The sequence below is a fragment of the Cottoperca gobio genome, chromosome 4, assembly GCF_900634415.1.
Source record: "Cottoperca gobio chromosome 4, fCotGob3.1, whole genome shotgun sequence".
Taxonomy (NCBI): Eukaryota; Metazoa; Chordata; class Actinopteri; order Perciformes; family Bovichtidae; genus Cottoperca; species Cottoperca gobio.
Genome location: NC_041358.1, coordinates 5690205 through 5834383, shown reverse-complemented (window position 1 = coordinate 5834383; position 144179 = coordinate 5690205). Strand labels below are relative to the sequence as shown.

Below are 144179 nucleotides of genomic sequence, written 5' to 3'. Positions count from 1 at the left end.
AAACGTTTTGTTGCGAATAGTCAACAGGGAAACGTGTTGAGAAAAAGACACAAATGAACTGCCAAAGATTTGAGAAGAATCAAACGTGAAGCTACCAGGAAGCCATCATCCTCCAGTGCTGTCATATTCCAGAACTGCAGCCTACCTGGAGCGTCCAGAAGTACAAGCTGTTCAGTGCTCAGAGACATGGCCAAGGTGAGGGGGCTGAAACCCGACCACCACTGAACAAGACGCATGAAACGTCAAGACTGGGCCAAGAAATATCTGAAGACAGATCAAAGATTCTCCGATGAGATGAGTGACTCTTGACGGACCAGATGGATGGGCCCGTGGCTGGATCAGTAACGGGCACGGAGCTCCACTTCGACTCAGACGCCAGCAATGTGGAGATGGGTACTGGTATGGGCTGGTCTCTGCACCTTTCAAGAAGACCATGATTTTTATGCAGGACGATGCTCCATCGCATGCATCGAAGTCCTCCACTGCGGGGCTAGCCAGTAAAGGCCTTAAATATGAAAGAATAAGGACATGGGCCCTTCCTCACCTGACCTAAACCCTGTTGAGAACTTGTGGGCCCTTAAACGGAAGAATTACGGTGAAGGAAACCAGTGCATAATAATTGTGCACACACAGATGTTCTCCTAAGAAAGCCAAAACCTCCCTTTTACTTTCTTATATATTCAGGTTTAAGGTTTATTAGCATTATGGATTGACCGAGAGCACTGGAGTTGTTCAATAATCAAATTAATCCTCAAAATTACAACTTGCCTAATAATTGTGCACACAGTGTAGAATGAGGGCCGGGACATTACAGCACAATCAGTGGAAAAATAAATAAAAGTACAAGTACATTTTCTCTCTTTTGATATAGCTAGGCTAGCAGTTTCCCCTTTGCTTCTGGTCTTTGTGCTAAGCTAGGCTAATCACATCCTGGACCTAAATGTTTCTTTAAACCAACATGTGACCGATCCGCTGTCTGTTTGTGCAGTTTGATGTCAGGTCTGTCGTCGATGGAGTCGAAGGCGTGCTGTCGGATGGGCGTCCTGACCGTCACCTACTATCTGTGGACCACCTTCATCGCTGTGGTGGTCGGCATCGTGCTCGTCATCATCATCAAACCCGGCGTAGGGACAGATATGGAGAGCCACAGGCTGGGAGGGGGGCCCGTCATGACCTCGGCCGACGCCCTGCTCGACCTCATCAGGTGAGAGGGGTCAGAGTTCAAAGGTGGATGTACACACCAATAACAAAAACGATGTTTTGTATGTATTTTGTTTATGAAAACGGGAATTATGTACGTGTTTATTTACATAAAGAGCTGGAAAGTGATTCTACCTTTTAGTCTTCCTAAATCTCTCCTCTTTACTCCTCATTAACTCATTGAATTAAATGAAACTGCATACAAGTGCTGTGATGAGGGGTTTCCCAATCATATTATATTGTGGGAGTCTGCCCTTTAAGACATTTGTTAACCTTCCCAGATGTAATGTATGGGTTAGGTCACGAAGTCATGAGGAAACAAGTCGACACAAAAAACATTACTGTAGCGCAAAAACTGTCCCAGATAAACAAACACAAAAAACGCGACAACCATCAAACGCTGAAAATATATCTGTAAAAATACAGCTATCACTGTACAGCTGTCAGACTTTCATCATTTTCTCATGGAAAGCTAGTTGACCTGAACTTGTACTCACTGCATCCAATCAGAATATATAAACATATATTACAGTGAACAGTATTCTGCCTTACTGCTGCTTTCAGTATACTGCTCAAATATAATAATAATAATAATAATAATAATAATAATAATAATAATAATAATAATAATAATAATAATAATAATAAATTGTATTTGTAAAGCGCCTTTCAAAGCTAAAAGCAATCTCATGGCGCTAATATGAGACCTTCTTGTTGCATTAAAACAATTAAAGGAACTTATTTCCAACATTCTTTTATTGAACATTAAAGTAAACACAAAAGGCACCAAATAAAAAAAAGAATGATTGTTGTTTTAAAGTGCCGTTTTTCTACTGATACTGAAAAAAGTGCAATATCGCAGTCTTCCACGATGTGTTTATTTTGCTTTTCACTGCAAGGCTCAAGAGGAAGTTAAGTTTACTTAGTCACTTACTTGTTGATCATTTAAGTCAATTATAAACCACAAACTATTATAAATTATAAACCGTTACAAATGTCTCATATTTTCTCTTCATTATCTTAATAAATCGAATCTGTGTTTTTGACTGTTGGTCGAACAAAACAAGACATTCGAAGATGTCACTCTTACAAATCGTAGAAAAAAAACACACACACACACACACACCCCAATCCAATTACAGCCGGAGCTGATTAGTATATTTTTAGTAATCCTGCGGGGATGAGTGACAGATTAGTCGAGTCAGCAGTGCTGAGTTGCAATGATCTTTGCTGCGGCATGTTGGCAGACTCTTCATCATCCTGTTGAAGGTCAGGTCATCTTAACATTTCCTTCCTGATTGATCCTTGTTGGACATCAGTGTGAGGGTGCACATGAGCAGTTTCACCTAATAACACTTTGTTTTTAGTTTTCTGTGGTGTAGGTGTAGAATACAGCAGCTGCTATTTTACATATCATATATTACACATATACAAAGAAAGAATAACAACCACGTGTCTCTTTGTTCCTCCACAGAAACATGGTTCCCTCTAATCTGATCGAGGCCACGTTTCAGCAGGTAACACAACCTCCAGAACTCATTCAGGTAACAAATAAAGTTTATTACTTTGATTACTTCCTGTAACAAACCCGACTGTGTTCCTTCAGTACAAAACGGACCTGGTTCCCATCCTCAAAGTCTCGACCAGAACCGTGCAGCCCAACTTTGTCTACGTCTTCCCCGACGAGAGTGACCCTAAAGGTCGGACGGTGTACCTGGAACTGACCCCCCCTCCGGACATCACGTACAAGACGAGTCCCGGCACCAGCCAACAGATGAACGTTCTAGGCATCGTCATCTTCTCCGCCACCATGGGTAAGCAGGACGACGTCCACGCGGCACTGACTGATACAGAAAACCCTAAAGTCCTCAAGTTTACCGCTCTGAAGTTTTTATTATGTTCAAATGTCTCCTTTTGAAATTCAGTTTTCTGTCTTTTATCATGGTTGTTAAACAGATCAGACATGGGCGTTTCTGTACATTTAAAATGGTTTTGGCCCCGAAAGAAGAATAAACAAAATGATTCAAACTTCCATTCAGTCGATGTCCCCACACTGTTGCATGACAGGGAGAATATTGTTGAACTGGGATTTTGAATTTGTTTTCCAGAAAGCGTAAGTGTCCCTCCATCATTACTGAACCACAACGCTGCAACCGGGCTCTAAATATTTAGTTTGTGTGTTTTTCTCTGGGCCTCTCTGTTCCTGTATTAATCTGCACACATTTTCATGCATAGCTTCCAGTTTATTTGACCAATGACTGCTGATTTCTCCTATTCTTATTGAGCTGCTGCTCATAGGAATCTGTGTCTCTCTCTTTACATTGGTTGAACTGTTGTACAGTGTTTTGTTCTCCCCATGCAGAACATACCCCTCATACAAAATAACATCTGTTTGTAAAGAGGACTTTGTACAACCCTTAAACATGAAATACCATTCCAGGTCAGTCATAGATTACACAATTTTCAACAGTATTGTTAAAGTTATGGCATCAGTTTAGACTATTTCCCATTTTTCTACCCATAATTCCTTGCATTTCTACTTGACATACCTCACCCTGAACAATCGACAGAGCATTGCTCTTATTATTCTTCTAATAATGAAAAACTGTGTTGTTGCAGGCCTGTTGCTGGGCAGGATGGGAGAGCGAGGAGCTCCACTGGTCAATGTCTGTCAGTGTATCAACGAGTGCGTCATGAAGATCATCAACGCTGCTGTCTGGTGAGTAGAATACTCTGAATGTACACACAGTACTTCCAGTGCATACTACTGAGGAAACTCTGGTTCACTTGACAGCAGACATTTCAACATGCGGCTGCAGGAGAATCTCAAGTAACTAATATATGTAATCATGTCTGGATTCAGTTTTCAAAATTCACGAGGTGGGTATTTACTGACGTATTTTATGTTAACATTTCTTAAACTTGTCTTATGCTTGTGTTCTTAAACCTGGATTAGCTTCTTGATATTTGGGCAGATTGATGGGACCTTCTTCCTGTATTTACCTGACACATCTAACCAGTGAGAGGAGAGACACTCTCACTTGGCTTTTACTGATGCATTGTAGTTTCCTTAAAAATAAATAACCAAAGCAATTGGAAAAGGAGTCAAGTTAAACAACTCATCCACTGATCGCGCTGAGTGACCCCTGCTCTGACACAGAAGAGGATTTGTGGATCTGACCTGGTGACCTGTCAGGTTGCCAGGTGGTGAAAATGGGCCAGCGGTGACATCATCCTGCTGCAGCCCCTGAGCAGATTTTACAGCCGCAGAGTCCATACGTCCAGACGTAAAAACATCTTATAAATAGGAAACATTAAAATAAATTACAAAGCACACATTACAGCATGGTATTTTTGTTATTAGTTGGTATTTGTGTCATAACATTCTCACTGCTGAGATACCCACACGAGCCACAGCCTGTTCAGCTTGCTGCCATCTGGCACGAGATACAGAAGTATCCTTGCATCCTTGATTGTCAGGTGGGCGACACGTGTGCTGGAGGTGACATCATCATGCTGCAACACCTGAGCAGATTAAAAACAGCCACAGAGTCCATGTAAAGCCTAATGACCTGAGTATTGAACAGATACGGTTCTTATATTTGTGTTACATCTAAAACTACAGTAACTGCATATATTCAGTGTTTTATACAGAATAGCTTTCAGGTTTTAGACCATCAGACTCTAACGATCAAACATTACAATAATATCAACATGTCAACATTATAAAGTATTGCCCAACATTTAGTTTAGGCAATCTTTTGCACTTGAACCTCCACATGTTGAACGCCGCTTTGCTCTTTGAGTTGCAAATGGAGGTTTGGAGATTGAGATTATCAGGACTGATTAGGCCACTTGTAAAATGTTGTCATACACGGGCTGTTAGCTGATTTGAAGAACCGGCTGCAGCTGTAAAGTGATTAAAAGATATTACTGTAACGACGGCAGGTTAGAGAAGCTTTGATGAGACTTGGAGAAGACCTTTGTGTTGCAGTACATCTGATATCTGTCAGTACGTGAGAAGACTGAAACACAAGCATACACATTTCATAAATCCCAGATTTTGCGTAGAGATTTAAAGAAGAATTTCTGGGAAGTATTTGGTTCTCAAATTCAACCCTCCCCCAGTTCAGTTAAGTAGATGTTTTTTTAACAAGGTTATAAGGTTGATTTATTTACACAGGGTTGTATTCTCACTACATACATACTTAACATACAGTATATACACACATATTTAAATTGGACTAGAATAAGATGAAAAAGAAAATATATATATATAGACATACACATCCTTATATAGACATACCAAGAGATACTTTGGTTTAGTGGGGATAAGGGCAAAGCAAAAGTTAGTTATATGACCAGAAATGTTCTGTCATTTATTTATGTTCTTTTTAATTTATTTTCTCTGCAGAATCATGACGTAAACACTCAAACTCTATTGTTCTGGATATTCATGGTCCCCAGGCAATGTCCTCTAGCGCCACCATCAGGATAAGATTATCCTCATGTGACCAACACTTTGGTCAACACTCTAGTGATGTGGATACTGCGGTGGATACTCATGATACCCAGAGGATGATGACTTAATGACTCCAACATCAATCTAGAATTTCCACTCAAATTAAGAACTAGAAAATCTATCAGATTGCCATGAAATGAACACAACATATTCCTGCTCCCCAAGGGATTAACTCTTTAGAATTGAATGACTGTGACCTTTCCTTTAGTGCCACCCTCAGGACAAACTTTACATGATTATCTTCACTACTGACTCTTAAGAACAGGTAAATCGTCAGGATGTGGTTTGCCCTGTCCTCTCAGGTACTTTCCGTTTGGGATCATCTTCCTGGTGGCGGGAAAGATCCTGGATATGCAGGATCCGAGCACGCTGGGGAAGAAGCTGGGCTGGTACGGCATCACTGTGCTCGCCGGCCTCTTCGTCCACGGACTGATCCTCCTCCCTTTCTTCTACTTTGTCCTCACTAAGAAGAACCCCTTTACCTACATCCGCGGGCTGCTGCAGGCCTTGGTGATCGCCCTGGCTACCTCCTCCAGGTCAGAGTCAAGGACAGTCCTGCTTTAACCTGCCGGCCTGTGGCTGTGTTCAAAGTTTTCTTTAAAGTTTTATTCAAATGCCGTCTCTTCTCAGTTCTGCCACGCTGCCCATCACTATGAAGTGTTTGTTGGAAAACTGCCATGTTGATCGGCAAATCGCCCGCTTTGTACTCCCCGTGGGCGCCACCATCAACATGGACGGGACGGCGCTGTACGAGGCAGTGGCGGCTATCTTCATCGCTCAGGTTAATGACTATGAGCTGGATTTCGGGCAGTTGGTCACAATCAGGTAAACCAACACAAATGTGCCTGAGACCATTCAGGAGGTTTTGGAAACCTTTAGAGGTTACGAAGGGCAAGAAGAACAGAATTACAATTGTCTAAACTTTATTTTCTCGTATGGAAAGAATTTATTCCAAATACAATATGTGAATGATTATAAATTGTATATCTACTGCTGCGGGCATCCCACAAGAGCTTATACTATCAGTTAGTCTGCATAGAAACAATCTTGATTCTTTTCTGAAAAAGTATGTGTAAAAATCGCTCCGGTAAAATGTAGCCATATGCTGATAATGCAGTGATGTACGCGATTGTACTAAACCGAATTTAGGTTCAGACTTTTAGATGTAAAAAGGGCATTAAGTTTTGATTGAATTTATCTCTGACTGTGAATCTATTCTTTCTTCTCTTTTCCTCATGCAGCATCACGGCTACAGCTGCCAGCATTGGTGCAGCTGGTATCCCTCAGGCCGGTCTGGTTACCATGGTGATTGTACTGACATCAGTGGGTCTGCCGCCAGATGACATCACACTCATCGTGGCCATCGACTGGATCCTGTAAGTTTACAGAACTCATTATGTAGATGCATCCATTTCTCAGCATTTTAGTATTTTTTACAATACAGTATTGGATTATAGTTATCGACCTGGAATCAGCCTTTTCATTTTGTAACCTACTTTATACACAGCTAGGTGGTCAAACTTATAACGGATCATAATTTATTTGGTAATCATGCATTTAAAATCTGAATCTGCAAATTAACAAGTAAATAACAAATAAACAAATAAAATGAAAATAATTAAAAGTCCACGTAAGATTCTCTATTATATTTCTTGACTTTAACGTCCCAAAAAGAAGATGTGAATAGTTTCAAAAGAATTTCCAGTACTGCTCAGAGACTCTTGTCCAGAATAGTTTTGGTTTCACGTTGTCTCCTCGTCCCATCCGTTTCTGCAGCGACAGGTTTCGGACCATGATCAATGTTCTGGGAGATGCTCTGGCGGCGGGAATAATTGCCCACCTCTGTCGGAAAGATTTCCCCCTCAATAGAGCAGGAAAGGTAAAGAAAGCCCATCTGTAATTTTGAATTACTTTGTCAATGTTGGCATTTAAAACATTTAGTCAACACTACAAAAATGTATTTATTGTAATTGTTGTATAAAAAGTTAATTTTTAGACTTATTAACTTGTAATATTGACTGAATTTAGATTTATCAGTATTATTATTTTTGTCATTGCTAACAGTTTATCTATTTTCCCCATCAGAAAGTGTCTTCCATAGAGGAAAGCTACAATAAATATAAAAAATATATAAAGAACTTATCATAAAACATTATATTTGAGATAAATTCATATCCCAAACCAAATATTGCTCTATATAACTTCTTATTGTAAAACAGCAACCTGTCCATTACACCTCTGAGCTGTTACTTCATTAATGCCTGTTGGGTTACATAAGATTACAGCAGTGTTTACTTAGATTTGGACAACAACCACCACAGATTACATCTCTGACACTCGTCTTAAATCCTTTTGAATCTTTGTTAAACCCTCCCCCTCTGCCACACTCTGCTGCCGGCCAGAAAAGTCCATTAATGAGAACTGAGAATTAACTAAATTACAGAACTGTTATGTACTACTGTATAAACTCTTGAAACAGTAGTACTTTAGCCAGCTAGCAAGCTAACGCTAACAAAGTTAGTTTGCTAATCCATACTAAAGGAGGATATTAAGGTTTTTGAAACCTGACCTTCATTTTAAACAATTTCAAATGCTCAAACAAGCATGCCAGGCCAGTAGGTGGCGATAAAGTCTATGCTAATACCAGAGAAGAAAATTCCAAACATGCATAGTCAGCCTATTTTCCTTTGGGGGTAGTAATTTAAACAAAATGTAGCAAATGTATTTATTAATTTGACACCTATTATTTCACCTTTATTCATTTACCACCTTTCTGGTACGCTGCCCAAGGTGCTATGGCAAATTTGAAAGTGTCAATTGTTGTTACAGATGCAACAAAAGGACATGTGCAAATTAAGGAGATGGATTCTCAAACATTCCATTTTACATGGAGTTTTGAAAATACCGGCACCTTTTTAGAAGGCGTTTTCAAAAATCTCACGGAAAAGAGGCCAAAATGTAGAGGAACATATTAGTTTAAAATAATGTGTGTGTAAGTGTAGACAAGACCTTAGAATCACATATCTCGATCATTTTACGGGGGTCATCTAAAGTTTGTTTTCGTTTCTTCTCCAGGCCGGACGATCTTACGGGACGCAGAATCCTCACGCTCACAACAACTCTAACAGTGTAGACGTGCCAATGACGGAGATCAACACAAACAAAGACCCTATGTTCGAAACAACGGGCGACTTGGCGGGCGAGAAGTACGCACACACTGTCTATTACAACATCTGTCAGGTGTGATCGGAGCAGCTCGCTTCAAAACACCACCAAGTCCGTTTAAATTTCACCGTGCCATCTGAACAGGAGACTGACTTTGTGGTAACAGAGCATGAATCTTCTGAGCAGCAACTGCTTTGAGTTTAATTTAGGTGACAAGAAATGTGGTTTATTTGGCCAAAAGTGGATTGGAGATTCATTTTGAGCTTTGTCAGTGATGACAGAACAATAGCTCCAACAAAAAGGACCATTTTTAATGGAAACTCGCCATCAACGCTTACTTGCAAGCTAGAAATCCAGAAGCATCTCTGGTTACCGTTGAAGAACAGGATGAACCAGAGGATTATGGGTATCAAACCTTAATGCCTCTTGGGTACTGATCGAAATGTGTATGTAGTACAGTGGATCACTGTCAGGTACCGAAGAGTTTCTTTGGTGCAAAAAACAAAACAAAAAAAGAAAAGAAAATGGACAAGATGGAAGATGGAATGCTACGTTTCATCCCTGAACTCTTGTTATGAGCTTTGGTTAGTCACATAAAAAAATGTCAGACACAAGCAGCCAAAATGAGTTTCCATCACAGGGTTACTCGGTTCAGTTTTTACTGGTTTTGCACCAAATTCTGAGAAGCTGATCATTGAGTGGATTACTTTGCATGAATGGAGCTCAGAACTTAAAATAAAATAAAATATAAATTGTACAATGTCACTAACTAGGATGCCACAAACTACTGGAGCTTATTTGGAAATGGTGGATTTTGAATCCTCTTTTAATGGACGGACACACACACACACACTTAGACTCTGCATTTAACCCATCCTAGTATTAGGAGCAGATGTTATAGTATCAGCGCCCATTGAGCAGTGTGGGGGTCCCGTGCCTTGCTCAAAGACACCTCTCAGAGTACCCTTTGACTATTTGCGGTCAAAATTACATTTTGTTCAACTTTGGCCGCAAGACCTGTTCTGCCGCAGGCTCTATCGCAGAGACCACCTCCGCTCTACCCGTTGAACATAATGGCTATGCTCTGCATGTCCGGTGCGAAAACCCAGGGACTAGGTGAGGAGCTCAGAGGAAAACCGATGCCCCCTTGTTTCGAAAGGAGCCAGTCGAGGTGTTTCAGGTATCGGATCTGGATGCCTCCCTTTAGAGGTTTTTCAGGTACGTCCAAATGGGAAGAGACTACGAGGAGACCAAGAACACACTAGAGGGACTGTACAGCTCATCAGACCTGAGGACCTGTAGGACATCTGGACTACTCTGACCCAGACCCTTGTAAACTATTTTTTTCAAGTGATACCCTCACAGTTGGCTGTAGGCTACATTTGTACAGCTACTCTGAATAAATGGACCGAATCCTGATTTTCCAGAACAATTCCACTTCTTTGTTAAGATAGAGATAGCTTAAGAAACCACGTTGGATCACATTGGATGAAATTTAAAATACACAGCAGTTGACCTAAAAACAAAGCTAAAAAGCTTGGACCCCTCTTTTTGGATGCTTTTGTCTTTTATCAGGGATCTTCCGAAGGGACAAACTTCTTTGTGCGGCCATTTGTTCTATGCCACAGCATTGTTTTGCTCGCTCCCATTTCAACAAACCCTTGACTGAACTGTGTATTGGATTGGCTGGTGCTCAATGCTGCCTGTTTAGACTGGTTGAAGGGTTAAAGGGTAATCCGTCCAATCCGGCTGGATCCAAGTGCTCTTTGTCTTGCAGATCAACCGTCTACTTATTTTTCTTCTTCCTCTGTCTTGTTTGTATTTGGCAGCATGCTGGCATGCGTTCTAACTGGCTTCACTTGAAGTTGACGTGCATTATTTTCTTCTGTTTTTGAATGTTGCAAAGTAAGCAAAGTGCTGTAGGGATTATGCCATCACTAGTTGCAGCTAAGAGATGCTAGTTTGGGTTTAGTTACTACTTAAGTGTATATTACCTTAAATTGCTTACTTACATCTAAGATTGGGAATCATTACCGATAATGTGAGTTTGACAAAGACAGTAGATGTCACGGTTTGCTTGGCTCCAGCTGCATCTCTACTCCAATCAAGCCAGTATTTAAGCCAGTATTCAGAGCCCAATTGTTTTGTCTGGAGAAGTGTTTGGACCAAAATGCAGCACACAGGAAACCAGGAACAGTTGATAAGGATGTTTAATGTTAGAGCTCGGCAGGTAGAGGGCAGGACAGATAATGAGCACAGGGTAATGCAAAAAAACAAGCAGACAAACAGTAGGGGACAGACAAGCTAGATTGTGGCCGGGCAGAGGATCGGGAATCAGAAGAGACGTGCAGGTGAGGGTCAGGCAGGGTCGGCAACAGGAAATCAGTCCGCAGTACAATCTGGCACTGAGTGTACAGGAGAGGCTTAAGTACGGGCTTGATTGGAGATGAGCTGGAGCCCCGGTGAGCTGATGAGGTGGGAGTGGCTGGCTGGTGAGGGGAGGTGGAGGTGGGGTCAGTAGAATAATACAGAGGAGCTGCAGGTAAGGAGAGAAGCAAACCGTGACAGTGGATTTGAAAACAATGAGTTCCTAGAAGGTAAGAAAAAGGTCTAAATATGGATGTTTTGGAAGATGGTCAGGATAATTAAAGTATTACGTTAGCATTACATGATTTATAGTTAAGTGGCTAAAATATGGACAATACAGTCCGATAAACTTACTGATGGTGCATGAAATATTTAAAGTTTTATGGTGAAGTGCTCCTTGAACTTCTCTGTTTAAGTAGCCGAGTTGTTTCATTAGAGCTAAACGCGAAAACCTAGACCTGCCTTAATTTGACTGTTGACCTTCTGTCATTTTAATCTACAAACCTCAATGTTCATCTGCCAACGCACACTGACAAACTGCAACATTTTCAACTTTTACCAAAGCACAATTTTCCTCAAACTGCATCATGTACATACTTCATTTGTTGTTTTTTTATATGAAATTTATTTTTGGACTTTGTAATTTATGTTTGTTTATATTTAAAAAAATAAATGTACTTGTATACTTAATTATCTCTTCGATACAGTGATATGTGACATGTTAAGGCTCTGACATCAAAGAATGAATGAAGGCAAACTGAGAACAAAGTTGCATTTAAGAGACAGTATGTAGGATTTGGCGACACCTAGCCTTGTTGCAGATTGCAACCAACTGACTAACCCTCCGCTCCCCCCTCCCTTTCCAAGACTGCATAAATGATGCCACCAAAAAGTAGTGACATTTTGAAGTACTGTTAAATAAACCAAAGCATAGTAAACGTTTCCGGAGCGTTAGTACTGGTGTTGCAGGAAGATCAGAGTGATTTAGAGGCAAATTGTAAAGCACTTTGTCCGCTAAGGTAGAAGAACTATAGAAGTGCAGTCCATTTACCAGTCATCAAATGGAAAAGCTAACTAAATTAATATGTCGGCATTTTAAATGTTCACTTGTTTGAGGTAAGTAAATGTTTGTGTTGTGGTCTAGTTGCATGTTTTCTGTCAAGTTCAATTTAGCTGAATTTGACAGAATTTTGTTGAATATTGACTGACAAATGAGGGCCACTGACAGTGCTGACCTTGAAAGAAACTGAGAGCAGCGGACTCCAAAACGGAGGAAGCTAATTTATTTGTGCACAATCCAGTTTATCATAACCCTGCTCTGCTGAATTATTATAATTACTTTTTCCAAGGAGGTAATTTTTTCGGTTTAGTTTGTTCTTCAGCAGTATTATGGGGAAACGATCTGCCCGCATGTCATGAAACTTGGCTGAAGTTTAAACCAATTAAATTGAGGAGTGGATCTGGATCAAAGTGCGGATACATGTTGTTTTTCACATGGAAACGACCTTGCCGGAGGTCTGCGCTCTCTGAGTGCATATCTAGTTTGCTATGAGATGGAGATGAAGTTATAATACACCTCCCTTGATTTTTATCATAGCTAGCTCTTTGGCTAACCAGACAATAAGGATAGACTGACTACCGTATTTTCCGCACTATAAGGCGCACTTAAAAGCCTTTAATTTTCTCAAAAAGCGACAGTGCGCCTTATAATCCGGAGCGCTTTATATATGGATTAATTCTGGTTGTGTTTACTGATCTCGAAGCGATTTTGTGTGGTACACGGCGCTCTGTCAAAATGTTTTAGTACGACTTTTGTAAACTACAAAGCCGCACTGTGCTGCCTATTTCTATGTTTATAGAGTTGGGACATGTTTTTTGACTCAGAGTGAGCGCTCCTTGGTTTGTTGGTTTGCTGGGGGCGTGTCAGAGTGAGCGCTTCTGCTTTGCGAGGATCTTTGTTTACGGAGCTGCGAGATCAACACGTGGAGCAGAGACGCTAAAAAACTGTGTTTGTGTCTGTGATGCTTGAGCCTTGGAAACTATTTGTCTTTTTACGAAGTAAAATAAGAACAGTAAAGTCAAGAAAGCAAACCTTGCATCTTCATTGGAGGACTTTTGCATGTTAGCTAACTGTCTAGCTACGCATAGGGATACGCGCTGTACTTGCATAACACGCACCGCTTGCAGCATTACGGCTACCGTAGTCAGGAGCGTCGCGGAGTAATACATACTGTGCTTCACCATAATATTACAGTGTGTGTGTATAAGGACCCCAAAATGGCACCTGTCAAGAGACACGCTTACGACGCGGACTTCAAACTCAAGGCTATCAGTCACGTATTAGAACATGGGAATAGAGAGAATTCAACATTAATGAATCAATGGTACGGAAGTGGAGGAAGCAAGAAGATGACGTTTGATTTGGCGGTATCAGACTGTTTTTTTTACGTGTTACAACTGAACAAGGTTGGGAGTTATTGTGAATACGCTCATTAACGTTTGAACAATGTTGAGTTATTGTGAACACGTTTAATAAAGTTTGACTGACTGACTTATCTGACTGTTTTGTTTCGCTTAATGCGCCTTATAGTCCGGTGCGCTTTATATATGAAAACAGATCGAAAATAGACCATTCATTGACAGTGCGCCTTATAATCCAGTGCGCTCTATAGTGCGGAAAATACGGTAGTCCTAGCATTCCCATCAAGATAACGTGTTCATGGTTTGCTTGCCAACTAACCCTGTCGATGATTACTACGTTAGCCAGCTTCCATCAGCAACTATATTGTGTATACATAACAAAATAGATTCTACCATGTTAAAGGTGTTAAAGTGCTTTAGATTTGTTGAAAGTGTCTTTTCTCTCTCATTTGATGGAACAAAGGTAGAAGTTTTTTTTGTTTTGTTTTCTGCTGAGCTAATTCCTGGATCTATCGTTACTGGATGAACTCTTTCTAGCTCATTTGTTTAATCCGTGCAACAGAAATGTAAAGTTATGTGCTAGATTTCTACCTCTAATTTCTTGATCCGTCCAACGTTTTAACAGTGTCACCATGGGCGATCGGGCCTTCCGCTCCTCACCTGTGGAATTCCCTCCAGAACACCTGAGTGCTCCACAGGCCACCGACTCCTTCAAGAAGAGCCTAAAAACCTTTCTTTTCACATAAGCCTTTCCGTAAAATCTTATGTCTGTTGTTTTGTTGTTGTCCTGCATTTTAGCGCCTTGAGATTGCTTTTAGCTTTGAAAGGTGCTTTATAAATACAATTTTTATTATTATTATTATTATTATTATTATTATTATTATTATTATTACCGTGTCCCCAGACTTTAGCAGTTAACTTGTTAGTGCAAGGTTATTATTGCTGATAGAAATAAAATGCTAATTATAATAAACTATAATCTCCTTTAATCCATCCCGGATTGAGTGAAAAGACACACAAAAGGACATCCTCACAACTCTGCTGCTCTGCTGTTCTACTGCTGCTGTTTATAACGCACTCGCACAGCTCTGTAGCCATTAATCTAATGGAGCAAGGGTGAGGGCGCACGGGATTGAAACCATGCGACGACACGCAGCCACTGGTGCAACTGCTGCTAATCCTCCACCACAGATTAAAATCACAATGAAGATTTAATGAGGGAGGGAGGAACAACAGGGATTAACCTGGTTTACTGAGGGTTCCCTGCATACCTGTCAACATTGGAATTTCAAAATAAGGGAAGTTTTCTGGCGGACTCCGCCCATACCTTAACAGCTCTGAGCCAGCCAACCCCAACCCATAATGTAAACGCATAAGGGACGGGTTCAGGAATTACATGTTTATTTAAAGTATGTATTACTTGTACAGACATGTTTATAAGATTTATGTATTTTAATTGCATATATATATTTATTTATATTTATTTCAGTGTGGGAGTCCCTAGCATCTGCAAGGGACTTGTTGTAAACATAGGTTGCAGACTGCCTGCCTCAAGGCTAGCTGAAGGCTACATTATTTTTAGCGCAAAGCATCGACATCTTTCCCTCAGCTTTGGTCACTTGGTCTGCCTCCGAAACAGTTCTTGTCACACATGAAGTCATTGACAGTGTATGTTTTGTGCCTCGTGCTTGTGCTTGGACGATTTTTCATGCTGGCGAACATCGCTTATTCCGCCGTGTGCGATGCTAACATCTGAATGGCACACTTTACAAAAAGCACGAGTTTGCCCGACTCTGCTTTTTATTAAATAAGGGAAGGTCTCCTCCCATTTGTCTAGTTTACCACTTTAAATTAGGCCTATTTGTATTTTTGAAAGGTTAAAAATACGGGATAATTACGGGAAAAATATTTAAACGGGGGGACAGCGGGATAGAAGGAAAAATACGAGATAATCCCGGGAAAAACGGGAGGGTTGACAGGTGTGCCAGTGGTCATCCTGTATGGATCCAAGCATTAAACTTCACAGCAAAAACTGGAGAGTTGACATTTCAGGGTTAAACATTTCCAAGTTGATGTCAACTCATGAAGTGTTAATTTAACATTTTCTGATTCAAATGTTTTTTATTGTTGGAGTTATTTCACAATGTTAATCATGTCAGAGTTAGACCAACTCTGCAGAGACGTGATTATGCTCCGTCCCTGTATGTCACTGCTTCGGTTGGAGACGAGATTACGACGAGTCTGCCTCAATTTTCTCTCCTCATGCAGTTCACAGGGTAAGTACAATTAGGTTAAACTCACTGAAACAATTATAAATTGTTGATATGAACTGCATTATTTTCTGTGAAACATCTACAGGGAATGTATGCCTTGCGAAGCCTTGTTTAGCAGTCTGTGCTAGCTAGCTAACCAACCTTTAGCGGTAGCTAACTAACATTTCCTTACTAAAACCATCTCTTGAACAACAGTTAACATGAAAATTCATAGCTGCAATAAAATACTAAATGGTGTTTGTTTTTTTTACATTTAGGGTGCTTTAACATCAGTGAGACTCCAAAAAACTTGTCTCAACATGCATACAGTGGCTCACTTGTCGAACTTGTCTCGTTGTCCGTAAGACTTTCACTGTATTACGTTATTTTGTGTTTTACTGTTCTATTTACATTTTAAAAAATTGTCAAACTTTCTTGCATGTTTCAGTAAAAATGTTGGTCCAGGTGAAGTACAGACAACAGCAGAAATGTGACATTGGATGCAGTTGAAGGACAGTTTGACTTTCTACAATTCAAGGAAAAAGGTGTGTAATTCTACTTCAGCTTGGCTTACTGCCAGTGTCTGGCAGTCTGTGTGTCTGTGTTAGAGTGTGTGTCTCACTGTGTGTCTGTGTCTGTCAGTGTCTGTATCAGTGTGTCAGTCAGTCAGTCTGTTTCTGTGTCAGAGTGTGTAAGCCTTTTTTTATGGTGTAAAGCATAATGTATACCTCAACAGTAAATTCAGAAAAGCAAATCCAGACGTAAGAGGAAATGGGTTTTGTGAAGGGGAAATGCTTGATTTGTCTAATTATTATACAATGGTGAACATGTTTTTATGTGAACAATGTATTTAACAGGAAAAGTAATTTGCTTTGTGGCAAGAAACTGCTTACTTCAAAGCACATTCCGTTTGATCTGAGATTTTTTTTTTTATCTGAGATTTTGCCTGCCACCTGATGCAAAAGTTGTATACAAGGATGCAACAGACAGAGAGAAGTTAATACAGAAATATTCAGAGACATCATTGGACGAGGCAACGTGGTGTTGACAGTTTTCTCAGGTGATTGTAAGATTAAAAAGGCCAGTATAATCAAACACCTCACTGAACAGAATAAAATGATCAATATCTTTTCTTTTTCTTTAGAGTTCTCCGAAGGGTCTTTTTTCCTCTGCTTCTGATAAGTCCGATTCAAGCTTCAGCTCAAGTGCATCATCTGCGAATGTCGAAGCAATTCCGAGCAAGAGACAAAGAATCGAGGATACACTTGATGCAGTGTCTGCTAAACGGGTCATCACAAAGCTTGTTTCTCAGTAGTCTCTTAACACTTTCTCTAGAAAAGCTGTTTATCATTATGTTTTGTGTTATGTTTTCTTTATTAGTTGATTGAAGCTGTGCTGAGGCAAGTCTGGTGGTGAAGAAGTACTACAGGAATACCAAACAATAGAAACATTAAAAGATGCCACAAGAAGACAAATGGTTAACATACTAGTAGCTCGCATGATTGAAAATCATGAGTGTGTTTTTTTTATATTGTTTTATTTGTGCCAAATAACTGCATGCCCATTGTGCAAATTTTGATTAGGAATTTAATATCTTAATATCTCCTCTCAGGCACATCCCTACTAAAGCTATAAGAGAAGAGTATGCTCTTGGGATAGTGACGTCGTTCCCTTCCCTCAAGGATCATTATATAAAGAAAGGCTATGTAATATTCCTTTATTATTATTATTATTTGCATGAAAGTTGCATATCAAACGTGCATATTATGTCACAACAGCGTTTGTATGACATTGACATTTGAGTTATTTAAAGTTTTATTTCAGGAACACTTCCATGATGCTACAAGAAACACAGGATACATTTCTTGGCGTCTGAAAGCAATCCAACAAAAGATTTGTTGAGGATCTGCACAATCACTAAATAGCCCTATGGACACTTCTCCCAAATGTCCAACGAGCTATTCATGTGCAAAGACAGCTGGATGGGGACGTTTGCCAAGAGGACATGTCTTTGCTCAACCATACCACAGACAATTCCCTGATTTTTCAGAAAATGAGAGAAACCGTTCAGCACCGTCAGAAGCTTGTTACTGACCCAAGCAGAGGTGTTGATATCCTCTCCACATTCCCAAGATTCCTGGATAGCAAAGGATTGGTAAGTTTAGAATTAAATGTTTACAATGGCTTGACTCATTTCCTGTAGTAGTAACAGTAAGTGGGGAAAATGAAGGAGTCACCCAGAGTCAGAGACTTGAGAGCCAGACTGCTTGACCAGCTAGTACCGGTCTCAAGCTCTGAGTAAGAGGCTGAAACAATACTGACCGGTTTCATGTGTCAGAATTTGTATCCTAGCAGCCAGAAGTTGATGGTGTTATACTGGAACTGTTGATAAATTATATAAAATTATTGGAAACCCAAAGCCTTAGTCTTAGAAGTCTTAGTAGTGTTTGATTGAAAGGAATGATTCTCAAACAGTATACAGTGCGGAAGATCCCAAAGTGATCCTTCGTGGAAAAAATACCTCTTTTACTAGATATAATAGATATAAAACCTGAACTTTGTAACTTTCATGAAGGTTGGATTCATTGCATGACCTTCAGCTTGGTACCTAATTCTCTATGGAGCAAGGCCAGTGACTTTTAATTTTGGCATTGAAAACAAACCAAAAACAACTTGAACTGAAAAGATCCACAACAGTGAAGTTATGCACGTTACACGGCCATAATGCTCTCCTCGTCTCCCCCCCCCCCCCCCCCCCCCCTTCCTGCCAAAACACACTGAACACCACTGTCAAAAGAGTAACTTGTGAATATAAAATCACTTTGAATGCCTGCGTTAAGTCCCTGTCCTGGCTCCATAATAAACAGGCAGCTGTACATGTCAGTGAATCTGCTTTTCAGGCACCGTCAGCACATTGTTACCATCATGTGGTCAAAATTTGGCTGGAACAAAAGCGGAAAGATTGTACTTCATTCAGTAACTTGACAAACAGTTTAGCTATATCCTGTAAAGTAATTTAAGTTTCTTCTTTTTGCTTTGTTTCAGATCCAGAGTGTCGACGTAGCAGCTTTCAAGAAGATCTGATTCCAGTGTCTCTTTGTTTCGTCTCGTTTCTCTGCTGACGGTTAATAGGAAAAACAAACGCTTGCACTTCAGCTATTGTCTCGTGGTTTAGTGTTCTTGTCCTAAGATTTAAAGGATCAGTTCCCCCAAATGACAAATATTTACCTTTAGTGGGGCACGCTGATAGTTTTGGTTTAATTTTTCCAGATCCTTCCTTCTCAATACACTTGAGGTGAGAGGAATTTTGCTTAAGTTACTCACAAAAAATGAAAATTTTACGAAAACAATGACACTGTTGCTCTGGATAATTCACAGACCTCACACTAAAGTTTTCTCTTGGACGACTTTCTACCACTTTCTATTAAAGAAAAGGTCCCTCACAATAAAGTGTTGGCAGTGAGGTCTGTGGATTGTTCAGAGCAGCAGGGATTGTTTCTGCAAAGTTGGTTTAATCTTTTTAGAAGTTAAAACTATCTACATGGTTTAATATCTACAGTATAATGAATATTGAAGGGATCAGACTACAAGATGATGTCTTTTCACATTTTTCATGAAATACTATAACTTTTTTATGACTTTCTAAAGATGTACTATACTATGACTTTTGACATTGTTCTATATCATGCTAATATTAAAAAATATTTTTCATAATGGAATATTTAATGACAAATTATATTCACATTCTTTTATGACAAATGATACTATGTCTACTGTAATATATTTTTTTGTGGTGTCATAACCTGGCTCTTAGGCCAAGACAAACATGAAATTAAAGGTCTTTATTGTAAAAAAGGAAACAAGCAAACAAAAAGCTACAAATGTGAAGTGTGTCCGTCAGTAAAAGACAAAGGTTAAGTCCAGGTGAAAAGACACCAGAGCAACTCGAGTGGCTTTTAGTCCCTGGGAGGCTCGGACCAGGTCTGTCGCAAATACGTTCCTGTGGTACCTTCAAGGAAAAAGGGAAAACACTAACAGGCAAAAGCAAACTTGATATCAGAAGTTAGAGAGGTGCCTTCACAATGTAAAACTTATCAACATACTAAAAAGAGAAATACTTCAATCCTATCTATAAACTAATATGGAATTAAAAATAAAATGTTCAAATGAAAGGTGTGTGTGTGTGTGTGTGTGGTCCTGTCACAGCTACTGGCTGGTCCAGCAGTGAAGCTCTGCACCAGGCCTGTTTCCTGCAGGAGTCTCACATCTCCCGGCTGAATGGACAGTCAGACATCCAGGCCATGATGCTCTCGGACACTGTAAGAAAAGAAGAGGGTGAGAGACCACGGGGCTCCGGCAGGAGGGAGAAGGTCGCGTCGTCGTCAGGCTGACTGTCCTCCATAGGCTCCTGGAGGGGTCCTGGCTGGATCACCTGTCTTACCTGAACCTTAGACAGACAGAGAGGGGTGGGGGTCAGACTGGTCTAGCTACACCCTTTGGACTGACGCAGTAGTGTGGGATAAATGTGCACGGTGACCACCGGCCAATGCTCATGTACACATTTAGAGGACTCACCTCCAGCTGGACATCCTCCTGCCTGGCCTGTGGCGGGGTAGAGGAAGAGGTGGAGGGCTGGGAGCTGGAGCTACGCTGTGACAGGACGGCAGCATCCCCACGGAGTCTTCTCTCAGGAGGCTCCTCAGGGCCTCTGGAGCAGCTGTCCTCCCTCTGCCTCTTCCTGCTGTCAGCAACCTGTTAGAGAGATGAACAACGGGAGTAAATAAAGGAGCAGGTCAAACTAGTTCACTTATAATCCTTTCAGACTGAACATCACCTGTGTAACTAAATGGATCCTTGTATTTCAACCAAAATTACTTCTTAAGTTTTCCTTTAATGTTAACAGTCATTTATTATAGTAATACTATAACTCTATAATATATACTGACAGAAAGTGCAAGTTAACAGACTGACTAACTTGATACATGACTTGTAATTGTTTTACGCAAAGTTTAAAAAATATATATAATCAGCTCTGATATTTTATTAGTGCCACCTGCTGGACAATCAAGGGCGAAGTTTCCCACAGTAATAACAGAAATCAGACTTGTAACACTCCAGCACACACTCCACACTTCTCATCATACAACCAATCCCACGGATCTCAGCGAGCGGCGACGCATCGAACTTACTCATCACTTAGTGTAAAGCGCGTACCGAGGCGCAACCAAAACGCACAGCAGCACGATACTTCTTCATCCAGGCAGCGTGTGAAGGCCTGCAGGGGAACAAACAATCAGTGGGTCAGCGTCCTGCAGTACAAACAGCCAGAGGAACTGAAGACAGACGTTACTGCAGCTTCCAGGAGAGGGACACCTTTGGTTGTCATGGCAACACTGGAGAGGAGGAAGTTAAACTGGCAGGATATTTGGGAATGCAGCTGAATGTCCTGTGCAGACAGGCGTCGTGTCCTGAGAAATGTTTGGACCGCAGGGTGGCATACAGGAAGGTCCTTTAATGTCCTCACTTGATTATTGATGATGACAGTGCCGACTTTCTATTACAATAACTATGCCGCACTACTAAACAGTTTAACTTTGACATTACATCAGTTTAAAGCTGTGCCAACATATTACAAAAAGCATTTCTGTATCTGCTGCTCTTAAATTTATTTTAAACTAATTCAATACTTTTTCATTTTGACACAATGCATGGCCTAAGTGTCCGCTGAAAATACAATGATGCTATAAATCTGTAAAATATAGATTTGTGTTCATGGCCTAAGCACTCACTTAAAAGATTACGATACAAATGTAAATGTGTAAGTCTAAATTAAGATGTAACAAACACAACAGGCAGAAATGATCAAACATTGTAACTTGCCATGTCAAGGTTGAGCTAGTGTCACAATCATGACATGACAGTTGTAGTGTTTTACAAATATCAGTTATCAAAGCACTACACACTAAAGATGCAGTTCACAATAAGCACAAACTCCTAACAGGTCTAACAGGATATACACTTTTTACTTTGAGCATCACAGACAACACAAAGCAAGTGCCAGCTTACCTGGAGGGTGTCGGTGCTCTGTGGGCTCCTGCTGGGCTCTCTCCTCTGGTAGTTGTGGTCCAGGAGGTGAGACGGCATGTCAGACATCTGTAATGATGAACATACAGTTTGGGAATGCACTCTACTCAATTCAACATAACTATATTTAACTTAACATTGAATAACTGTGTTACACTAAGCTGCCAGTAGAAAATATCACTTAAAAATGGTCTTGTGCAGTATACAATATTGTATTTTCTGAAAGAGATTTGACAAGTAAACACTGTGACAAACTGTTTGAGGAAAGAAGTAACGAAGACGAATCTCACGTTAGTTATTTACAGCAACGACTTTACTGTGATATTATATATTTAATACTTTATTATATTTGACTTAAACAACTTATATTTGACTTAAACAACTTATATTTTACTTAAACAACACTGAATGAAAGTCAGGTAGATGACTGTGGGGATTTGATGCCCCAATGCGTCACATATAATGGCCTGAAAAGTATTTAAAATATATTAAACTTGTTATATTCTTACATTTTCCACGATAAATCGGTAGAATAGTTGTTCTGGGTTCAGATGAGATCCTTTCTTCAGGTGTAACTGGCTCAGTTTTATAGAAATCGTCGAGTGAAAGTCTCTCGTCCAAAGTCTCAGAGTGAAATTATGATTTTGGAATGTTTTGAATATATATGGATTCCATAGCAACCAGCGTCAAACGTCAGATCCAACTGGCCTGATCAATATCAGTATTGATGTTGTATATTTACATTATTATGTAATTATTCCCTCCTGGTTCAGCAACACTATTATATTGTACAGACACAATGTATAGCCTACACTTGTTTTTGTATTGACATCCCCTCTATAGACAGCTCGGCTTTATTACTTCACTTTATTTAAACTTCGGTCAACAGATAGTCTCAGTCTCAATTTATAGAAGGTAAGTATACATGTAAATAAGTTTAGTGTTAAAACGTAGTTAAGTTACTAGACAATGTTGGTGAGTGGTTAACAGCCATATTGTCAATTTATTTCTAAATATATGCGTCACAGAGAAAGTAGTCCCCCTGGTCTGACTGACAGTTCAACTGTTTAGTGAACACATTAAGTTAACACGGTGTGCTACATGACTGTTAGCTAGCATACTTTATGTCACTAACGTTACCTGGACATCCATCCATCGTCTACCGCTTATCCGGGATCGGGTCGCGGGGGCAGCAGCTCCAGTAAGGAACCCCAAACTTCCCTTCTCCGGGCCACATCCGCCAGCTCCGACTGGGGGATCCCGAGGCGTTCCCAGTGAGGAGATATAATCTCTCCACCGAGTCCTGGGTCTTCCCCGGGGTCTCCTCCCAGCTGGACGCGCCTGGAACACCTCCCTAAGGAGGCGCTCAGGTGGCATCCTTACTAGATACCCGAACCACCTCAACTGGCTCCTTACAACGTAAGGGAGCAGCGGCTCTACTCCGAGTCTCTCACGGATGGCTGAGCTTCTCACCCTATCTCTAAGGGAGACGCCAGCCACCCGCCTGTTACCGCCAGCTGTTACCTGGACAAACTGGGTAAAATGATATCAAACTTCACGTGCACGCAGGTGGTACTAAAGAGGATGAAGAGACTGAAAAGAGGATGATAAAGGAAAATAGATACATTTGAGTTCAACTGCTGCCTGTTGGTTAACTACAGAATAACACGATCAATATTGTACAGTGAGTGACGAGGGGAAAAAAGTGTACACAAAGTCAAACTGGGATTTATGAGGAGGGACTATTTCTTCAGTAGAAAGTAGTTCCAAAAAAAACGGCAGAGTGAGAAGTAAACATCGTCTTTGTTAGTTTAAAAGTTGAGGTTCAAAGTTCATTCTTGATTTTAGAAACAGTAGTCCACAGAATATCCTCTCTTCAAAATCAGATTACTAATCTGGGCAAAATAATAATTCATATCCAGGGTGAGACTTTAATGGTGCCACTTCTAAAACAATAATTCAATGATTAGTTACTCCAATAGATTAAATCACCGTTAATGTTCAACATATATTTCATTCTGGATCAATGGGTCACTTTTTTGGGGATGTAATGATATAATTTTCCTACTAGATTGAACAGTTTAGCCAAGTATGATTGACTAGTCGGGGCACCAAATGTTTTCTTACCTATTACAGATGAAGGTGTCCCAGACATCAAACAAGCACTGACGCCATGGTTTAAGTCACCTTAATACTTCACGTGCGCTGCCCACTGCTCCTGATACTATGGTGGGTTAAATGCAGAGTGTGTACATGTGTTACAATAAAAAGAGGATTCAAAAATCCTTTAGAATTTCTTTTTTGGAGGAAAAACCATACAGCTCTGCATGCTGGGCTTCCTAAACAATCTTGAATTGCATAACTTGGGTCTGACTGGAAAGCTGAGACTCTTGTGGATTCAATGAGCTAAATTGTATTCATGTGTGATGATGTTAGTCCCCATCGGAGCCATTTCAATGTAGTGGGAACATTCTTTTTTAAACTTGACCTCACAGTCAGCTGTTTTGACCTCGAAGATAATCGCAGCCTCAGGAAACTTTACAACCACAGAGACCGACATTCAAAAGATGTACGACTCTCCTATGCATATTGACAACAGGGGGGTTTCTGAACAAAAGTGCTCGCCGAAAAATGCAATTCTTGCCAAATGTGAAATGTTTTTCATACTAAATCACAGTATGAATTTCTATTTGGGGTTACTCAAGGTGTCTTGATGTGTTTTTTTGGAGGGAATTTTTGACAATTTTGACCAATTCTCAAGTGGTAACCCAAAAAGCCCTTATACACTCAAATGTTCAACTTTTGGATTGGCACCTAACCAAAACACAATGTTTATTACAGATTTATGACTAGAACTAGGTTGTTGTCAGCCAACAGCAGCAGCTTTAACGATTCGTGTGGCAGTGGGGTGTGGTTACGCCCTGGCTGCTGGGGAGAGATGGGAGTGTCTCAGCTGGAGATCAGACAGCTGGACAGCATCAGGTTGTCAGTGACACAATATAAACCTGGTGGTAACCTGCTTCTGTTCTCTTGCAGTAAACTGAGTCCTGGTGGGGAAGACGTGTCTGCCACAGGGAGCCTCGGACACCGAAAGGACATTTGTGAAGTTGTCTGTTTTTTGTTTGCCTGAAAAGGCTGAGACTGGCAGCTTTAAACTGTTTTTATTTACCGAACATCTTCTCCTTCCGTTACTTTTAGAGCAGGGTTGTCTCAAAATCACAAATTACACATTCGTCTCAGGGGGCTTTACAGACTGTACAGCATACGACAGCCTCGGTCCTTACACCCTTGCACCGCACAATATATAATTTAATTGACTTAAATTATTTTATGTTATGTTTCACAAGCTCCTTGTAATTTTTCAATTTATTCAAACCTATTTCCCATTTTCCCTTGGGCAGTGGTGAAAGTGGTCCTTTTACTTAAAGAAAACGTTTGACATTTTAGGAAATACACTCAATCTCTTCTCTTCATCTATATCCGTAAAATATAAAGCTGCAGCCGGTTAGCTTAACTTAGCATAAAGACTAGAAACAGCTAGTCTGGCTCTGTCCAACGGTAACAAAATCCACCTACCAGCACCTCTAAGCACCTCGCTGATTAACATGTCATAGCTTAGGTTTGATTCAAACAAAAACCAAAGGATAATTGACAATTCAACATTTTAGACTGTAGGCCACGAAGTTACTGGGACTTAAATAGTTGGGAATACTTTAACCAAATGTAACCAAATACTTACATTTCAGCATACAGAAAAAAAGCCACACTTTAAATAACATACAAATGCTGGGATTAGGTAGATTTACAACTGATGTGGACCTCCAACATTGTTAAGAAGTTCAGTAGAAATCGTCACAGTAAGTCTGAGGAGTAACTACATGAAGCTTGATTCTCATCAGGATTAATATGCATACAATATACACAATGCATAACATCTGTTCAATTTTAATTCATCTAAAAGTAACAGCTTTTTATAAAACAAAAATATATCTTTTCACATAATGGTGATATCAAAACTCACTGTATTTTAGTATCACTTACTTTTATAAAAAAAAAGTGAAAAGAAAGACCTAAAGATGGTTTTACATGAGGTAGTAGTTTAATCGCCAACACCTCTGAGTCTTGCTGTCGGTCCCGGAGCAAGGCATGGAAACTGTCCACCCACTGTGAGAGCCTCAGACACTTTCCTAAAATATCAAACTATAAATTCACAGTGAACAGAGCGTGTCCGGCTCCATTTGATCACCCTTCAGCTGTTTTTCTTATCTGACCAAGAATAAATGAAAGTCCCTTATTAGAGAAATCTGTCAGCAATTTTTCAGATCCTATCTCTCGTAGCTGATTTTATTCGTCATCGAAGTCTGCAAAAGCAGGAAACCAGTAGCTGTCCTTTCTTTCCGACTGGCCTCTAGGTGCATTTTCACTCTTCAGTTGATGGACTTTCTTTATCCTGGAGATTTGAACGGCAGCCAGGCAGATCATGCAGACCTGCCGGAGGAAGCAAAGGCAGTTTAGAAATGTATCAGGGCTACTTCTGTCCAAATCTGGTCTGTTTTTCTTTCTGTCATTAACCTGACGATTCACTGAAGCTCATACTTTGACAGTTATAAAAGCTCTCCGGTGTCTGCACTGAAGGACACTTTAAGGATGTAAGGATGCTTTTCTATGGGGACCTTCTGGAAGACTGTCCAGAACGGGCCAAGCAATATGTTAAGCTTATGATCTCAAAGGCCGGGTGTGGCAGTTGGGGTGTGGTTAGGGCGCCAGCTGCTGGGGAGAGACAGGAGTGTCCCAGCTGGAGGCCAGACAGCTGAACGGAATCAGGTAATTAGTCACATAATACAGGACTGTCTCAGAAAATTAGAATATTGTGATAAAGTTCTTTATTTTCTGTAATGCAATTAAAAAAACAAAAATGTCATACATTCTGGATTCATTACAAATCAACTGAAATATTGCAAGCCTTTTATTATTTTAATATTGCTGATTATGGCTTACAGCTTAAGAAAACTCAAATATCCTATCTCTAAATATTAGAATATCATGAAAAAGTATACTAGTAGGGTGTTCAACGAATCACTTGAATCGTCTAATTAACTCGAAACACCTGCAAGGGTTTCCTGAGCCTTGAAAAACACTCAGCTTGGTTCAGTAAACTAAATCACAAGTATGGGGAAGACTGCTGATCTGACTGCTGTCCAGAGGACCATCATTGACACCCTCCATCAGGAGGGTAAGACACAAAAAGAAATTTCTCAAAGAGCAAGCTGTGCACAGAGTGCAGTTTCAAAGCACATCCACAAAAAGTCTGTTGGAAGGGGGAAATGTGGCAGGAAACGCTGCACAACCAAGAGAGATGACCGCAGCCTTAACAGCATTGTGAAGAAGAGTCGCTTCCAGAATTTGGGGGAGCTTCAAAGACAGTGGACTGAAGCTGGAATCCAGGTATCAAAAGCCACTGTTCACAGACGTGTCCGGGAAATGGGCTACAATAGCCGTATTCCCATGGTCAAGCCACTTCTGAACTCAAGACAACGGAAGAAGCGTCTGACTTGGGCTATGGAAAAGAAGCACTGGACAGTTGCAGAGTGGTCCAAAGTCCTCTTTTCAGACGAAAGCAAGTTTTGTATTTCATTTGGAAGTCAAGGCGCCAGAGTCTGGAGAAAGGCTGGAGAGGAGCAAAATCCAAGTTGCTTGAAATCCAGTGTGAAGTTCCCACAGTCAGCGATGGTTTGGGGAGCCATGTCAGCTGCTGGTGTTGGTCCACTGTGTTTCATCAAGCCCAGAGTAAATGCAGCTGTGTACCAAGAGATTTTAGAGCACTACATGCTTCCGTCTGCTGAAAAGCTCTATGGAGATGAGGAATTCATTTTCCAGCATGATCTGGCACCTGCCCACAGTGCCAAAACCACCAGTAACTGGGGTACTGACCATGGCATTACTGTCCTCGATTGGCCTGCCAATTCCCCTGACCTGAACCCCATAGAGAATATGTGGGGTATTGTGAAGAAGAAGCTGAAAGACACCAGACCCAACAATGCTAATGAGCTAAAGGCCGCTATTGAAGCATCCTGGGCATCCATAACACCTCAGCAATGCCACAGGCTGATTGCCTCCATGCCACGCCGCATTGATGCAGTAATCCGTGCAAAAGGATTCCCAACCAAGTACTGAGTGCATTAATGGACATTTTCAAATGTTTGATTTTGTTTTGCTGTTATAAATCTTTTTTTTTACTTGGTCTGAGGAACTATTCTAATTTTTTGAGATAGGATTTTTGAGTTTTCTTAAGCTGTAAGCCATAATCAGCAATATTAAAATAATAAAAGGCTTGCAATATTTCAGTTGATTTGTAATTAATCCAGAATGCATGACATTTTTGTTTTTTTAATTGCATTACAGAAAATAAAGAACTTTATCACAATATTCTAATTTTCTGAGACAGTCCTGTAAATGCATGGTGATGGCCTGGTTCTGTTCTCTTGCAGTAGGCTGGGTCCCAGCAGCGAGGTCGTTTGAAGCCACAGCCCAGCGGTGACACAGCACCACAGTGCAGGAGAGCCGCAGAGCAGCCGAAGCACCTGAAGCACCTGTCTGTGACCACCGCTTAAACTTATCAATTAAAAGTCTGTTTGGTACACTATTTTGTCTCCGATCCTCATTCCCTCTACTGTGGACAGGTGTAGTCCACACCGGGTTATAACAGTAGGGAGTTATGTTGCACGACACGTTGCCCAACAACATTGGAGGGCAAAAGTGTTCTCAATGGCAACACCTTGAATGCCAGCTGAAAAGCCGGTCATCACAGAGAGGGGGGAGAAGTGATATTATTTTGACATGAACTTTCAGACAGTCTCTGTTGGAAGATATTCAGAGTTGCACTCGGTTGGCTACCAAAAAATAGTCGTGGAAAAAATGACCGATCGCTGCGGGGAGTGGGTGTGAATGTTGGATTGTCGGTTTTGGAAAGTAACAGAAATAGTTGCACACAGCTCCCCAATTCCGACATTGGAAATATTGAATCGGACGATTGAATCTACAGCTGGTGGTGTTACCTCGAGCAGCAGCAGGCCAGCAGTCAGACCAGCCACCAGCAGCAGGTGGTTTTTAGCCCACCAGACGATCCTCTCAAGGCAGCCGATGGTGAAGACGTCCTGACCGGCCAAACGCTCCTCCAGCTGCTGCATCCCATAACCACACATGGTGTTCAGCACTGTCTGCAGGAAATAACACACACCTTGGATATGAGCGGTGTTTAAGATCTTTTGTCTTTTTGTTCTGTCCATCTCCCCTGATCTGATTTCAAGAATACTATTAAAAAAATCAAGAAAACAACATTTCATTAACCTAAATTAATAAAAAAATGTGAATATCTGAACAACTAGAGGCAATGTTTTTATTTTTTGGTTCCAGGAACCAAAAAATGGAAGTGACCCAAACTCGAGGTTCTGACCTGGTTCTGTAGGTGAACGCAGCAGGAGAAGGGAACTCCACAGGCCTCCAGACTGGGATTTGTGTCCAAACACTCAAAGTAGATGTTATGGGACCAGTCCTTATAGTTCTCAACTCCACAGCACTGAAACTGCAGACACGACAAACTCTCATTACCAGCAAATCGGATTCTAAAAGGCCTGACGTTGCCTCACAGTCTGAAATCATTATGGACACAAATAAATCTTCACCTTCTTCTGGATGAAGTCGATGGCGTTCTCCAGGTCCCGGTCCTCCCTGTAGCGGACGATGGCCTTCATCATCAGCCTCTCCGTCCTCTCCATCACCTGAACAATGACATCATTTAGTTTGAGTTATTCCGCACAGATATCTGCATATGAATGCATGATCTGTAGACAAGGGGACAAGATTGTGGAATCTGTTCGAAGACACTTCCAATGAAGCAAAAATGTCACCTTCGTGTCCCTTGTCGAAGTTTGTTTTCAAGTGTGGAATGAGCTCATTGTTGCCCCTTGTGGCCGGGGGGAACAGCAGCTGTAGTGACTTGGACGAGCGACAAAACTATGAGATTTTTGCTTTATTGGAAATGTTTCCAAACACTATTTTTCGGTTTTGTGAGAGAAGGAAAAAGTATTCGGGTTATAGGAAGTGATGTCTTTATATATCCTGTACTATGAGAGCAGTGTGATGTTACCATGTCAGTGAAGAGGTATCCCACGACTCCAGCAGCAATCTGCAGGAGGAGGATGACTACCAGGATCCCCAGAAACTACAGGGACAAACAACGGACGACTTGGAACAGAAAGCACTCAGCTGCACTGACATGCAGAACAAACAACACATTAACCAAACTGTGACATATTACACTGAATCCGATACAGTTATATACAGTCATTCCCCCATTTACTGTGGGGTTTCTTTTGGAGAGTGTTTCCTAGTCCACTGCAAGGGTCTAAGGAGAGAGGATGAAGTATGCTGGACAGTCTGAAAAGCCGCCTGAGATTCGGCTATATAAATAACATTTGATTAATTGATTAATCATACCGTCTTCAGCAGGCAGGTGGCGTTACGCAGCGCCCCGAAACATCCGAGAAACGTGATAAGAAACATCACCGAGCCAACGACAATCAACAGCAGAGCTGGATCTAATGTCACGGTGTCAACCACATCTACACGCACACACACACACACACACACACACACACACACACACACACACACACACACACACACACACACACACACACACACACACACAGAGTTGAATTGCAATCATCGTACGTAACAGTAAGTAAAAGTTGAAACATGTCTGATTAACCCTTTCTGGCTCATCCTCAGGAATGTTATCAGCAGCATTGTTTTTGTAACCACACACACACACACACACGCACACACGCACACACACACACACACACACACACACACACACACACACACACACACACACACACACACACACACAGTTGAATTGCAATCATCGTACGTAACAGTAAGTAAAAGTTGAAACATGTCTGATTAACCTTTTCTGACTCATCCTCAGGCATGTTATCAGCAGCATTGTTTTTGTAACCACACACACACACACACACACACACACACACACACACACACACACACACACACACACACACACACAGTTACGGCCAAGGCCACGGCCTTATTTATCTGCGGGGATTACTTTGTGGATGCATGCACCTTGTTTTCCCTATTTAGGTATGCAGATTTGGATGTGTGACCCCCACCACTTGATTGGCTGCGGCGGCACCTCCTCCTCCCACCTTGATGAAGACTCGTTGTGATTGGTGGGCACCTGTTCCGGCTCTCCAATCCGAGGTGCACTGGAGAGACCGGTGGCTTCAAGTGCCTGGCCAGCTCGACAGTCGGGGCTGCTGCTGTTGTCAGCCATATGCCTCGTACTTGTGTGTGTGTGTGGATCCTAGATTCGGTTGTATCTTAATGTCATCAGTTAAGTTACGTGCTCTGTATCCAATGTGTTGGAATCGCTAGGTGCTTCAGTGCTATTTATGACTTTTGTTTGTATTTGGTATTGATCCAGTTTTCACCCCAAGTTTTGTTTAGAATTGTTTAGGTTGGGGTTAATTGTTCTGTTAGTTTGGCTTTGACGCCTCATTGCTCTGGTGTAAGAGCCCTCCTTTTGTTCCATTTGTCTGTCTAAAAGCAATTGTTTGCCAATTGTCCAGTTATATTAATAGATATATCTTATTTAAACCATGACCATCTGGTTTTATGTTACTCCTTTTCCCTTGCCGAGCCGGGTCGTAACACACACACACACACCATTATATTATTGCTTCCTGTCCTTTTTGCACATGCAGGCTGTAGGTGTGTGACACTTGAAAGATAAAACATGATGGAGATAAAACGTTCCCTTTTCCTCTTCAGGATCGAGACTTTGAAGTTCATCATGTTTTTGAAGTGTAAGACATGCACCTTTTAAAAGCAAGGATATGTATTCAGAGTAAACCTGATAGAAAATCATTCACATATCTTCCATTGTTGTCCCTCCTACAACCAATGACTTAACTCTCCCATTGAAGGAGTCAGTTAAAGTTTAGGTTATGAGTTCTTGCAAAGTGCACATAGCACAGTCTGTTTTTATTGTCTGACCAACTATTATTCTGACCAACCTTTCTCCTTGGCAATCTTGGCGTAGATCCCAACCGCTGTGAGGATGGCGCTCACCACCTGCAGAGTCACAGAGAAAGAGAAAATGTTTTACCAGGTGGCCCACGTGAAGCACAGATAACATCAGACAGACTTGAGTTGTTTGAAGGGGGATTTTTTTCCGCTTTTGATTGAGCTAGACTATCAATTTCTCCACGCTTCCAGTCTTTGTGCTAAGTTAGGCTAAACATGTCCTGGAACTATTTCTGTATTGGGCTGGCAGATATGAAATTGATTTCCATGTGAATCATCTGACTCTGGGTAGTGACGATAACTCTGTTAAAACAAAACTAAACACACTGCGTTGGTGTGGACGTGTTTCTACAGGTGAGATGTTTAAAATACCGAGCTTGACTTTCATTTTGGACCTCGGAAACAGCAGTTTGACAAAACAATGTTCTATCAATTTACAGAGCAGAAATAAAAACAGGAAAGTGTCTCCTTCAAACTGCTGTCAAGAGTTATGGAAGCCTATTTTTACTCTTTTTAAAATCCTATTTATGTGTGTATTTTTACGTTGTTCTATGTTTCTTTTATATATTTTCTTAATGCCTTTGTAAAGCACTTTAAATTACTTTGTTGTTTGAAGGTACTGTACAAATCAACTTGCCTTGATAAAAGTCAAACTACTGATAGTACGTCAAAGATTTGATACCAACCTCAAAATGAGAAGATCCTAATTCAAAAGTCATAATTTTGCCGTACTACCTCAATCTACTTGTAATGCTTGGTTGGTGTATCAATTATATTATATACTGTATATATATATATATATGTATATATATATATATATATATATATATATACATATATATATCTGCAGTGTCTGCAGAATTTTGGACAAGCAGTGTACAGGTAATAACATCTTTGGCTTTAAATCAATATGTATTAAGTGTCTATGTAAATCTTTAAAAAAAAATCACTATAAATGAAGCAGGTTCTTTTTAAAATCAGAGGAAATTTAACTTTGTCACAGTGATTTCTTTCCTTTACCGATGAAAAGGTGTAACTGTTGTGTTGAAATCACTTGTGGTGAAACCATATTGTTCAACAGGTTTAAGAGAAAGCAGTCACACTAATGAATCTGTAACATTTTGAACCATTAAACTGTTCCAACCAGAGAGACTCACCCAGAAGACGTAACAGCAGACGAATAAAGTGTACTTGATGCCTCGATATCCTCTCATCTCCTCTTTGCAGGTCTCTGCTCTGTCAGACTGCACTGAAAGTCTGGCGGAGGTTTCTTATCTGACAGCAGAAGACGTGTGTTGGCCTGTTGGACACATACCTGCTGTCAAGCTTATCCCCTCTGCTCTGCTGCTGCTGGATGTCATCCTGACATCACACTGAGGGAGGAGGAAGTGTGAGCCTGTCAAAACCATGTTTAAAGATTTTTTGATTTGATTTATTTGACAAATGACTTTTTAAATAAACATACAGCACAGCCAGGGCAGTGTATGCTTACATTAAAAGAAAGGTTGGGATGACACAATAAAGCCTAAAGGCTTATTTACATCGTGGACTCTTAGCACTCTTCAGTCCTGTTAGCGTCCTCTAGATGCTTCAGTGTATTATCTGCATGCATATGAATATGAATCTCCAGTTCCTAAACATGTAAAATGACTAGTGCAGTGCCCTATTCCAAAGGTGCCTGTTCAGAACAGGCCGACTGCTTGGCCTCCAGTATTGCTGCTTGCAGCTTTCTCGAGAAGTACTCATCAAAACAACATCACACTTGACACTGCATACCCAGCATGCCATTCGCCGGTTTAACAGTTAAAGGTGCAATTGATAACAATGACAACATTCAGCCACAAGATGGCGCACTCCCCCTTACATTGCGTTCACGTCAAAACACTGTGGTTGCCAGTTCAATGCACAACTGGCATATTTTCATGGACAGTGTTTCTGTAGATTGCCAGTGAGATAACAAAGTTACCAGTCAAGGAGAAGAGTGACCTCGGTGTAGCTTTTCAACCATTGTTGAATTCTGTTGAATCTCCAACGAGCAAAAGCAGAACCAATGCTCATCCTGGTCTTGTTCCTTTGTCGAGGATATTTATCGCTCACAACATTGTAGTATTAAACAGAGAGGAATCAATAAAACACAAACACAGATATAGTTGATTCATTATTATTTCGTTGCGCAACAAACAAATAATGAGAACACTGCTTGCCTTCCCAGCATACAGTCACGTAGTGCTCCTCAGACAAAGACAATCTTGCCCCTTATATAGGAGAGCTGAACCAATGCTAACACCTTGTAACGCACGAACAACTCAACATATATTGATTCACATTCCATTGCCTCAGACTTCATGGCACCAAGGTAATCCATTCCAGATGCAAATGCTACCTTCTTATGACCTTTGAGATCATGTTATCAAAACATATATTTGTTATTTACATATGGTATGGATTTTTATATAGGGCTCCTTATGTAAACTTAATGAATAAGACATTGTTCATTTTGCTTATCTTAACACCTTCTTTTCTCACTGAGCTCTCACATTGGGCGCATACCATCAATATAGCCAATTTTTCCGTCTTGCCAGCAGTGGAGCTAAAGATGTACAATTTGTCCTGAGGGAGGCGCTAGAGGAGAGGTCGGGGGTCATTCTCAAACTGTCATTTGCTGGTGATGTTAGCTACTTCTAACTTCTATAATTTAAAATGATAAATGCATTGAACCAGTTTGTTGGTAAGATCGTATTGTAAGGTTTTAATGAGTGAAAATCCTCCCTCCCTCCTCCTCCTCATCCCCCCTCCACTCCCCCTCCCTCCCTCCTCCTCCTCTCCTCCTTCCTCCCCCTCCCTCCTCCTCTCCCCCTTCCTCCCCCTCCCTCCTCCTCTCCGCATTAAAGCAGATTGTTGCTGTTGGAGGATTACATACACTGCTGTGTTTTACTCTCCACTGCAGGTCGTCTTTCTCCAAATCCTCTGTTATTTGAGGACCTGTTTGAGGACCATGGGCATCATGGAAATCTTCTCGTCCATCAAAAACCGAGTGGACAACTTTATGAACGAGAAGAACGTTGTGACAGATTTTCTGGCGAAGTTGGAGGAGAAAACAGGGATAAGGAAGAAGATCATTGTAGTGGGTACGTGAGGTTTGTTTGTCTGTTGTTCACTTTGAAAGGTTCATCATAAATACTTTATCTAGGACTCTACTGTTGCTCTGTTTATATTGAGAACATGTCTTCCTTCCTGTTGCATGTCAGTGGGAAACTGAAGAGGATTCAGTTAATCCTCCTGTGAACATTTAGCTACAGTGAAAAGCTGTTGCCCGTAAACATGCACCTGCAAAGTCTTCTGGGTCAACATTTGTGCTGCAGCAGATTTTAAAGTTGTAATCGTAAAAATGGTGTAATCAATGTTTTATAATAACGATGGATCAAATGTGATGTGAAAAGAATTGTTTGTGACTGTCAACATCTCTGCAGCTCCGTGCAACTTTTCAGCTTCTTTGAGCTCCTATAGTTTTGGTTTTGCAGCACATTTAGGCCCACTGAAGGGTAGAGGGGGAAGAGACATCCACATGTAACTCTGTGCCAAAGAAATACCAGAAAATATTATTTCTTTGCGTTGCCTATATCCACTTTGTGCTGCATGGACAACATTATTCCACTATATTTTACAAAGCAAATAATAGTTTTCTGGTATATTAATGCCCTTAATTAAAGTGTATTTGTATAGTAACAAGGCAATTCCAACTGCTTTACAAAAGACAGACATTCAATAAGATTTTTAAAAAGTAAAACAATAAAAATAGAAGACAAAATTTGCTCAAATTGAATAAGATAAATCAAACAGTAGAATATAAATTACAGTGCAGCTACATTGCAGTGTGAGAGGTGAGTAAATAGTCTCAAATTTACAAAAATGTGGTGCCAAATACAGCTGTAAGCCATGATTTAAAAGAACTGAGCGTTTGTTTCAGATGTGTGTTGCATAAAAATGTGAATTGACTACAGTAAAAATATGACACCTGCGTAAAGTTATTATATATTTTATGGGGCAGTCAGGTGCAGAGATGTTGTAGTTTTAAGGGGTCATTGTTGTCGTAATGCTCTGGGTCAAACATGTGCATGTATGATAAATAAATAAGATGAAGAAATATTGAGGACTTTTGTTAGGTGCAGTATTCAGCCGAGGACATTTACTGAGCGGTGAACAGCAGTCTATTCATAACACTGATGCTCATACAGTGGATCAGTAACACACTGACATGATGTCACTGTAGTGCCTGGCGCACAGTGTCCCGCACAGTGTCCCCCACTCTCTCCGCGTCCTCCTGCTGTAAAGTTAAAGCAGATTATCCACACAGAGAGAGACAGCAGAGCAGACCGGCCTCCATGTGTGAACAGCCACATAAGCTGATCAGAGGTAGGACACTTTTTACTCCACTTCCTGTCGGCCTGCTGCGCTCACTGAGACGCTCAGGTCTGTCTGAATATCTGTTTGAAGGAGAATCCTCATGGTTTTTATGTCGGTCAGTCATTTTCTTCCTTATTAAAGGAAACATTTGATGTGTGTTTGTTGCTCTATATACCTTCCAGTTCAGTTTCATCAGGGAATTAAATGGACTTCTGTCTTTAATTCTGCACATATTTGAAAGCTTTATGATTCTCGGAGATTTTAACATCAATGTTTGACCCTGTAAAACGCACGTGTACTGCTTCAGCCCATAATACATTTTAGAGGCTGAATTCTTTTTTTGTTTTTATATATTCTTTTTTAAATGTTTGCATTTATTGCACAGTTTGACAGTAAAGAGACAGGGAATGGGAGGAGAGAGGGGACATTCACATTCATGCACATTCATCACCATTCTTGTAAATGTTTTAAACTATCAGAGCCATATTTTGAAAGCATGAGATCAATAATGGGCCCCTGTGGCCTTTCAACTGGTTTACTCCCTTTGCTACCCATTCTTGGTAGTCTTCCCGTTTCATAAACAAACCCCAGTTTGTTAGGATTTATGAAATCTATCGGTTAAAGCCAGTTTTCCTCCAATAATATTATTTAATCTTTCAATTTTCCACTAATTGTATAAAGAACATGAAACACATTTATCAGAGAAACTTTTCTCGTGGTAAAACGATCTATTTGATCTCAGGTTTTTCAAAAATACACACTGAAATTTATCGAAGTTACCTTTACACATTCAATGATAAAACCAGTTATAGCTAAAATGAACAGTACAGAATGAAATCACTTAAATGAGTTTAAAGTGGCATAAAGTAGCAGCATTAAAGATTGTATAACATATCACCATTAAAAGGCTAAAGTGAAGTGTATATGGATATGCATACATGTGCACAGTGTATGCGATGTCTATGTGTTAACTGTGTGTATACAGTATGGATGTTGTTGTGCTGTATGTTTACATGCCTTCTGTCTTATATTGCACTCTTTATTTTTACAATAACGCTTACAGTTGCAATAGGAAGCGTGTTTTTTGTGTTTTATTTCAGCTGGCGGTATTGCTCATATGTTCCTGTATGTGTATGTAGCCCTTTAACCTCGGGTGACATTAAAGAAAAAGAAAAGGTCCCCAGCTAGTTCAGAAATGTTGTCTGTTTGAACAGTTCCACTTTTTGTTTTCTCAACATGGGTGCCCTCAAACAATCTGTTATAAACTGTAGTCAGCTTGTTTTAATATTACTGCAGTTGTATTTTACATGTTTTGGCTAAAACTGTAGTTTGGCTCAAACTGAGCTGTCATATAAAACTTAACTACCCTGCAGGACAGACGGATCAGACTGTCTGTATCCTACATATTCCTTTCTGTTCAAAGTAGAGGTGCACAAAGTGACGTTGCATTGGCCTCTTTTTGACGATATCGTTGAGGACGCGATTATCTTGGTTGAATAAACTTTTTTGGAATTGCCTCTGTACAAAACCTCCAGTATGAGCTCCACGTTGTGGTCGCTCAGTTGATCCATACAGTGTGAACAGTGAAGTTGCAGGTTCTGGATGTATAGAAAGTAAGTGAATATATATATAATACATTTTGGTACATTTTGGTACAAATCAAAATGTGGTACACCATTGCTTCAAGGTCTTTCTACGCATATTTGTGTGGCATATTTAAACATTGTGAGCAAACATTCATCTTTCTATAAGTCAAGGGTGTTTTAAATATATATATATATATATATATATATATATATATATATATATATATATATATATATATATATATATATAATATATAATATATAAAGATATCTGCATCAGTGTGGACATGAGGTCTGTCTCCTGTGTGTCTTGTTCAGGTGCCGTCTCACTGACAGGACTCTACCTGGTGTATGGATATGGTGCTGCCCTCCTCTGCAACATGATTGGTTTTGTCTATCCAGCATATTATTCGTGAGTATTTTTAAATCAAGATACAGATCTGCTTGTTGTGTTTGACATGAAAGAATCCTGAAACTCTCCTTGTTTGTCCGAGACGAAAGGCTGAAAAAGACTCCATTTTAATAGAGAAATCAACTATGAGTCCCAGAATGCATTGCTGTAAGAAACATCCCGAGCTAGATGCTAACATTAAAAAATTGTTGGCTGTTCTGGTTTCAGGTGTTCTGCATAAAGCCATGAAGTCTTACAACAATCATGCGCACATGTTATGGCCAGTGGTACCTTTTACTGCACTACATTCATTTAACAGCTTTAGTCACTAGTTACTTTTGAGATTAAGGTTTTACGTAAAAGAAACATACGATAAGCTTATAACATACTACAAATTGTTAAAGATTAAACCAATAGTTTTCAACCTTATTGGTTCGTGACCATGAGTTGTTAGAAGTTCCTCCCAAATATTTGAGAAAAGTAAAACACAATTATTCGTATCATGTGGATCACAAGTATTTGTATCATCTTTTTTTCCCTTTCTTTTCTGTCTCCTTCAGATGTATCATGTGACCCTTAGGAAGGATCTTAATACTTCTTCAAACTCTGGTTGTAGCAATGAACTGGAAGCCTTCACCAAAGCTCTACTGAGATTTAGCTTTATGTCGAAGTTGCAATTTTACGATAGTTCTGATGGTATTTAAAAGATAAATGTATTTCACCGCTCACCTGAAACATTCTGACAGACTGTTACCACTTGTATCTGCAGAGTCAAAGCCCTCGAAAGTCCGACCAAAGAAGACGACACAAAATGGCTGACATACTGGGTGGTGTATGGTGTCTTCAGCCTGGGCGAGTTCTTCTCCGATATTTTCCTCTTCTGGTTCCCATTCTACTATGCTTTTAAGGTGATAAAACACTGATGAACCAATGATAATCAGCAAATGATTGTAACCTTACCTTAGTATCATTCTAACAGAATTCGGCGTACGTTTAATTGACCTCTAACACTACAAAGTCAAGTTTATTGTCAACCAATCCTAATACAAGCTGTGACCTGCTTTAAGTGCTTGTTGTAACCTCAATATTTAAATTCTAGCCACTTACACAAGTTAGAATCGCTCTACAAAATCAAAGATGTATTCGAAGGTCTCAAACCAGGCTGTGACTAATGATATCAAGATGTACATAAATAAGTATTTGTCTAGTAAACCGAGTAATTCCATGTCTGTCCTTTGTGGCTCCAGTGTCTTTTCCTGTTGTGGTGCATGGCTCCGATAGCGTGGAACGGCTCCCAGATAATCTACAACAAAGTGATTCGCCCCGTCTTTCTCCGCCACGAGGCGATGGTGGACAACATGGTGAGCGACATCGGCGGGAGGGCCATGAGTGCCGCCGAGAACCTCACCAGAGAAGGTACAACCCAGTTCAACGCCAGTACCTTGTGGTTACGCACCAGAATTAAGCTTTTTCTAAGAATATCATATTGAATATTCTTTTTTTTCCTTCTCTTCAGTCCTGTGCACTCTGATGAAGAACAAAGCTATGGTGACTCCAGTGCTGTCGACCACTCAACCTGAAGTCAAAAGTTTACCGAGTTCATCAACAGCTGTAGTAGCTCCATCAGAGTCGAGTGAAGAACGACCAGTACGTAAACCCCAGCTGCTTCCCCGCCTCCTGACAGTTAGTCCCTCTTAAAGGTCTCAGTATGCTTCAAATGAACTGAACTTTGGACAGAGCCAGGCTTTCTGTTCCTCCCCTTCTTCAGCCTTTATGCTAAGCTAGCCATGTTCTGACTCCAGTTCAGAATCTCCCATGTACCACTTCATCCCTCTAACCCTGACAATCTCTCTGTCCCTGGTAGAGGTATAGCATGTAGATGTGTAGCACCTTGCTGTATTAGGGTCTGTTCAAAGTTGCAGTTTCTGTGTTTAAAACAAATTGGGCTGGTATTTGTAGATTCGGCTGGAGACCTCTTAGACTCAATGTGTGCTTGTTTTATCAAATATTCCGAGTTCACCTTTCATTCATTTTCATGCTTGTTTATCAGAGATGTTGACTGGTTGCTAATTTGCGTTTCAGAGTTCATCTAATTTTAACTGAGGGTAAACGATTTACTTCAGATTTACCCGCAAATCTACTGATCACAGCGAATCCAGTGACATTAATTTATTTAATTGCGACATAAGTAGCCTATGTTGTTTGTTCTGTCCAATACTTTCTTATTGTCGCTGTAATGATTGCAATTGGGGAACGCTAGCAGAAGTTTAGTCTTCAGAACTTAATATCTGCTAGTCCCAATGCAGTTCTACTACTATAGCAGTTTGCGTTCATAGTTAAATATGTATTCATCTTCATTGATAAAATGCTGGTTTATATAACATAAAGATTTTTATGTTTGTAGCCTACATTCAGATTAGAGATGAGGACTAAATTTGCTAACTCAGTTGTCCTTTTACCTAATACAGCCTTTCCTGGGTTAACCAGGATGGTAAGTCAACTGGTTTGGTGTTAGTAGTGAATGTGGTGTGGTGGTGGAAGAGAATTCGTATGAACCTCAGTGACCCTCGTAGACCATCAGTGCTGTGGTTGGTTTAAAAATAAAGCAGCTTTCTTTTGGTTCTGGGCTGCAGATTTGACTGTAGCAGCAGATGGAGCTGACAGGATCATCTATGAAGACATGAACAGACCTGAAGGATTCTAACACCCCCTCTCATAACCTGCTGCTCTTAAGTAGACTAGTACTATCAGTGCTGAGAGACATCAACAGCTACTGGCTCCAACATGGAGACAGTAAAAATAAAATAAGTTTGAGAGAGAGATTGTTTCCTGGAAAAGAAACATGATTGACCTATAGAGTGAAGGGGACTGTCCATTGATGCATAGACACAATTATTCCATATTGTCCCATTGGATCGAAAGCCCATTTGTCCGATGGTCTGTTAACCCAAAAACAAACACCCTATGTTCCGAAGGCCCATGACTCCCAAAATACACACTCTGCTACTGCTACTGTGACAAACGCATGACTCACCCTACTCTGCCTCATTGGCTAGTACTCGTTGCCTTTGTTGATCAGGTTGGTTAGGATTAGGCATGAGGAGTGAGATGGTTAAGTTTAGGGTAAGAATATCATGTTAAGCCAATGAGAGGCATAGTAGGGTGGGTCAAGCCTTCACCGTCCCTCTGCATAATAATTAGCCATGTGCTTCTGTTTTTTTGCAGGGAGAGTGTGTATTTTCAGAGCAATGGGCCTTCTGAACAATGGGGGCTTGTTTTCGGGGTAACTGGCTGTAGAACAAATGGGCTTTCGGCCCAATAGGACATTTTTTGGACCATTGGGGTTTCAGAACAATTGGCCTTCGGAACAATGGCATGGCACAGACTAAAGACCCAATATTGATCCTTGTGGGTGGCATTTACCAACATTTTGGGGGCTTCAGCTGAAAACATCAGCAAGACCAGTTTGAGTTCTACCAGACAGATGAGTTAAACCTAGAAACAAGATCATCAAAACACATGTAGGGTTTTATCCAGAGTGTGCCATTGCAACAATGATCCCCTTAAAACATAAAGTGCCACACCATTTGATGACCCTTTGCACCCAGTTAGCCTCATAAAATCAAGGAAACTATCCATGCTGTCAACAGGCTTGTTAAGTCGTTCATTTCATGAGTTAGCAAAACTACTAAACTGCTGAAACTTTTGGCTGGTGTCTGGAAACCAATCGATTTAGTTTTGATGCTTTAAAAGTTAGTGAATGGATTGATGGTTTTTACTGCTAAAAACAATCACAGAGTTGAGACTAGTGTTAGCTGATTGTGCACATCGTTTTCCAGCCCAGTGGAAAAAGGTCTATTTGTAGTCTCGCAGACTAGACGACACGCCCATTTTACTACACGACACGCCCGCTGAGATAACTTCCAGGAATAAAGTAGTTTTGGTGTCTAAACAAAACCGAAGTGCAACCGTTTCGGGGGCCTGTCGTGTAGTAGGCCTACTGTTGACCCGCAGATAGACATACTCGGCCTTTTGCGCTTAAACTAAGTAGTGTAATACTAACCGACAGCTATCAGATTGTGAACAATTAAAATTAGAGCTGAGCAGCCTGTACATTTAGCCTGTGAAACTGTAACTTTAGCTAACATTAGCCAACGCAATAATAATATCTTCGTCTTTATTACCATAAGTGTAAAACTACATAGAAGTAATCACTAAATATATTGACACTTTTGAATGTAATGATTATTACTTATAAGCCAATTGTTTCTTTTTTTAGATATAGATGAACTTTGAAGTTCTTTGAAGTTGACTATCAAGTAAAATGTTTTGTAAAATACTAATCTTTTATTTGTCAGTGGCAACCTGATGGAAAAATTTGGTGTACAGGTGATTTTTCTGCTTTTTAGCCATTTGATGTTAAATGTTAAAACATTTTCAAAAATTTCTAATTTCTTTATTGTAATGAATAGAAAATAAAATCAGTTATAGAAATGCCTTCATGTAAAGGGAGGACTACAGTAGTAGCAGAAGTCGTAGTAGTAGAGATGTTTTCTTTAAAAGTGAAGGAAGTCTTACTTGTTTTTAATTGCTGCTTGTGTGTCTGTTGTACTATGTCTGCACGTCAGGATGAGCTCAGTGTAGACTGACGGTAAGTCGTAGATTGTGAAAAAAACAAAACATTAAGGATACAGTATATATACTTATGCTTGCTTTTTGATTGTTACGTTTAAAAAATATATTGTTATGATGAAAAATGTGTCATTCTGTAGAGGAAGGACCGGGGTAAACAATGTTGTTTTGCTTGTTCATGATCTTAACATCAAACAACAAACTTCACTTCAATGTTGACTTAAAAAAATAAATAATTGATCACAGAGTAAAATTGTTGTAATGGGGGAACAAAGCTGATATTGTGTGGATAAAAAAAGAATACATTTTAGTGTCAACTATTCCTACTTTTAGTATATCAACACTATCAGAACTACTTGTAGCCCACTATTACTACCTCCACTGTGCCGCTACTACTACGAATCAATGATTTGATTGAATGTAGCCAACAGGTACAATGTGTTAATACTGTGCATACGATCAGTTCATAAAACCTCATTTGAGTGAGAGATTTGTTCAAAATCACAAGATTACACTCATCAATGTCTTATTGCAAATTCAGGATTTAAAGTCTTAATCTGTGATTAAAGTATCAACAAAAATGTAGCTCCACCAAAATTGTAAATGATGAATGATTTGCGTTTGATTAAGTTTTATTTCACAGGTCTTTATTTTCCAAATAATTTTCAAAGCAGTTTCCTGATTCTCAAATTAAACCAAAGTAAATGTCGATGAATTTTTGGATACATTTTGCTTTAAAAAAAATCTGATCTACTGTGCACTGACTAAAATACACTAATAATGAATTATTTCCTGAACACTGTCTCTATTGAACCAATAATTAGTGTTTTATTCCGGGAGACTTCCTTGGAAATTATAAGAAATATTATCAGGAAATTATTAGGAACTCACAAACTCATTAAATAATGCATTATCTCGTGTTTCCAGACCTTCAGATAGCAGCAGAAGAAGAGGAGCAGAGAGCGAAGATTTGTCTCTTCATCATCAGAGATCTCAACGAGAAGAATATCTGCTGTGAAAAAGACTGATTTCCTTTTTATATCAGATATGTTATATTTATATACAAGTCTGTTAAGTCTTAAAAGTAAAAACTTAGACCTACTCTGCAAACAGAATGATTTTACAACCACAATTTATTATTTTTATTTGTATTTATTTATATTTATTAATGATTTTTTGGGGGTCAGTTGGATGTTAATGTTTTAAATTTTTTAGATGCGAAGCACCTGAAACTGTCTCACAACTAACTCACAAACTCACCTGCTCACTTTTAGCAGGCTGCAAATTCTCCAGGTATGCCACACGTATAAAGTCACAGGAGCAGCAGTTTAGACCTGCAGATGTATTTTATACAGTCTGTGGTGTAGACCACAGGTCTTCAACAGGGGGTATGCGACCCCTAGGGGTTCCACAGAGGTGCTGCAGGGGGGTCGCAACGTTTTTGGTTGATTAGACAATTTTAAATTCATTTTTTTTTCAACAAATTTTCTTTCCACAAATTTAAATGTCTTTAAATACACATTAACATGAATCTAACATAGTGTAGCGAACGGATAAATGGAGGCAGAAGACGTTATCTTTCAGTCAGTAAATTCGGTATTAATTAAATAGCTTAGTAGAGAATGCACAATAACAGGGTATCTATGTTTATATTGGCATTAGGCACAGTTTAATATAAAACACAATTTTATACAATAAATATAGTAGGGGGTCCCTGCTCCATCTCTCCATCAGTTTGGGAGTCCTTGGCCTGAAAAACGTTGAAGACCCCTGGTGTAGACACGTCAACGTTGCCTCCTACAGACAGAACAAATAACAGCTGCAGAGATTTTAACACCTGCAGGCAGTGAGGGGATTACAGCTGCACTTTCTTTCTTTTTTATAGTTGCTGTTTATTTGTGTGTCTTTTTCGGTTTCATATTTAACACCTCTGCCTCCAGGTGGGGAAAGTAAGTTTCCTTTTTATAGAGAGACGGTGCACTTCAATACCTGCAGGTGCTGCAGCTCTGCAATCGCACATTTTCTGCTGGACCTGGCTTTGGGTGCTTTGCATCAGTGACACTGTGTGTCGTAATTAATGTTTTGATTACATTATTATTTGATTATTATTATTTATATTATTTTGTTTTGTAATAATAATAATAAAATAATAATAATAATAATAATAATAATAATAATAATAAATTGTATTTGTAAAGCGCCTGTCAAAGCTAAAAGCAATCTCAAGGCGTTTTGTTTATAAATATAAATGAGATTACGTCCTTGATATGACAATAAATACAAAAGTGCTAATCAGAATGAAACAAAATGCTTGACTTCTCTGTCTCATGAAGTACTTACGCATAAGATCAGAGCAAACCAACACTACTAAACTACTAAACTGTATATTTGGAAATTAGCAGTGAAAAGTACTGCTGAGGCTGATGGTCATACATTCTCCGGGCAGGAATGTCATTAGTTTTGCAGTTTTTACTATACTTTATTCATACTATGAACAGCAAAGTTGTCAATGAGTTTTCCGTCTGCTGTGTAATGTCATTACAGCCTCACAGGGCTGTGAAATTGATTTTTAACCCTTTTCATCTCTTTCTTTAAAGTAATAATCTTTAAGCTTTTGATTTAAATTAATATCTGTTCAGTCACTATCTATCGCTGGATGAGGTAACACAATCATGATTGAGTCTATGGCCCACTGATGAAATTGTATTTGCAATATTACGAGCTGGGTAATCTATTACTAGAGATTCTCATATGAATGCATAATATTTACAGTATTGGAAGCGTTCTGGTTTGTGTTTGTAGTCTGAGTAGTATTGAATAATCATATTTGAACGGGCCTTGGTTGACAGCAGGTAAATAGTCTTTGTAGAGAGCAAAAGAGCATTTGCATTTGCCAAAATACAATCCCGGAACCTATCGGCTGTCGTCTGACAATGATTTAGCTTAAAATGACCTTGATTTATCGTAGACGCCGTCTCTCAACTACTCAAACTGTAAATAATGAGCAGAGCATGGAAAAGGAAGTCTTGGTCCGGATATCCGCTGGCTGCACCTGAAAGCCAGAAATACTGTCCCTGGCCCCCAGAGGTTTATCTCGTCAGGCCGACAGATGATGGGCTATCCGATATTGAGTGTCTGTGGTGACATTCCCAGGAAAGGCGAGTATTTAGAAGTGAGATCTAAAAAAACTCAGCTGCAATTTATATATATATATATGTACATTTACACATATATACATATATATATCGTAAATATATGTAAATACACATATACAGTATATGTATGTATGTGTATATATATATATATATATATATATATATACATTTACATATATGGACATACATTTTGATCTTATACCACCCCAATCTTTGTTAATCATAATTATACTTATAAATATGACTTTTATAAATATAATTTAAGTAGCCATCCATAATACATAACATATATGGGTATTTAATCAATACATATCTATATATTTAAAATACAAATGTGCATTTGTGTTCACTTTTCATTTTAAGTAACTGAGAAGACTATATAATAGTATACAGTATGTCATTTATCAGTAAGAGCCTTTAACAAGAATCCACTGGGACTAGAATGTATGACGTTTCATGGGAGGGTGGCCTCAGTGCGTCTATTGTCGACGCACTGACGTGGCAGGTAACACGATGACGTATGTGCAGTACGTCTATCCATCCAGCAGCTTTGGCTCGTGTTTGTCAAACATTTTTGGATTTTACAGCAGCATTTTGGTCATTTATCGTCCTCCAGTCCTGTGTAAGTTCCAGGAGACCGGTATTACGGATAAGTACTGAGACTCACCCGCTATCTTTCAGCAAGACGACTGGTAAGCACCGACAAATGCATCCTTTTGGCTTGTACAAACAACTTGCCGGATTCCGTTGAACAGTTATGAAAATTAAACTATAACTGCTGATGGGCAAACATTATACTTTCTAATGTTTTTACCGAATATGTCTCATGAATCTTAAGGACTTTTTGTTAAGTTCGGCTTAGAAATATTTCACCGTGCTTCAACAAATGTCCATGTTCAGGCCGATTTGGCTAGCTAGTTAGCATTGTTGTCCTCGGCGTGTTGTGCTGCACGATAGGTTAATGTTTACTGAGAAACAGACAACGCTAAACCACTAAGCTAAAGTTATACAATTGTAATCTCCATCAAGATGGATACTCTGGAATCTGATTAAGAGTAACTAGTAGTAATTCGGAAACGTATTTTAGTCCGTGTTTTACTGACTGTAAAACACAACACATCATTTAAAAGATAAACAAACAGAGGTCTGGGGATGGCGTCATGTGTAGGACTATAGGCTGAATTTGTACTATACAGGGATGACATCAGTTCAAATTCGACGTTAATCAGCATAATATTTGTATCACAGTTGAACACAAGTGGCAGACATTCAGGGTCAGTTTCGTGTTTATTTTGACAGCATAATTATCAAATTAGTCAATTCCTCATTATAAAGTCTTAAACTGAAATTGGTGATGTTTGTGTATGGATGCAGAAGGTGGAGCTGGGTCTGCAGCAGAATGAATATTGGTTCTAAAAATAAGAAGCGGGGGGTTCTGCCCAGCCGTCCTGATCCCCCCACTGTGGACCAGATCCTGGAGGATATCAACAGAGCCGCTCCCAACGACCCAGTCTTTAGCATCCTGGAGAAGACTGGACAAGGTGAATCCAGACTACACAGTTTCTCCTGTATTTTACTGACTATTTCTCATGTAGGTTACTGGCTGGTTCTCCTGTAGTTTAATGAATGTCTCTCCTGTAGTTTACTGACTGGTTTCCTGTAGTTTACTGACTACTTCTCCTGTTCCCTACTCAGACTCGTCCCGACCCTCAGACAGCGATGTGGACTTGAGGTTCCAGCAGTGTCGTCAGTATCTGGAGCTGAACGAGCAGCTGCAGGAGGCTCGAAGTCGGCTGCTGCGCCAGAGGGAGGAGCTGAGAGCTGCGGGGGAGCAGCTCCAGAGTGATGTGGAAGAGGTCAAAGGTCAAACCCTCTGACTCTACACTACCTTCTGTTAGAGACTCTCCTCTTCTTTTCTGTCCGGGACTTTTTAAGTGACTGTTTTGCGTGCAGAGGGCCTGGTGGTTCAGTGCCCTTGAGCCAATAAGCCCCAGTGTTGGCAGCTCCTGACCTCTGGAATATATGTGTGTTTGTGAGGGTTGTTGCTGAAGTTTACGGCAGGAAATGTTGGTTTTGTAATTGGCAGTAACTTAATCAAGCTGAAAGTCAACGGTAAAAAAAAGGCTGATATCATTGCTTTTATTATCAACTGTCAATTGATGTTTCAATTTACTTCAATGAATTACTTAATATACGAAATAGCACACGTTGTGCTTGTTTACTAGAAAGTTCATGTGGTTTTAGGGGAGAACATGGTCTCAAAGAAAGCTAAACTAAAGTACTGCTTGGTGTGTGTGCACTGTCTGCTTGGATCATCACATCCATACAGACGGAAACATGTTAAAAACAGTGGTAACATTTGGTATACCGGTCTGGTGTTTGTTAATAGTTAATATCAAACCGGTTTGAATTTTTTTTTCACTGCCTCAACACTAAATGAAGTGATGTTAAATTTGCATATTTTATTAAATATACAAAACTATTACATTTGTCATGAAATGAGGGAAAGCTGTCAACTTCTCTTGTTTGAGAATCTTCAGTAGTTTTACTTGTGAAAGGATCTGATCAGTCAATCATCAGATCTGTAGTCATCTCAGCGCTTGTTGTTCATCAGATCTATGTAAGGTGTTTTGATGTGTTCAGACTAAACGTGAAGTAAATATTTTCTTCTTTTTATTTCTGGAATGTTTGTTCAGTCGTGTTAATTTACATTTCTCTTGGTTTTCATTCTTTGTTCTGTACGTTTCTGAAATTAAATCCTAAATATTCCAGAGTTTTAATTAGTTTTAAAGTCTCAACTTGTGTGGTCATGTTTAGAGATGAGAGAAACTAAACTTAATGCAGCATTGAACCGCAATGAAGCATCTGTGCTTAAAAACAACCTTCATTGTTTTGAATTGTCTGATGCAGTTAAGAAGGCGACATCTGCTGCAAAACATTTGGTATTTCAAATTTAATTGAAGGATTTAAGGAAAGGTTCACATTCTTTCAAGTCTGGTGCCCTTACGAACATTGAAACAGGTTTTACTTGCACTATTCAAGTGCATACCTGACTTTAAAAGATGTCTTCCTGATGTTCTTTCAATGTACGTGATCAAACGTGACAAAATCCACAGTCCTTGTTTGAAGCACACCTGAGGCTTCAGCAGCCTGAGTTGGTCAAATCAGTAGAGATCATTCAAGGTTGCAATGTTTGTAGTGCAAAATTCCCTCTTTTGTTACTATCTCTCCTCTGCAGCTCAGTGAGGACTTTAGTATTTAGTACTAAATACTAACTTTTAAAGATGGTCTAAAGATAGTCTGTCTAACTAAGATGGCTGAAGCCCCATATTAACTTCAAATAACTTATATTTTTGCACTGAAAGAGGACTGAGGATTTTGTCCTCCCTCACTTCCATGTAAAGCATGTTAGGAAGGGAAGTCCAAAAGTAGAGAAACGGATAAAGCATCATCAACAGACGACATTGAGTGCGACAAAATGCAATCTTCACTCGATACCTCTCTTGTGTTGATTGTTTTGTATATATTCCACCTCCTAAAACTGGCTTCATGTTCAGTCTGAACAGCTCCTACCTAACAAGGTGTCAGTCATTGTGTCACGACAAAAACAAAATAAAAAGCACTAGGTTGATGACATGTTTTCTGTCACATCTCTTCTCTATAGTTTTCTTAGCTGCACCTGTATAAAGGAAAGGCGACAGCGGTTTAATGAAACACGTCACTTTTTATTGGATGAAAACATTTATAATGACATCTCTGCTGCTTTGCCTATTTCACATGGCACCATAACTCCTCTGTGGCCTTGTTCACGACAGGCTGGGACCTCGCCAACATTAATATCAGGTGACACGAGACCTCTCCAACTCATGTCCATAAAACTAAAGGCTCCGGAGTCCTCTGATATTGTATCTAATTATCAGTTTTGATAGTGGATTTAGTCATATTCATGTCCAGATTAATTTTATCCATCAGAATATTTAAATATTACATTTGTGAATCTGAAAACTCTAAATGCAAAGCACAAGGTACTTTTATTTAAACTCGTCTGCATTATTTTGGACATAAACTCTCATCTTCAGCGAGGCGTGAACAAGGTCGCCGATGGTGATGGCGGACTAACTTCCAGGATTGTCTGATGGCTTTTAAACATGAAGACAAACCTTCCGTCTGTCTCATTCACACAATTTTCATCCTAACTTTTACTTTTAGGGTCTGTTAAAATGATTCCCCACCCAAAATCTGTCTTTAAGTATCAAACGAACTGTTTAAGCCTTTCAAGCCATCAGTCATGGGCTCAAATAAGGGACAAAAAGATTTAGAATTTGTGAAATGATGTTTAGAGATAATTTTAAACTCTGTGCTTTTAGAATTTGTAAACTAATTAATTTGATACCTCTCCTCTGGATAGAGGTGAAACAAAAGCACTTTTTTTCTTACGGTCTACTCCTCTCATAGATACATTTGATTCACTAGGATATGGAAAGAGCCATCTTGAGTCACGACAGTGCTGTAATCAACAGCAGGTGTGCATTTAATGTAACTATTCACATAAATACTCACAAACGATCATGACTCAGGACAGCTGACGTAACTATCATTTACTTTATGGCTTTTTGAGAAGTAACCTTTGTGTACGTGATGTGATAACATGTTCACATTCACATTGGATCAAAAATTGTAATATAATATATTATTCAGCTTTGTTTGTAGCTGTACGAAAAGTTGTATATTATAATAAATTGTGTAATACTTATATCAACACAGGTTTTTTGGCCCAAATGTTTACTTTTAACTTAAATGTGTGTTTGCATTTGTAACGTCAGTGTCACCTGCAAGTTTCTGCTTTAAATCTGTACTTAGATCTTCACAAAAGCATTTTTTCTCTGTTATCATTTGAGCACACATTTTCTGTAGACATTTTTCTACAACTACACTTTTACAAACTTGAATTTCTCATGCATTCAAATCCACCTAAAACAGTTTCTTATACTCAAAAGATAAAGTAGATTTTGGTGGTGTATCACTTGTATATCTTAAATGGCCAGTTGGATGTTTGCATTCAAATGCTACTTAGGCTTTATTCATAATCAAAACATGTGTAGGAACTACAGTAGGGTCAGGGTGGTAAATACACAACCTTGTTTTTATGAATAAACAGCCACTTCATGTAGATGAATGTTAGTTCTGTCCAGCACTCTTCTGTCCTTAATCTCCCAGAAGCACACATGGAGGAGTGATGGTACAACTACAGAGAATAATTATCGCCTTGTTATATTCAACTTCTTCTCGACCTATCACTACTTTTACAGCAACACAGTTAAGCAGATATTAACACATTATAAAGACTTCTTTAAGGACATGTCCATCAACTTGAAAGCCCAACCATCACTGAATAAAATCTTTACTTAACAGGAAATACTCAACAGCAAACAGTGCCTGAATCTAGTAGCAAACACAAATATAATGTCTTCGTATTAGATGAAAAGAGGTATGTAGCCGCTATGATCATCTACGGCGATGACAGTTCATACCATTATAGGTCTTTGTGGCACTTGAATACAAATGGCTAGTGATGCTCTCGTCTGGCCTTAGAAAGTGTTTTTCCTCTCAATAACAACATCAATGTCGTCCATTGTCCACAATGTTAACAGGTGTGTGTATACAGTTAATGAATATATATGCATGCTGTCAGCGAGCAATACAGAGATTCTTTTGCCCACTAGGAAGCTTTGAAGATTTTGTATATCTGCATGTTATTTACAATACTGATTAAGACAAAGAGTACAGGAGAGTGTGAAGTTACCAAGAATCAGCTGATAGTTTGGAAAATGACAGGATTCGCTATATGTTCTGCAGCAGTGATGGAACTAGAGTACAGTAGGTGTTGGGGATAAAAATGTCCTCAAATAAATCATTTGAGCACTCTCAAACATATAAGTAGAGCTGGGAGATATAACATCTACCGTGAGAGCTTATATATAACCTCTATATATTATAGAGGTAATACTATTTTTTTCCTAAAACAGCTTCTCAATTATGTTTTACAGAAATTTTACTCTTACAAAGTTACAAGTTAGCAGTTCATAGTTAATCCGTTGCCTCTAATGGATGTTTTTGTACAAAAAAATACTAAATAAAGTTTCAAAATGACTTAATTTTGATCTCTTGCTAAAACTTTAGTTTTGACGTTTTTGTTCTTGTAACCTTTAATGCACATTAACCTCAGTCCAAGATGACAATATAATCTAGACGTTTAAAGCTAGAGTGTTGAAAGAACAAGACAAATAGATTGAAGGTGATTGCACTATTAATTTGAAGAAATATTTTATCACAAATGTCACCCCAACCCTACTGAACTCTGTATGAAAATGAAAGGCTAACAGTGTATCATAATTCAGTTGATTGGTGAGGAAAAGGCCCAAAGAGTTGATGTACTGTATGTAAAAAATACTTAATGTCAGTGTATTTGCGTCCTTTGTGAGAGTCTGTCAACAGTCAGCCACAGTTTGTATGTTTTCAGGTTAAAGTTGAGCTGAGTAATCCTTCAAAGGTTTGCATAATATTGTTCTTTTATCGATTCTGTCCAGGAGACCGATGATGATTTATGTGCTGAAGTCAAGTCTTTTGCTTCATGTTTTCACTACATTTCTACCAGGCAATGATTATTCTACAAATACAAAAAAAGTACAAAAAGATGCACTTCCGTTTCATGTGAGATTTTTCTCTGAAGTACATCTCTAAAGTTATTGATGGTCTGTTCATGTCAGACCTTTCTCAATGCATACATCCAACCTTGTGTGAATGGTAGATGGAAGCTGTGATCAATTGTTCAGAGAGAAAAATTTGAATGCAGTAAATGGGGAAATTAAAGGGTCAATACCCGAGGTATAAGGGCCAGCACACTCCTAAACTGTCCACCTGAGTTTCTTTCAGGAACACAGTAAAGTAATCCATGTTGTTCAGTAATTCACTAAACGTCCTACGACTCACTTTTTCCCCCTGACTTTCCATTGATTGTGGCTGCTTGGCTCTGCGTGTCTTGCAGGCAGCAGGAAATGGGGCTTGGGGTGTAATTAAATGGAGTGATTCGGGCTGCCTTGCTGGGGGATCCTTGGCGGAAATGGACAACTCCACTCACGTGGGTGTCTGACGTTCCTGTGGAGATGGTGGTGTGGCTCCTCAGGGAGACATCTGAATCTCCATCTTGGATGTTGCTTCCAGAGGTGGCACTAATCTTTCTAAGTAGTGCAAAGCGTGCCACTTCCTCTGAGATCACCTGAGCGGTTTCAACCGTTGGAGAGGTGCTCGAGTTGGTTTTGTTGTTCGAAAAATCTTCTGTCTGGACTGTCGCATCACTTGTCTTGCGAGATGCAAGTAGAATGGTTGGCAGTTTACCTGGAAGAGCTGGTGGCTTTGGCTGTTCCCCGTCAGGAGAAGGCACCAGAGGCAATGCATTGGCTGGCAGAGTGCTTTTCAAAATCTGAGGTACATCTTCATCTCTGATCCTCCTCCAGGTGACTCTGTCATTTAGCCGTGATGCAGATCTCTGCCCTTTCTTCTTTGTATCATCCTCGCTCTTTGCTCTTCCACTTGAATCGGATGAAGAAGAGCGGAGGGAAGAACGGCTTGTCACTCGGCTCAGTATGTTTAAGCTCGGCGATGAGGCGTGACGTTTAAAGGTATCGTTGTCTTGTTGCTGCCTTGCTCCGGACACTCTACCAGGCCTGTTACGCTGAACCACCCTAGAGGGGCTTTCAGAGCTAGTTCTCCTGGCTGGACGCCTGGCAGATAGGTCCCTTTCACTGGAAGTTGCTCTAGAGAGGTTTGCAGTCTGCTTCTGAAGGCCGCGATCTGGCCTCTGGACTTGCTCTGTCTGTCTTTGACCTTTTACTTGCACCCTTCTCGGGGTTTGCACAGCTATCTTGAGTTCCTGACAGCGTGATGAGCAAAGGAAGACAGCTGAAGCTCCAGGAACTGCTCTGCGGGGGGATCCATTCTGAGATCCAGGCATGTTACGTGGAGAGCCTTCACGTCTCAGCACATTCTGCGTTTCCTTAATGAAAGTCAGCTGTCTCAAGAATCCATTGCGCTCAGACTCACCGCCACTTGAATGGACAGAAGTCATTCTGACCAGTCCAAATCGATTGGTGGGGGGCAACCGTTTCCCATTGACCTGATTAGTTTGGGTGGTGGTTATTTTGTTAGTTATCAGAGGTGACAGAGGTCTTGGCCTAACTGGATTTTGCATAAAAGGGATTCGGACAGGTGACTTTTGAGTTTTAGGTGGAGGGGACTTTTCATTTTGATTCACAACAGGAGAGCGTCCTTTTCTTTCAGGGGGGCTACTAGCTGGCGGGCTATTAGGTGGTGAAGCATTCTTTTTCTGGCTGGGTTTATTTGACTGAGTTTGGGATGTTATCTTCTTCTGTGAGTGTTTGGATGGTGTAGAGCTTTGCGATGATCCAGAGGATGAACTTTTTGGTATCCTTGGAGGTGGAGTAGAGCTCCTCTTTGGCAAAGACAGTTCAATGTCCTGGGGCCGACCTAATCGGTGAAGGCTCTTTGATCTGTGCTGAGCAAGGTTTGGGTTCTTTGGAGCATCTGTCTTGGCTGGTACTTTTCTAGGAGGAGGTCTCTGTGATGGAGCCGTCTCCTTTTTCGGTGTATATATCACTGTCCTGCCTCTGAAAACCATTGGTAAGTTTGGAACTGGCTTGCGCTGTGCGAAGTCTAGAGGTTTATTTGCCTTTTTGTCTTTAGCAAATTTCCTTTCTTTGGGTGTAAAGCTGGATGTTGACATGAATGACAGGACGGATTCTGACTCTTCAGAGGATTGCTCAGACTTTGAAGCCTGCAGTCCAGTGACAACACAATTAGCACCTTCTTGTATGGCTCTCCATTCAACACTATTGAGGTCTGAATCTTTATCCCATGCTGTATCATCACTATCCATTTCCTCATCCATATCCATTTCCTCATCCATGTTCCACCCATCAGAGGCCTTTTGTTTTTGAGTATTTTCTGCTTTCTTCTTCCTGGCAGCAAGCTTCCGTCTCTGTTTGGGCATGGCAGATGTTATGCATTTCTGAAGGAGGTCATCCTCCGAATCCATGCTGACAGAACTTGGCGAGCTGGGCTCTTCGTATTGGCTGTGAATATTCATAGGGTTTTTTTGTTTCATCATATTCAGTGTTTTGTTGTGTCTGTTTTTATACCATATTTGCTGGGCTTTTGATTTATGATCCTCAAACTCGGCATCACTCAGTGAACTAAGTGAGGAGCTGAGTGAGTAACATGCCAGCGATTCATCCTTTATCAGATTTTGTTTTATCCTGTAAAATCCTCTGGGCATTGCTTGGGAATGATCAACCCTGCCAATATTTGTCATGCTCCGGGAGAGAGTATTTCTACTTGCTTCCCTAATCTGTTTTCTACTTGTTCGTTTCATTGCTTCATTTTCATCATCATAGAAGCTGTTACTGTCCTCTGAAGAATGGGTAATTTGCCGAAAGACTGCTTTTCCTTTTTGTGATCCCACATTAAGGTTACCGTCTTTTTTTTGCTTAATGACAGGCAGTTCTAGTTTCCTGACTGGGCCTTGACCTTGCCTCTTCTTTTGCTGGTTTGGAGATTGATCACGATTTCTTTGGTTTGCCACCCTGTCTGCAACCTCTTTGCTCTGCAACAGTACCCTCTGAGTGGGAATGATATGTTTGGTTGTTCGGTTCATTTGTATCTCAGGTGGGTAGTTCATTCTGTTGGGTTTATGGAAGTGTGAGAATATCCTTAAGTCTTCTATCCTCTTTGCCTCATCGTCGAGCAATTCCTGTTTGTTCATACCTCTAGCTGTGCAGTCGTTAGCCCCCCTCTCCTTCACTGGATACTGAAGTGTTTCGTCACTTAGCGATGTTGTGCTGGAGAAGTTGACTGGTGTACCTTCAGCAGAATCAGTGAAGGATGAATCATCAAATATGAAGTCCTTTTGTGGGATGACAATCCTCCTCCCAGGACATATTTGGGTTTTTCCATTTGGAAGCATCATGTACACTGGAAGATGTATCTGTTTTCGAATCTGAGAATTAAGAACATGAGGAGGGATGGTGGTCATCAGGGAAGGTCTTACTTTTCTGAACTTGGAGGGCATTGCTGAGTTAATGCATTCCTTTAAGATTTCTATGTCATCGTCTGAGTTGCCCTCACTATATCTCTCACCATGGTCAAATCCTTGCTCATCCTCATCAGGGAAAGGAAGATCTTTGTCATTTTGCTGGAATAGGGGGGTCAATTTCAGCTCAACATCTTTTTGTATGTAGTGTTCGTGAAGAGGCAGGGCACTTAAACTCGAAGCACAAGAGAAGTTCTCAGTTGGCTTTTCCACTGTGAAGTAGATCATTGTGTCCAGGTCAGGAGGAAGGTTAAACCTCTCTTTGGAGTCTGCAATCTCCATGAACTTTCGTAGGCTGCTTTCCCATTGACCTGCTATTCCTGTGGCCTGTGTTTCTGGTCCATTTGACTCAACGCAACATGGAGTTTTACTTCGACTAGGAGGCATGGTTTGCCCTGGGCTGTCAGGAAGATCACTAGGGCTTATTGTTCCATCAATCATCTCACTGCATGGATCACTTTGGATTGAGCTGGCAATAGAGGGAGACTCAAAGCTTCCCAGTGAACTGACTGAGCTACAGCGACTCATTACCAGGGGTGTCTCATGGATGTAATTCTCAGATGAACTGGATGGAGATCTGTCTTCAAGTATGGCAGGGGAAGCTCCTCTAATAAACACCTTCTCCCTTTTGGCAGGACAGGGAATCTCAATGGGATCGGTCTCTTTGCTAGGAAAGGTTTTTGAGTCAGTCATCAGCAGCTGACTGTCACTCAGATCCTCCAAGGTTTCATCCTCTTCATCTCTCTTCACCACTTCTCCATCCTCCACTTCGATTATTTCTAATGACGAGTCACTCTCCAGCTCATTCTCACTTTGTCCATCCAATGCTCCATCGCCAGAAGAGAGGGAGGACAGTGAACTGCAGCGGGAGAAGCAAATTGGGGTGTTCTCCACCGAGTATTTCTGGACTGTCTCCATCGGCCCGATAGTTGGGCTTCTGGTGGATGTCATTGGAGAAAATTTTGTAATACTACCCCCAGTCATCCCAGTAGGTACCCATGCTTGCCTCCTCATTGCTTGGGCAGCCTGGACATTGATAGTCGTCTTTGCTACACCAAATTTGGCCACACTCTGAATGAGCGGAACCTGTTGATAAGAAGGAGACAGTTTAATTGAAGTCATGCTGACATCAGAGGAGAGTTTAGTGGATGCACTGACAGGTGTTTGTACAGGTTGATCCTGGTTCTTTTCTGCATCTGTGCTGCTGAGTTCTAGAGCTCTCACATCTTTGTTGTCCACAAAATCTCTCTCCGGAATATCTTGATGGTTAGTCTCATTGAAGGCAGCAGGTCCTACGTTAAGGTAATCTTGATGAGCCACCTTGAGATCAAGCTGGTTGGGTCGTTGTTGCATCATTATAGTTCTTGGAGCAGGTCGCATCTGGTCTTTGCTGCCGCAGTAGCCATCACTGGTGCTTCCACTATTTAGGCTGTCTGTTGATACACTTGTATGGGCAGTTTTGAGGCGCAAGAGGGCGTGGGCTCTACTGAGGCGTTCCTTGTGGGCCAAGCTGCTTGTTTCAGAGAGACGGCAGGGGGAACATGATTTTGCCCGCGCTTCATTGAGTTCATCCAGACCATAAGGCCAGTCTGCCAGGTGGTCTTCAGAGCTGAGGCTAAAACTGTCCTCAGAAGATGTTTGCATGGTAATGTCCTCCACTAACCTGTCTATCTTAGCAACCGTGTTGGTGATCTTCTTTGCCAGCTTCTCTGCAGCAGCAGATATCACATCGTCAGAAGGAGCGTGTCTCTTCTCGACCATCTGAGGCATGTCTACGTCTCTCTCAGGTTCACTGTCCATCTTGCGTGGTTGGTTTTGCGGGAAGTTAGAGTTGGTAAGGAACATGGAAAGCATAGAGAAGCTCCCCGTGTCCAGGCTACTGGAGATGTTGGGCGCCTCATCATCATCAAAACAACCAGAATCGGATGCGTAATCCTTCGCCAGACTCTCAATGTGCCGTAGCGGCTTGTTGAGGGTCAGGTGCTTGGGGCTCTGTTTCTCTAGGGTATCAAAAGTCTCTGCAAGGTGTTTGGCATCCAGCTCCGCCTCCAGAGCCTTCTGCTTTCTCATGTAGAGTGAGGGCATGCAGGAGCCCGGGGATACTACGGCAGCATCTTTATATTTCAGGGGTCGATTAGTGAGGAGATTTCTTAAAGCTGCGGCGCTGCCCATGGCTATCATCTTGTGCTTGGAGTGGATAAGGTTGCGCAGCATGCTCACTGCCCCGAGGTCCCACAGCAACTCTTGGTCTTTCGGACTTCGAGCAGAAAGGTTCCAGAGAGTCCCGCAGGCGTTGCTCACTATGGTCAGGCTGTGGGAGCGCAGGTGCTGCAGCAGAGTCTGGAGGCAGTTGTGGTCCCTGAGGATTTGCCTTGAAGTAAGAAAGCAAAATACATTTTAATACATTGCAAATTATTACTTTCTGTAGTTATTGTTGAAGGTCTGTGCTGGTGGTTTGGCATGTTTTAGCCCATTGTACTACAAGTCACATACTTTACCTTTCACCGTTTTGTAAAGCATGCAATAGTTAGCAGTACATCCTTTAATGTTTTTTCCCCCTTTCCATATATCTATTGGTTTCCATTTAGTTTCTTTATGGTATAAAAATCAACTTGTAGTAACTTCAAATTTGCTAGTTATTTAACATCACATATCTGCTTTTGCTATTGCATTATTTGATAAATACACCGTAATGCAGTCGCATATGCAGGTTGATTGGAAAATTCTGTTCTGTATTTATTTAGCAAACAATTATGTAACTGACAAGAATCACATCTGACAATATCTCAATTGATTTCTTTATAAATTGGTTTATTAATGTACAAAAATAATCTAAGCCAATGGCTGCGTGGAATGTAAGAAAACTATCTGAATAATATTTTTGTGCTCTGAAATAAGTAAGAGTTCATTTGTAATAAAACATTCTTTAAATCCACTGTTTTTTTTATTTTTTATTATTAGAGTAGCAAGCCATGTTTGAGTAACACAATCATGTGTCCAACAAAAAGTTGTATCAAAACAAAGGAACAAAAAGGATGACAAAAAAATCTTATCTCAAGTTTGAGTTATTTTTTTTTTTATCTTCTGGAGTTTTCAACCATATCTCATGACTTCATCAGCAGATGGTGTTTGCTCAGTTCCCAGGATCATCGTGAAAACTGAGCAAACAAGAAACACTACCAAAGACCATTAACTGTGGTTGAAAGCTCCAAAAAAAAGCCCTTGAGTGGATTTGTTTATCAAACAATTTACAAAATCAATGTAATTGCTTTACTACTGTAACAGTCAGTGATTGGGTCTCAGAAACCTACCTGTAGTCTTCCCGTGTGGCGACCAGACTTGACACGTTTCGGAGGATTCCTCCTCCGCTCTCAATGATGGCGAGCGAGTTGGTTTGACATCGGTACGTCAGCGTGCTGACCAGGAAGCCTAGAGCGCCATCCACCGAACAGATAGCCACCTTGTTGTCGATGCTGTGAGCCGACAGATTCCACAGAGCACTCAAGAGGCTCTTCAAGGTCGACTCCTGGAAAAGTAGCAAAAACAACAAAAAAAGGATTTATTGGGTTTGTTTACAAACACACAGAAAATACACAAATTACACTCATTGAATCTTGACTGAAAATGATCTCTAACCACAAGTTGATGATGATCGGTTGAAACCTGAGTTGTGTAATCCGTCGCAGTGAACATGTAGTCATCTTTGTCAGTATTACATTATCATTATGAGGTAATTAAGAGCAGACCTTTCATCAGTGTGTAAAGCTGACAAATGAATAACTTGATGTTAAATCAAAGTGATTAGCCAACTCAATGTTCAAGAATATGCACATTTGTGGAAAGTACGTTTTAAACTTGTAGACACAAAGGTACAGTTTTTTAAAAGAAAGGTTTACAATGTTGGGAAATCATCTTCACTTTTTTGTAGGTTAGGTGTTCAGACTGATTCACATCTGTATGGTAAACATGAAGCTACAGACAGCATCTGATTCAGGCATAAAGACTGGAAACCGGGAAATTTGCAAGCCTGGCTCCACCAAAAGGTAACAGGAATGCACCTACCACACCTCTAAAGCTCACTGATTAACATGCTATATCTCATGTGTTTATTCCGTACAAAAAGTGAGTTTAAAAGCGATGGAAACGTCTACAAGATATGAAATTACTAAAGGAAAAAATGTGTTGTTTTTCAAATCCTCCTCACATAATCTGTGTGTGGGTTGGTTTGTTTTGCCTTACCTTGGTGGCCTGCAGGGCGCAGGTCATCAGTGCAGACACGCAGCCGATGTCTCTGAGGACTTTCTTGCTGCTTATGTCGGCCCTCCAGGACAGGTTCCTCAGGATGCTGGAGACCACCTGATGGAGCTCCTCACTGTCTGAGGCCAGCTGGGCAACCAGAGCCTGCAGACAGCTCTTCTTTGAGCACAGAGTGGCCTGAAAGGGGATGAGGTGGAGGGAAAAAAACGTGTTACTTTTATGAATCAAACACATTTTTAAACTAATCTGCTGTCAATCACCAAGACCTATCTGTGAGAGCTGGTCATCTAAAATGACACAATTTTTTTCCAGTGCGCAGTTCACATAGAAATAGTTTCTTAAATTGTGGGCCACTTTCAATACACTACGCGGCTAGTGCGTCAAACTGCGCCGGACCCCAGTCATCATATGTTATACTTTGATTTTTTATCACATGCTATACTTCAATTTTTTGACATTTACATGACATGCTATACATACGTTAAAAAAAATAAACCTTTAATGGCATACTGTATTGTGACAAACAAACAAAAATTAACGCCTCGTGGTTCCGGCAATAATATCATCACGTCATCATTTTATCCTATTAGGAATGTGTGTGAATTGTCATAATCAGCATTTGAATTGAAAAACATGTTTTGTATTTAATCAGTTAATTCTTGAGTCCAAGTGGACGATTGTGCATAATTTGAAGAAATTCACCCAAAAACCCCAAAACATACTACAGTGTCATAAAAAGTCATACAACAGTATGTCACTAAATAATACTTGTAACAAAGTCATAGTATGGTTTGTCTTAAAAATGCCATAAAAAGTCAAAATAGTGTGTCGTAAAAATGCACTAAAAAGTAGTAGTATGTCATGAAAATGCCATAAAAAGTCATATAATAGTATTTAGTTCCTCAAAGTGCTGACTGAGGCATTGGAAAAGACATAATCTGCATACTAACCCTAAAAACATGCCTACACCAATGTTAATAATATTATAAAGCCAACATTATACCCAACAACCTGCTGACAAAAAGCAAGCAAAAAGGTTGTGAATCAGAGGTGGAAGAAGTATTTAGATATTTTATTTAAATAAAACAAGCATTGTCAATTTTTAATAATACTCTATGAGGGCTACCAGTAAATGTCCTGCATTAAAGACTCCACTTAAGTAAAAGTATAATTGTACTGCCAATAAAAAGTATTGAAAGTAAAAGAACACTACTTCACATATTTCCATACTTCATTATGTACTGTTTCCAAGTGTGTGGTCAATAAAGTTAATCTTATCTAATGTGACACAATGGTACAGCTTTTCATCACAACACTTCGTCAAACATGTGAAACCAGTGAAACATGCAGGACTGATGAGCCACCGTAGTGTCTCTGTACCTTGTTGACCACGTCTCCGAAGGTAAGGTTAGTCACAGCCATCCCTGCGTAGCGGCGCAGAGCCATGTTGATGGGGTCGTTCTGCATGCCGTACATGTCCTGCTCCAGGTGGATCAGATCAGCCACCACCTGCAGACCGCCTGGAACACAACACAACACAACAAACTGAGCAAAATGTGTCACTGGTGTTTTGGAAAAAAAGAAAATACTTGTAGTTGTTTCACTAACCTAATTCATTCATGGCGCGTCGGTACTCCTCTTCAAAGGAAAGCTTCATGACGGCGCACATGGCCTGACAGATCTGAGGTTCCACAGGTTCAGGGATGTCTGCAGAGAAAAAAACAAGTCTGTACGGTTTCGGTAGAAGTTCATTAACAATAAATCTACTGAACGGGAAACAAAGCTGTGAGATACAGTATATCTCAAAAGTGAGTACACCCTTTAGATTTTTGCAAATATTCTGTTATATCCTTTCAGGGGATAACATTATCCTACTGAAACTTTGATATAACTTAAAGTAGTCAGTGTGCTGCTTGAATAACAGTATAGATTTATTGTCCTTTGAAAATTACTCAGTACACAGCTATTAATGTCTAAACAGCTGGCAACAAAAGTGAGTACACCCCATAGTGAACATGTCCTAATTGTGCCCAATGATGTTGTTTTCCCGCCCTGGTGTCATGTGACTCGTTAGTGTTACAAGGATTCAGGTGTAAATGATAAGCAGGGCTGTTAAATTTGGTGTTTTGGGCACAATTCTCTCTGAATGCTGGACAACATGGCACCTCATGGCAAGGAACTCTCTGAGCGGCTGAAAAAAAGGATTATTGCGCTTCACAAAGATGGCCTTGGCTATAAGAAGATTGCCAACACCATGAAAATGAGTTGCAGCACAGTGGCTAAGATCATACAGCGGTTTTCCAGGACAGGTTCCACTCGGAACAGGCCTCGCCAGGGTCGACCAAAGAAGTTGAGTCCACGTGCTCAGCGTCATATCCAGAGGTTGGTTTCCAAAAATAGACGTGCGAGTGCTTCCAGCATTGCTGCAGAGGTTGCAGAAGTGGGATGTCAGCCTGTCAGTGCCCAGACCATACGCCGCACACTGCATCAAATCGGTTTGTATGGCCGGCCCCCCAGACAGAAGCCCCTTCTGAAACCGATGCATAAGAAAGCCCGCAAACAGTTTGCTGAAGACAATGAATCCAAGAACATGAGTTACTGGAACCATGTCCTGTGGTCTGATGAGACCAAAATAAACCTGTTTGGGTCAGATGGTGTCCGGCGTGTGTGGCGGCACCCTGGTGAGGAGTACCAAGACAAATGTGTTTTGCCTACAGTCAAGCATGGTGGTGGCAGCATCATGGTCTGGGGCTGCATGAGTGCTGCCGGCACTGGGGAGCTGCATTTCATTGAGGGACACATGAATTCCAATATATACTGTGACATCCTGCAGCAGAGCATGATCCCCTCTCTTCGGAAACTGGGCCGTAGGGCAGTTTTCCAACATGATAATGACCCTAAACACACCTCCAAGATGACAACGGCCTTGCTGAAGAAGCTGAAGGTTAAGGTGATGGACTGGCCAAGTATATCTCCAGACCTAAACCCAATTGAGCACATGTGGGGCATCCTCAAGAGGAAGGTGGAGGAGTGCAAGGTGTCCAACATCCGTGCGCTCCGTGATGTCGTCGTGGAGGAGTGGAAGAAGATTCCAGAAGCAACCTGTGCAGCTCTGGTGAATTCCATGCCCAGGAGGGTTAAAGCAGTGCTAGATAACAATGGTGGTCACACAAAATATTGACACTTTGGGCACAATTTAGACATGTTCACTATGGGGTGTACTCACTTTTGTTGCCAGCTGTTTAGACATTAACAGCTGTGTACTGAGTAATTTTCAAAGGACAATAAATCTATACTGTTATTCAAGCAGCACACTGACTACTTTAAGTTATATCAAAGTTTCAGTAGGATAATGTTATCCCCTGAAAGGATATAACAGAATATTTGCAAAAATCTAAAGGGTGTACTCACTTTTGAGATATACTGTATGTGCATACATGTCGTGCTGATGTACTGTGTGCTGTTTCCGTGCTGTATACAGAAACAAACTCCACCTGCTCGTGGCCACAGAAGTGAACGATTATTGTTTTTTCTATGTAAGAATTTTTCAGTGGTGAAAAAAGTGCTAAGATGTTTTACTTCAGTTAAAGTAATCATACTACAGTGTATAAATATTCTAAGTATTAGCATCAAAATATACTTAAAGTACGATAAGGTAAAGGTACTCATGCAGAGTGGCCCATTTCAGAATAATATATATTATATTCATGGGTTGTAATTATCGATGCATTAATGTGTTCACTTTAAGGTTGCAGCTGGTGAATGTGGAGCCAATTTTACCTGCTTTATATGTATATAATATAGAACAATTTATTACTTAATTGTATATTTAGTTTTGTTCTGAATCTGAAAAGTAAACTGTCAGATACATTTAGTGCAGTAAAAAAAAGCACAATATCTCCCTCTGACATGTAGCGAACTTGACTGACCAGTGGTTCTGGTTCCACCGGTTGACGGTGTCCCTGCGCGGCTCTCCATCCAGTCCCAGCCGCTGTCACAGTAGATCCGGATCTGCTCCAGCATGTGCAGCACCCTCATCTCCCGGCGGGCCTGGCCCTCGTCCTGCTGGGAGTAGATGATGTTGTGGAGGGCGGCGCTTGCTCTGGATTTGGCCTCTCTGGTGCAGCCAGTCACAGTACCTCCCGTCGCCGTCTCCCCGCCGCCCGGAGCTTCGTGCAGGATCTGGACCAGCAGGGGGACGCAGCCGGACTTTCTCATGGCGATGCAGCTGTCCTGAGAGCTGGACATAGCCAGCAGAGTCCGAGACATCTCCTCCTTATCTCTGTTCGCGAGCATGGAGAGCAGCCAGAACACCATCTCCACCTGAAGGGAGGGGCAGGACAACTGTCATATTAATATTAATACTAATATATTGTATTTATACACATATCATTATTATCATTAGAAGCAGTATTAATGAATTAAAAGAGCATTCTGGTGGATTTGTATGGTTAAACTTTTTACTAAAAAGTGTTAGGGTTAAACTGTAGCTTGATAAAATACAGGATATTTTGTTTATTATTTATTTTGCGTCAAAGTTATGTTTTTACTTAGATAAACTTGCAGCAAGTTGAGAAGTTGATGGAATAAAACTTTATGCATACCTTACTTTTGATTTAGATATTACAGCTTCCTAAAAGCATATTGATAAATCAGATATTGAATAAAAATATTTGTCCAAATACAAAATAGTACTGAGTCGATTAATCAATTATTCGATTGACAGAACATTAATTGGAAACTATTTTCATGGTTTCAATCACTTTTCAGTTTCTTTTTGTTATGGGACATTTTTATACTTTTAATACTTTAAGTACATTTTCCTGATTATTCTTACATACTTTTACTGAAGTAACATTTTAATGTGTGAGTACAGTTTGGTATTATTACTTTTACTAAAGTAAAGGATCTGATATTATTAGGCCGTTGTCATGAATATGTAATAAATGCTCCTCTGTGGTCAGTGATGCGTCACCTTGCTGCCTCCGTCTGCAGGAGAGTCTGTTCCCGCTGCAGCAGCTGAAGACGTGTTGTTCTCTGGTTCTCCAGCAGGGGGCTTCTCAGCTCCGGACAGCTAGACACACACACACACACACGCACACACACACACACACACACACACACACACACACACACAGAGAGAGTAAGAAGAAGAGACGAGGATGAGACAGAGAAACGACAAATTTGATTCGAGCTGATTTTTAAACAGAGCACCAAGCAGAGGGTCTGATTCCTGTCAAAGATGATCCAGTTATAGCGGAATAACATATACTAGCAATGTATTTTCAAATGTAACATTATACAACACCAATGTTGGGTAATATGATGATATATGCCACATTTAAACTGTTTTATCTATCAATGCAATAACCCTTGTATGAGATCACGGCAGACAAATCAATGAACAACTGATTTCTGGTGATTTTGGATTTGCAGGATTTGACATATTTCATGTGTAAAATGTTTCTCAATTTATTTCATTATTTTACTTACATCCAAGAACACAACGTCTATAAACGTGTGCATAAAATAACAGAATAATAAATACCACACGCACAAAGCAGAAATGTTACTACGGATAACGGAAAACATTAATCTTGTAAGATCAAAAGTATAAAAGTCTTCTGTACTAAACTGGGGATCTATTCAGTCATTATATCTTCTGTGGTATAGTCTGGTTAATCTGGCATATTTTTTTAACCTAAAAACTGAAATAAGGTCAATTCAAATAAAAATGATGTATCAGAATATAAGGAGTGACATTTTATCATTATATAATATATGTCATATATACTTTTTTTTGTTTGAGTGTTTTCTCCCAGCCAGTGTGGCCATTTAACAGAGTATATTTCTTTATGGAATATTATTTTTATTATTATTATTATCATTATAAATCCTGTGTGTGATGTCAGTTCTGGGCTAAATGCCAGAGAAGAGGAAGGAGAACAACACTGACCTATTTCTGCTTTCTGTGTGTTTTCAGGGCAACAGCTGAAGAATTTTAGTTTTATTACAGAAGCACAGACGGACACAGACGGAGAGGGACGATAAATACTTTTTATTTGATCTTTCAAACCCTGAAATACGTCCTGTTGGCTCACTAATTGCATACAGTTGATAAAACAATAATATTTTGATGTATTAACTGTTGATATCTTTACCTATTTCTTGTGTTTATGTATCTTAAGTATTATTATATATGTGCAAGTTATTATTTTCTCCTGTTTTTTTGTGCTTATGTTTTTTATTATTACTTCTTGTTTGCTTTTGTTTCTGAATTGATTAAATCTACATTGAGTTGTCTTTATAAGATAATTTAGGTTATTTTATATCCATATTGTAAATAATTAATGAATTATTATTTGTGTGTGTTTTGTAACCTGATGTTTCCACTGAGTGAAATAATTGAAACCACATATTTTATGTTCTTTATGCGTGAAGGGTTCCATCAGATGGAGACGTCCAACATGTCTGCTGCTTTACAAGAAGTTAAAACAAAAACTGTGATACGTTCATTCACCGCCTGCTAATCCTCTCACACACATGCACACACACACACACACACACACACACACACACACACACACACACACACACACACACACACACACACCTCTTTGTCTACAGACAGTCTTTGGCTCACACACACACACGCACACACACATCACACCCTGAGGCTTTGCCATGGTAACGGGATGGAGAGAGGGGGGATGAAAGCTTTGATACAACTCTCTGAGGATTTCAGTCTGTGAATCCAAATTAAGTTTAGGGTGTGTGTGTCTGTGTGTGTGTGTGTGTGTGTGTGTGTGTGTGTGTGTGTGTGTGTGTGTGTGTGTGTGTGTGTGTGTGTGCGCGCGCGTGTGTGTGTGTAAACCTGTATATTTCTTCCTGTGTGTCTGAATGTTTGGCTCTGATCCTAACCTCCTCCATTAAACAGCCAGCTGCACACATGACCACAAAATGGACGGCAGCGAGCCGAGAGGAGACGAGGAGAAACATGATCACTAACATCTACAACTGCAAGACAGATTCTCAGGAAACATCACCGATGCACCAACGAATGCAGAACGACACGAGAAAACAATCCAGAGCCGAATAAACTGAAAAAATAATTAGCAACTACTTTCATAATTGATAAATATATCTGTGCATTCATATCACATCTCTTTATCCTGTATATAATGTCTACTATTAGCATTATTTGTACTTACACCTGCACTCTACAGTGTTTCCCCTACCATTGTCTTGGCAGGGCGCAAAAAAAAAAAAAAAAAAAGTCTTTATTCACAACTCACTTTTGATCTAATTTATGTGCACGTTTCAGTTTGTACTGTCTACTCTGCGCATTCACATTCTCTCCTTTGCTCTGTTTTGCGAAGGGCGGGGCTTCGTAGCTGACACACACGCGTGCGCACACACCTACAGAGCGGAAGAAAGGAGAGGGGAGAACTAAATAGAAACCGCGCCACGCACGCAATCTCTCCGCGCCACGCACGCGCACGCAATCTCCCCGCGCCTAAAAGTTGCTCACCTGATTTTTCAAGCAAAAATACCAAAAATGTCCTGAATTGAGTTTTAAAATGTGCTGCTTTCTTTGTCTGTAATAAACTGAATATCTAATGGGCAGTTGGTGGGAAGTTTGAACATCACTGTGGATGTTCGATCATTTCATAAAACCAAAAATGAATTCATCCATCGAGAAAACATTTGTAATATCAGTTGTTAGTTGCAGCCTTAAAGCATACCTGTCAACATTGGAATCCGCCCATATTTTAACAGCTCTCAGCCCCCCAGCCCCCACCCATGTAAATGTAAACACATAAGGGACGGGTATAGGCCTATACATTCAGGAAATACATGTTTATGTAAAGTATGTATTTTATTTATTAGTTATTATCATCAATTTATTTAATGATTGATGAGTTGTGTGTCTTTTGTTTTCCCGATGAGTACATCCTTGCGATGGCAGAGTCGGGAAACATGTCCGCTACACTGTGACTGAAATCATCGCAGAAGCTGAAGGCTACATTATTTTTGACACAAAGCATCGACATCTTTCCCTCAGCTTTGGTCACTTGGTCTGCCTCCGACACAGTTCTTGTCACACATGAAGTCATTGACAGTGTATGTTTTGTGCCTCTTGGCGTGCTTGTGCTTGGACGATTGTTCATGCTGGCGAACATCGCATATTCCGCCGTGTGCAATGCTAACATCTGAATGGCACACCCGACTCTGCTTTTTATTAAATAATGGAAGGTCTCCTCCCATTTGTCTAGTTACTTGCATAAAGTTTGAACTTGTTTGGCAGGTACAACTGCGTCTCCATCTATCTCCCGTTCACTGTGAAAAATACGGGATAATCCCGGGAAAAATGGGAGGGTTGACAGGTATGCCTTAAAGCAATTACTGTTCATACATGTTGAGGCAGAACATTGTTTTATGATCAATTCGATCCAAAATATCTGGAAAACTTCACATAAGATTCTCATGAAGTTTATGTTCCCAGTTAACAGAATGAATCCTCATGATTCTGGTGATCTTTCCTGTAGCGCCACCAGGACAGCACGTACACACACATATGATATCTCATCTAATACATCCTGATCTCATTCCTGCTCTCCAGAGGATGAACCCTTATGCGAATAGTTCGACATGATACAAACATTGTAGCTCCACACCTGTGTCCGAAATCAATGTTTACTATATAGTGCTCTATATTATGTCTGCCAGCACATTACGTTCTGCCTCTCTCCCACAGTGATTCAGAACTCAATTTACTGTCCATTATCTACTTTAGAGATATTTCAGATTAACGCTCTGGTGACCAAAATCATAACAAAGGAGCCTGATTATGTCAGAATCTATACTATAGATTAATAATTCATTTTACGTGTTTGGTGGTTTATATGACTCATCCCTCGTGAGATTATTCTGACACATTAATAAACAACAGCATCCAACAGCATAATATACTGACCTCATACTAATATGAACAGCAGATCATTTACATAAATATAAGTGCACATAATGTACATAAATGGAAATGTATGCACCGAATAATGTACTAAAATGTCTAATTGATGCATGAATAATGAAAATATATTTTATACATGTATATAGATGTCTTTGAGTTACAAGAAAAGCGCTATAGAAGTGTGTCTTACATAAGACAGAGAAACCTGGACACACACAACTAAAACTGTCTGCAGACACAAAGTGAGTTTATGTGAGTTGTGAGAACTGAGCCTATAAAACAGTGTTAGCTGGTCTCTGTGACGGTGATGTTTTCATCTCCCTGCTCCTCGTTGTTATTCTCAGAGGGAAGCCGAGCAGCAGAAAGGAAGAGCCGACTCGCTCTCTTTAACTCAGACACTCTCGCTCCGTGCCGGCCCTGCAGCCTGGCAACAGCCAATCACAGATCAGCTCCGAGACCTGGTTTTTTTCTGCATAGCAACGAGCTGAGATGGAGAGCAAGGAGGAGGAGGAGGAGGAGAGTCGTCTACATGTTTAATCACGTCCTTCAGGTTCTACTGACCCAGAAACTTCATGTAAGGAACTCTGAAGAACTCACGAGATAATACAAGTTAAAGTGCTGAGTGTCAATAAGTTCAAATGAATGTTTAAGACATCTGGGACAATATTTAATTAATTTTCTTACAGCCTCTGGTTCCAGTAACAACTATATTTTAGTATTGATTAATCCGTTAAATATTTTGTTCATTAACTGGTTGGTTACGGTGGGCACGTTCACACAGTCCAAAGCAACAACATTACTGATTCAAATGCTTAATTTACTATCTGAATGGTTGAAAATGAATGAAACAATTAATCATTTTAGTTCTATTTGATTATATTTAGTCCCAGTGAATCACACAGTGAGTTTATTAATATTGTCTGCATATTATTTCAAACGGATAGTTCGGCCTCTGTTCTTAGATCTACTTTATTCTACCTACTGTTTATTATGTATTGCTTTATTTAGAATGTTTGCTTCTTACCTCTAAACCTAAACCTTGTTTAGTGGTTGATGTGTCTGTCTCTCTCAGTGGTGTAAAACGTTTGCACATATTTTAAATAAAAGCAGAAATACTTTATATCAAGTAAACTTCCTGCATTCAAAATGTTCCTTAAGTAAAAGAACAAAAGTACTTGCATCAAAATAAACTTAAAGTATCAAAACTAAAAGTACTCATTATGCAGAAGGAACCATATCAGAATAATATAGTGTTGGATTATAATTATAAGGTGTTTTTAATGATCCACCTGCTAAATAATGAATTAATACAGATGATATATTATATAATATTCATGAAGACAGACCTCGCCCCTCCTCCACCAATCAGCACAAAGACCATTTCAACTCACTGTTTTAACTGTAACAGTTGCTTCAGCTTTTATTTAGCAGATCTGAGAGTTTCACTTTCCCAGATTAACAAACGTGAACATCTCATGAAAATGTATATTATATTTAAAGTTTCAGCAGCTTGTTAAACACAGACAAACACTGTGTCAGCTGTTTACTAACATGTTAGCATCAGCTACTTTAAAAGGTTAAAATATGTCAGAAATGTTTTGTTTGCTGAAAACAAGTGGCCGAAATTAATGCGTTAATGCAACTTTAATGAACATGCGTTAACTTTTTCTTAATAAACATCTACAAAGTTTAGAGAGATTAAAGTGTTTACAGTATTGAACGACACCTTACACACACAGTTATACAACTATATTCGTGCAAACCCTCATCAAATACATTTAATCCTGAACTTTAGAGCCTTTATTAATTAGAAACTTACTATACGTAATGCTACTTTTGTAAAATAATGTAAAAACTATGAATACAGTGATGACATGATGGCTCAGTGGGTTTGTGGTTTTAAAAGAATGACTGAGTTTTGGTTCGATGGCTATTAGAAAACACCAAACTCTAACTAACCCTTTAAAAAAGTGAAAAGCAGCCGAGCACTCTCTTTTCCTTAGAGCAGAAACACAGAGAGAAATGACTGCACACTGAAGCTGAGCAGTCACAGAATCTGAGAGACAAACTGGTTGAACCAGAAACTTGTTCAGCTGAATGAAGGAATGTCGATGGTCCGTTTAAACACAGAGAGAGACGCAGATTACAGCCACAACACGCTCAGACTGAGGATACACAATTGGATTTGTTTTTTAGTCATCTTGTTGTGTTTTTAAAAGAAGAATCAGACAAAAACATGGAGGCTGAAGCAGCTGTAAGTATCTGTCTAAAACGCGCTGATTGATTAACATTGTCAGACGAACTTTAATCAAGCCTGAACATGAATGTAGAGGTGTACAGACAACATTAATCTGCGACCTCAGAGAGTTAAAAAAACAGTGAAACATTGAAACAATAGTTAAGTTATGAATCAAATGTTCTGCGTCTCCAGTTTAAATAATTGTAGGATGTTCTGCTTGTTACTGTTTTATGATTTAAATATATTATTTTTAATGTAAATTGGTGTGTTGGTCAGACTATATGCTAACATTAGCATGCTAACATGCTCACATTGACAATGCTAACATGTTGGACCAAATTTGAACCCAAATCATCTAATCAACATAAATTGGTAGCATTAGAGACAAGAGCTTGCCAAAGACAAATCAAGTAAGAACAACAATGACTAAGAATTAATGACGACTATGTGTTACTAATTCTACATGTATCTGAAATACAGGTGTTCTCTGAAGTCTCCAACAATACAAACAAAGAAATGAGTCCTGTTGAGGAACCCTCACAGGAAAAAGAGCAGAAAGTGCCTGAAATACGTCTCCAAGAAGACGAGGTGACCAAGGAATGTGACCCAGCAGACCAAAAGGACGAAAACATGAGGACGAAAGACTTCATTAAGACAAGTCAGAGGGATATAAGATCCATGAGCCCGCTGAGTTTTCTCAAAGAGGACTTGAGCCAGTTGAAGGAAGAAGTGTTGAAGGTGTTCAGGGACAAAGACGCAAACCCATCGAGTCAGGCAGAAAATAAACCTGCCATCAGTACACTCAATCTCCTGAAAGAGGACTTTAGCCAGTTTAAAGAAGACGTGACCAGCGTCTTTACCTTGTCCAAAGAGCCCAAATCCACAGATCCTAAAATGAGTCAGTCAGCAGAGAAGACGGTTAACCGTCGGAGCTTTCTTAGTTTTAAAGACGACATTTCTAATGTCTTCAGAATGGGTCTTTCAAAGGAGAGAGACAACAAGGCCGTCACTGCGAAGGAAGACTCACCCAACACTTTCAAAGTAAAAACTGAAAGGACCGATGAACCCTTTTTACAGAGTCTGTTCAGAAGAGACAAAAAGACTTCCCAAAAAGCAGAGAACACTCAGGAAGTTAAAAAGATATTTTCAGAGACAAGCGAGGAACAAATGAACGCTGGTTCTAGGAGAAACCTGTCACAGCAGAACAAAGAGACAGTCAACGCCGAGAAAATCAACGAAAGCATAAGAGACATTAATGAAGACAGAGAAGTGGGTATAACTGTCTCTGATGAGAAAACGACAATTCTTTCTGAAACACACCAGACTGAGGAGATGATTCCTATGTCACAGACAGGTAGGCTGGATCTTTTTCACTGTAAAACTAAACATTTATGGAGAAACCCATAAACCTGGATAATAACCAAAATAATCCATAATCCAGATAATCTCGTAAATCCTCAAAAATATTTTTCACTTTTAGAACAATTTACGTCACAGCATTAGGTACAATGTTAGCTCTGCCCTATAAATCTGGATTCATTAGCACATTTCTTTGGTAAATTTAGCAAGTGATTCAAAAGAAAGGATGACATTTTCTTTAGGGTGTAGCTATAGAGAGTTGAAGACCGGACATTACTTCCTGTCTAGCTTCTGCTCCATCAGGTTCAGTAACTCAATTCAATCTGTCATTCAGCATTTATTTGAAAAACATATATTTCCTGAGGTCCATATTCAAAGATAATTCACTACAGACCTGGATATTAAAATTAGATTTCTTCAAGTAAAACTACAATACATATTATGGCATACTACCTGCTGAGTGGGAGTTTGTGCTATTGTTACTTGGTTTAGACTGTATCAATACCATTCACCAACGCTCTTTCCTAAATTATTCTTCAAACCGTTTAGCTTTAATCTCTGCTGTATAAAACAACGTCTACATAACCTTATAACAGACACATCTGAACTTGCCGGTTGGCAGGACTGTGTATCACGTCACCCAAGTACGAGTCCAAAAGAACAAACAAAACAGGGACCCCTTCATTAAAACATTTCTCCATAATGCTACTACTACTAAAAAAACCCTGAGGGTAACTTTAACCTTAAACATACATATGTCATTTTAAAGTCATTACATGTATTATATTGTATATTAACTCTACAGCCGAGCAGAGATGTGAGAGGGAGGAGTCGAGTGACGACTCCACCGTAGTGTCAGCAGAAGATGAGACGATAAGTGAGGAAGAACAAGAAGAAAAAGAAAAAGAAAATGAAAAAGAAGAACAAGAACAAGAAGAACAAGAACAAGAACAAGAAGAACAAGAACAAGAACAAGAACAAGAAAAAGAAAAAGAAAAAGAAAAAGAAAAAGAAAAAGAAAAAGAAAAACAAGAACAAGAACAAGAAAAAGAAAAAGAAAAAGAAGAAAAAGAAGAACAAGAACAAGAAAAAGAAAAAGAAGAACAAGAACAAGAACAAGAAAAAGAAAAAGAAGAACAAGAACAAGAAAAGAAAATAATAAGAGGAAGAAGTAAGAAATAGAACAAGAACAAGACAAGAAAAAGAAAAAGAAGAAGAGTAATAACAAAACAATAACAATAAAAAGAGAACAATAACAATAACAATTGACAATAAAAATAAATAATAAAAAAATAAGAAGAAAATAAAATCAATAACAAGAAAAATAAAAAGAAAAAAGAAAACGAAAGAAAAAAGAAAAAGAAAAAGAAAAACAATAACATAACAATAAAATAAATAAAATAACATAAAATAAAATTAAAAAAAAAAAGAAACAATAAAATAAGAATATTAATATAATATAATATAAATATAAATATAAATATAACAATAACAATAAAATAAAAATAAAAATAAAAATAAAAATAAAAATAAAATAAAATAAAAATAAAAATTAAAAAAAAAATAACAATAAAAATAATAATAGTAATATTAATAGAAATATAAAGATAAATAAAAATAATAACAATAACAATAACAATAAAAATAACAATAACAAGAACAAGAAAAAGAACAAGAACAAGAACAAGAACAAGAACAAGAACAAGAACAAGAAAAAGAAAAAGAAGAAGAGGAAGAGGAAGATAAGGATAAGCTTTCCTGGGAGCCTCTGTCCTCTGGGATCAATCTCTTTAGTCTGAGAAAGCCAAACATAGACGACATGAGGTGAGTTGAACTATAAGAAGACAAACACTTTGTTGGCAGGCAAATCTAAATGTTATACATAATATTAAGCTGTATGATGTTGTGGTTATTTCTGCTCTTGCAGGGGTCAGCCGGGAGGAGACATGTGGTCGCTGAAAAACTGTAAGCTCACATCGATTTTATGCCTTTTTGCGTCATATATAACGTTAGAGTATCATTTGCATAGAATCATAACATTTACTAACATAGTTAGAGGGTTCATTGTGGTTACTAAAATGTATTTTATGTCTGTTATCCCAAGATCACAACTTTATTGTTTTGTTATTGTTATCTAATGTCAGTGTAACAATTTAATAATCATGTTCATCGTAATCTTTTAAAGGACTGGTTGTCCAGCTCCTTACAGATGCTTGTAACTGTTTGTTGTAGTCGTCCTTGTTGTGGTGTGATCTCATATCTGCTTGGCCAATCATAGTCAACAGCACTGCAGCCAACACCTGAATGTAGTTGTACTGGGATTTAGTATTACCTCCTGAGCAGAGCCCACATTTGGTTCCAGGAACTCATCTCCAAAGAGAGGATCATTTATTACGTTACATTATGTTCCCGTTTTCCTCATTAAAAATGAAATATCTTAAAACATTACCTTAAAAGACCAGCTGCAGAAAGCCCAACTAAAACATAATTTGTCCTCTTGAGATGATGTGAAAATGAAATGGTGATCTAGGAGCCACAGCTGCTTTTGTATCGAGAGAATACTGGATTGTATTTCCCACTATTTAGGCTTTCATGGGTAAAAACATACTTCATTGCTCGGATACATTGATTTCTCATGTTTAAAGCTGCAACAAGCAATTACTATGGTTAATCGTCAGTGATAAGCCCTAAAAAATAATTCGTTTTTGATAAATTGAGTCTATAAAATCCAAAACATTATGACTAATGTCCAACATGGTTCTTCAAACTCTTTGTTCAGTCTTGCTTACAGTCTGAAACTTACAGAGGCTTGATTTATTCCTGAATCAACTAATCTTGTTCCTTGTTTCGTCCCTCAGTTGCCTGTTATTTGACCTTTGACCCCAACACTGCCAACTCAGAGCTCCATCTGAACAACCGCAACAGGAAGGTGACAAGAGTATGGTCGGACCACTGGCCCACGGACCACCCAGACCGGTTCAAGCGTTGCTCCCAGGTCCTGTGCAGGGAGGGGCTGCTGGACTCTGTGTACTGGGAGGTTGTGTGGAGCGGTGGCGCTGACATCGGCGTCACCTACAACAGCATCTCCAGAGACGGAGACACGGTGAGCTGTCTGCTGGGACACAACGACCGGTCGTGGAGTCTTGAGTGTTCAGAAGGAAGCTACACACCGTGCCACCATAACAAGAGGTTCAGGTCCTCCTCGCCCCAACCCTTCACCCACAGAGTCGGGGTTTTCCTAAACTGGTCTGTAGGTGCTCTGTCCTTCTACTGTGTCTCTCAGGACACCATGGTTCACCTTCATACCTTCACCTCCACCTTCACTGAGCCTCTGTACCCGGGTTTCTGGGTCTGGGCCTATGACGGCTCTGTGTCGCTGTGTCAGGTGGAGTTAGACTGGGAACGACTGCTGCAGTGAACCACTGATAAAAGGTTGGGACATAGGGGTGACGTGGAGGGCAAGGATCACAGAGGACTCAAGCTGATTGGTTGATCCAATTGCTGTCTGGAGGTGACTGTAAACATTATGCTCCGTACATATAAAAAATAAACCATGTTAGCATTTCTGGATCAACCCCTGAGTCCGTTCGCCTCCATTTAGTGTGGAGAAATATGTTTCAGGCTTAAGGTCTGGTCACATCAGAAAGTGGCACAGCAAAATTCAACTGTGTGACGTCTTTGTGAGAATAACTGGCAGCAACTGAAGACTTCAAATTAGACTCTTTACACATCATATATTGTATGATTTTATCTGTCAACCTCAACTGACCCAGACCGGAACAAACCCATCGTTTGTCTCAAATCAGATTAATCATGATCTCAACAGTCCTAATGTGTGTCTCCACCTTTAGTTGATTTAACACTTGAATCACATCCATGATTCCACTTAAAGATCTAAACAAGTCAACTGAACAGCCTTGCTTTTGTGTCGGCTAACTTCCGAAAATGTCCTGACGTCCAGAGCGAAACATTTATGAACCTTTATACTGTATTTACTGCTGTTATGTGTGTGTGTATATTTATGTTCATGTGATCCATCTGTTTGCGTATTGTGTGTATGTCTGACCTGTAGCTGGGTCTCTTGACTCCCTCGGGCTTCCTGCAGCTCTTGCTCCAGCTGCTCCAGACGAGCAACGCGAATCTGCAAAACAACACACACACGCACACACACAGTTCAGACCCGTCCAGATGTGCTGTGTCTCCATCAACCAGCTGTCTGTGTTGCATACCATAAGCAAGGATTCAACAATGTAGTTTAATAAAAAAATATTTAAATACATTTTTATTTTTAAACTGTTGTTAATAAAAAAATATTTGATGACATAATCTGCTGTAGCTCCAATCAGCAGCCTCGCTCTCACCTGCGTCCTCTGAACCACCTCGTCGCTGGTGCCGAAACGTTCCTCCATCACAGACTGAACCTGCTGAGCTTCAAACTCCAGCTGCTGCCGGATCAGATCCATCTGCAGAGAAAACTACAACAACAGTGCACACAGAGTTCAGTACAAACATGAACATCTCCTCACCTGACACTCTGATACAAAAGGTCACACATACACATTTGATGTACTCACAGCAAAAAAGAATATAAATGATTTTTACTGATCTTTTATTTTGACAAATACAGTACAGTTACTGACTTCCTGTTTAGAGCACAACAGTCAGATGACTTATTAATCATTTAAGTAATTTATCTAACTAAACATCCACACTCGGGCTCCATTTAGAAAAATAACTCTTAGTTTTTACTTCAATAAAAGTACTGCATTCAAAATGTTACTGAAAAGTACAACGTAATAGATCTAGTTGTAGTACAGGAGGTTTTTGGGACAGGGGGTTGCTGGTGCATAGTTCACTCCTCTCCTCTCCTCCGCTCTGTCTTTGACTTTAGGTGTGCAGGAGCGAAACAGTGGTGAATGCGCAAGGCAAGAAAAAAACAAAAAACTTGAATTTCTGGGGGCACGGGGTTCTGTTGGGGGACTATATATGTATCTTTATTTTAACGGTGCGCGATTTACCTGCACTACACTTTTGGGCACCCCTGTTGTAGTAGCAGCAACATACTCAAGTATAGACCTCAACATTTACTTTAGTAAATGCACTTGGTTTCTCTCCGCCACTGTATAGTGTGTGTGTGTGTGTGTGTGTGTGTGTGTGTCTTTGTGTGTGTTCGCACCGTGTCGATGCGGGGCAGTTGAGCCAGTCTCTGTGACAGCGCCTCCAACTGGCTGAAGTACCAGCAGCGGTCCCTCTCCTCCCGGTCGATCTCCCCCAGCAGGAGGTTCCTGCAGACGGTCACACACAGATATCACTGTTAGCTTCAGGGCTGCTAACGCTCGACACACCGGCTCTCACGCCGCCAAAACAAACCTCATGCCAAATAAGAGCTACGAAGCCCCTGCTCAGAGTAAAGCGACAAAGGTGATCTGAGTTTGATCCACAAACAGGATAACGTATAAAAGTGTTCTCTACATTTCAACACTGGTCCGTAAGCAAAACACAAGTTGTGTGGCTCTAGTTGAGGGCACACGTTCCATGTGTATGACATATATGCATATGTACATATGAAAATCTTTATGTATCTTACATATTGTAATTATAAATTGAGCATCTTCACATAAATTAATCAAATTAATATGGCTACTATTTGGCCCTATAGAAAAGCTCATTTCAGGATTTATCCTCTGGACAATTTGAGCAGAACGTTATGAGATATCTCACTCTGAACCGAAATGATGGATCCACCACCATTTCTAGAAGAACTACAAGGATAATCTCACCTCTCCTTGTACAGCTCCTCCTGGTGGTGGTCGCTCATTCTTCCATCAGCTCCACTGATCACAGCTGTTTTGGGCGGCGCTCCATCCAGGAAGTGATGCGACAGCATGAAGGCGGCGGCCTCCCCCCCAGACGCTGCGCTCAGACGGGACAATTGCTCTGAGCGGACTCTTGGCTCTGCCCACCGCCGAGGAAGAGGAGCAGGAGGAAGGCAGAGCAAGACGGTCGTCTAGGTCCGCCCCTCCAACTCCAACCGGCCCCGCCCCTCCTTGACCCGTCAGCAGCCTTAGGTTGTGCGGTTGGTGCTTGAGTTCGTAGTAGTTGGTGAGGTCCATGTGGAGCTCTGAGGGAGGGAGACGAGCAGTAATACATCAAATAATCAATCAATCAATCAAATAATCAATCCTATATTTCTGTTTCACTGATCCCTTCGTTCCTTTCCTTCTCCCCTTCTTCCTTGATTCATTCCTTCCTTTCATTCCTCACTTCCTTCCCTTCACCCTTCCATCTTCCTCTCTTCCTTCCTTTCTTACTGACTTAATCCTATAATCACAGCTACTGTTGATCTCTGGAGTTAATAGAATTTCAGTCCAGACCAAACTTGACATGAATTAGTTGTCTAATTTGATTGAGTCATAACGAGGCTGCAGCCAATCAGGTTAGCTAATTGAGTCGATTCATGTCTTTGTGGAAGATGATTGGTCCCACCGGAACCTTAGAAACCAGCAGAGTCGGTAGAATCACCTCATCTATTGTTTCAAGTCAGCGAGGACTTTAAAGGAACATTACACAGTTTTTAATGTTATAAATGCCGGCAACATTATCTGCCTAGCAAATTCATCATTGTTGAAAATAAAATAAAAACTCAGGAATGCACTTCTACTACTACTGTTTGTTCTGTTCTGTCATGCTTTTCATGTGTTGCATAATCAAATAAGCTACAAATGCAGTTCAGTGTGCGACCCTGTGTTGCATCATGACAATAAATTATCCTTGAATCCTTGAAACTGACCTTTGAGTTGATGCAGCACGTCGCTCCTCCCGGACGAGGCCAGTGTTCCTGCCTCCTGCTCCAGTTTACTCTGCAGCTGCTTCAACACCTCCTGCATCAGAAGAGGAGGAACAACCACCGATTTACAGACAGGAAACCTCCTAAGTGTCAACTAAAGGTTTGATTCAGATAAAGAAAAAAGGCTCCCTTTTATGAAACCTTATTAAAGCTGTTGTGTGTAAGAAAATTGGCATAAAGTAATAGTATATAATAAAAAATTATCTTTTAAAACCCACCATGTGTAATTTGTCTGTATTTTGATGTGAACTCCTCCTCAGGACATTACAAGCTCAGATATAAACCTCCTCATTCTGTTCTCTGAATGTGGTAAGAGTATGTATGGCATAAAGTGTCCTCTGGTTCCTTTTTACTCTTAAGTGAACTATGAAAAAACCATCAAAACACCAAAAAGTTCAGACAAAAACTCGACTCCATAAAAGATACAACTCCCATAAATCCATGAGTGGCAGATACAATCTCCCTTCATCCTTGAAGTTATTCCTTCATGTCCAGGCGAGCTTCCTCTCCTGATCTGAACTCTGCATGATGGACGTCGAAGATAAAAATAAATGTCCCTTGTCCTCCTGCAGAATCACCTGCTGCAGGTGAACCATGTTCAGCTGCTGTCAGTCTGAAACTGTTTGCGTGTCGGACGTCCTGATTCTGATAAAACCAGCTGAGCTCAGTCTGATAATCCAGCTGCTGTCAGCATCTGGACACGTGACTGTGTGTGTGTGTGTGTGTGTGTGTGTGTGTGTGTGTATTTGTGTGTGTGTGTGTGTGTAGTCACAGGCATGTATACACATACATGAATGTTTATCTGTGTGCAGATGATGGGATTTATGTGCAGCAGGCTTTGGGTCTTAGCCTGATTTCACAGTTTTCTCGCTTTGATTTTATTTATTATTTTCATACAAATTTTGTTCATTTTAGATTCAGGTTTTGATTTTAAAAAGTTCTCTAAAATAAGCAGTGGCTTACATATGTTTTCCCACACATTAATTTTAATGAACAGAAAAACAATTAAATTAATGATTTGGTTCATTTTTTGCATTGCATTTGAATGAACCTTCATTCCATCACAAAGAGGACATTTATACATACATATACACATATATTTCATCCATCCATCCATCCATCCATCCTCCGATTGGGAGATCCCGAGGCGTTCCCAGGCCAGTGAGGAGATATAATCTCTCCACCGAGTCCTGGGTCTTCCCCGGGGTCTCCTCCCAGCTGGACGTGCCTGGAACACCTCTCTAGGGAGGCGCCCAGGTGGCTCCTTACTAGATACCGAACCACCTCAACTGGCTCCTTTCAACGTAAAGCAGCAGCGGCTCTGCTCCGAGTCTCTCACGGATGGCTGAGCTTCTCACCCTATCTCTAAGGGAGACGCCAGCCACCAGTCTGAGAAAACCCATTTCAGCTGCTTGTACCCGTGATCTTGTTCTTTCGGTCATGACCCAGCCTTCATGACCATAGGTGAGGGTAGGAACGAAGATCGACCGGTAGATTGAGAGCTTTGCCTTCTGGCTCAGCTCTCTTTTCATCACAACGGTGCAGTAAAGCGACTGCAGTACCGCCCCCGCTGCTCCGATTCTCCGGCCAATCTCCCGCTCCATCGTCCCCTCACTTGCGAACAAGACCCCGAGGTACTTGAACTCCTTCACTTGGGGTAAGGGCTCATTCCCTACCCGGAGTAGACAATCCACCGGTTTCCTGCTGAGAGCCATGGCCTCAGATTTGGAGGTGCTGATCCTCATCCCAACCGCTGCACACTCGGCTGCGAACAGATCCAGTGACTGTTGAAGGTCACAGACCGATGATGCCATAAGGACCACATCATTTGCAAAGAGCAACGATGAGATCCTCAGGCCACTGAACTGCAAACCCTCTCCTCCATGACTACGCCTCGATATCCTATCCATGAAAATCATGAACAGGATTGGTGATAAAGCGCAGCCCTGGCGGAGGCCAACATTCACTGGGAACGAGTCCGACTTACTGCCGAGTATCCGGACACAACTCTCGCTTTGGGCGTACAGGGATTGGATGGCCCTCAGAAGTGACCCCCTCACCCCATACTCCCGCAGCACCTCCCACAGTATCACCCGGGGGACCCAGTCATACGCCTTCTCCAGATCCACAAAACACATGTAGACCGGATGGGCGTACTCCCAGGCCCCCTCCAGGATCCTTGCGAGAGTGAAGAGTTGGTCCGTTGTTCCACGACCAGGATGGAATCCGCATTGTTCCTCTTCAATCAGAGGTTCATATATTTCATATGCTATTTTAAAGATGAAATAAGTCACTTTGTGCACATCACTTTAAAAAACCATACCACTGTTTTTTTTGTTTGTCAATTTACCACAAATAAATACATAAAGTTTAATAGCAATTATTTTGATGATCGATCAAGTTGTTTAGGTCATAAACAAAAAGCCTAAAAATTATCTGGTTCCAGTTTCTGAAATCATACTTTTGTTTGTCAATGATAAACAATAAGTAAAATAAAGTAAACATGGTGTAAAACATCAAAGATTATGGTCCTTTAATTCTGTGTAGGTGTTGGTGTTGGTGGTGTTTGTGTAATGTCCAAACTGACCTTCATGCCGGTGGTCTCGGTCTCCAGTTTGGACAGGTGGTTGGAGTTGTCCTCCAGCTCCCTCCTCAGGTGGGAGTTCTCCTTACGGAGAGCCTCCACCTGGTGGGCCAGCTGGTTGTATGAAGCCACAGCGTTGGCCATCTTCACACTCTGCTGCGCCTCCTGCAGGAGCACAGAGGAGGAGGAGGAGGATGAAGAGGAGGTATGTTAGACTGAGTGATGAGAGACTCGTGGCAGGTTTTATCAACCAGCTTCACATTCATAGAGTTTGACCCGACGCGCCAGATGGGTTGTTATACAGAACCATCTGAGAAGCCTTCATTGGAAACTGTCCAAGCACTTTCAAAAAATACTTGGCAGGGGATTGGATCAAATCAATCAAACTCTTGCGGAAGGCAGTCAGGAGGGAGTAAAATCATCTTTTCTATCAAGAGAAGCCTTCAGTGCCGTTCTTTGCTCTACTTTCAATGAAGAAATATTCTCCAGTTCTGATATAACTGATGCTATTGCAGCATGCTATGCTAACCTCTTTAGGAGCGGCCATGTTGTTTTGAACAAACAGTCTCCTCTCTGTGTCCTCACACACAAACACCTAAACCCCGCCCGTAGCTGCCAGTAGCTCCTCATAGGATCTGACGTATTACTTGAAGCCTGACAAGATGGATTTTCAAGTGACCTTGTGATATGGCAAGGTAAACTGGGTGGTTCTCCTTCTGTGTAATGAAAATGTCTTCCTGTCATATTGGAAATCTCTCAGATGATGAAAACCTGTGCTAGTGACAGCACGAGATGTAAACATTATTGGGATCCTCCTTAGCTGAGCTGTAACGTTAGCTAGCTCAATCGATATCGCAAACACTCTGCACTTCACACCAAAACAATCTAGATTGATTAAAGGTAAGACGAAAAATATGTATTTCTGATTCTGAAGTGAACTGTCCCTTTAATAGAGGTATTAAAACTTGGCTAAAAGAGTTCTCACACCTAATACCCCCATAGACACACGTGTATTTTGAATTTAGTTTTTTGTATTTTAGCTTTTATTTATTTTTATTCTCCTGCGGACAGATATTGTAAATTAGCATTTTGCAACAAACACTTAACACAGTGCATCTCGTTCTTGTGCATACATATATGTTACAATTATAATGCTACTGTGAGGTCTCTATCAAATAAACTAAACTAAACTAACTAACTAACTAACTAACTAACTAACTAACTAACTAACTAACTAACTAACTAACTCTTGCTCCTCCTGGGGAGCAGATGGCTCACAGGGAGTGTCTAATCATCTGTCAGCTTCACTTTGACTCTGTGTTTCTCAGTCTGTTAGATAACATGTTATCTAAGTTTCTCCTGCGGCTGTTTTCCAGCCTCCACTCATCTGATCCTGAAACAGTCTGATAACACAAAACACTTTCCACTCGCTGCTCTGCTTCTCATCTTCCTGCTTTTAGCTTGCTGCAGAATTTTTTTTAATTTGATATGTATTTATTACAAATGTGTTTATTTAACCTTCTTAACAACTTATCAACTAATTAAGATAAATATCAGATTTGTTGCTTGTTGCTGTGTATTGTATTCTTTTTTGTGTTGCTTTTAGTATTAGTACCAGATAATGTTACATAATAACAATACTAGTTGTTGAAACATAATCTCATGTAGATTTTGAATGTATCGTCAAAACGAGGAAACATATTTATTGGACAAAACTAAACTGACAACATGTTTTCCTACAACATCCAAAGAAAGTTGTTGAATGTTTTTATATGTTTAAAAAACTCAAAGCTCCTGGTTAATGTTCAGGAGAGGAGACTGCAGAAGCCTCATATTTTCCTCAGATAAACTTTCGGTTGCATTCTTGCACTAAAGATGAACGTATGAACAGGAGGAATGATTATAGGAAGCTAAACCTGTTTCAGTGTTCATGTGGACGCCAGAGAAATTGTGAACCTGTCCTTTAAACCATAACCACCATCTTTCCTGACCCTACAAGAAAATCTTTGCAGACATGGTTGCGTATTGTCTTTACTGACATTAATCTTTTATTTTCAGTACAGTGCATGCTTATATCCTATTTTAATAACTGTGTTGGCATTATACTCTTCTTCAGGATGACTGTAACATCTGTCCAGTGACTACGCAGTTTGCAGAAACATGCACCCTGCAAAAATAAACCAACGATCAATAAACTCAGATTGAGTCTGTGTGACATTACTGCACATGCTCAGTGAGCTCTTTGAAGCTACTCATGTGACAGAATCAGTCAGTGACCTTCACTGCAGAGACAACGAGGCGGAAAGCTCAGGCCAACATGTGGAGAGGATGTGACGCTGCTCTTTGTTTGTTTGTTTCAGACATTTAATTAAAAAAAAACTGACTGTCTCTGTTGTTATTCAGATGATTTCATATCTCCGTCATCAGGCTTTCGTGCTCAGTGCAGCAGATCTGAAGTCAGCAGGCGGTCAGTGCAGCAAATGTCACTGCTGCATTCATTATGAGGAGCTGACCTCCAGGGGATTGTGGGTAGGAGGAGGGTGGAGGAACCCGATCTAGACTGTCATTTAATGTGGATTTAGTGGACGTGTTCTCAAGTTACAGGACAGACTGCAGAGAACTCATTTTATTCTCCTTTTTTCAATCTTTTTATCAAAACGCAGAGCTGATAAATAAGAGACAAACAAATCCTTATTTTTACCATAATGCACTCACAGGTTAACAGCATTTTAAATGTGCAATCAGTGATTTTTGACCACATCCATTTGATAATCTCTAGACAGTGTTCACTATGAGTTCTAAATGATAAACATTTTGTGTTTAATAGTTGATCATGATTACAAAATATCAGCCTGCTTAATTGTTTTCTACTTTAACTGTATGCTTCAAGCCCAAACTTCATCTGATTCTAACTATCTTCCTGTTGACCAGAGTGACGAGTCAGCTGCTTCTACGGCTGCTGATAGAAAACACCAAATATGTCTGAGAGAAATCTGAAAGCCCAGGAGCTCAACACAGTCATTAAAGACACTATATGTAGACACATAGTCAAAAATCCCATTCCTCATACTGTCCTAGGGTACTGTGTGCGCCGCCCTCTGCCACAGTGTCTTTCTATAACAGCACTTTGTCACTAATGTTCTACACAAAGCTTTCAGGTGTCAGATACGACCCGGCCGATGATTCTGTCCTAACTCGACAACATGTATACATGACACCTAAAACCAGTTCAAATGATCAAACAAAGTGACGCTGGTTTTAAATGTCCAACAAAGTGCTGCGCACAGTAATGCCACAAGTCAAACCCATTGAAGAGGACAGACATGGTGGTCCATGTTGGAGAAAATCAAAGTCTGGTTATGAAACAGACGGGCAGCCAGAATAATCAATTTAACTTCCAAACAGCAGAGAGTCAGATAGACAGATGTGTGTGTGTTGTTCTTATACTGACGAGCACCTCTATGAGGTTCAGATCTGGTCTTCACATCTTCAAAGTTTTTAACCTAATCTGAGCCATAAGAAGCCGGACCAGCCGTGCATCAATTAACTGTCAAAAGAAAAGAAAAACAGAGCTGAATCGAGAATCGGGCTACAACTACTAATTATCTTTGTCATCAATTACTCTAATCATTCATTTCTAGATCGATTAATTGTTTGGTCTATAAAATGTCAGAAAACAGTGAAAAATGTACAATCTCAGTTCGTCAAAGTCAAAGGTGATGTCTTTAAATGTCTTGAAGATATACTTTATATATATATATATAAAACACAGAGAAATGTAGGAAATCTCCACAATTTTGAACGATAACTTGCCGATTCGATTTCTGTCGATCGATTAATCTATTAGTCGACTAATAGTTGCAGCTCTATCGGAGCAGCGAGGACAGGAGCTGATCCAGAGACCGGACAGAGAGGACACAAACACCAGCGGAACCACGAAGAGGACTTTACTTGTGTGATTATCTTTTTATACATATCAGCATTGTTGGAGGGAGCCTGAGATCTTTTCATTGCCAACAACTCTGTTGTTGTGCATATGATGATACATAGCTTGAAACTTGAGCAGCAGGACATGCTACTTTCACATTCTGCATCTCTGCATGTAAAACATGTTTTTCCTGGAATGATGCTGACAATGATAATCATGATGCATCTGGGAACTTAAATAAAATTAATTTTCAATAACAAACCCATTAAATAGGCAACATAATGCCGACTGGATTACTCTAGATCAACATGAGGAAATCAGTAAAATAATCACTGCTAACATATTGTGTTTGTTTCCCATCAAACTATCTGATCTTCCAACACAATGATCTGGTGATGAGCGCAGCATCATGAGTCTGTTCTGCTGCTGCTCTGAGTTCATGTCAGAGAAACATCCTGGTCTGGTTTCATACAGGAACAGTCTTCAGTGACTTGAGACTTGTGTATATTAAACCACCATCTTACATTACCAAAGAGAATTTGTTGTTTAATACCACAGACAGCACAATATAATCAGGGAAACAGTTTAGAGGTATAGAAGGAGACCCAGAAGACTGAGGACATACTTTAGTCTTTGGGCACATGACACGACTGTTTTTCTATATATTTTATTATATGTTATGAAAGATCAGTAGTCCCGTGTGCCCAAAGACCAGGGGTCGGGAACCTATGGCGTCATCGATCCATATATGGCTCGCAGAAAATTTTGAGCTCTGTTTCGCGAAGGCGGGGCTTCGCTCCCAACACAAATACACGTGCTCACACACGTACAGTCAGAGGCAGAGCGGAGTGAACAAAAAATAAATCCATGCACGACCCGCATCGCATGGACAGCCCCCCCCCCACAAGGAAATACATTTACAAATATTTGGCCCCTGCTTTAGACCATAGCATAGTAAATATAGTCTTTGGGAACAAATGGGTTTAAGTTTAGATGCAGGTTTAGATTAGGGGTTATCTCAGTGAGGGTCCTCACAAGTACAGAAGAAGAAATGTGTGTGTGAAGGTCCCCTTCATACTGCATACAAGAGCTGGGGTGTGTGTGTGTGTGTGTGTGTGTGTGTGTGTGTGTGTGTGTGTGTGTGTGTGTGTGTGGGTGATGACGCTGTTCTCATCAAAACCTGCTCTGCCACATTATACTATATATATATATATATATATATATATATATATATATATTATATATATATATATATATATATATATATGTGTGTTACCTTGTTAAGAGGCCTACATCCCCCTCCCCCACCATCGCCATGGTGACACAGTTACATCAAGTGATGCCTTTCTGCCTTTCTTGTCATCTGGTACACACACACACACACACACACACACACACACACACACATACAGCGCTTACTGCTGCAGTCGCTGGCAAAGCATGCTGGGTAAGGAAATGTGGGAGCTCCCGGGAGGATAACGAATCAGACAGAGAATTCAAACGAGTTAACGGAGCCCGTTAATGGTGCAGTTGCTATGGTAACAACCGATCCGATGCGTGTGACCCCGATATGAGATGAGAAGAGATGAAACAGGAAGAGATCCGAGAGAAAGGAAAGACAAAGCAACAAACCATCTGCAGTGAAGCACATTTACTCAACACTGTACTTCTGCACAATGATGAGGTACTGGTATGTTACTTGAGTATTTCCCCTTGATGCTACTTTATACTTCTACTCCTCTACATCTCAGAGGGGAATATCATATGTTTGAATCCACTACATTTTTCTGACAGCTTTAGTTACTTTGCAGATTCAGATTCCCCACCAACTGCACTTTAGTGGTTAATGTTGGGCATTACAGTCAAGTGTTCACATCCTTCATCCTCACACTGACTCTTTGCACTGAAATCTGCAGGGTTATAATGTTCAGACTCAACTCCAAATAGATTTCAGAAGCACACTGAGAATCTCAGAAAATACACAGTTTAGTCTTCTTCTACATATATGGTGTTAATATAATATATAATATACATTATGTGACATTGCTTTGGGGAGGGACAGAAACATGGTGGTAGCAAGACCAACTCTTAGACCTTAAGTATGTGCTGCTGAGATTGCTGCTTGATTGAGCAGAAACACTAATGTATATATAATATATACAATATATGTATAATATGTATATGTATATGTATAAGCAAAGTTACTGACTCTTTCCACTGTTTCTGTCTCATCTTTGCACTGAAATCTGAAGGATTATAATGTTAAATTCAGTGCAGGTGGAACTCAAAGTGAATTTGAGAAGCCAACCCAGTCGAAAACACAAAGATTAGTCTTCATGTTGATGGATCATCCCTCAATATTTGTTTTTGTTGGTTCAGGCCTGACGACAATAAAGAACGGGAAACTTGAAACTTGATATCTTCTTCTTCCCCTCCTGCTCTGAGTGACTTCCTGTCTCCATTCCTGAGGTGTAGCTGTTCTGTAAAGATCATTTTCGGTCTGTAAAAAACAAAACGACTGTAAAACTATGTATGTATGTTTTTGTTATTTTTATTATATTTTCTGCTCCAGATTTTAAGATTTGAAATTTTCCCAATAAGAAATGTTAACATATCAAGTGGATTGTGTATCTGAACAAAGAGCGTGTCGATCCCTCTCAGCAACACACCCCCACATCCTCCCCCTCCTGCATCTCTCTCTCCCCCTGTAGGGACTGTCTGGTTACCTTGGCAACCACATCCTCCAAGCAAAGAGAGGAGGAGGAGAAAATGGCGTCGGTGTGTGTGGAGAGCGACTGCAGTCAAACACACAGATACGTCTCTAAAAGCAGAGTCTTCTTCTCTCAGTGTGTTTTGGGGTTTAAAACAGCTCCAGTCTGTAATTGTCAGGATGTTTTTACACAATAGTGTTAAAACCAGGATGAGAGTATAATTTAATCTGGTGCGTCAGACTGAGGAGACACTCCCTCTAACAGTCACTGCCCTCCGGATGCTAAAAGCTAAGATAAAGAATGATGCGGAAAGCTAGAAAACAACGTTAGCGTCTCTTCCCCAACATGTCACACACCCAAACCAACAGTGATTGTATCTCCTAACAAGTATTATTGCGTGTATCAACGCCTGATATATCTTCTCACATCCCACAAACACGTCCTGCTGCCCCAAATACTGACTAGAGCAGCAAATGTGGATGAATCTGCCGCTGAAAATAGTTCCCAACAAGTGCACTATTTCCTCCTGTTTGTTTGATAGAAAACTACAGTGAGCAGCTTTTTTTGGAATTTACTAAGACTTTTAACAAATCTAACTATATATCTGTGTTTTTAAAGATTTACGTCTTCAGTGGGAACCAATGGGCTGGGAGCTGACAGCCACAGACAGGAAGTCAGACAGTATTGAGCGACGGACTAACATGTTGTTGGTTTGAGTCTGAACATGAGATTTGTTGAAGATAAGAAAAACATAGAATGTCAGCAGACAGATGTTTCATTAAATGTGAGAACATCTTTTGGAAAATAATTCCCCTCCAAAAACTAAAAAAAGAACTAACACTAAAATAGAAAATGCTACTGTGATATTGAGATCTGTGAGTTTTCTAGTAGTCTAACGAACAGAAGCTGTAGAAATATGTTTGTATGTTTTATGAGGGGGAGGAGGAGGAGGAGGAGGAGGGAAAAGGAGTAGGTGAAGGATGAAGAGGAAGTGGGAGAAGGAGTAGGAGGAGGAAGATGAGGAGGAGGATATTGAGGCGAAGTATGACGAGGAGGTGGAGGAGGAGGGGATGGGTGGATGATGGATAAAGCTCTTACTGGAGCACATTCAACAAGCTTCATTCACAACAACAAACTGCCACGTCATCACAGGGTGAGTCAGCGCTCACACTTCCTGTATGCAAACACAAGGCCATGTTGTTGTTGTTGATGATGTTGTATGAAATATAAAATATGCTGCTTCTGTCTCTGTGACTTGTGGAGGTGACGTGTCATTATCGCTGCCTCTTCCAGCTCCGAGGAGGACTTCCTGTCGCCGAGGGTCGCTGAATTATATCCTCAACAACCACCACCCGATAACACAGCTTCTCAACATCTGATCTGAACCAACAGGTCAGAGGTCAAACCCCTTTCTCTCTCTGGCTGTTTCAGCACGTCTGTCTGAATATTAAAGTGATGTTTCTGACAGTTTCATCATCAAGAATATGAAACACTTGTTGGTCTTGAACTTCTGAATTTAGTCTGAACTTAAACAGGTACATAGATATACGTAAATATATAGTATAGTTTTATAGATACAGTATAGGGTCCAAAACCCAAAGAGATTCACTTTACTGAGATATTAAAAAACAGAAAAGCTTGAGACATTTAAGAGACTTGAAAACAGAAAAAGGTTGGCATTTTTTCTTATAATAATAATAAAAATAATAATAATAATAATAATAATAATAATAATAAAATAATCAGCGATTAATCGTGTATTACTTTTCTGTCGATCCACTGTACGTGTTTCAGAAGAACACTATGTGACACCACAGAAAACACTGCAGGACACTTTGTAACTCTGTTCTTTATAAATAAAGTTTTACTTTTTTATCACTGTGAGGAATCAGTGAATTAAAAATATTTTTGGCAATATTTGATTTTTAAATGATTTTTGCATCTATGGGCTTAATCTGATATTTAAATTGCTGGTAGTCTGTTTATTGTATTCACTGAAGCAGTTTCTCACCTGATTTTCAGCTAAATGTTGTATATCATGATATTTATACAACAACACCGTAGGATCTTATATTAGAGGAAACCATTTAAGGATAAAAAACGTTTTCTTACAGCAGAAATGTTTAGCTGCTGCACATTTATTTAGAAGGAAACAAACTAAATACATGTTACTTATAAATATCAGATTGTACTTTTGGTTTTGGTTGATTCTCAGCATTTGATAAAATAACCAGTTTCAGGGTATAACGGCCAATTGCTATATAAAAAAGGTTGTAAAGCCACAATATGAGGACAGCTGAAGCTTCTTGCTGCAGGTGGAGAAACAATAATCCATCAGGTTTAGTTAAATTTGTTTGTTTTCTGAGATGCAGATGAAAAATCGCTTCCTGAATGTGAGTTTTTTGAGAGATAACAATAAATATTTTTATTATAATACATTTGAAATATAATCCAGTTTGGGATTCCAGACTTTGGCTACAGTTAGATAAATGTACAGTTTTTCAAAAACTCCAGAAAGTTTTAAATAATTTATATGGAGTTACAAATGCCAAAGATTACATATACTGTATGTATACATGTACAGTATAACCTGTAATTAGACTACTTGTGGCTCAATCACGTTTTACTTTTCTGCATATCCCTGAATGTACGGCATCACATTCAAAAGTACATTCATAAATTTCCCAATTTAGTGCTTTATGAGGAAATTCTGAATTTGTAACAAGAAGATTAAAGTTTCCAAAGTATGTTCAAAAGGGATGTTATACATTTTATAAAGGGACTTTTCAATAACTGGAGGCCAAATTAGATTTACCAAGTAAAGATTAAATGGCTCAGAAAAGAGAGTAACTTTGACATAAAGTATAATTGAGTGAACATTATAACTGTAATATAATATACAATATAGTAACATTATCTCTCTGCAGGTATGTGTTTTTGGTGAAAGTGGATAAAGTGTTTTATGTAACTTTAAATGTTGGTGGAAATTAGGTCACGGTGATATTTGATTCATAAAATAAACGTTGTAGAATATATTTTCTAATAAACCCAAACTAATCTACTGTTCAGCCATTATTCAACCAAACCTGAGGAGAAACATCACACGCAGCCCTGAAACAGCGGAATGATGCCACAAACTCTCATTTCTTTCTGTAAACTGTGAATCTGATTCATCTGAAAGCTTCTCTTTGATTTCCAGATTGAAATTCTGGATTTCATTTCCTCTCGATTTGAATGATGCTCATTAAACAGAGATCTCAGACAGAAGAGGAGCCACACCCTCCATCCTGCACACAGACTCCATCAGACTTATCCGTCAGCAGCATTAATGCTTCAGGATCAGCACTGTTCAGGGAAATCATCAAATCTGCAGATAAACCTCCTTAGAACTAAATGTTATGGTGGATGTTATGTAGATCTATAAAGATTTATACACCATAATTCTGGCACGTTTACATCCTCAGTACAACCAAACATCAAACTGCTACTTTTACACTGTTTCTGATGCTGATCATGTGACCACAACATCCCCTTCACTTCCTGTCCACTCTGTCTCTTCTCTTATGAAGTAATGAAGAAATATAATAACATGTGACATAAATATCATCGTAAGAGAAAACCTGAAAGTAAAAAAGAAAATCTACAGACAATCAGAACAAATCTATCTGTGATCATAACTCCTAAAATCATCTTGTTATTATTACAAACACATAAAGATTCAAATGAAATATAAATGAAGAATCATCATGTACAGCAGTACAACAAGATGATCTAATAATACATGACCTTGTTTAACATTGTACTGTAGTGTAGTGTTGCAACTTCCTAAGCAAGTCTGGCATTAATCAAATTAAGTTCCTGGACAGATAGATAGTTTCAATTTTCATTTAAAAAACAACAACAAAACAGTTCAAGTGAAGAAGAGAAGCAGCAGCTACTGCACTGTTATCTTTATGTTCATCTTTTAGATAGATATTCACAAGCTTTAGGTGATATCATCATAAAACAGATTAAGAAGTCAAATACAATCATGTGAATCCAACAAACTAAAGACATCAACGAGTTGATCACCAGCAGAGCTTACACAGGATTTCCTTTAATATTCTTATTTCCTAAAGAGATCCAATCCACCCGCCTTTTATCTGTTTCCAGACTAACTTCACTTCTTACACCAGATCAATAAATAAACAGGGCTGGGCAGTAATGGATTTCATGAAATCGAGATTGCGTAATCTGATTACAAAAAATAAGTAGGCCTAAATATAATAAACCCAGATTACATTTGAAAAAGATGTGCGTTTATATTACATTGTCATGGATTACTTGATTACACTTTTGATTACGTCTTTAAAATATGGCAATTTTAAGCATATCGCATGTTGTAGAATGCACACAGTGGTTTGTTTTTGTGAAACTGTAAATGTTTAATATGCAAAACGTATTTTAATTGCATTGAAAAAGATGTTTACATTACAAAAATGGCCAAGTCATTTGTATTCAGTAACTGACTACATTTCAAAGTTATCTGACCCAACCCTGTAAATAAACAAGAAACACAGAGAGAAATAAACACCAATACTAAACTATAAAATACACAGATAAAAGCAGAACACGCTTAAACACAAACATAGAGAGTAAAAATGCATTTAGAGTGAGACACAAAAGCAAGCAGCAGCAGCAGCACACAGGGCGTCACAATGAACCAGTGAAACCAGCACAGACTGGGACAGACACAGCCCGCAGGAGACGTTCAAGGCCACAAATCATCAACCAGCCGGAAAAATAAACAATCAGATCCAACAAATATTCACATGTGTGATTAAACAGGACCGAGCTCGTTGTGTTCACTTGTATAAAACTCACATTTACACGCAGGTACAAATAATTTAATTGATTTCTATCTGAGACATATTTACAGTTTTATTTACGAAATAAAAAGGCATTCTATTTTCCGTTTTTATATTTGACCTCTGAAATGTGTTTTTTCCCCCCGATGCTGCTTTCGTTTCTGACGACATCTATGATTCATCATCTCCTCCATCCTCCACCCTCCATCCCTGTGCCCGCATGAAGGAGGAGAAAGAAAATAGGACGCATCCCCCCAAAAACCCGCATGAATGATGAATTAATTGAAAACATGATAAAACGCAGCTTTGAGAAGAGAATTTAGATAACAAACATCTGATTCAAACCGTAAACATCTGATTTAAAGCTGCAGGTTTTAGAATAAGCCTTCTCCCGTCTGATCTGCGCTGATCAACGAGGCTCGTATTGTCTTTCATTTGCAGCTTTTTCACAGCCGGGAAGAACCGGACCGAGCCGGGGCGTGGGAAGCTAGGCGGGTCGGTATGCACGGTCTACGGGTTAAATATGCATACAATGCGAGATAAATGTGAATTAAAGGCAGAAATATAAGGAGCGCTCCGTTCTTACCTCATGACTCCGAGCTGAGCTGAAGATCACTGAGAGAGAGAGAGAGAGAGAGAGAGAGAGAGAGGGGGGGGGGGGAGTTAGAGAGGGGGGGGCAAGGCTATTGATGATATCAATATATTATACATATATATATATATATATATATATATATATATATATATGAGCTATTAAACTAAAAAACAAAACGTTGACAAATGGTTTGATCAGGTTTGCAAGACCATCAAAAAAGGCCTGAGAGAAATAGCAAATGAAAAACATTACCAACCAAACAACCAAGCCTTACCATTGGGTATGATGACATTTTAAATAAATATAAACGTTCAATTGGGAACAAAAAACAAAATTATGCTCATGAAATTTAACGATATTGAGAAAGCCAATAACAAAAATCAATTCTGTGATATGTGGAACAACGTCAACACAAACGACCACAAGCATTACATTACATTAAAGTTCATTTAGCTGACGCTTTTGTCCAAAGCATCATGATGATACAACTCCCAACAGCAAGAATCTTGTAAGTACATTAGCTTCAAAGAGGTGCAATCCTTTAAGTGCAGAACAATAGCTTCAAATAAACCAAACCAAGCGCAACATACAGAAACAATAGAATACAAATTCAACTATTAGCTACAAATAAGTCAAACCGATGCAAGTACAACATACAAAAAACAGAACTTTTCTTTCTTCTTTTTTTACCCATCCAAAACGATGACATCTTGAGAGCAAGTTTTGAAAATCTGTACAAAGACCTACCAATAAACCTAATTCAGTCAGATCAATGCATTATGTATTATAAATCCAGTGTTGAAATTGTTCAATATCGTATTGCAGTCAGGATGTCACCCTGACATCTGGTGCAAAGGGCTCATTTCCCTCATTCATAATAAATGGGGACATATCAGACCGCAGTTACTACCGTTGCATCAGTGTCAGATGTCTAGGTAAACCTTTCTGTGGTACTCTAAATAAAGTAATTCTACATTTCTTTGATGACGCTCAAGCTTGGCTAAAAATCTAATTGCCTTCCAAAATGGATTACTAAATGAGCCTAATATCCACCAACTAAATGTCACTAAAAGAGACTCGTACCAACCAGGAAGAGACTCGAAAACCAGCTGTAAAGACACACAAAGAGATTCACAATGACTACAAAAAGTGCCAAAACAACCACAAAAACACAAAATGACTACAAAGAGACACACAGCAACTAAAAAGAGACTCGAAATGACTACAAAGATACAACAAATGACTACAAAGAGACACACGGCAACTACAAAAAGATATACAAAGCAGAGCAGTCTCACAATAATACTTTTCTTTTACATTACAGGTCATTTTGCTGATGTGTTGTAAAGCGCTTTGAGTGATAGTAAAGATTGGAAAAGCGCTATATACAGGTACATCTCAATTAGAATATCGTGGAAAAGTTAGTTTATTTCACTAATTCAATTCAAAAAGTGAAACTCATATATTATATGGATTCATTACACAAAGTTAAATATGTCAAGCCTTTATTTGTTTTAATCTTCATTATTATGGCTTACAGCTAATGAAAACCCAAAAATCAGTATCTCAGAAAATTAGAATATTACATAAGACCAATGAAAAAAAAAAAAGTTTAATACAGAAATGTCAGCCTTCTGAAAAGTATGTTCATGTGTCTGCACTCAGCCTTGGTTGGGCCTCCTTTTGCATGAATTACTGCATCAATGCGGCGTGGCATGGAGGCGATCAGCCTGTGGCACTGCTGAGGGGTTATGGAAGCCCAGGTTGCTTCGATAGCGGCCTTCAGCTCGTCTGCATGTTGGGTCTCGTGTCTCTCATCTTCCTCTTGACATTACCCCAGAGATTCTCTATAGCGTTCAGGTCAGGAGAGTTTGCCGGCCAATCAAGCACAGTAATTCCATGGTCATTAAACCAGGTATCAGTACTTTTGGCAGTGTGGGCAGGTGCCAAGTCCTGCTGGAAAATGAAATCAGCATCTCCATAAAGCTTGTCAGAAGAAGGAAGCATGAAGTGCTCTAAAGCTTCCTGGTAGACGGCTGCGTTGACTTTGGACTTGAGATAACACAGCGGACCAACACCAGCCGATGACATGGCTCCCCAAATCATTACCGACTGTGGAAACTTCACACTGGACTTCAAGCAACTTGGATTCTGAGCCTATCCGCTCTTCCTCTGGACTCTGGGACCTTGATTTCCAAATGAAATGCAAAATCTACTTTCATCTGAAAAGAGGACTTTGGACCACTGTTCTTCTTCTCCTTAGCCCAGGTAAGATGCTTCTGGTTGTCTCTGGTTCAGGAGTGGCTTGACACGAGGAATGCGACAGTTGTAGCCCATGTCCTGGATACGTCTGTGCGTGGAGGCTCTTCACTGACTCCAGCCTCAGTCCTTGTGAAGCTCCCCCAAAGTTTTGAATGGCCATTGCTTGACGATCCTCTCAAGGCTGCGGTTATCCCTGTTGCTTGTGCACCTTTTCTGACCACACTTTTTCCTTTCATTCAACTTTCTATGGATATGTTTGGATACAGCACTCTGGGAACAGCCAGCTTCTTTAGCACGGACCTTGTGAGGCTTCCCCTCCTTGTGTAGAGTGTCAATGACTGTCTTCTGGATAACTGTCAAGTCAGCAATCTTTCCCATGATTGTGAAGCCTGCTGAACCAGAAGACCATTTAAAGGCTCAGGAAACCTTTGCAGGTGTTTTGAGTTCATTAGCTGATTAGAATGTGACGCCGTGAGTCTACAATATTGAACTTTTTCACAATATTCTAGTTTATTGAGATGCAGTAAATGCAGTCCATTTCCATTATTATTAGTACCCCTGTAGTAACTCAGGGTTAAGCGCCTTGCTCAGGGGTACAATGGTGGCAGCCCTGATATTGAACTCACAACCTTCCCGTGACGTGTGGTGAGGTTCATGGCTGGGGAGGCATTGACTCTTTCAGAGTCAGATTTACAAATATATGAAGCTTATTCGCCATTTTCTAGGCAGCATGAACATTGACTACTGGTTATTTTTCATATCTCATATCAACATTCTTTATACATACACACGCACACACACACACATAGACACACACACACACACACACGCACACACACACACATAGACACACACACACACAGACACACACACACACACACACACACACACACACACACACACACACACACACACACACACACACACAGGTAAGGGACATATTTGGCCAAAAAAGGTTACATTTATAGTGGCTCAGAGAGGTACATGTATTTGCTCTGCACCCTCCATAGCGTTTTTAGTCTGATGCTTTGATTAATTTTAATAAACTGCACTATTAACAAAATTATATTTTTTATTTTTTAATATCAGAATTTAGTTTTTAATTTAAATATTGGATTGTTTTCTCTTAGTCAGATCACAATTTCAATACAAGTGTGGTCTTACCTTTACTTGTAAAATCTTCCATTTTTGGCCGTCAGTTGGAGAAAAAAACTAAACTAAACGGTGCTACAGTGCACCTGACTCTGATGTTAGCTAGCAGTAGCTTGTTGGCGCTACCGTCTCTAGTAATAATAATAATAATAATAATACTAATAATAATAATAATAATAATAATAAGCTTTATTTGTATAGCACCTTTCATACAAGAATTGCAGCCCAAAGTGCTTCACAGCAAAAAAAACAATAACAATTAGTACAAGGACAGAGTAAGAGCATTTACAGTACAATAATCACAGTGTCGATGTAAATGAGTCTGAAGTAGCATTATAAAATAGCAGCATTAAAATTGTATAAAAATAGCTGAAGTAAAATAACAGATAAAATCCCAGACATAACATTGGAAATCCTGCCTAGTTTCCCTATCTGTGCAGTACTTAACGACCCTACTGCCGGGAAATCACATTCATCACACCATTCTTGTAAATGTTTTAAACTGTCAGAGCCATATTTTGAAAGTATGAGATCAACAATGCGCCCTGTGGCCCTTCAACTGGTTTACTCCCTTCGGTTAAAGACCGTGTATTCTGCAATACACATTTATCAGAGAAACTTCCTCTTGTTCCCGTGGTAACACAGTCTATTTCATCTCAGGTTTTTCAAAAATACACACTCTATCTCAGTTACCTTTACACATTCAATGTTAAACCAGGCATGGCAACAATTAATGAAATCATTTAAATTAGTTTAAAGTGGCACCATTAAAAGGCTAAGATAAACATAGATAAAATATCTCCATTAAAAGGCTAAAGTGAAGAGATATAAAATATCACTAATAAAAGGCTAACGTAAAGAGATATGTTTTTAGCTTACTTTTGAAGATATTGAGCGAGCTTGCCTCCCTAATGTCTGCAGGTAAAGTGTTCCATAGCTTTGGTGCATAATTGCAAAAGGCTGCATCCCCAGTTTTCTTTTGGATGTTTCTGGGAACATTTAATAAACCAGTAGTGGATGATCGTAATGTTCTTGGGGGCACATAGTTTATTAGACAGTTGGCAGTGTAACTTGGTGTGGGTCCGTTTAAGGCTTTGTATTCAAGAAGGAGGACCTTAAAGTAAATTCTAAAAGTTACTGGAAGCCAGTGTAGAGCGGCTAACACTGGACTGATGTGGTCTCTCCTCTTGGTTCTAGTCAGCAGCCTCGCTGCAGCATTTTGGATGAGCTGAAGTCTCTCCGTAGTTTTTTTTTGGGAGGCCGGTAAAGAGTGCGTTACAGTAATCGAGTCGGCTTGAGATGAAAGCATGGATTAGTTTTTCAGCATCCTTTTGATTTATAAATTGTCTGATTTGAGCTATATTTCTAAGGTGGAAGAATGATGTTTTTGTCACCTTGTTTATGTGGGATTTAAAGCTTAGATCTGAGTCTATGATAACACCAAGACTTGTAACTTCAGGTTACTCCCCTGATCGCACGTCCCTGCAACCTTCTGGTGTTGTATTTGGAGGCTGTACCACTAGACCACTAGGCCATCACCATCACAACACTGCCCTCCAAACACCAATCAGAGTAAACAAATTTACATTCTGTAAACAAACAGAATGTAAAGAAACCTATTTGTGACATTGAAAAGAAGAAACTAAAAGCCAAAGTTGATTAGAGTGTAATCTGGCCCTAAACAGCGATCATTATAGGCAGATTATCTCTTTACTTTCAGAGATCGAAACCAGAGACAGGCTCAGTGACCAAAATGATGGTAACCAAAAGAAAACAGAATATGAGGTCACCTGTTGCATCTCAAATAATATCCACTTGAAATGAGACAAGGCATATCTTGCTGCCCAAACAACATGCCACAACCGGAGGGACAGTGTATACAGTATGAACATGTATGTGTTGAGTGCAATACTCCCACTGTCCACCAGAGGAAGCCACAGGTTTGGGGATCAGCTTCATGATTTTTCATGAGATCCAAGAGCAGAGAGGCATTTACTATATGAAATGATCATCAGATTATAGTTTCTACTAATGCACAATGTGACAATAATTATTCAGATCGCTCACTGGTCTCAACCCTGAACTTCACATTACATAACATACATAACATCAACAGATTACAGTTTTTCATCCCCTTCCTCTCCAGGGAAAACCGTATATCTCCAGATGTGCTGATTTTCAATGTTTGTAATAAACTGAAGAATGAAGTGTTCCTTTTTGTGTTGAAAATGAAATAAACTCTTTAAAAAACCTCTTAGATCAGATAGAAACTACATCATCACAAAGCTGAAAACAGGCTGTTTTTATCAAAAACAAAAAAAAATATTTTTTAGAGATACGTGGTTCTCACAGGACAGAGACGCTACAAACATATGATGATCTTATAGAATATGATTCATAGCTGTAGATTAAACTACCCAACAGGATATAAAGGAGTTACAATAGCACAACCGTAAACATCTACACAGCAGTAAAACGCAACACACACATTAATGCAGCAGTAATATTAATCCAAGAACATCGTATATGATAGTAAAACCCTGATAGGGAATATTTTATTGCTTGTTTCTGTGTGTCACACATATTGAGACTGAAAATAAACAATATTTAATATGTATTTCCTGTCTTTTCTTAAAAAACACACAGTTTTTGTTATATTTTAGTAATAATAAATGATCTGCAGTTCTTTCTCTGAATCAATCTTTTCTACTGGATCTAATCAATTAGATCTATTTGAAATATGTTGAGTAAAAAAAGTCATATTTTTCTTTGTTAATATCCAAATCAACTGTTTTTACATCATGACCTTTATTTGTAATCACTAAATGCTTCATGCATCATTGCTACAGGAGTGAATCGTTTCTAATGTAATCTGATGGGACACATACCACATTTTTCTATGCTCTTCTATTTTCTCTGTGGATGACGTGTCTGAGTGACGCTGATGGAGGTGGAGGTGTTGAGGGAAATGTATTTTTACTTTGGAGGACGATGATGATGAGATGTCAGGGAACAAGCGGAAAAAAAGACTTCCGCTTGGCCATTACAGCCTTCAAATTAATTTGTTTTGTATATTTATGGGTTAAGGTATTGTGACCTTTATTTTACCAGGATGGTTTTTCTGTCACATGACACAATAAAATTTTACAACTATTACACCCAGACCTGGTCTACAATATATACTTTTAATGACTTCTGGTTTCAGTTGTTTACAGTTTGCCAATGTTTGAGCACCGTCGGTTTATAGAAATCAGGCTTTTATTCTGAAAACCAAACGAGAAAATAGAGTGGAAGTCTTGTTTCCTGTTTTTGCCGGCGGAGCGGAGGAAGGAGGTGATGCTGATGGAGGGAGGAGGAGGAAGAGGAGGGCTGATGTGTGCTGATCAGCAGCAGGTCTGATGATGATGATGGTGATGATGATGATGATGCTATGAGTCAGAGAGCGGAGGGTTCAGGATGCTCACAGACGCACCAGAGTAGAGAAACCCCGCACACAGAGAGACTGAGGACCCGCCTGAGGAGACACGGTGAGTCCGCAGACATCCCACCGACAATCACACACCGGCAGCGGGGAGGACGGACAGCAGCCCGACTGCAGAGCTCCGCATTCGGTCTAATTTCACCAGCCGTGTCGGTGCTGCTAGAGCTTTAATTTCATCACTGTGTGCGTGTGTGTGTACAGTCAGCCAAACTACTGAGTGCGCGTGCCAGAATGTGCGCGTGCCCGACCCGTGCTCTATATTGATGGGAGTCAGCCTGATTAACATGATGTAAGGAGATAATGAGATTCTGCATCTGATTGAAACTGAGAACAAAGCAGCAGGTCAGCTGAGTGGGTGTGCATGTGTGTGTATGTGGGTGTTGTATAAGTATGTTCTCTGTCGTGGCGACATCTGTTACTGCCGTCAAATATCATCATCACCAGAGGAGTCAGCACAGAAATATTAGAGGAATACTACAATGATTTAATACTCTTAAATTATTATGATACAGGAAATAAAACGATGGTATGCAGTGATGGAATCAGTAGTAAGATCCTTTACTGATGCAAAAGTTGTCTAGAAATAAAATAAATATACTCCATTACATAATTCTCTCTTTTTAAATATAACAGTATTGAACTTAATTGTGCAATTGTGTTTAGTTCACTAAAACGTAAAGCTATATCAAAGCATAAAACGTGAAAAAACAAAACAAAGTATAAAACATGACGACATGAAATATTGTGGATCAGTCTTTGAATTTAAAAGCCAAAGATTCTTTAGTGCAGATTACACTAACGACTGGTACTATTGTACATAACTGCTGTTAGTACCACAGCCAATTTATAACCCATACTACCACTGGTACACTGGTAATGCTGATAGTAGTTATGACTGTATCAGAAACACATACAACTAGATTACATTAAGTCATTTTACAATTGATTAGTCAACATTTTAAGAGTTTTTATTACATATTATTATAAATATTATATATAATTTATAATATATATAATAATATATTAAAATACATTATATTTATAATATATGCTTTTTGGAGATGATTTTTAAGATGCAGCAGACAGTAAAGTAGGAAATGAAGAGGAAAATATTAAATGTGGAAATGTTCAGTAGAAACTGTGAGTGAGAATAATGTGAGGAGTCGAATTGAAGGTGTGAAACTGCAACACACACACACACGCACACACACACACGCACACACACACACACACACACACACACACACACATATACACAGGGTGGTGTTTTCTGCTGGGAGGCTGCAGGTCTGTGGGGATGCAGTCTTTATCAGAGCTTGAGACAAAACATTGGATGTGTGAGTGTTTGAGTGTGTGTGTGTTTGTGATATTATCTATTCTCAGCGACGGTGACGTTCTGCTTTTTATGTCAGTCGGAGGGTAGTTTTAGAGGGTAGGAAAAATGACAACACGTGTTGATTATTTCCTGCTGTTAATTAGCTATCATAGCATTCTAGCATAATTACTTGCTAATGGTGGCATGTTCGCCTGCAATTTTTCTCAAACACTATTGACTGCCTGTCATACTTTTACATGTTATTTACCTTCCACATTTATAAGAAATGTACCATAAGAACTAATATGATTTATTTATTTATTTTCCCTTTAACACCACCTTCAGTCTAAACTTTGTGCACTGCATTATGGTAAAATAATGTCCTGACTCTGAATACTGATGTTTTTATACGGAGTACCACAAGGCTCCGTCCTGGGCTCACTGTTTTAGTCCTTATTGTATATCTGACATTAGCTTATGGAGGTCATCGTTAGTTTAGCACACTGTCTAAGCACGTTATACCTGAGGACATACAAAGTGAAGGAGAGAATGATGCATGTCATTGATAAACAAACATTCCGATGATGTGTGATGTGTTCCAATGAACTGAAGAATTCTGGGTCAATTTTGGATTAAATCAGTTTCCAAAGATTACTAACTGTGAATTGTACTTGAAACCAAAGCAGCCAAGTCTTATGGGTATTGTAGTATTTAGACACGTCCACCAAACAAAAGAGAACGTTGACACTGAGAAGATGTTGAGTACAGGAAAACTTTTCCAGCATGAATGAACTCAGAGTTATTGCATCTTTTTGAACTGGGACACAGGGACACAGTTTGACTGACAGTTTTTCATCCATCCAGCAGCTGAGTGTCCTGGTGACTAATGAACATTAATACCTGATAGAGTCCTAACTGTGGCTTCAGATTATTAGTCTCATGTCGGCAGATTTATAATACATTTTTACTGCCTTTCCCTTTGAAGTGTTTCCTTCCTAATTAAGTACGAGACATCAACAAAGTTATAACAAAAATAATAAAATCTTATTTTATGAAGCTTACTGTGTAAATTATATTTTACAGTTTTACAGTTCCGTGTTCGTGAAAGCAGATTTATTTCTGTAGCTCCAATGCTGCTGGCAGTCGGTGGTGTTTTCCCTGCCGCCCGCCCCCACACAGGAAGTGACGTCAGATGATGTGGGCAGGCGGGTAACCATGACAACTGCCGTGCCGATGATGACATGTTTGCACTTGTCTGCGTGTGTATAAATCTCTGCTGTCTGTCTCTCCTCTCCTCCGAACACTGTTGCCATGGCAACCACACATGCACACACCCACACACAGTACATTCAGATGCTCCCATGGTTACATCCAGAAACCCAATGGATGCTATCGGGAAGCAGGTGTGTGTGTGTGTGTGTGTGTGTGTGTGTGTGTGTGTGTGTGTGTGTGTGTGTGTGTGTGTGTGTGTGTGTGATTAGTCAGTGGTCTAAACTTGTGGTTGAGATAAGGAGCGCTGACGTCAGAGACGAGACTGATCTGAAGGCAAACCTGACAAACACTTTTATATGCGGTCTGGTGCTTGTGTCAGTTAGAAGAAAGCATGGAGAGTTATGTAAAAGTCAAAGGCAGCTGGACTCCTTTTAGATTCTTGAAGATGTGTCACCCGTTGTCAAAAAGGTTCTGGTTGACAGTTGGGTTGATTGAGCCTATGAGCCACTGATGAAAGCCATTGCATTTGCAGTATTACAAACTAGGTGTCTGTGGCGACATTCACAGGAAAAATCAAAAGCAGCCTCGAGCTTTCTGTTGTGTACAAGCTGTGAAAGCAATTATTCTCCTGGGACAATACATCTAAATCTAGTGATGCATTTTCCATCCCACAGCAGTGGTGGGTTCGCTAGAGAGGGTAGGCAGAGCTAACGCAACAGACTCGCTTTTCACTCACTTGTGTTTGAAGTGGCATACTGTTTTTTTCCGGTGTCTGTTAACGTTAAGCGTAAACCTTTACTGTGAACAAACAAAAAAAAAGCAATACCAAGGCCCAGGTGCACACTGCCAACGGACTGACGTCACAAAGGTGAACTGTTTGGATCTCTTGAAAGTGAGATCTAAAAACTATTATGGAACGAAGGTATTTGAGATTTTAACTTCAAGTTTAAAAGGATCAATGTGCCGTAGTACGCTGGATGATGGATGTGACCGATGCAGAGATCCTGCAATTCATTTCAGAGAGTTTTCTTGAATAGAGTGTTATTTACACTGGTCATTCATGCAAACAATGTGCATTTGATGAGCTATAAACACTTCCTAAGTTATACATACTTTGATGTTGTGTAGAGGTTGTAGACCGTCAGCTTGGCTCATGCAGCAGGAAGCAGTGGGAGGATAAGGCGGATGGTGTGATGGTATCTCCTGTTGTACAGACATTATCACAGACTGGATCTGTGAGCTGCAGGAGGCTGTCAAGTGTGAGTGGGATTATTAAAAGTAGTAGATATTTAACACAGGAAAATACTGGATTCTCTTGTGTCTTTATGTTAGCACGTTTACTGCTGACTCTAGTATAAAACACACAACACCTGAGACATTGAAGAAACTGACACCAGATTTGTTTTCACATTTTTTAATAGCTTCTGATTCATTTTGTGCTCTAAATCACAGTCGTGTTTAAACTCCTCAGTAGACTTTCCTGCTCTCTGGTTTTTATCAGCTCACTTCTTTAACGAGATTCAAAGCTCTAATCAATGCTCGTTTGTCATTCTGTGGGGGAATACAGCTCAGCATGCTGGGTAGCTCCCCAAGTCCTTTGCTCCATCTTTTTAATTCCTTCCCGTTCGTCGTGTTATCTGTGAATACACTGAGAGTTCAGAGAGGACGAGGCACTCATCCGGCCTTCACGTGCTTCAGTCACAGAAGATTTAAATGTCAGAAAGCTGCAGCTGCAACACAAATAGTCTCATCACAGCAGTATTTATTCATCACTTACTGTCTGTTACATACAAAACACACGGGTGGTCATATGCGTTAGGCCTATCTTCCCCATGTTTTAGCTCTTAATAGTTTAACTTAAAAGTCACCAAACAGCAACACCAAAAAGTCAATCAAATGAAGCTATCCTGAAGAAAACTGCTGAACAGAACTGTGAATAAATATATGAATAACATATAGGCTATATGAAAATCTTTATTATAACTATTGATATACCATTTTCTAACCTGAACCCAAAAGTCGCTAACTGAACCGTTTGCTAACCTGAAACTGTTTTAGCTGTTGAATTACACTGTTTGCTAACTTGAATAAATAAACTTCTCAACTGAACTATTTTATCTGCAAAATGTAACAATTAAATCTCTTGAACCAAACTGAACATTTGAATGTCATCTAACCTTAACGATCACTAAAACAAACTGTAAGCTACCAAGAGCTAGCTTCCAAACTGTTTTATTTCTAAACTGAACTGCTATCTATCATGAACCAAACCGTTGATGAATGTAACTATTAGCTAACCTGAACAACTGCTTAATCAAACTGTTAGCTACCAAAACTTAACTTCCGAATGGTTTCATTCATTTATAAACTATTAATATATATATTTATTCAACATGGCCATTAGCTAACCTTCACCAAAACGTTTTAGCTGATAAATTGTAATTTAAGCTAACTAATGTAGCTACTAAAAGAAATATCTGCTAACCTGAAACAAACAGTTTGACTTTTAAACCAGACGATCGACTGCTGGGCTTGCTAACAGTGGATATTATGAGGAGAGGGACTGAAGCACTGAAGCTTATTACTAAGCTCATTGTGATGGAGATGGTCTGCACTTGAAGCAGGTTGGGCGTCCAGCTGAAGGACTCTCCCAGAAAAAAGAGTGGTTTTCATTTACCAGTTACTGTTGAAGGCACTTAGACTAATTACATTCAAATCGTTTGTCTGTTCCTGCCTCGCTCTCTATGAACAGTTTGATCGGAGGCTCATGCTCATCTCCCGCTTTCCCTTTTACTCCTGCTTTAAAGTATTGCCAGATATTCACTTTTCTGTTACTATTAATTTCATTTGGTTAATTTGCCACGTACGGTGGTCTCTCAAAAGAATTCTAAATATAATCTATATCAACATAAAACTCATACAGGATATGTATACAATGGACCAAAACCTGCAGTACTAAATTATGTGTACTCTTTCATTTCTGCTATATTACAACTTTTCCTCTTTTCACCTACTCCTCAGCATAAAGTCAGCTATCGAGAGCAGCAGGCGGACTCCAACTCCCAGAATGCCAGAGCAGAGTAACGACTACCGTGTGGTGGTGTTCGGAGCCGGTGGGGTGGGGAAGAGCTCGCTGGTCCTTCGGTTTGTCAAAGGCACCTTCAGAGACACCTACATCCCCACTGTGGAGGACACATACAGACAGGTAAGATATGAAAAACATTTTTATTAAACACTGAGGGGTGTCATTTAAACGCTTATAATAACTGACCTGTAGTAGTGAAGTATTGATCATTACCTCTTCTCTCTGCAGGTGATCAGCTGTGATAAGAGCGTCTGCACGCTGCAGATCACCGACACAACAGGAAGTCACCAGTTTCCCGCCATGCAGCGACTTTCCATCTCTAAAGGCCACGCCTTCATCCTGGTCTTCTCCATCACCAGCCGCCAATCACTGGAGGAGCTGAAACCCATTTACCAACAGGTCACAGTCTTTCATTCTGTCATTGTAGGGTCTTTTCCCCTCAAACTTAAGTTTATATTTCATAAAAGTGTCATCATTTCTTCTGAGCAACTCTCAGAAGAATCTCAGAGTTGTCAACAGGATCATTAGTCACTCATGACTTAGAAGCTGTTTATCATGATTACCACAATTAATTAGTAAAGTAATAAGATACAGTAATTAGATTTTCTACGCACAGATGAGCTTTGAGCTTCTTTGAAATTGAGTTCCGAAGGGGTGCACTTTCTTGTCTTTTAAGATTTTTACCAAGTGTAAAGCTTGATTGCTGTAAAGCTGCATCATAAATGTGCTCCACAAATGTTGTGTTGACTTGATCCCATGTCCCTCCAGGTCCTGGCCATCAAAGGTACAGTTGAGTCCATTCCCATCATGCTTGTGGGCAACAAAAGTGACGAGACGGCCCAGCGCGAGGTGGATACGAAGGTGGCTGAGGCTCAGGCCACCGCCTGGAAGTGTGCCTTCATGGAGACGTCGGCCAAGACGAACTCCAACGTGAAGGAGCTGTTCCAGGAGCTGCTGTCCCTGGAGAAGAAGAGGGACATGAGCCTGAGCATCGATGGCAAGCGCTCAGGAAAACAGAAACGAGCCGACAAGTTGAAGGGGAAGTGCAGCATCATGTAGAGCGAGTGGTGGACTCGCTGTAGAGATGTGGAAACAGCAGAGGAGGCAGGAGGGGAAGTCTGCTGATGAACTCCCATAGAGACTCCCCCTCCCATCTGTCCCCTGCTCTGCATCGTGGAGGATAGGTCTTCTTCTTTAGTGGCTCTCCTCCTCCATCTGTCTGAACACTGAAGCCCAGAGGAACAAAATGGTGAGGCCGACTGATAAAGGAAACTTTATTTATAACAGGGCCTCTGGGATTCTCCTGGGCCTGAACTGGATTGTGTTTGTGGCTGAAAAATACTTTAACAAAACATATACAGACCCATCTAAGTTCTACCACCATTACACTAATATTAGAATGAAGGAATACTCCACTGATCTTATTCTGAATCTTGACCCAACCCATGAATGAAACTCATATTTATAGAAGCAAAATATAGAAACGTTTAAACTTTATTTATCCCTGTGGGAAATTGTTGTGCAGCAGTTGAAGTACAAAGTTTTATGATTAAAAGATGTTGACAGAAACAGTAAACCAGAGACCCGAGCTTTACGTAAACAAAATGGCCCAAAGCCCATCTGAAACTTGACTTATTTGTGAGCAGGCAGCTTCAGGTTGGGCAGATCTTTAAGTGCAAACAGGTTACATTTCAGAAACAATGGTTCCCAGATTTCAGACAGAGGTTGACAAAAGCAACTGTCGTTACTCTGCTGTGCCATAGTCACAGCTGCTTGATTAGCAGCTATGATTGGACAATCATGGTCACTTTGCTAACAAGTGCACTTTAGCTTCACCCACCGTCCTCACATGTAAGTAAATAAGACAAGTGACATTTCCATACTGATTCCCTTCTTGGTGGTTGTGATCACAATCAACAGGATATTTCTCGCTCTGAGTCGGTTCTGCTTCCTGCTCCTCATTAGAGGAATGCCTACATATAAGATAAAGGTCCTAACCCTCCACATAAACACGGTACAGGTGGTCTGATGAGCTGGCGGACTACAGAGGAAACATCAGACACTCTTAAAACATCAGGAAACTCCAAAAGGCTTCAATGATATCCACAAGCACAAGCCGGCCTTTCACTCTGTTTTCATCTCTTTGAGACTCAGTGGACGCAACATCCGTTAGCATAAACAAGTAGTTGCTGATGGAGCAGCAGTGGAAGCATGCAGCCGTACAAACTGTATATATCTTTTAAAGGAGCAGTGCAACATTTTGGGAATCGTCTCCAGAGTCAGATGTTTGAGATGGATATCAGTTTCATCTGTGTGTCCAGGACAGAGACGTAATTAGCCTAGCTTAGCATAAAGCTGGAAGCAGGGGGAAACTGCTAGCGCAGCTCCATCAAAATGGTCAGATTTACATGTTGGGTACAACACACCACAATCTCCAACATTACTCTACGCAGGTTGAGGTGCACTGTGGGTAATGTAGGCGCCAGATTTGACAAGTAAAATGATTGTGTGGAATAAAAAAAGACTGATCCATTTTTATTTTTAACTCTCCGTCCATGAGTCTGGCAATGCTACAGGAGGGACATGGTTTCAAAATAGCAGCGTTTGGTAGGCCAGTGAAGAGGTCCATGTTTTTGAGCACTTTACAGACTTGTTTGGCTTCATGATCCTGATTAACTGCTAAACAAAAACTATTGCTCTTATCAGCTGTATAAAAATATGCTTCATCTGTTGCTAGAACACAAAGCTTTCTCTTTCATGTAAATCTGACAGACTTGGAGGGGTTGGAAGGTGTGTTCCTCCTCTTCCGATGCAGCTCGGCTAGTTCAGAGTTTCTACCAGAAAATTGGTTGTGTTGACTGGTTAGAACTGTCCCTCTTTGCTGAAGTAGTGCCACTGCTGGTTTCCCTTTAGATAAGTAAGATTATTATATTTCTAATTGTTAGATTGTTTATTTACCTACCAGGAAAGAGAACTGTACCTTGTGTGAGCAGCCGCTGTATATTTGAAATGCCTTTCCTACCACATTACTTGACAGTTTGATATATTCTCCGAACATAAGTGAGCTTAAAACTTTACGAAGCACAAACACAACAAACTAGAGCAAGCACACGTTCATCCTGCAGAAAATCATTATTTACATGTCAGTGAGTCCATGCTGATCACATTTTATGCACTTTTGAAAAATGCTCGATGTGTTTCTTTTCACTGTAAAAATCTTAATGACATGTTTTGTGTCTGAAACGTCACCACATCCTCCCTGTTGCATCACTCCTGCTTTAGCAATATTCAAGAAAGAGCACTGGGGCTGCAGGAGGGAAATAAATAACTTTAAGTCCCAGTTTATAAATTCTAACATTACCCTGTTTATGTCATTTTCATGAATAACAGCAGCAGTAGTGCAATGCAGTTAATGTGCCATGAAGAAGGAGGTCGGGTTGACAGATCAGCTGTTAGTTTCTTATTTCCTTCACAAACATCAACGTTGGTTTTAATCATGAGCTCCATCTTGCCATATCCACAAGCAAGGTTTGTTTTGTTCCAAAATGTAATTGTAAATATTTCTTTTGTTACAGTCATATATGCTTTCATGTCATTTTGATAACAGATTTGTGCTTTAAAATGACTAATGTTTGTCCTTTAGTATCATTTCTTAGAAAGTTTATAATTATAGGAACTATATAAGAACTTTGTTAGTCGAGTTTGAAAGCGATTGTTGCTTCATTTCTAATAGTGACAATGCTCTTTATTCAAAACAAAGTTACAACATGCTTTACAATAAAACTAATAATAAAACGGAGATAAAATCCAAAATATAAAACAAGATAAACCACTACAGCAGATACCATCAGTTGAGAAAAGTGAGTTTAAATCAGGTAACCAGGTAAGGGAAGCGAGGCTTTAGTCACTTCTCTTAACAGTTAATAGTGTTTTAATTATCTTGAATCAAGTGCTTTGCAAGTCTGGAGGAGAGCTCAGACAAACATGCAGAGTAGAAACTATGGTCAAAAACAGTCCAACAGATCAAACAAATACACCAGGACTAGTCTTTCATTTCATTTGATAATTAGCAATTTGTGACTTGTTGGTGGCAACATGTTCACAGCTGCCCAGCTCATGACATGAACTCATTAACAGTGGTGGATGGAAACAAGCATTCATTCTTTGGTTATTTTATGTAAAGCAGATAAACATTTGCTGTGAATTTGAATGAAACTTGACAATTGACACTCTGGCACAGAACTACAGCTACTGGGCTGGTACATTACGCAGGGGTGCTGAATAAGTCTCAGGTGTCAGGATCACATTTTTAAATTAACTTCAGTAAAAGAAATTGCAAACGTAATCTCTCTACATTGCAGTCTAAAATGTGTTTGCTGACACAAGCGATGTAACACTAAATATGTTGCATTTATTTTATATATGTAATTATTTTTTTTTGCCTACAAACAAATAACATTGGAGGATATTTAATCTACAGAAACATCAGAATCATAAATGTTACGTGTGGGTGATCAAAGGGTCACTCCCCAGCAGAGTAACATGGCTGAAGGTTGCTTGTATTTTCTTCCCTCCTCAGATTTTTCTGGCAGCACTGTGGTTGAGCCTGCAGTCCCAGTGACGCTCTGTGTTCTGTGGCTTCACATTTGTTTTGAGGGTAAATGGAAACTTTTCTCATGTGAAGAAAGTAACTGAATAAAAATAGCGCTGTTGTACAGAAAATCTTTTTGTTTCTTTTTCACACCTGTTAGATATACCAACATATACTCACATTGCAGATAGAACTGAAAATAAGTCCAATGTAACACCATCCCAGTGAATTCAGGTTAAAACCACTGAAACCAGTTCAGTCTCTGCACATGTGAGATATTGTGATTGCAAGAAAAACACATTAAATTAGATTTAAAACATTGTCCCAACACTGAAATATTTTTGAAATAAAAAGTTAAATTGGAAGAATTTATTTGACTAATTATCATTAAAATCATCACAAAACAACAAAAAATCCTTAAAGTATGTGTCAGTGTGTTAAGCTACTATCAATAAAGGCAACATAGCCTTAGTCTCAAGAAGAAGCTTCATCACCATTACAGGTCATTTAGCAGACGCTCCTATCCAGAGCGACTGTCAGTGAACTGACTACAGGGACAGTTAGTTAAGTGTCTCCTCCTCAGGGGCACAATGGTGACAGCCCTGGTGTTGTCTTTGGAAGCCTACCAGACCACGAGGCCACCACCACCAAGCTTTATCTGTATAGGAACACAATCCGGCACTGTCTCCCTTTATTAACTGTGTTTCAATCCTCAGACCTCCATCAGGTACAATTCATATACATACAGTTAATACAATGAGAACAAGTGATCGACAGTGTGCAATCTTTGCCTTCTAGTTAAAATAGAAAAGCTGCTGCAAATTCATTGATTTTTGAATAAGATTATTACTATCTAGATGAGAAACTGCTTTTGGGATGTTTTTTGTAACAAAAGAATAATACATTAGTGCAGCCCAGGAGACAAAGTCAAAGCGATGCACTTAAAAAAGACCATCAAAACAGACGATGCACTGTAATAATAACAAATTCAACCCACATGTCAGAAAACAAGCAAATATCACATCATTTATAAGTTTTGGGCATCATTATCTGACGTACTGAACACAGTTTTTAAACAATAAGAAGACATAAAACTGAAGTCTGGTTAAAGTGGTTTCTATCAGTTTTACCCCCATCCTTCTTTATAAACGGTCCTGTTCATCACAAGAAGTGATTGTGGTTCAGTTCTGCTGCCTCCTGGTGGCTGATGAGTCACATGACTGCTCACTGTGTTGCGTCACTGATGGGTGTGGTGTTCCTGCTCCACAATAACCAAGCTATACAATACACAATACAAACATCACGAGTCTTGATGAACTGCTCAGAAAGGAAACGGACATCAATCAAAATGTGACTTTAGAAAAACTACTGACAAGTTTAAAATGTGTTTTTCTAAAGTTATTAGTTGATGTTCCTCCATTTCTGTTGCATTGTGGGATAATGGTGTCCATAGACAGTGGTGGATGGTAACTAACTACATTTACTCAAGTGCAATTTTGAGGTACTTTTACTTTACATGAGTATTTCCATTATGCTACCTTGTACTTCTCCTCCACTACATTTCAGGGAGAAATATTATACTTGTTACTGCACTACCTTTATCTGGCAGCTTTTAATCAAAGTTTGACAGTAATCAGTGTTGAGTACTGTTGCGACGTTTACACAGCCTGGTTTTAATTGATGTTTTTAGGACTTTTCAGCTTTACTGCCCAGGTTGAAACAACATAATGTAGGATTCTGTATGTCTGCACTTTGATGAATAAATACTGACACATTACGTTAATATATTATTCTACAGCTCCAAATTTAAGTAATTGTAAATCTTAATATGAAAAAAATTTAATTTATAAAAGGTGAGATAAATCTTGAGTTTTGGATCAGGACACTTTCTGACCTCTATAAAATAATCATATAAGAAAAGAAGTACAAAACTCGCTCCAGGATTGTCAGTGAAAATCATTTAACATCTAAATAGTTTCATATTAAGCTGATAAAACTGTTTCTACATGATGCAGGAGGCCATATTTCATCATAATTATATATTTTCTATCTGTGCCACTGTATGTTACAATAACAAAGCGCTGAATGTGAGCTGGTAAAGATGTTGAGGGATTGTGGGACATTTTGAGATTGTTCTCACAAGAGCATTCTGGGAACCCGACACCGCGGGTCCAAGAAGCGGCTCTCACTGTGCTGTGTGTTGATGAATCCATGCCGCTGTCCGGGGTGCTGAAGCAACCAACAGATTTGTAATTGAATCTTTTTCTCTGAGTCACACTCAAAACTCGCCCCATTTATTCTGCTCGTACAAGTGAAACTTTGGCAGGAACAGTAGTGGCAGAAAGGAAACAATGCAGGTGACATAAGATGCAAAAGAGAAATTGGAGGCTGGATATCCCCACATGTAGGGTGTGTGCAGTAGGGGAATCTGGCAGCACAGAGGCTGTCTCAAAGGCTAAACAAGACATGCTTCAGCTTCCCCCTCACAAGCTGGTCCAGTAATACAAGTACAAGTAATAGCAGAGTATGTATCTGTCTGATTCATGTTACAGAGGTGTTCAGCGGGACATTAGTACCATTTGACAACATTTAAAGGAGTAAAATCGACCAAAATTTCAAATACTGTTGGATTTGAATAAATTCCTAAAATATTACTTTCACATTGAATTCACATGTCTAGTGAGAGATGCCACTCACACCTCTGACCCGTCCTGCGTCACAGTGGGCTAAGTCTGAGGTTATTAGTGGCAAATTGTCAAGCTTTGGTTTGTCAAATTGTGTGGTTCACTTTTCAGCCTGTGTTGGTGGTGTAGGTTTGGGGGAGCACAATATTATATTCTTTCATAGGAACCAACATGTCTAGGGGCCCCTGAGTATAGTGTGTAGAGTTCCAGGAAATGTGATGAAAAATTCCCGAATCTTCTGGGGTAGGACTCCCTGACAAATTTATGTCCCACCACTTTCCACATCTAATCTACGCCCTGTAGTTAAAATGTTATAATAATAATAATGAGAATTATTGTAACATTTAAACATTAAAAAAGCAATTATTAAAAGTAGTTTTTAAATGTATTTAAATGTAAGAACATTTTAATATTCATAAATAATGATGTTGTTGATTCACATAAATGTCCCATGTGCACTTCCATTACATTAAAACAGCTGTTATGTTTGACAGACAGAACCCTGCAGACGATGTAGAGACCCCCAACTATTTCTTCAGCTGAACCCACACGGCGTCAATAATACCCAAACCATGGCCGGAAGTTGTGGAAGAGGAGATGCAGCTTTACAAGATGTAAATCTCTCTGGATTCAAATCCAGTGCAACGGTGGAAAGAAACTGGGCTTTGTCTAAACTCTCCAAACGTTATGACCGCTCAAAGAGAAGCCCTCTCCAGAGAATGTGAATATACTCTTCTTCTCAAAGAAGGATTTGATAATGTAAATGTCAATGACAGTTGTCAGGGCACAAAAAATGTTCTCAATAGTTTGATCCATGTTCAACAGCTTTACTATTCAAATACATATTTTTAACACAACTGTCACATTAAATCACTCTATTTCCCCCAATCACAATATCTCTTACTAAAAGGCAAGAAAGGGTATTCAATATAGGCTCTATATACCTACACAAATATACTATGAAGTGTGCTTATCTTTGACCTGTTAAAATGGATCGATCGGTTGATTGAATTCTATATTTGGCTTGATTTCTAAAATGGATCATAATGAGTAGACCATTTTGTCTTCTTAAACTTAAAAAGAAAGGTTTCCGTTTAATTCTATTCTCCTTCATTGAAGCAACAGCATTGAGTGCTGCTAAAGAAAAGCTCCTTATATCTATATCTTATATCTAATCCAATATGGACGGGCTATCTACACACACTGTGGTACTTTCAGCAAGGAACACTTTACAGAAGCGTGAGAAGGATTTAACTGAACAACTCATACTAGGAGGCAATAACACATTGATTCAAGCAACACCCATCACACACCAGAGGAATGTCACTCATCACAGCCAGATCTTTCGTTTTTAAAGGGATATTTCCACATTTTATGTCAACAAATATAACACAGATAATCGCAAGCAATTTCCTCTCACCAGCCTCCCACAGTTAGAGCTTTACCGCATCGATACCGAATTTTACCTGTGAGTTGTTTGTGTCTCCTGTTCGTCAGTATGATGGCGCACGTGTCAGCTTGCTGTTTGCCTTTGACTCTACTTGGCTGGCCGGAGAAGCTGGACTCAAGAAGCCTGCTCATCATAACTTTATTGCCACATCCAAAATGTTTTCCCTCAACATTCACTGAAAACAGTCGTAGTCCACAAGCTCTTGGACAAAGGCACAATGTATATGACAATCAAGGTTGTTATAATTGAGTTTAAAACCTATGAAGTTTAAAGACAACACATGAACTAAAAGTGCATCCCTCCACAGACACCTGGCGCCATCTTGACATTAGTTTGTTAAAGCTCTTAAAATGTTCAAAGAACGTGAAAAATATGGCGGTTCCTAAACGCATCATTCTATCATTTGGATGTTACATGCTGTTTGATCATTAGGATTGTTTTACTATGCCAGAATCCTCTACTACAGGGTTTTCTTGCCATCAAGAGCTTGAATGGCACCTGCTATTCGATGTTCGATGTGAGGAGTCAACACTGCAGGTAAAATAAGAGCCACTAGATGGCAGAATGGTACTTTACAACAAACGCTTTAGTTGCCTCACCTGCAAACATCCACCAGATAGAAAGTATATCTAAATCTACACACAATTAAAGCAAGTATGATCCCGGACTAAACAGCAGCGCCTGCCAGACACATTCTGAGGCTGCAGCGGCTTCCAGGGGACGAGGGACCTTGATACCACACACACTGGAGGGGTTGAGCCGGACACCACAAAGACTCCCCTGTGACCTGACACACATGCTATCTGCAACCTGCAATCTGACAATATATCCCTTTTGCTCTGCTGTTTGGTTTGTAAAAACACCAGAATCACAAAACAGTAGTTCACTAAAGCGATGACAAAGAGAAAGAGGAGCCTCGTTATAGAACAGATACAATTCTCAAACTAAAGCATGTAATAATTTGACTTACTGACAAATGACACATGGTGGTTAAATTGAATTGATGCAAAAACAAAAACAAAACATGTTTTATCAAACGAAATGTATCTGCTTCAATCCATATTTGTTGTCGTTTAGCCTTTTAAAAACGTTCCTTTTTTTAATGCTTTTGCTCCCCAGCTTGCTTAAACATAGTACTCGGGCTTCAGTGAAGACCAAGATAATTAGACAATTAGTTTAGCTAAACAAACTTCTAATTAATGTTAAAACTACATCTGAAAAGAAGTGAAAGTGCTCAGTGTAAGGGTGGGCCTGCAGTTAAATTGTAGGAGGGTAGCTGTATTCGAGCAGGACAGCACAGACTGAGTATATTGGCTATAATGCAGCTGAGACTCAGGCTGCATTAAACTGCAGTGGGCTTGTAAATATAGCTTGACCTTTTTAAATGACGTGCTTTTCTAACATAATTAAACATGCTTGACAACAACAAACCAATAATGAAACCGGTCCTAAAATGATGGTTTGTTTTCAAAATCCTTCTCTGGTTTAGGACTGTGGACTATATTTAGGGTTATAACAGTTCACTCTGTTGCATCCTCAGCTCGATACTCAGACAGTGCAGTCACATCTCTATTAACTGCATCGCTCAGAAGCTACAGCGGTGAGAAACTAAGAAGAGAGTCGGACCAGGCCGCAGCTAAAGATCTGCAGATCCTGGGGCTCAGACAGAAAAGAAGCTTCACTAAAGTGTTTCCCTTTAAAGAGCCTGTTCTGTAAATGAGGTAGATTAGTTTAGTATCAAGTGTCGGGCTGCAGGGGATGGGAAGGAACAGACACATGGCCTGAAAACAGCGTGAGCTCCCATCCACACTGACAGACGCAAACATTCAATAGAGAGAGAGCATCACTGGGGTCGCACCTAGAACCCAAACTATCAAATGCCACCAAATCCTGAAGTGCTGCCGTTTGAAATAAACAAAGTTAAGCTGCTGCAGGTAAAACCTATTAGCCTACTGGAAAACTTGATTTCAAAAGCTGCCAGAAGCAGTCTTTATAGCAGGCAGTTATTTTGGTGACACAACAAACATAAGTATTACCGTAATACTTATGCTTGTTGTGTCACCAAAATAACTGGCTAGTTTAACAGCACTTTGAGTTGACACATGTCGTAATACTATTACGACATGTGTCAACTCAAAGTGCTGTTAAACTATATACTTTACCCTCGACAAAAAGTCCAATAGATGTTTATAGTTCTTTACTCGTGTTGCTGCTGCTATGGAGATGACAGAATTATATTCCACAACATTATGGAAAATACAAAGTAGTCACTATATCCCCTGAAGATAATGCAGAAATAGGAAGATCCAGTGAAAGATTTGGATAATTCCAACTTAATATTTCCTTTTTTCATACATTCACTGTTGCCAACTCCATTGAATAACTCCCAATAACATTTTAAACTTTTTAGGAACTAAGGGAACTTACTCTGCACTTCAATGTAGTTTTGGTTTGAAGTGCTGAACATGGCTGGCTGGTCAAACACAGGCCACAAGCTGCAGACAACAATGTTCTTCAGAGCGCAGACAAACACTGGTTGGCGCTCGTGTCGACATTGGGACTAGGAATGTTTGTTTAATGTTGATGTTGAAATGACAATGATGTGTTGAAATATTTAAATAATATAAGAAAGATGAGGAAAAGAAAGAAATGAAATGCAGCTCCAGTTGCTTTTTGTTTGGAAACAGTGTCTTGCACTAGCACATTTCAAAGACCTCTGTGTTGTTGTCTTCAGATCTCAAGCAAATCCCTTAATTATCTGTTATTGGTCGACTTCGCCTCATCGACACCGTTCTGAGAAAATGTAAACAGTGAAGCTCAAAAGGGACTTTTTTAGTTTACAAGTTTAGTTTCTGGAACTCTTTGGACAAACAGTCCCAGAAACAGATTTAAGAATGAATATTCAAACCAAAGCTTGTCCCATCATAGAGTATTGTTTGTTCAATTCTAACATCACTTCTGATATCAAAGAAAAGATCCATCTCTAATATTGCTGTTTAAATGATGTGATGCTCACTTCAAAACAAAAATAATAATAAAGTCAACAACTGCCTTTTTGAACAAAATGTACAATTTCTACAAGTGAGATTTTGTGTCTCTGAATCTCAGTCTAGTTTAGCTCTCATGTATGTTGAAAAGTATTACATTCAAATCAGACATTTAAAACAAATCGATATGGATAATGGTATTTTACAAAAGACTTTAATGGAATTACTGCTGGAGGGTTTATTATGCACCGTCTCTCTCGAAAGGGTGTGACCTCCAAGTTCTTCAGGTGAACCGGCCTGACATAACGCTGCTGTGTGAACGCAGAGTAAAGCCTGCTCTGAGCTGTCAGGGAGACGTAAGAAAAGATCCAACAGATGAGGGAAACAGGGGCTCATGCTGTAGCATCCGCACATCCAGTCAGACGAGGTGTCTTACTGACTCGTGGACTGTGGCGAGCACTCGTTCCTTGGTACTGACATCTTTTAACCGTCTACAGGTAAACAGGTGGAGCATGACAAAATACAAAAATAACTTATGATTGTACTTCATGCACAGACTTTAGATTAAATACAGCAAGCCCTTAATGAACGATTCAAGTTCAGCTGAAAGTTGTGCTTCTTCTCACGGAAGAAAAAAGTTGTAGTTTAGTAGTTTGAGAGGTACAGTCCAGCTCCCTAATATATCTGCATGTTGAACCAAATGAGATGGACTGTTAACATACTTCACGTACTCAGAGAAGCTGTGTGTTGATTGAGCTACTGTGCTGTAAAGTTGTTTGAACTCCATCCTGTCTGAAAAGGTCCTTTGTTGCTCCACTGAACACTGCGTCTTCCACGCAGTGGATCAGAGCTTTATCTAGGTGTAAAATTAGCTGTTTGGGGAAGGATCTAGCGTTTCTTCTGCCACTATTTCTGCTACGCTCCTTCATGTTATTCTACCCTATCCTCTCCGGCACCCACCTTTACTGTACAGAGACAAGACACTGATAGATTGAGAAAGTGTTGCCCTGCAGCTACAGAAACAAAACTCCTTTAGAAAAAGGAATTCCAGATTAAACTTAAACCTAACACGATACAAATAAGTCCCGCAGGGCTCTAAACAGTGAGCTGCATCACTCATGAAAGAGAAACACCTCCACATGGGTGGAAGAGGAGGGGGGTAGGGTGAGGGTGGTCTTGCCCACCACCTCTTTTCATCAAAGCAGACAAGACCCAAGATGCTGGCGTGCCAATCACTGCACACCTCTCTGTGGTGGAGAGGAAAGTGGGGCCATTACTCACCAGTTCAAGAGAGCACAGGCTTGAGGGATGCAGGGTGATATTACTCAACATCTTTATTTGCCATTTCTTTCCACCCTCACGGGACAGGACAACAGTTTTCCTACACTGGGAGGGGAACATGCGCATCATCTCCTCACTACAGAAATTATAAAATTATGTTGAGAATTTAGAAAAACGTTTGGATCAATTTAGACTTTTGGACTTTACAATGCTGTGGAGTTTTGGAAAATGTTTGGATCACACAAGGAAACAATCGTAGGCAGCCACCGCCGGGGTCTAATTCTACAAACAGTCTGATACTAACAACACTAGTGTAAGCTAATGTTTATCTGACACTGCGCAAATGTCGGCTTTTAAAGGTTCAATGTGTAAGATATGCCAGAATGTGTGCCACAGTAAACAGATGTCTAAGATTATAAGATAGCAGATATTTAGAGCGATTCTCTGAGGTTCATCAGTCTAATGAACGCACACAGGAGTAAATACACAGTAAATATATCAGCACTCGAAGAGAGAGATGTAGCTGTAGAACACAATATTCAATATACAGACTGTGCTATAAAGTGAATGTGTTGTCACAAAAGCAAGCTAAAGATCACTGCTTCAGGTCATTTTGATTAAAAGAGACACAAACCACAGGATACTTAAATGTTACTCCCTGCAGCACATCATTAAACTCTTTGAATCCCTCCCATCTGGCAGGGGGCTGCGGTACATCAGCCACAAAACCTCACACCACAAAAACTGTTTTTCCCCCATCTGCAGTTGGCCTCTTCATCAAGGCCCGGGACCCCCACTGTCACAGACGCGTGATGTCAAAGTTGTGGACTGATGTTTAGCAACCACAACGCCGGTATCCTGGCAACACTCTGACAAGTGTGATTGTTCTGCCCCTCAACCAATTAAAAAGCATGTACGAGTCGGACATAATGATGCCTGGGGGCGTGGGGTGGAAGTGTCCTTTGTCACTGGATATGCTTTTGAAATGAAACACGCTGTCAATGTTCTGGGATGCTGGAATGAAAGTGGATATTTCAGAGGCATTTCTTAGTCTCTGGTGAGTAGATGGATGTAGTTCATCTCTAACATACCGAAGTCATCCAACATCTGAACATGTTCAACATTGTGATGCCAGAACAGAAATTAATCCCTAAATACCACAAAACTGGGACATTGTCATTTTCTCTTTTATATAGAAGAAAACAAATCTTGTATTCACACAAGCCTCATTTCATGAGATAGCATATGGTGCAGCTTAACACACGGAGAAACACTGGCTTTCCTCCTATCAGGAGTCACAGGCGGTGAAACAGCATGACCTTTTTTACCGACCTATTCTCCGTCCGTGTACAGGAAGTGAGATTAGGTCAAGAGGAGACCTGTGTAATCCTGTGTTTGCTCACTGATAGGCTTATTTACACTGCTTTGATCACATATGAAAGTTGATCCAGAGGCAATGGGACGGGAATGTTTGCAGACTGGGTTCCAGCTGGATAACATCACACGTCCATCTCTGTGAGGGTTTGTGGTCGTCCATCTGTTCGGGTGCAACCTCCGGGTCTACAAAGTGAAGCCAATACGGAAGTGCCTTAAACTTGCATTACTTCTAATGGCCATCAGGGGGTGAAGTCTGATTGCATAGAAGTCTATAAGAAAAATGACCAGACTTCTCACTTGATTTATCACCAGTAAACATTTTGCTAATAACTTTATCGTTGCTCGTTTCAAATTCTCTTCAATAGAGCATGATGTTAATTTTTCTTCCTAATTTAGTTGATTCAGTTTTCGTTGTATAGGAATGTCATTTTTTAGGAGACCAGACTGACATTGAGCGTGGATATTTCAAATTAATTTGCTTTGTATGGACTTTTGGTAACCATACAGTACGTTTATACAGGACTAAACACATCACTGCTCCCGGCCAAGAAGTAGTCCAGCACATAGTAAGGCCAAACAACTAGCAAAAGCTGTTTCCCCTTGTTGGCTACATTTGGTGTCATCTGCCATACACAGTTCACAATAACCCACATAAAATGAATATGAAAGAATCATATTTCTTGTCCCTCTGATTTTTATAGAAATATAAAAAGGTAGGAGAGTCAGATAAAAGTTGCACATTTCTTGAATGCAGCTTTTGTTTTCCATAATAAGAGTCCCGGGTGTTTGTAACATTCTGCATAGTTGGGAGGGATAGTGGATCTGACAGTTCTACAAGTGTCCCACAGCCCGTCACATGCTGCAGACACAACAGTGACAGCTGGGGGCTGAGATCTCGATTACAAGACAGCAATGCAGACAACAACCCAGTAGCTTCTGTGCGGGCCAACACATCCATGTGTGAACAAACACATGCACGCTTTTCCTCACACATTCACGCCTTCACACTTACTGTGTTCACTGCTGAGAGGGCAACAGATGGAAACACGAGGGGGGCGAGAAGAAGGGCAAAGTGCCACAGAATATAATAAATGGTGTTGGACTTGGCCCTTTAGCAACCAGCATTCCTCTGACAGGTGTAACATGTTTACCAAACAAACAAGCAACACAGATGTCGGAGAAATGAAAATGGTGACTTGAGGTCACACGACCTGTGAAAAGAAGCCTGGTATCCAAGATGGCACCTCTATGAGGGCTTTTGAAGGTCTTTCAGAGAGACGAGAAGACTGCGTGCCACACCGGGATTGCGAGAGTGTCTCGCAGAATTTGTTTATATGTTACTCGCCCCCAGGCAGCTCTGGTTGTTAGCCGGCTGGCACTGATGGGCGCGCTCACTTTCCCCGATCACATTCCACTTCAGGGCGGTGGGGATCATCTCACATCACAATCAAACAGAATAACCACTTGGACCTGTCAAGGTAAACACAAAACCACTTCATCTCTCCAACAGGCCTCTCGTTTAAGATGCAATGTGTAAGATGTGGCCAGAACTTTCCTTTAAAACATTCAAATTAATGAATGAACGAACAAACATTATCAACAGAGTGTGAAGAGGCAACAGTGTTGACGTCTGTGTGTTGCAGAGATATCTACTGAACATGCGAAGCCCCGGGCCATCCTGTAATACCACTTGTTCCTCGAGAGGCGCCAGTGACACGCCGTAGAGTCCAGTCTGCTCTCAGTCCGACATGGCAAGACGAAGAAGTAGAGCTGCCCCGATAGTAATATTATTCACTGAAGGACAATGGTCCTCACTAGGTTTATCTTTCAGCAAACATTCTTATGAGTATGGCCAATGTAGGATACGAAGACACACTAATAAAGTGAAGAAACACAGCGCATGGAAAATCTGCATATTTTATATCACAATAGAAAAGATAACAAAATACACAATCCTATATGTTCTTGTGTAAGACACGCTCACAAGACAACCAGGTGATGCCAAACTAGGCAGAACGACACGCAGTAAACACACAAGTCAAGGGGAAATTCACTGTAAAAATACACTACGAATGATAAAACTAAACTAACAAATGTGCCCCCCCATGCTCCAGTGAATCTCTAAGGGGCTGAATGGCAAGAGAAGGAGCTTTTAACAGAGACAAGGAGGAAGAAAGGAGTCCCATTGCGAAATAGTTAAATTACCATATCACTGAGGAGCAAAAACAAAGCTCCCTGAGAGCAGCGGGGGATCCGTCATCTGGTGAAGAGTGTTGTGAAAACGTGGATATTTCGGAGTCCTCCGACACCGCACACTGGTAATAAACAGTGGGGGAGAGCACACAGTTGTTCAAACCTCATACAGAACATCCTGAGAATCGAGGCTTCAACGCGACACTAAAGCAAACCTGGATGTGAACAAAGAACATGTCGAAAACAAAAGTATTCTATAAATGCAGAAGAGTTAGAAAGAGTTAGAAGCCAAGGTTTCCTCGAGCCACGCAGTATCCCAGTTTGTTCTGGTTCGCGAGGAAAGATGTGAGGCCCACGTAGGCCTCGATGACGATCTGCTGATTCAGGACCAGGACGCCGTTGGCCTTCCCAGGAACTGGCTTCGTAATGTGGGCTTTCTGCGCTGCATCCTTGAGCTGCTCACAAAAGTTCTGGATCTGTGGACAAGAGAGGGGGATCAGAAATATATCAAACAACACACTTCTCGCCTTAGTCAGGGTGTGGAGTGAGGTCATGTTTCTGTCATATATTACATAAGTAATCATGTCAAGCACCATCTGCATTACATCATTAAACTAGTTTCAAGGCAACTCAGGGAAGAATATCGACAACAAAACATTTCAGTGAGTATAAAACTAATGTGAGTCTACTCAGTCGGCAAGTCAACTGTCAGGGCATAATATCCACAATATATACACGTCACTATATCACTATACACGTCACTATAAATATCACTATACAAGTCACTATATATATATCACTATAAACGTCACTATACACGTCACTATATATCACTATACACATTACTATACACGTCACTATACACGTCACTATTACACGTCACTATACACGTCACTATTACACGTCACTATACACGTCACTATACAAGTCACTATATATATCACTATATATCACTATACACGTCACTATATATGTCACTATAAACGTCACTATTACACGTCACTATACACGTCACTATACACGTCACTATATATATATATCACTATATATCACTATACACGTCACTATTACACGTCACTATACACGTCACTATACAAGTCACTATACATGTCACTATATATCACTATACACGTCACTATACATGTCACTATAAACGTCACTATACACGTCACTATATATGTCACTATAAACGTCACTATACACGTCACCATACACGTCACCATACACGTCACTATACACGCCACCATACACGTCACCATACACGTCACTATACACGTCACTATATACACGTCACTATATACACGTCACTATATACGTCACTATACACATCACTATACACGTCACTACTACACGTCACTATACACATCACTATACACATCACTATATATCACTATACACGCCACTATATACGTCACTATATATCACTATACACGTCACTATACACGTCACGTCACTATACACGTCACTATATATCACTATACACATCACTATACACGTCACTATACACATCACTATATATCACTATACACGTCACTATATACGTCACTATATATCACTATACACGTCACTATACACGTCACACGTCACTATACACGTCACGTCACTATACACGTCACTATATATCACTATACACATCACTATACACGTCACTATACACATCACTATACACGCCACTATACACATCACTATACACGTCACTATTACACGTCACTATACACGTCACTATACACATCACTATATATCACTATACACGTCACTATACACGTCACTATACACATCACTATATATCACTATACACGCCACTATATATCACTATACACGTCACTATACACGTCACTATACACGTCACGTCACTATACATGTCACTATATACGTCACTATACACATCACTATATATCACTATACACGCCACTATATACGTCACTATACACGTCACTATATATCACTATACACGCCACTATATAAGTCACTATACACGTCACTATACACGTCACTATATATCACTATACACGTCACGATACACGTCACGTCACTATACACGTCACTATATATCACTATACACGTCACTATACACATCACTATATATCACTATACACGTCACGATACACGTCACGTCACTATACACGTCACTATATATCACTATACACGTCACTATACACGTCACGTCACTATACACGTCACTATATATCACTATACACGTCACTATACACGTCACTATATATCACTATACACGTCACGATACACGTCACGTCACTATACACGTCACTATATATCACTATACACGTCACTATACACATCACTATATATCACTATACACGTCACGATACACGTCACGTCACTATACACGTCACTATATATCACTATACACGTCACTATACACGTCACGTCACTATACACGTCACTATACACATCACTATATATCACTATACACGCCACTATATACGTCACTATACACGTCACTATATATCACTATACACGCCACTATATAAGTCACTATACACGTCACTATACACGTCACTATATATCACTATACACGTCACGATACACGTCACGTCACTATACACGTCACTATATATCACTATACACGTCACTATACACATCACTATATATCACTATACATGTCACGATACACGTCACGTCACTATACACGTCACTATATATCACTATACACGTCACTATACACGTCACGTCACTATACACGTCACTATATATCACTATACACGTCACTATACACGTCACTATATATCACTATACACGTCACGATACACGTCACGTCACTATACACGTCACTATATATCACTATACACGTCACTATACACGTCACTATATATCACTATACACGTCACGATACACGTCACGTCACTATACACGTCACTATATATCACTATACACGCCACTATATAAGTCACTATACACGTCACTATACACGTCACTATATATCACTATACACGTCACGATACACGTCACGTCACTATACACGTCACTATATATCACTATACACGTCACTATACACATCACTATATATCACTATACACGTCACGATACACGTCACGTCACTATACACGTCACTATATATCACTATACACGTCACTATACACGTCACGTCACTATACACGTCACTATATATCACTATACACGTCACTATATATCACTATACACGTCACGATACACGTCACGTCACTATACACGTCACTATATATCACTATACACGTCACTATACACGTCACTATATATCACTATACACGTCACGATACACGTCACGTCACTATACACGTCACTATATATCACTATACACGTCACTATACACATCACTATACACGTCACTATATACGTCACTATACACATCACTATACACGTCACTATACACATCACTATATATCACTATACACGTCACTATATATCACTATACACGCCACTATACACGTCACTATACACGTCACGATAAACGTCACACATCACTATACACGTCACTATACACGTCACGTCACTATACACGTCACTATACACGTCACTATACACGTCACCATACACGTCACTATATACACGTCACTATACACGTCACCATACACGCCACTATACACGTCACTATACACGTCACTATATACACGTCACTATATACGTCACTAAACACATCACTATACACGTCACTACTACACGTCACTATACACATCACTATATATCACTATACACGCCACTATATACGTCACTATATATCACTATACACGTCACTATACACGTCACGTCACTATACACGTCACTATATATCACTATACACATCACTATACACGTCACTATATATGTCACTATATATCACTATACACGTCACACGTCACTATACACGTCACACGTCACTATACACGTCACGTCACTATACACGTCACTATATATCACTATACACATCACTATACACGTCACGCCACTATATACGTCACTATATATCACTATACACGTCACTATACACGTCACTATACACGTCACGATACACGTCACTATACATGTCACTATATACGTCACTATACACATCACTATATATCACTATACACGCCACTATATACGTCACTATACACGTCACTATATATCACTATACACGCCACTATATAAGTCACTATACACGTCACTATACACGTCACTATATATCACTATACACGTCACTATACACGTCACGATACACGTCACGTCACTATACACGTCACTATATATCACTATACACGTCACTATACACATCACTATATATCACTATACACGCCACTATATACGTCACTATATATCACTATACACGTCACGATACACGTCACGTCACTATACACGTCACTATATATCACTATACACGTCACTATACACGTCACTATACACATCACTATACACGTCACTATATACGTCACTATACACATCACTATACACGTCACTATATATCACTATACACGTCACTATACACGTCACTATAACATGTCACTATATACACATCACTATACACTTCACTATATATCACTATACACGTCACTATACACGTCACTATACACATCACTATATATCACTATACACGTCACTATATATCACTATACACGCCACTATACACGTCACTATACATGTCACTATATATATCACTATACACGTCACTATTACACGTCACTATACACGTCACTATACACGTCACTATACAAGTCACTATACATGTCACTATATATATCACTATATATCACTATACACGTCACTATATATGTCACTATAAACGTCACTATACACGTCACTATATATGTCACTATAAACGTCACTATACACGTCACCATACACGTCACCATACACGTCACCATACACGTCACCATACACGTCACTATATACACGTCACCATACACGTCACCATACACGCCACCATACACGTCACTATACACATCACTATATACACGTCACTATATACACGTCACTATATACACGTCACTACTACACGTCACTATACATCACTATACACGTCACTATACACATCACTATACACGTCACTATACACATCACTATATATCACTATACACGCCACTATATATCACTATACACGTCACTATACACGTCACGTCACTATACACGTCACTATATATCACTATACACATCACTATACACGTCACTATACACATCACTATATATCACTATACACGTCACTATATACATCACTATACACGTCACACGTCACTATACACGTCACGTCACTATACACGTCACTATATATCACTATACACATCACTATACACGTCACTATACACATCACTATACACGTCACTATACACATCACTATACACGTCACTATTACACGTCACTATACACGTCACTATATATCACTATACACGCCACTATATACGTCACTATATATCACTATACACGTCACTATACACGTCACTATACACGTCACTATACACGTCACTATACACGTCACGTCACTATACATGTCACTATATACGTCACTATACACATCACTATATATCACTATACACGCCACTATATACGTCACTATACACGTCACTATATATCACTATACACGCCACTATATAAGTCACTATACACGTCACTATACACGTCACTATATATCACTATACACGTCACTATACACGTCACGATACACGTCACGTCACTATACACGTCACTATACACGTCACTATATATCACTATACACGTCACTATACACATCACTATATATCACTATACACGCCACTATATACGTCACTATATATCACTATACACGTCACGATACACGTCACGTCACTATACACGTCACTATACACATCACTATACACGTCACTATACACATCACTATACACGTCACTATATATCACTATACACGTCACTATAACATGTCACTATATACACATCACTATACACGTCACTATATATCACTATACACGTCACTATACACGTCACTATACACGTCACTATACACGTCACTATATATCACTATACACGTCACTATATATCACTATACACGCCACTATACACGTCACTATACACGTCACGATAAATGTCACACGTCACTATACACGTCACGTCACTATACACGTCACTATACACGTCACGATATATATCACTATACACGTCACTATATATCACTATACACATCACTATACACGTCACTATACACGTCACTATACACGTCACTATACACGTCACTATATATCACTATACACGCCACTATACACGTCACTATACACGTCACGATACACGTCACACGTCACTATACACGTCACTATACACGTCACTATACACGTCACGATATATATCACTATACACGTCACGATACACGTCACTATACACGTCACTATACACATCACTATACACGTCACTATACACATCACTATATATCACTATACACGTCACTATATATCACTATACACGCCACTATACACGTCACGATACACGTCACGATACACGTCACTATACACGTCACTATACACGTCACGTCACTATAACGTCACTATACAAGCACTATACACGTCACTATACACGTCACTATACACGTCACTATACACGTCACTATACGTCACTACAAGCCACTATACACGTCACTATACACGTCACTATACACGTCACTATTACACGTCACTATTACACGTCACTATACACGTCACTATATACGTCACTATACACGTCACTATATATATCACTATATACGTCACTATATATATATCACTATACACGTCACTATATATATCACTATATACGTCACTATACACGTCACTATACACGTCACTATATATATCACTATACACGTCACTATACACGTTACTATATATATCACTATACACGTCACTATATATATCACTATACACGTCACTATACAAGCCACTATACACGTCACTATACACGTCACTATACAAGCCACTATACACGTCACTATTACACGTCACTAATACACGTCACTATATACGTCACTATACACGTCACTATACAAGCCACTATACACGTCACTATTACACGTCACTAATACACGTCACTATATACGTCACTATACACGTCACTATACACGTCACTATACAAGCCACTATACACGTCACTATTACACGTCACTAATACACGTCACTATATACGTCACTATACACGTCACTATACACGTCACTATACACCTAACTATACACGTCACTATACACGTCACTATATATCACTATACACGCCACTATATACGTCACTATATATCACTATACACGTCACTATACACGTCACGTCACTATACATGTCACTATATACGTCACTATACACATCACTATATATCACTATACACGCCACTATATACGTCACTATACACGTCACTATACACGTCACTATATATCACTATACACGCCACTATATAAGTCACTATACACGTCACTATACACGTCACTATATATCACTATACACGTCACTATACACGTCACGATACACGTCACGTCACTATACACGTCACTATACACGTCACTATATATCACTATACACGTCACTATACACATCACTATATATCACTATACACGCCACTATATACGTCACTATATATCACTATACACGTCACGATACACGTCACGTCACACGTCACTATATATCACTATACACGTCACTATACACGTCACTATACACATCACTATACACGTCACTATATACGTCACTATACACATCACTATACACGTCACTATACACATCACTATACACGTCACTATATATCACTATACACGTCACTATACACGTCACTATACACGTCACTATACACGTCACTATTACACGTCACTATACACGTCATTATATACGTCACTATACACGTCACTATACACATCACTATACACGTCACTATACACATCACTATATATCACTATACACGTCACTATATACGTCACTATACACATCACTATATATCACTATACACGTCACTATATACATCACTATACACGTCACTATACACATCACTATATACATCACTATACACATCACTATACACATCACTATATACATCACTATACACGTCACTATATACATCACTATATACATCACTATACACGTCACTATATACATCACTATATACACCACTATACACGTCACTTACTTGCTGATTTGGGTTGAGTGAATGAATTAGTGGAGAACTTCAACCTTTTGCTTCTTCTCTGCATCCTCAAGTCACACACACACGTGTGCGTTTCTATTGATGGAGGCGCGGTGAATGCGTTATTTAAAACTTAAACTTTGAAACCTTGTAGTTCTTTAACAAAACAATCTAAATTGGCTCCTACGTCAACTTCTGAAAGCGCATTAGGCACAGATTTAACTAACATAAAACGCAATGAATTTGACTCTCTCTGATCTCAGGTAAAAATAATTAGAAATAAGGACAGAATTGAGACGGATGATTTGAGCATGCAAGAGTAGTGTTTTAACTACATTTGAGCCTGTCGTACGCTCGTAATCATCAAAGCTGCTTGCGCTCACTTTTGTCTGAATCCCCCTGAGAGCAAACACAGTCTGAGGGCAGAGGGTCACCTCTTCAATCTGACCTGGAAGTGAATTGTCATCCTGGTATACCTTTCCCTCTACTTTCAAAATAAAAGCTGGGACAGTGGCGTTTGTTTTAACCCAAAGAAAATGTTTTTGCTGAAATGTTTGTGTCTTCCTTTTTGGTATGCTACGAGCCCCACAAATAAAACCCCTTTCACCTTCGCTGTATTGGGATCTCAGATATCTCAAAATGTCACCCAGGACGAGAGGGAAGAGAGCCGAGAGGGGAGCTAAGCTAACCCAGCTTTGACCCTAAGGCTATTCCACTACCCAGCCTGCTCCTGGCTGATGTCTGGTCGAGGCTAACCCAGCAACAGGACTGTGTGGCTCCATCGTGGCGGCCCGGATCACGCTGTTGCATTTGACGGGCGGCCGCAGATGGAGACGAGGAGGCGGACTGTGTTTATATCAAAGATGCCTCAAATGTCCAACTTGTTTCCCTGATGTTGAATTGTTTTAAGTTAAAGCTGCTGGTCATATTATCTGCCTGGATAATTCTCCATTGTTTTTGTTTGTTTACATTCCTCCTGTGCACTTTAGGAATGCTCTACTGCTGTTCTGTGGTGTTTCCCGTGTGGAGCATATTGGACTCAGCTACGACTGCATTTCGTGGTGCACTCTGACAATAAATGATTCTTGAATCCTTGAAATGAGAAAATCAGTTTTGTTGTGTGATGCAGGGGAACCGAGCCTTTAAACAACCGTTTCCACTTACGTCGCAGAGAGCAGAGAACGTGTCACTGACGGTCCTCACGGGGTGGGAGGTGAAGGTGATGAAGGGGAAGTCAGTGGCGAAGGGGTTCCACCTGGAGATAAAGGAGGGCTCTCTCAGCCGGTCCCAGAAGACGCGTATCCCCTCCCCCCCTCTCCTAAACACAGAAAACACACAGAAAACACAAATGACAAAGTGTCTCTCTCCGTCAGAGACACATTTGAGTCAAACATGTGACAAAACGTCATATTCCACAGTTCATGTTGCACCAGATCAAAAACACTACTCACTGCTTTCTACAAACAAGCTCTTCTTTTGATGTCCATTGAGAATTATGAACAAAACACTGAATATAAATGCTTTCTTTGCCTCTGGCTACATCTGGAATAGCTACGACATAAATGCTGTCATTTATAAGTGACAATTATGTGGCATGGAATTGTTTTTGCCTAAAGCTTTTATCCCAGGCATCCTCTAAGAAGATTAATGCTAAACAGTGCTTTAAACCAATCTCCAGTTTGTATTGTCACTCAGGCAGCAGAAACAACACTCAGACCGGAACTCTCAAAGTAACAGAGCTAGTATATTTTATTTTTACCCTAAGATACCGGCTTCAAAATCATTCGGAAAGCTCCACTGAGTGTAATAGTTTGAATCTTGACTGTTTCATTTGAACTCTGTGCCACGAACGCCTGTTGTTGCACTGTGTACATCTGGTGAGCGGCTCCACACACCACCAGCTCGCTATAAGAAGAAAGTAGCTCGGTATTTTTCAGTGCAGACATCAGGCCAGAGGCAACGAGACATTGACAGAGGACGCAAAGAAGACAAGTGCAAAGTGTTGGTACTGTCCTGAGCTGGAGGGACTTCAGCAAAACTAAAACTTCCTGTTATTCTTTTATATTCCTTTTGTTTTGTTAGTGTTCATCTCGGATTTCACAATAAATACAAGTATGCAGTTATATTTAGTGTTAGTTCTGCAATATTACTCTATTCTAAAATAATAAATATAACGTTTTATTTTGATAAACTGATATTTTGGTGTTTGGAGACCTGCTAAAACGTGACCAGCCTAGTGTAACAAAGTAGCAGCAACTGCCAACTCTAAGTGTTACTCTTGTGGAAATCACATTTTTGTGATTAGGTGTACATTTAAATTACATATGTAAATATATAAAAAATGCAATTAATTTATTGATCTATTTCAATATTAATAAAGTAGATGTACAGACAGACCAATACACACACTTTATCCCTTACTTAATTAATGAATTACGAACTAAATAATTCAAACACACTCGATAGAACGGACAGGAGTGCTGAAAGGGATTGTGTTTGATCTATGCCACTGACTTTTGGGGACAAAGTAATCTGCCTAAAAAGATCCATATAATGAAGGTGCAATAAACTATTGTTGCCAGCCTGAAAACTTTTTCCCAACGTTTCTTACTGCTCTCTGCCTTCAAGTACTTGCACAAATAAAATATATAGCTGCCCCCTGATATTAAATTACCAAACCTTAGTGGAGCATTATTTCTGCTTCAACATCAGTTAACATTATGTCTCCCAAAGGGGGATTACTAGACCTGTTGGCTCAATGGTAACAATGTAAGCATATGGTACTAATCTGTCCTTAGGGCAAATACTTAATGTGAGGGCAATCTCATGTTTACCAGTCTCAGAGGTAATCTCCAGTGTGTTCATCATATTAAAGTAAATACCGTAGGTTTGAATGAAAATGCCCCGGGGTCATATCTTTCGTCAGCCTAATGAAACCTCAGAAGACTGAAAGCAAACAGACTTTACAATGATGTTGCTGTGAAGATCCTTACAAATCTCTATTTACCGTTTGTCCATCCAATGTGGTCTCGGCTTTCATACCTCTAAGACTGTGACGTCTGTGGGGAAACTGTTCAAAAGGTGCAGGGTCACAGAGAGTAAAGCAGCCTCCTCAGCATCTCTTTTTAGGCCAGTGTTACCTTGCTGCAGACCATTCAAATAATGTAGCACAGAAAATAGATCTGTAAGTATAAGAGAGAAGCCTTCGATATGTACAGTACATCGAAACCTCGCAGTGACACTTTGAATCATATAAAACCTTGGCGCTTTATTAAAACTCGTTTCCAGGAGCAGTCTCCTTCATTCACTGCAGCCGACTGCACATGGGAACATCTTTTCTTCATTGGCTGTACTGAGGCTGCCATTGTGACACACTGAATCCATTAGAATGGAGTTATAAAAATGAACGTAATTGGGGCCTCGCATCAATACTGACCTGAAAAAAAACGTTTTCTGTGCCTACGCAGATCCTCAGCAGCTCGAGTCACCTTTGTAACCGGCCTCAGGTTCATGTAACACACATACAAATACAGCTAAAACAACTACACACGTTTTCTTAATTTTCAAACTTGTAGTCTTCAGCCCTAACCCATGCTGACTCAAGTGACATCACTTGAGGACATTTATAAGATATCCTGAAGCTACGACAAAAGACCTTCTACAACTTCTTTCAACATATGCAGCAGAGCTCCCCGTCATGTGTCAGCGGCAGGTTGGACTCCTCCGTCAGACATAATTACACTCATGGTAGAACAACATAAACACACTGTTACAGTCCTTCATTATCCTACAAAAGACAGAAAGAGGCAGTAACGTAAGTTATCCATGATATCTGTGCAGTTGTGATCTGTGGAGTTGTACATTTTGACAACATGAGCGCTTGATAAAAGCAACACTGGCTGAATTCTGACTTTGCATCCCACTGTACATCGAGGGATGAGGGCCGAACGATTTTATCGTATCTAATTGACCAAATTCTGAAAATGAAACGAGTCACGGGGGCGTTGTGATGTTCAAAACTATTTATCCACCGCAAAAGTAGCGACAGAGTACCGGTAGGTTCTATCGGAGCGTACCACATAGTGGCTGTTCGTCTAGGGTTTTTGTTGGTTGAGGAAAATTCATTAAAAAAATATATTCTATTGAAAAACTAATTTCATAAAGGTATCATTGTTGTCCACTAAGATTTTGTTGTAAAAGTTTTCGAGATAGTTTTATCGCCTAGACCTACGGGGATCATGTTCTTCCACATCTGAATTGGGTTTTTAATTTTCTTTTCTTGGACAACACGGCGTTTTCTGCCCACACACCGCCCTCGTACCAGCACTTACCAATATCAGATCAATACATGCCTGTCAAGTTTTCATCATTTCCTTAGGCATTGTGCATTGTTGAAACATTTGTGCCGTAAGTTATTTAATGCAACTCATGTGCCTGCTGCATACTCGTAACACTGATATCATCATTTTATTGTAGGTCTGACACCAAACCCACAAATCTGCCTTTGGAACCTCTGCACTTGATGTGTGGATGCACAAACACACGAGTGCTCAATCCTGTGTGTGGACAGTGGAGCTTTCAAGAGGCCACTTGCAAAACAATTTAATACAGACAAATTGTGCAAACAGGGCTCATAAAGTGCAGCTTGTTATGGAAACCAAACAGCTGCTTTTGATGTTTTTGTGATTCTGTTCATAGCTATAACTGTTTGTGGAATAACAAATGTAAATGATCTATAATGTACCTGCTGGTTTACATAAAAAGAAGATGAATAAATCCGAATGCAGGCGATTTCCCAGCAGTGTTCGGATGTCCTTCACACTGATGTGCACATCCGATCACAAACTTTGTACAAGAGCACTTCTTGTCTCACATAATTAAACATCTGAGGCTGAACAATAGTGGTGTAGCTGTTGATAAGGCACGACCCTCATAACACAATCACCTAATGTAGCCTGCTTAACTGTTTTCAAAATGACCATTCTGCTGCTGAACATTGTGAGCCTCCTCCAGAGCCAATGCTAAAAGACTGATTATATTTCAGCAGAAGTGAGTGACGACCCACTCAAATCCCCATAGTGACTGTGTCTGCCCCACGACCACTGAAACGAATCAAGTCTATGGTTAACAGAAGAGGAGTTATACATGAAAACCTAATTAAAATAAACACCACCTAATCGAAAAATTAAATGTGGGCTCTTAAACATCAGATCTTTATCAACGAAAGCTGGATTGGTAAATGATTTAATATCAGATAATAAGATTGATTTATTTTGTCTCACTGAAACCTGGCTGAGACATGAAGAATATGTCAGTCTAAATTAATCCACTCCACCTGGTCATATTAATACTCACATTCCTCGAGGTACTGGCCGAGGAGGTGGAGTTGCGGCCATATTTGACTCAAACCTCTTGATCAATCCTAAGCCTAAACTAAACTATAATTCTTTTGAAAGCCTTGTTCTTACGCTCTCAAATGGAAAACAATAAAGCCAGTTTTATTTGTTACTGTGTACCGCCCTCCTGGTCCGTATTCTGAATTTCTATCTGAATTCTCAGAATTTTTATCAAATTTAGTCCTTAAAACAGATAAAGTAATTATTGTAGGTGACTTTAATATTCATGTGGATGTTGATAGTGACAGCCTTAATAATGCATTTATCTCAATATTAGATTCAATTGGGTTCAGTCAAAATGTACATGAACCAACTCACTGTTTAAACCACACTCTGGACCTTGTTCTGGGATATGGTGTTGAAATTGAAAGTTTATCAGTGTGTCCACATAATCCTCTTTTATCAGACCATTTTTTAATAACTTTTGAAGTCCTGTTACTGGACTACAAGCCAGTAGGCAAAATATCCTACGCTCGATGTTTATCTGAAAGTGCTGTGACTAAATTTAAGGAAGTGATTCCATCAGCACTTAATACAATACCAGAACTCAATATCAATATAACAGAGGACTCCAATGCTAACTTTAGTCCCTCCCAAATTAATCATCTTGTTGATAGCGCTGCAGCCTCACTGCGAATAACACTCGACTCTGTCGCTCCTCTAAAGAAGAAGATCATAAAACAGAAAAAGAAAGCTCCATGGCTTAATTTACAAATCCGCAAACTAAAACAAAAGTCGAGAAATCTTGAAAATAAATGGCGTTCCACTAAATTGGAAGAATCTCGTTTAGTCTGGTTAGATCATCTTAAAACGTATAAGAAGGCTCTCCGTAATGCCAGAGCAGCTTATTACTCTTCCTTAATAGAAGAAAATAAGAACAACCCCAGGTTTCTTTTCAGCACTGTAGCCAGGCTGACAGAGAGCCACAGTTCTACAGAGCCTTCTATTCCTATATCTCTCAGTAGTGACGACTTTATGAGTTTCTTTAACGATAAAATTATAATTATTAGAGACAAAATTAATCTCCTCCTGACCTCAATTGGTAATGACTTAACTTCAACTGTTGGAATTTTAAAAACATCTGTAACTCCTGAAATATATCTAGACTGTTTTACTCCAATCAACCTTAACCAACTAACTTCAACAATCTCATCGTCTAAACCATCAACCTGTCTTTTAGACCCGATTCCAACTAAACTGTTTAAAGAAGTTTTACCCTTAATCAACACTTCGTTATTAAATATGATCAACCTGTCTCTATTATCTGGCTACGTACCAAAATCCTTTAAAGTAGCTGTAATAAAACCACTTCTTAAAAAGCCTGGTCTTGATCCAGAGGTTTTAGCCAACTATAGGCCGATATCTAACCTACCCTTTCTCGCTAAAATCCTTGAGAAAGCAGTCGCAAAACAGTTGTGTGACTTTTTACATAATAATAGTTTATTTGAGGTTTTTCAATCTGGATTTAGAGTTCATCATAGCACAGAGACGGCACTGGTGAAAGTTACCAATGACCTTCTATTGGCATCAGACAAAGGACTTGTCTCTGTTCTTGTCTTGTTAGACCTCAGTGCTGCTTTCGACACTGTTGATCATGACATTCTACTACAGAGACTGGAACATTGTGTTGGCATAAAAGGAACCGCACTAAGCTGGTTCAAGTCCTATTTATCTGAGCGATCTCAATTTGTACTTGTTAACGATAAATCCTCCATGACAGCCAAAGTCAGTCTTGGAGTTCCGCAGGGTTCTGTACTTGGACCGATTCTATTCACCTTATATATGCTTCCTTTGGGCAATATTATAAGGAACCACTCTATAAACTTTCATTGTTATGCGGATGATACCCAATTATATCTATCAATTAAACCAGATGAAACCAATCAATTGGCTAAACTTCAAGCATGCCTTAAGGACATAAAAACTTGGATGTCTAGCAACTTTTTGATGTTAAACACAGACAAAACTGAAGTTATTATACTTGGCCCTAAACGCCTCCGAAACGCATTTTCTAATGACATAGAAGCTCTGGATGGCATTAACTTGGCCTCCAGCACCACTGTAAGGAATCTTGGCGTCATCTTTGATCAAGATCTGTCGTTTAACTCCCACATAAAACAAATCTCAAGGACTGCCTTCTTTCATCTACGTAACATTGCAAAAATAAGACACATCCTGTCTCAAAATGATGCAGAAAAACTAGTCCATGCATTTGTTACTTCAAGGCTGGATTACTGCAACTCATTGTTATCAGGTTGTCCCAAAAAGTCGCTTAAGACTCTTCAGTTGATCCAAAATGCAGCGGCACGTGTATTGACAAGAACAAGGAAACGGGATCATATTACTCCTGTATTAGCTGCACTGCACTGGCTCCCGGTAAAATACAGAATAGAATTCAAAATCCTTCTCCTGACTTACAAATCAATTAATGGTCAGGCTCCAGCATATCTTAAAGATCTTAAAGATCTCATAGTACCTTATAAACCAACTAGAGCATTGCGCTCCCAGACTGCAGGGTTACTTGTGGTTCCTAGAGTCTCTAAGAGTACAATGGGAGCCAGAGCCTTCAGCTATCAAGCTCCTCTCCAGTGGAACCAGCTTCCAGTTTGTGTTCGGGAGGCAGACACACTCTCCACATTTAAGAGTAGGCTAAAGACTTTCCTTTTTGATAAAGCTTATAGTTAGGGCTGGCTCAGGTTTGCCCTGGATCAGCCCCTAGTTATGCTGCTATAGGCTTAGACTGCCGGGGGACACCTCCCTGCTCTCTTCCTTCTCTTCCTCTCTCCTCCCCTCCCTCTCTCTTCTTCTCCCTCTCTATCTGTATGCATTTATGTAAATGTATGTTACTAACTCACCATCCGGGGTATCATCCCCGGAGTGTCTGTCTCTCATGTGGCAGGTTGCCACTGATAAAGTTTACGTCAGGATCATGAATCGTGACAGCGCCTGCTGACCTGGTCCTGCTGGACACCGGGAAGCCTTATTGACATTTTCCTGGATTCATCCATACTTTCTATTTCTTTTTTTTTCCAACACAACATAATTTCTGTCAAATGTTGTATTTGTACTATGTTGTTTATCCTGTACACACGACATCTATTGCACGTCTGTCCGTCCTGGGAGAGGGATCCCTCCCTGAGGTTTCTTCCATTTTATCACCCTTTAATTTTGGGGTTTCTTTTAGGAAGTTTTTCCTTGTGCGATGCGAGGGTCTAAGGACAGAGGATGTCGTAACCTGTACAATCTGTAAAGCACACTGAGACAAATGTATAATTTGTGATATTGGGCTATACAAATAAATTTGATTTGATTTGATTTGACGATGGTGAGGTTACACATTTCCCTTTGTAAGATCCCACAGCTATTGCTCTCGTGGTAACGGGGATATAATAAAGCTTTGGCAAATTCTACAAAGTGCAGGGACCTTGGAAGTCTTCACTGTGTTTATGTGGCAGAGCTTGCATTCACAGCGCCTCACTTCGATATAGCCACCAAAATACAGAAGCGGCGAAAAGCAGGCGACACCTTTGTCACGTCATTCAGAAGTTTCATGCGTCAAAAAGAAAAAAAGAAAGAAATCTTCCCCGGGCTTTCAAGCGTTCGGGACTCATAAGTCAACACACAAGATAAATATCCAGCTCCAGTTGTTTTGGCGAGTGTCCAACATCGTCTCAAGCGACCAAACTAATGTGATGTATTGCTCAATAGAGTCAGCAGGTCTGTCAGCCAACCATACATGTATCTGTACAACATGTGAGAGGACTGAAGAGAGAGAAAGGAGCGTTGACTAGAAAAACACAACACATTGAGCTTACATCTTATCCACAACTTCCCTCGTGTATTCAAGCCTCGAATACACGTTTACATTTTTCCTGACAAAGCTGTGATGTCATACGGCCGCTGCAGGCTGTTGGCAAAGAGATTTCCACCTTGAAAAGCAAGAAGAGTCCAGAATCTGAAAGCTGCTCCCTAGGTGTATGAGTTAAGAGCAGCATGCCCAACACATTATACTCCTATTGGGGAAAATTCAAGTCTGTATTTAATTCTTTGCAATGTACGCCGTGGGCGTCTTATTTATGAAAGTGCAGTTGAGGTCAGTATTACTGGGAATGCTTCATTGAAGGAAGCAGCGAGAGTTTAAATTCATCTTTAGTGGTGATGAATAAACTACCTAAAGGCCCTGTCGCACATATCCGTATGACAGAAACGTATGCCGGCGCATACGAAATATCGGCAATAGGTTGATATAAATTAAGGGTAAGTTGTGATCGTTTGAAGGACGCAGACGATACGCTGAACACGCCAGACATACGACCCTGTCACACAGTTCCGTATGGCAGAAACATGCCGGCGTATATGAAAAGTAGCTCAAAATGTGTCAGAGTCCAAATACGTCCAACTTTTCCACAGCGGTGTTGTAGCTGACGTATACATAACGAACACATAACAAATGATTATACGTATGTCAAACCTATTGATAGCGTATTACTTACTTATTTTAAACGTATCAGAGCGTCTGGCCAACGGAGCTGGAAAAGTGCCATCTGGTTCACGTCATGCTGATGCTGGAGAACGGCTAACATGCTGAACGCTAGCTGTACTGTAGAAACACGTTTAATAAGTTACTCCGTCGTCAGATATCATCTTAACATAGGGTAGGAATAGGGTATCCACTCGTTATCAATACATTCAGTCTGCCCCTGCCATTCAGATGCGCTGTAATTCTAAGTTCTTCTTGGCCCATGCTACACACTTCCACCAACTTTCATGATAATCAGGGGAGTAGTTTTCTGTAATCCTGCTGACAGACAAACAACCCAACAAACCAATGTATTGCATTCCTCTTTGGATGCCTTCCTGTAATATCACCACTGTGGGTACTTAATACATACTTTTTGAATACAGTTAATATCTCAAAAAGACATAATTGTGGGACATGTAGGATCCAGTGTTTTTGGAATTCAATCCATACGAGATAATCTGTCCCTCAGCGTTAGGGAAGTGTAGTAATAACTCACTACAGTGCCTCTCTTGAACTTTCAGCCACGCAAGCTCAGCGTACATTTTTTCTGTACTCGATCTTAGCAAAGTGCGAGTCCCGCCGCTCTATTCTGCACCAACAGAAGTTTGTCCAATACTTTTTCTACTGAGCAGTAATCCAGAAAACACAGTACCAAGGTTTGTTAACCTGTAAAGTGAAACTTGGAGTAAAAGACAAAATACTTCTCTTCCCATTTTTGCAACTTCTTTATTTATGTGACTAACCCCTCGACGTTGCTCATCACACTGACTTGGGTGCTCACCAAGATACTGTTTGTATAGTTACATTTGATTAAGGAGTGAAAACAGGAGTGTCAGTCCTCATTTAAAGATAATTAGTTGTGTGTGTGCAAATCCATAATTTTAGCTGAGGGTAGAAATGATTTCTTCACATTTGAATCAATTTTCAGCATTTAACTATCCTGCTTCACATGACAACAGCTGTGGCTCTGACTTAATGAACATCTGACGAGCTACATAATGCTGTATATATATCTTAAATAGCTACTATGTATTGACTGCCCTCTGCTGTCTGAATGTGTAAACTGTGTGTGTACAATGTGTTGATCCGTATATTAAAACCAGTGTCAAAAATAAATAATAAGCACATGTCATCAGAACAACTGACAATGTGAGGAGGGTTAATAAAACTGTTTTAAATAGTTGAATGCGGGGCAGAATAAAGCTCAACTCCCTCTGAAGTTTACATCTGATCAGATGAGAAACAGACAAAGTGCAGTGCTGGGATTATGTCCAACCTTTATAAATATATATATTTCCTACTTACTGAAGCAACCTCTAGTGGGGCTTTTTTAAACCTCCACACCCAACTCTTTCAGACAGGAATAAAAAAATAAAACAATAGATGATGTGCTGGGTAATTAGTTCGTCTAGACAGTTTGGAAAGAAGGTACTTAAAACACATCTTTCCCCACAGATGCAGAATATATACTGTGCTTTTTCATCATGGGTGCACCTGGAGAAAACACCATGAAAACAAAATCATCAGCACTAAAAATACTGACACTCCCTCAACACTTTCTATTGGCGTCATCAAGGTTCTGTGGAGGCTGATGGAGCCCAGACGACGGTACTGACGCAAATAACACGCTCCATAGAGGAGGTTTGATTCTTTGTTCTGAAGCAGCTGGCCTGGGAACACAGGGGTCAAACGGTCATGAACGTGCCGTCAGCCTCACTTCAGAGGGTTGAATTCTATTAATTCTCTTATGAAATATTATATAATAATTCTAAAGGTAGCCTAGTTGCACAGGTTAGCACAACTATATCCAAAAATAGAGAAAATACAACAATAACAACACAATCTGTGATTTCTTGGCATCTTATAATCAAATGTTGTAAGAAATGACTGCCAAGAAAAAAGACCTACAACAAATGTGTGCAATACTTCTATCAGAGGTGCTATAGCAAAACAGAATGTGTCAAAAGCTTAGTAACAAATGTGCAACATTGAATGCAATTAAATGTTTCAATGTGTCCAAAAATGGCTCGACTTTTCTGACGTAACTGTGAAGACGTCAACTTTCTTGCAGCCCGTACAGCAGATGGACTTTCTAACAACACTGATTCACACTAGCAGTTGCAGACTCCTCCATGACAACATGGAACGGATGCAGGAAGGTGGAGTGGCGTGCTCCTGCTGCCTTGAACCGTCTCTACCAAGGGTGCACACTGACATCAAGTGGTCAGATGACAACTGTCAGCTGACCGATATCTTGTATTCTCACTGTCCAATGTGAACCGTAAAACCTCAAGAGTAAAAGCCAAGTGTGACCATAACAGCTGAAAAGGAGAGATCATTTACATCAGCATATAT

The 144179-nt window shown here is 39.9% G+C and overlaps 8 protein-coding genes and 1 long non-coding RNA gene across 16 annotated transcripts in view; 6 read left to right on the top strand and 3 right to left on the bottom strand.

The window, feature by feature from the left end:
* LOC115007483 (excitatory amino acid transporter 5-like) overlaps nucleotides 1-11944 on the top strand; it is an 18662-nt gene extending 6718 nt beyond the window's left edge. Inside the window, exons 1-10 of one of the 3 annotated variants that reach the window (XM_029430381.1) lie at nucleotides 1-399; nucleotides 989-1204; nucleotides 2675-2717; nucleotides 2807-3014; nucleotides 3820-3919; nucleotides 6025-6258; nucleotides 6353-6547; nucleotides 6964-7098; nucleotides 7499-7601; nucleotides 8798-11944. The exon at nucleotides 1-399 is cut by the window's left edge and continues 95 nt beyond it. In XM_029430381.1, coding sequence (XP_029286241.1) covers nucleotides 993-1204; nucleotides 2675-2717; nucleotides 2807-3014; nucleotides 3820-3919; nucleotides 6025-6258; nucleotides 6353-6547; nucleotides 6964-7098; nucleotides 7499-7601; nucleotides 8798-8968 — 1401 coding nt within the window. In that variant the 5' untranslated portion in view covers nucleotides 1-399; nucleotides 989-992 and the 3' untranslated portion in view covers nucleotides 8969-11944. Of the gene's footprint in view, nucleotides 410-988; nucleotides 1205-2674; nucleotides 2718-2806; nucleotides 3015-3819; nucleotides 3920-6024; nucleotides 6259-6352; nucleotides 6548-6963; nucleotides 7099-7498; nucleotides 7602-8797 lie in introns of all 3 variants that reach the window. The other 2 variants (XM_029430380.1, XM_029430379.1) reach the window with 2 other exon arrangements.
* Nucleotides 11945-15668: 3724 nt separating this feature from the next.
* Nucleotides 15669-19844, top strand: LOC115007164 (uncharacterized). 4 transcript variants are annotated; one of them, XR_003832150.1, is made up of 6 exons: nucleotides 15669-15951; nucleotides 16376-16472; nucleotides 16867-16987; nucleotides 17072-17215; nucleotides 17308-18082; nucleotides 18973-19844. It is a non-coding gene; the product is annotated as an uncharacterized LOC115007164 (long non-coding RNA). The 4 variants fall into 4 exon arrangements; XR_003832151.1 differs by having other exon boundaries at nucleotides 17072-17404; nucleotides 17540-18082; XR_003832149.1 differs by having other exon boundaries at nucleotides 17072-17633; nucleotides 17752-18082.
* A 5849-nt stretch (nucleotides 19845-25693) lies between these two features.
* LOC115007222 (tetraspanin-33) lies at nucleotides 25694-33836 on the bottom strand. Of its 2 annotated transcripts, none has more exons than XM_029429994.1 (9): nucleotides 33614-33836; nucleotides 33279-33517; nucleotides 32112-32169; nucleotides 30508-30632; nucleotides 30158-30232; nucleotides 29694-29789; nucleotides 29465-29593; nucleotides 29067-29228; nucleotides 25694-26499 (listed from the first exon to the last, which is right to left on the bottom strand). In XM_029429994.1, exons 2-9 carry the CDS (start codon nucleotides 33333-33335, stop codon nucleotides 26356-26358), a joined length of 846 nt encoding a protein of 281 aa, XP_029285854.1. In that variant the 5' UTR covers nucleotides 33336-33517; nucleotides 33614-33836; the 3' UTR covers nucleotides 25694-26355. The 2 variants fall into 2 exon arrangements, with proteins under 2 accessions (XP_029285854.1, XP_029285853.1); XM_029429993.1 differs by having other exon boundaries at nucleotides 26356-26499; nucleotides 33279-33494.
* Nucleotides 33837-35038: 1202 nt separating this feature from the next.
* reep6 (receptor accessory protein 6) lies at nucleotides 35039-45331 on the top strand. Of its 2 annotated transcripts, none has more exons than XM_029428857.1 (6): nucleotides 35039-35249; nucleotides 38430-38523; nucleotides 39272-39410; nucleotides 39750-39918; nucleotides 40019-40149; nucleotides 44062-45331. In XM_029428857.1, the coding sequence occupies exons 1-6, from the start codon at nucleotides 35117-35119 to the stop codon at nucleotides 44071-44073; spliced, it is 678 nt and encodes a 225-aa protein (XP_029284717.1). In that variant the 5' UTR covers nucleotides 35039-35116; the 3' UTR covers nucleotides 44074-45331. The 2 variants fall into 2 exon arrangements, with proteins under 2 accessions (XP_029284717.1, XP_029284718.1); XM_029428858.1 differs by lacking the exon at nucleotides 35039-35249 and adding an exon at nucleotides 36473-36534.
* A 1397-nt stretch (nucleotides 45332-46728) lies between these two features.
* c4h19orf25 (chromosome 4 C19orf25 homolog) lies at nucleotides 46729-50497 on the top strand. The gene is made up of 3 exons (XM_029429049.1): nucleotides 46729-46981; nucleotides 47664-47830; nucleotides 47985-50497. The coding sequence occupies exons 2-3, from the start codon at nucleotides 47689-47691 to the stop codon at nucleotides 48164-48166; spliced, it is 324 nt and encodes a 107-aa protein (XP_029284909.1). The 5' UTR covers nucleotides 46729-46981; nucleotides 47664-47688; the 3' UTR covers nucleotides 48167-50497.
* Nucleotides 50498-53268: 2771 nt separating this feature from the next.
* apc2 (APC regulator of WNT signaling pathway 2) lies at nucleotides 53269-82885 on the bottom strand. Its single transcript, XM_029429047.1, is given in 14 exon segments — nucleotides 53269-58825; nucleotides 59766-59980; nucleotides 60694-60888; nucleotides 62092-62231; nucleotides 62320-62418; nucleotides 64641-65034; nucleotides 65687-65785; nucleotides 77350-77424; nucleotides 77645-77758; nucleotides 78460-78568; nucleotides 79064-79215; nucleotides 79217-79404; nucleotides 80074-80164; nucleotides 82718-82885. Coding segments are annotated over 14 exon segments (7569 nt in total). The 5' UTR covers nucleotides 82859-82885.
* LOC115006677 (neoverrucotoxin subunit alpha-like) lies at nucleotides 74936-77162 on the top strand. Its single transcript, XM_029429048.1, has 3 exons — nucleotides 74936-75107; nucleotides 75211-75248; nucleotides 76142-77162. Exons 1-3 carry the CDS (start codon nucleotides 75103-75105, stop codon nucleotides 76699-76701), a joined length of 603 nt encoding a protein of 200 aa, XP_029284908.1. The 5' UTR covers nucleotides 74936-75102; the 3' UTR covers nucleotides 76702-77162.
* Nucleotides 82886-101552: 18667 nt separating the features above from the next.
* On the top strand, nucleotides 101553-112024 carry diras1a (DIRAS family, GTP-binding RAS-like 1a). The gene is made up of 4 exons (XM_029430169.1): nucleotides 101553-101736; nucleotides 107239-107422; nucleotides 107531-107701; nucleotides 108071-112024. Exons 2-4 carry the CDS (start codon nucleotides 107285-107287, stop codon nucleotides 108359-108361), a joined length of 600 nt encoding a protein of 199 aa, XP_029286029.1. The 5' UTR covers nucleotides 101553-101736; nucleotides 107239-107284; the 3' UTR covers nucleotides 108362-112024.
* Nucleotides 112025-123571: 11547 nt separating this feature from the next.
* The window catches only part of tprg1 (tumor protein p63 regulated 1), a 29596-nt gene continuing 8988 nt past the window's right edge, over nucleotides 123572-144179 (bottom strand). Inside the window, exons 5-6 of the mRNA XM_029428891.1 lie at nucleotides 133071-133224; nucleotides 123572-124341 (exon numbers count right to left, since the gene is read on the bottom strand). Coding sequence (XP_029284751.1) covers nucleotides 124147-124341; nucleotides 133071-133224 — 349 coding nt within the window. The 3' untranslated portion in view covers nucleotides 123572-124146. The remainder of the gene's footprint in view (nucleotides 124342-133070; nucleotides 133225-144179) is intronic.

Excerpts from the sequence above, each read along its gene's own strand:
- LOC115007222 (XM_029429994.1), bottom strand. The coding sequence starts at position 33,335 with ATGAGAGGATATCGAGGCATCAAGTACACTTTATTCGTCTGCTGTTAC. Across the intron at positions 29,594-29,693 it reads TCGACTTCATCCAGAAGAAG|TTTCAGTGCTGTGGAGTTGA; the intron begins GTGAAGATTTAT and ends TCGTGTCTGCAG. Across the intron at positions 29,229-29,464 it reads GCGTTCACCTACAGAACCAG|ACAGTGCTGAACACCATGTG; the intron begins GTCAGAACCTCG and ends TATTTCCTGCAG.
- reep6 (XM_029428857.1), top strand. The coding sequence starts at position 35,117 with ATGGGCATCATGGAAATCTTCTCGTCCATCAAAAACCGAGTGGACAAC. Across the intron at positions 35,250-38,429 it reads GAAGAAGATCATTGTAGTGG|GTGCCGTCTCACTGACAGGA; the intron begins GTACGTGAGGTT and ends TGTCTTGTTCAG. Across the intron at positions 38,524-39,271 it reads GTCTATCCAGCATATTATTC|AGTCAAAGCCCTCGAAAGTC; the intron begins GTGAGTATTTTT and ends TTGTATCTGCAG.
- c4h19orf25 (XM_029429049.1), top strand. The coding sequence starts at position 47,689 with ATGAATATTGGTTCTAAAAATAAGAAGCGGGGGGTTCTGCCCAGCCGT. Across the intron at positions 47,831-47,984 it reads CCTGGAGAAGACTGGACAAG|ACTCGTCCCGACCCTCAGAC; the intron begins GTGAATCCAGAC and ends TTCCCTACTCAG.
- LOC115006677 (XM_029429048.1), top strand. Across the intron at positions 75,249-76,141 it reads CATGTGGTCGCTGAAAAACT|TTGCCTGTTATTTGACCTTT; the intron begins GTAAGCTCACAT and ends TTCGTCCCTCAG.
- diras1a (XM_029430169.1), top strand. The coding sequence starts at position 107,285 with ATGCCAGAGCAGAGTAACGACTACCGTGTGGTGGTGTTCGGAGCCGGT. Across the intron at positions 107,423-107,530 it reads TGGAGGACACATACAGACAG|GTGATCAGCTGTGATAAGAG; the intron begins GTAAGATATGAA and ends TTCTCTCTGCAG. Across the intron at positions 107,702-108,070 it reads TGAAACCCATTTACCAACAG|GTCCTGGCCATCAAAGGTAC; the intron begins GTCACAGTCTTT and ends ATGTCCCTCCAG.